The sequence below is a fragment of the Miniopterus schreibersii genome, assembly GCF_964146895.1.
Source record: "Miniopterus schreibersii genome assembly, chromosome: 2".
Classification (NCBI taxonomy): Eukaryota; Metazoa; Chordata; class Mammalia; order Chiroptera; family Miniopteridae; genus Miniopterus; species Miniopterus schreibersii.
The window spans coordinates 48131337-48275515 of NC_138102.1; positions in this window are offsets into that span (position 1 = coordinate 48131337).

Below are 144179 nucleotides of genomic sequence, written 5' to 3' on the forward strand. Positions count from 1 at the left end.
TGTGCTGAACTTCCAATTTTGTATTTTAAATAGTGTACCAGATATGTTGTTTCTGCCTCTCCAGATCCACTCTCCACCTTTGCCTGACACTCATCTCTTCTCAAGGAGTTGACATGTATGGACTAAATAGTGGTATCTCTTGGACTCTGGCTTCCAGTGTGGCTGGCCATTGGAAAGCTAAGCAGGAGATCATACATAGGGAGGAGGTTAATAAGGCCGATACATTTATTCTCCAGCTCACCTTTGATTGAAATTCACAGGTGCTGTTAAAATAGCCTCTCATCTGACTCTCCTGTGAGTTCTAGGAACCACTACTTCCCTCTGCCCTTCAGGTTTGAGATGGTAACAGTCCTGCTTTTAATAACCCAGACTACTGCATTATCACACTCTTTTTTTACAGCCTTTCCACACGCTTGTTTAATTGTCCACTTATTAAATTGTTCAGAAATTACACTACAAGTGTGCCATCATTTTTCTCATAGGGACTCAACTGATAAATATGACGTGGGAAGAGATCTTATAACTTTATGACTAGCTTCATACATTAAAAATAGTCTTTGTTGTTCAGCTTAACTCCAAATCTTTTCTCCGTTGACACATTAGGTGGGGAGGAGAGAAAAGGGAAAAGGTGGGCACTCTTCTCCAGTGGTGTCATGGTTTACTTTCAGTTGACTGCATGTCCCTGTTTAATACCAACTGGCTGCTACAGAGGCCATCTACCTGCTGACCCTGTGGGGGTGCACAGGTGTGAAAGAGGAGCTCTACTCTGGTCACACCACTAACAACCAACACCAGGGCAACTACCTGGTCACTTCACACCCTCTTGCTGCTGGGATCCTCAGGCCGACAGGTTACATAATCTCAAAAATGTTTAGTTGAAGCTCTTTCTACTCCCTTCATTTGCATTGCAAGGCATGTATGGGGAGAAATACTCAAACCCTACATGGATGGCTTATAAGGAATGATAGTTTCTCTTGCCTCAGGTTTTCATATGAAAATCCTAGAGAAGCAAGTAGACTCACTGATTAGGTAGACTTTAATAAGTCCTGAAAAAGGTGTCTTCCCAGACAATTTTCAGGTTGTTTGTTTTTTGGGAATGTGGGGCATTTAAAATCATTTTGTTTTGTTTTCACTGTGCAGCTCAACTTTTTTTGCTGCAATAGGAAAAGGTCCCTTTATCACATGTTTACACCTACAAAAAATGAGTATACCGTTCACTACAATCTCTCAAGGAGTATTTATTAGACAAAAAAACCCATATGCTCTTTTCCAATAATGTGGCATGTAAAAATGAAATGCAGTAGCCAATTGAATGTGGTGATCTATTATCCAGGTGGCTAGGAACAAGCTGTCTTATAGCAATATCAGTAGCTAAACATGAGTGATAGGTGTATGAGAAGTTATACTTTTCTTAACATATATTTAAAAACTAATAATACATGTTTGTATAAGTATCAAAAGTTCAAAACAAATGTATATTTTGTCAAAAATTGTAGAACTGAAAGCCACATTAGTGCCTCTTTCTGTTGCACTTAGAACAAAATCCAAACTCCGTAACTGATCGAGGCCTTGCTTAATTGGTCACAGTCCCTCTGTCACGTTATGCTCTAACTACACTGGTAATTCTTTCAGGTTATTGACAGAGCCAAGTTCTTTCTTCTGACCTAATTTGTCCTACTGAGAATTTCTGGCTTGTAATGCTATAACCCCCATTCCTATACGGCTGCCCTGAAGATATTACCCTAAGTCATACCTTTTCAGAGTGCCTTTCTGTGATCAGTGTGTCCAAAAAAGCTCCCACCACTTGCACAATCCTCTCTCAGAGAATCTCTTTTGCTCCCTTAGTAATCCTTGTTACTGTTTTTTGTATGACATTGCCAGATCTTTCAGTGTATTAACCTTCTTTGTTTTATTCAACTTTGCATCCCTATAGTGCCTGGTGTGTAGAAGGTACCAAAAAAGTAGCTTCTGATGCATGATAAAATTTAGTTAGAATAATCATGAATAAATATAGTTCTTTGCTTTCAAATAAACAATAGCATTAAATTGTAGTAGACTCAGAATTAAATCTCATTCTGAGATCCTTTTTACCCATCAAGTTCTAGTGAAATGTTTTAAGCTCTGGCATTTTAATGGTGAAAAGTTTTATGCAAATACCATCATTGTCTCTAAAAATTTAATATTTGGTTAGATTCCAGTGTAGTTGTTAATAAAACTATCACAGCTGTTTCTTAATGTCTTTATTAATCCCATTAATTATGAGTTAATTCACATCTTCAGGAAACAAACAAATAAAAAATTCCCAACAGAATGTTCAGTTGCACTGTTAGCAAATACCAAAGAAATCAATCAAGACAGCAGTTTACTCAAAGCTTCATTTAGAAAGGTATAATCAACCACATTTTTTAATCCCTTTGTCTGAAGAAATAAATGTTCAATTTGTTTTCTGACCACTTGCTCAAGTTTCAAATACCTGTACTGTGTAGATACAGCATTAATCATTCTACCATCCATCTATGTTTTCTCTCAGTGTCTTTGCCATAATCATTCTCAGCTTTCCTTCTGAAGACTTTTTTTTTGTAAGAAAGTTTGCATTTGATGCAAACTATATAAACACACTGAACAATACACGGATGAAATCACATTCTTTTTCATTATGAATGTGTTCAAATTCAATTTATTTCTATTGGATGTTTATATGGTTGTGGATTATTGGTTATTCTGTTAGTAAAAGAATACATTTAAATATTTTAAAAACTTGCATCACAAGTAAAATTTATGTTAATATCTTCTAGAGGTAAAAATAGGAATTGAATAAAGAAATTTATGAGAAACTTAAAGGAAGCATCTGACCTTGAAATGGTGGAGGGAAAAAATCAAGGAAACAAAAAGTCTAAAACCAATGAAGTAAACAATGAAATATAACATGTAAACAGAAAGACTGCACTGAAGGTTAATAGTGAGAAACGAAAACAATATAGTGCATGTTGGCAGCACAGGATGTGTGAGAAAAGAGAAGAAAAAAAGAGATTTAGGTAAATGGAAAGATAATACAGAGGGTAAGAAAACAAGGAGTCGTGTCACAAAATAAATCTGATCAGAATCAAGAGGTAAAAACTAGGGAAGAGAAAAAGTAGAGAAATAAGGTAAAAGTATAATGAAGAAAATGATCCAAAGAAAAAAATAGAGGAAACTTACAGGGGAACTAAATGTAAAGGGAGAGTGGGGAAAAATAAACTATTCACCTAAAGAACAATTGCACAAATTCATTAAATATCACCATATGCTATTGGATAAATAGCCAAGTTCCTGGTTACTAGTGCAGCACTGGAACCATCATTATAAATTCCTAACGGAGCCTCATAAGCAACAAAACGAGGCATGTGGTAGGGAGACTGTTTCTAGTTGTTTTTGGTTTTTTTAAAATATATTTTCATTGATTTCAGAGAGAGGAAAGGAGAGGGAGAGAGAGAGACAGAAACATCAATGATGAGAAAGTCATTGATCAAGCCCACAACCCGGGTATGTGCCCTGACCGGGAATCGAGCCCTGATCGCCTGGATCCTAGGTTGATGCTCAACCGCTAAGCCACACCCAGCCGGGCCTGTTTCTAGTTCTACTCAACTGATGCCATTGGAGCTCAGTGTTTCCCATTTTTCTTATCTTCCAATAGTAAATGGGTGTGTTTGGCATTTTATGCCACCTACCCCAAATCTACTCATCTATTTTTTTACTTACAAATAAAGAAATTATTTGGGGAGACAGCAAGTCCTCCAACCCTAGTAATTTTTTTCTTGGCCTTCTAAGTTGGGGATTTCCATGTGAATCAGTTGCGCTCGGTGAGAGTAAGTCAAATGTTGTGAGTCGGGACCATGGCAAAGCTTTTATTTTCCTCATAAAAGATGGCCAGTGTGGGTAGCATCTTCCCTTTATCCCTCTTTCTTACTTAAATAGGATGTGCTATTTAGAGCTGTAGTATCATCTTGGGCGCATTAGAACCGACATTGCTGAGTCAATATCAACAATCTCTTAATTCTGGAACTTTTTGTGAGGAAAATGAACCCTTATTTGGGTATTAATGAATTATTGCACCCAAATGAAGCCAGATATATTCTAAGCAATGTAGTGAAAATCTAGATTGTGGTATAAATTATTTTATTGTGTTACATTTTAATACTATTCCAATAAACAAAATATGTCTGCAGGACTAATCCTAACAATGTAGAACAAAACTGACTTCTACGTATCAATTTATTTTGGCAGATAAACCAAAATTTCACATTAAATAAATGTTTGACATTCAAAGTAGCTGTTTATAAAGAACTAAATTGAGACCAGTGTGGCTCAGTTGGAGCATTGTCCAATACACAGAAAGGTGGCTGGTTTGATTCCCGGTCAGGGCACATAAGCAGGCTGCAGGTTCGATCCTCATTGGGGCAAAGCAGAGGCAAGCGGTTGATGTTTCACTCTCACGTTGATGTTTCTCTCTCTCTCTCCCCTTCTCAAATCAATAAGAACATGCCCTCGGGTAAGGATTTTTAAAAAATTAAAAATAAATAAAATAAAATATAAAGAATTAAATTTAATCGAAAGGATTCTATTTGGATATATTTGTCCTTATTTACTATAAGATTCCTTTTATAACTAAGATTTTTCACATCTGTGTTTCAAGTTTTCCCCCTTGCTCTTAAATATTGTTCATAATGTCTCTTCTTTGCTTCTATTGGCTTAGCAGCTCATTGTGCTCTATGATATTGGGATTTAGTTCTTAATTTATCTTTTTAAATGTGTATTGAATTATTGGGGTGACATTGGTTAATACAATTATACAGGCTTCTGGTGTACAGCCTATAACATATCATCTGTATATTGTGTTGTGTGCTCACCACCCAAAGCCAGGTCTCCTTCCATTCATGGTGATTACCAGAGGGACAGAGACGAGTGGCGGGGGTAGAAGGAGGTAAAGGGGGGATAGATGGTCAGTCTTTATGTTAACCAGAATCTGATTTCCCTGCCTCCAACTCCAGAGACAGTAGAGGCTATAGCACCAAGAGGACAGCAGGGTTATGTGAGGAAGAGAAAAGCCACAATCGCCCGCAATGAAACCAGCGCCAGCACAATGCAGGCCACCTTACAGAAAAGCAAGGCCTTTTAAGAAGTGCCCCCTGATAAAACCCTAGTAGAGCGGAACATTGAGCACATGCCTAAGGAAGTACAAAAGGCTTTTTCTTTTTTACCTTTAAAATAGTAATAGGAACCTAAGGAACAGAAAGTGCCATCACAATAAAGAAAGATATAGTGAAATCAGAACTTTGGGCACATCAGGAAGAATATGAAGGTGTTTGCATGATCCACAGCAAGAGAATGGGTTTTGAATAGGTGTAAAATGGATATCTAATTCAAACTGGCCCAGGAAATTTCAAGCTACTTATCAGGAAGAAATTTAAAATTGTATCTCTAACTATAGATATGCTACAATGTCTATATTTGTCATTTAGCTAGGTTTATAAAGAAATGAACATAGCTCTCATTTCTTAATATGAGTTTAGTAATAATGGCTGATATATTTTTTTCATGTAGCCTGTGTTGAAAACCTATGGCCCAAATTTCAAATATAGATGCATGAAGTGACAAAACTCACCTTATGTTTATAAACAAGATTTTGAAACATATAAAGTAGGGAGAGATAGGCAAATAGCATTCTTGAACAAAGTACTGCCTTCCCACAATTTATTTCTTTTGATTGTTCTTGATTATATTAATTATGATATACAAATCATCATAATATGTGTTGGTGATAAATAAATCTTTTTTTTTCTTTATTACTACATACCACTCTAAAATGTTCTCTTAAACTGCCTGTTACCCACTCTGGTATTTTGTTGCTGTTAGTGCTACTTTTAATTGACAGTAAAATTCTTGGATATTGTTTTGTAATTATCCTGAACAACATCTCGCAATATATGCTTTTATATAACCCATAAATTTGTGGATAGTTTCCTCGGCATAGATAAATTCTTGTTTCCTTACTGAATGTCAATTGGGCTGCTTTAGTTACACGCTAATGTCAGATAATGTAGTAAAGTAAGTGTTACTCTACAAAACTTATTTTTGTATTTTCTCAAGAATAATGGCATATTTAATGGAAAATCTCTTTTATATGCCTGTTCCAGGCTGATAAGTGCAGAAAGTGCCCCATGCCTTTGCAATTGGCAATATGTTCTGTTTGTCCACAAAGCAGCATTAGGGCTAAAAGCCAGAGTGAACACTGTTCTGCTCTCATGTTTTGTCCAGCTACAATAGCAACCAAATTTAGCTTTCATGCTTCTCAATTTTACTTTATTTCATGGAATTTATGTCTATTCAGAAAATTATCTACATGTATGTTTTCTTTACTTTCACACTAACTCCCATATACAGAACAATCCAGAATTAAATTAATATACTTGAAAAAACAATTAATTTTATTTAGTGTGCTTATCCTTTACCTATTGTCTCTCACCCCTGAGGCCTCTCTTCTAGAATCTGCTCTGTGATTCTGGGGCCGAGTCTACTACTTTGCCTGCTTCTATGATTCTGACACTTTAGTGTGATTAGAACTTATGGCAAGAGCCCGGACGGTGTGGCTCAGCGGTTGAGCATCGACCTCAGATCCAGGAGATCGCAGTTCACTTGCCAGTCAGGGCACATGCCTGGGTTGCTGGCTCGATCTCCAGTAGGGGGCGTGCAGGAGGCAGCCGATCAGTGACTACTCTCTCTTCACTGATGTTTCTGTCTCTCTCTCTCCCTCTCCCTTCCTCTCTCTGGAATCAATAAAGATATTATATTTTTAAAAAGAACTTATGGCAAGAGAACACACTTTCTGTCTGCAGTCTTAGCATCATACCAACTCTGCTCTAGCGCACGGCTCCCAGCTTCCTTTGTCACTGCTTGCAACAGCCAAGGCGTGGCTCTCAGAGGCACTCACCCCAGCCAGCCACACTGTTTTGTTGTTTTGAGTATCACATCTTGGATCTAACATCAGCAGTGCTGTGGTTTGTCCAGAGATCTGAACACAAGGCATGTGTTATAATCCCAGCATGATGATCAGTTCCAATAGCATGGTACCCCACTCTTTCTGTTCTGCTTTCTCAACTTAGAAGTGATAACTGCTTCCTGCCATTAATAATATCTGGGTTATATCCCCTTTTTAATCATTTCAACTTTGCTACATGTATAACAAATTCCCTTTTTAAAATCCTTTCTGTTTAAATCGTGTGTTTTGTCAGCTTCATGTAGGTATAATTGGCAAAACCGTGTGATTTTAAAGTGTACAATGGGATGATTTGATATGTGTATACCTTTTTTAAAGAAATCCCCCATCAAGGTATTAACACATCCATCAGTGTAGTTTTTAATAGTCTTGCCAGGACCCTGAATTCTAAAGTATCCCTCGCCCTTTAACGTACTAAGGGATCAAAGATAGTTGTTACCTGTGCTCATTAAAGTCAATTACCATGATGTCAGAAATATAGTAGCCCAGCATGATCATTGCAATATTAAGGTGTTGAAGAGTTAGGCAGACTCGAATGTGGTAGAGAGTACAAGGGTTGACATAGCCCTGAGGCAAGACCATGACGATATATATACGGTGGCTGCTGCAAGGTGAGAACAGATGTTCTGCTAGCTCTTGCTAATTGGTCTAGAACAAGGATCTGCAGACTAGAGCCACAGACCAAATCCAGCCCTACGCCTTTTTTCTTTATAAGTTTTATTGGAACACCGCCAAACTCATTAATTTATAATTTGCTTATAGCTAATTTCATGCTATAATAACAGAGCTAAGTGGTTGTGTTAGAGACCAAATGGCCTGTAAATCTTGACGTATTTACTCTACAGCCCTGAACAGAAAGAAATTGCTGACCTTCTGTGTTAGTTTCTTAGTGCCACCATAACAAAGTACCACACATTTGATGACTTCAACAGCAGAAAGTTATTGTCTTACAATTCTGGAGGCTAGAAGTCTGAAATCAGTTGTTGGCAGGGTCATGCTTCCTCTGAAAGAATCTGTTTCAGGCCTCTCTCCTAGCTTCTGGTAGTTCTTTGGTTTGTGGCAGCATAGCTCCAATTTTCTTATGTTCTTCCTAGGTGTGTGTCTTTGTCCAAATACTCCCTTTTAATAAAAATCCCAGTCTTATTGGATTAGGAGCCCACCCTACTTCAGTATGACTTCATCTTAACTAATTACATCTGCAACAACCCTATTTCCAAATAAAGCCACATTCTGAGGTACTCAGGGACAGGACTTCAACATCTGAATCTGGGAGGGACACAATTCAACCTGTAACTGTCCTGGTTCAGGAAAATTCTATTGTACATAAGTGCATGCCATGTTCCAAGGGGCGTATTGACTTATTTCTAAAACTTACCACAGCTGGAAAAGCAGCTGCAATTTATGTGACTGCCTGTTTAAGTTTACACTAATCTGCAGTCGTTGCTCAATATCCATTCACCCACAGCATGGGCAAAGGAACGATTTAAATAAAGTACGCAGGACTCCCTAGCCCTGCATCTTTAAAGTCTTTGATGGCAGCACTAATTCCTGCAATTCCCACTGGGCTGCAGCATTGCTTTTTGTTTATTATACTGTTAGGGAGAAACATTTTCAGAGACTTCCATGTGTTGTTGTTTTTTTCCTACCATAAGAACTCACCCCACAAGCATGAGAACCAAATGTGGCTATTCTGTCAGTTTTTAAATATAACTCTATTATTAAAACTATATACATAGACACAAGATATTTATATAGACACACTGAAAATGCTATGAGATGAACTTGGGTCAAAACTACCTTTTTGAACTGACTTCCCAAAACCCCATTATGGTCAGTGGCCCATAATGCCATTTTTGGTTTCTAGGTACTAGTGTCAAATCAGAGTCAATGTTTAGAAATCTACTAAATCATCTCTTCCCATGGGGCGCAGTAAACATAGAAAAGACTGTAAGTCCCTTTGGAGAAAGATTGGAGAAAGATATAATTTATAATTAATGTTTTTGAAGAGACTCTGAATCCCCTTCAAATGAACTAAAAATTGAGTGAGAGGCTGTATCTGTCCATCGTGATGACTCACAAGTTTTCCAGCCACCAAATCCAGAGTTTATGTAATGTAGGTCAAGTGATGCTTTAACAGACTGCCATTCTACTTAAATCTTGCAACCCTGAGATTAATTAGCACCTGCCGAATCCCCATGAGAGCCAACACTTTCTTGTCTTACCTATTTGTTTCTAAAGCCCATTACAGAATATATGATCCTCTTTAGCACGGAAACGTGTTCTCGAGCATGGGCCATTCCGGGACCCTTCATCCTCGCTGTGAAAAGAAAACCCACCTCAGGGGGGCATTCCGACCACCTCCCCCAGCCTCCACAGGGCTGCTGCCGTCGGAGTTCAGAGATGCGGCCCTTTGCAGCCGGTCATGCCTGACCTGAGCCACAGGGAAGGAGGCGTCCTTTCAGGCCCCTTTCACTATGTAAGGAGGGAGCAGACGGCAGATGATACATCTATTCCTGTGTTCCTATTTCCCTAAGCTTTCGGATTTTTACTCTCTACGTTATGTTAGAGAATGACTGACATTTTAGCCTCATTGACTGTTGGCAGCCATTAAACCCAGATTTCAGCAAACAAAGCAAACGAATTATTAGGGCAGATTTAACATATTAAACCCAACATCTCTGAGAAGTGTAGCTATATGAACAAATTTGGCCCCATCCAATGACATATTCTGTATTCTTTCAAAACACATCCTTCCTACTCATAGTCTGCAGGCTGACATAATTATAAATCAGAAAAATATGAGCTCCTTTTTTCTAGTAACACCACCTCTCACATTATTATTTTCTCAGCTATTGTAACTGCTTTTTGCCGTTATTAATCTTTAGGTATTTTATCATTCCCCTTTTGCTATTTCAGCTTTCCAACGTCATTTATTTAAACAAATTATTATATTTCCTCTATTTGACATACCTGTTATTTATGTTTCCTGAAATAACACAGACGAATTGAGTTACAGATGAATGTATCTAGATTGAAAAAACTAAAAGGACATGCTAAAATAGCTTTGCTTTAGTGATGCTGTTTACAATGTTTGCCTCTAAAGTTTTCTGTTTTGAGAGGCAAATACAATAACAATAGCTTAACAGTGAAAACAAAAATAAATATCATCCAGTTTAACTTTCCATCAAATTTAACACGACCACTACAATTCTGATTGAAAAGGTTCCCTTTGCATTATTAAAAAAATCAAAATATTAGAAGTTTATAAATTCTCATATTCTACTTATTATTACTTCTATGAAATTTCCAATCATCCCTTTTTATTCTATCCCTTGGATTTAAAAAGATGAAGCATACACACGTGACTAGCCTCTCTTTACATGTTTAAACACAGCTGCTGTCTAAAGCTCTGATCCACTTCCTTTTATAACTCTCAATATTTTAGATTGCTTTACGGGAAACGCTCAAGCTTATCAATTTAAAAGCGATCTGATCTACTTAACTGAAAATAAGTTTGTATCATATAATGCTAGAAATTTCTTATCACCACTTCTCTACCTCTTGAGGAATCTTCATTCAATTACTGTCTCTGATGAGGTGATGAAAATGTCCTGAAGTGAGATAGTGTTTTGGTTGCACAGCATTGTGAATATACTAACTTTCGGAGCCGAGAGAGAGCTGAGCTGAAGAGAGCTGAGGTGCCAGAGGGGATGGAAAGATAGTCAAGATGCTTTCCTCCCACTAGGAAATTCTTCAATATAGTTGAAAATGTATAATATACAAAATTTCATGAGTAAACTCCAAAAATACCAGTCACTCATAATAAGAAAATAATAACCTTTATACAGGGTGGGGGAAAACTAGGTTTACAGTTGTTCATATGAAAAATAATACAATAATTAATAAATAGTAATGCAAGAATGAGCTAAGTTTCATGTACTCACAACTGTAAACCTACTTTGGCCCCACCCTGTAGTATGATAGTCTTCTTCATAAAATCTTCCAGTGTCTTCCCATAGACTGTGGATAAAATCCAATATCCTCAGGTGGTGAAAAGGGTCCTCATGTTCTGGTCTCAGCCCTGCTCCAGTGTCACCACTTTCCAGTCTATATCTTGTACTCTGTGCTTCAGCCACACTGCTGGACTTCTGCTAGTTCTTACAGCGAATGACACACTCTCCTCTGGGCCTCTTCAGTCTGTTGACCGGTCTGCCTGGCAGACTCACCACTATTCTTTATTTGGCTAACACCACATCACCTGTCAGTTCTCAGCTCAATATCAGTTAACTACATAGATTCTCTTTGCTTTCTTGCATATATGAAGTGGAATTTCTCTAGTCTACCAAGGACCTCTCTTACACCTCTCACTAGCATTGATTTTAGTTTACAGGGCATTTTCCACCTCCCTGCAGAGATAGGAGAATACGGAGCAGTGCAAGAGGCTAGAAAAAAACTTGTGCTTCATCGCCACCTACTGGGAAGCAAAAGAAAACCATCATATCAATTTACCAAATAGAGAAACGCCACTCTTGAAGAAGAAAAAAAGTAGATCTCATTTTCATAGATGCCTAGACAGAAAAGGAATCCATCAACAACACGAACCAAGGTAGCGAGGCAGCTCAGAAAGAAAATAAAAAATCTTAAGAAAATAAAACTTAAAGATATAGAAATATATGATTTAAATGACAGAGAATTCAAGATTGCAGTTCTGAAAGAACTCAAGGAGATACAAGAAATCACAGATAGACAACTTAATGTACCCCGAAATCAAATCAATGAACAAAAGAAGTACTTTACCAAATATATTGAAACTCTTAAAAAGAACCAGCCCTGGCCAGCGTGGCTCAGTTGGAGCATCCCCCATACACCTAAAGGTCACAGGTTTGATTCCAGGTCAGGGCACATACATAGGATGCAGGTTCAGTGCTAGTTGGGATGTGTACAAAAGGCAACCAATTGATGTTTCTCTCTCTCTCTTATTTGCTCTCCCTTTCTCTCTCAAAAAAACAAAAACAAAAACAAAAAACATACCCTCAAGAGAGGATTAAAAAAAGAAGAACCAAATAGAAATTCTGGAGATGAAGAACTCAGTAGAAGAGATGAAGAATGAACTGACAAGCTTAGGAAAGAGAGCCAACTGGATAGAGGGAAGAATTAGTTACAGGCTCACTGTCTATTTTACCAAGCAAAGGGTAAGCCCAGTACATGTTTTAAATGGCAAAAAACATGAACTGTGTTTGTCATGTGTATTGAGTACCTAGCAAAGAACCTGAGTAATTTTAGGCTAAAAACATATTTATTGCATGAATGAACATTTATGTAGTAAAAAGTTGTGTGGGCACAACTTTGGATAATAAGAGATCAAAATGATTAGATAATTTAGGACAGAGAAAGTAAATGTGATTGAAAGAGCAAAGGTAATTTTTAGAGGGAAAAGTGGCATTTAATTTGGAACTAGAGCAATAAGAAAAAAAATGCCAGAAGAAGTTGGCCTTTGTCCAGAAATGGATAACACAAGAAGAGAGAAAACAATGAAGAGACAATAAAAGTACAGTCTTCCTTTTGAAGAGGACTGATGAATTATTAGCGTTTGCACTAACAGACATTTTAGCCTTTCATTCATTGTGATCTTACAACTTCATAGAGTTCTCTAAAACAGTTCCATACCTTGTATTTCTCTGATTTTTGAAATGCAATTTTTTTCCTGAAACCTAGGATATTATAACCTTATTTTGTGGTTATTACTGACTTTAAAAATATAAGATACCTTTGTGAAGAAATTTCATGGGACCTAAAAAACAGTTTACATTCTTGGCCTTTGGGCAATGCTTGCCATTCACCCTTTTCGGTCATGATAATCTTTCAAACTTGTACATTTGAAACATTCTTCATGATGCCCAAGACATGGAAACAACTGCAGTGCCCCTTGATAGATGGTCGGGTAAAGAAGATGTGGTGCACATATACAATGGAATACTACCCAGTCATAAGAAAGATAAAGTACTACCATTTGCGACAACATGGATGGACCTTGAGAATATCATACTAAGCAAAATAAGTCAGGCAGAAAAAGTTTCAGAACGATGCGTGGGATATAAAATTGAAAGGAACAAATGAACAAATAAGAAAAACAAACAAAAATCATAGACACAGACTACAGTACGGTGGTTGCCAGAGGGAAGGGAGTTTGGGAGAAAAAAGGGATAATTGGGGCCAAATATATAGTGACGGAAGATGACTTTGGGTGGGGGGCACACAATGCAATATACAGATCGTGAATCATAGATATGTACACTTAAAACCTATATAATCTTATTAACCTATGTCACCCCCATAAATTTAATTAAAAAAAAAAAACCCAAAACTAGCAAATTTGTAAACAATTCCAATCACTCCAGCTCCTAGAGGAAGGGGAAATATTGCCTTCTTTCCCCACTTGAGTAGCATTTAACTTCTAAAGTTAAGTTGGAAAATAAATTCAAGCAAGTGTTTTGATGTGGTTTATAATAACATACCAATTTATATGAATATTTTAATTATAGCTATATGTTTTCTTGGCAGAAATTTTTAAAAAGGGCCACAAAATAATATCAATTTCTGTTTGACCAGTTGACTTACTAAGAATACTAAGAATGTATTATTAGCACATAGATTTTCATAGAACTGTGTGCATCCTTGACAAACAGCATTACTCTATCTTCATTTATTTTTAAAATAATTTAATACTAAAATAAAATCAAGAAACAATAGTATTTTTTGATGAGAATAATTTCTGCTCATACAGCAGATTTTAAAGATGACAAAATTCTAAATATGTATTTATCTATTGCCATATTATATCCATTAAACACATCCTGTACATTTTTGGAAATAGTTTTATATATGTATGCATTGTGTATAAATTATGTAAATTGATTGGAATATTGTCAGTAGTTTCCCTTTTATATCTTAGATTTGTTTTTGTATATGCTAAAAATATATTAACTAATTCCTATACTTCCTTTGGAGAACTATCCTGCATTTTCATCATTTTTTTCTATAATAATGCTACATATATCACTGTGTTTTATAAAACTGTTTCATCTGAACTTTTTTTATTTTTTATTTTTGCTTTCTCCTGAAATTTCACCTTAAGGCCTTTTTGAGCAGAGGAGTTTATCTTGCCAATCGATAACTTAAGGTTTTCATAAAAAGCACTCTCTTCTTATACAGAAACTCATTGCTCTTGTATCATAAAAACAACAATCCAAAAGAAAAAATCTACTCTTTGAGACAGCGTGGTAAGTCATTTCATCCTTTCATTTTCAAAGTCATGACCATAAATTCCTCTCTGCACTCTCAAACTGCTTTAAAAAGTTCAACACTTAGAAGAAAGATTTCCAAAAAGCACAGAATTAATATACCCAGGTATATTATGGACATTTCATTGTTTTACTATTCTTAGAAAATAGTCATATTATATAAATGCATCAATACATATCTATTGTATCTAGTTTTATATAAAATGCATTTATAAATGTAGGATGTATTAGGAACATACATCAAGCATCTTTCTTATTTTCAATAACTTAATAATATTTGACTTTCTAAAAAATATTGTGGAGTTTCCCCCAAATATGGAATGGAGGGATCCAAAATGACTATTTCATCAATCTCACTATCAAAGGAAAAGGGTCATCTAGCTTCTATTTGCCTCTAATTCAAAAATTTAAGTTATATGGCTGTCAAGATTTTCCTTATCTGATATTTTCCCTGCCTTGAATAGTTGTAGGGGAGGAAAATTAATTTTTTCTCTACCCTCTGAGTTCTCAGTTGAGACTCCTGTAACAAAACACAGAATTAACAAAAGAAAAACAAACAAATTTATTAACATGTATACAACATATGTACAGGGGAGATACCCATAAATGAATAACTCCCCAAGCTGGTTTAGAATTCAGGCTTAAATACCACCTTCATAGGGAATGCGGAGGAGGTTAGAGTCCTCTCTTAAGAGTAAATGATTTTTAGAAAAGATGAATGGGCCCTTAGAATGGGAGATATGATAGTTTCTGACAAAGTGTGTCTGGGTGTGGTGTAGACTTCTGGTCTCCTCTCCAGTGATCAGTGTTGATGAAGCTCTTAGGTAGGAGACTTAGGACAATTGAATTCCTTTTGGAGGACCTATCTTTAAATAGAAGAGATATCATCTTTCAATATTTGCTGTTTTCAAGTGACTACAGCTCAAAATAATACAGCAAAGTGACATATTTTGTGGTGGCATGGCCTGAACAGGTACAGTCATATTTTGAGATAGCACATTTTGCTACCCTTCATAGTGATATGGGCAGTGTATGATACATGAAAAATGATTAAGATTCATATTTAGAGAAAAATAGCTAACTGCCTATCACATGTAAGTTTAATCAATAGTTAATATAATAAGCACACCTCAGAGATATTGAAGGTTCAGTTCCAGACCATTGCAGTAAAGCAAGTCACATGAGTACTTCGGTTTTCCAGTGCATGTAAAAGTTGTGCTTATACCATACTGGACTCTATTAAATGTAAAAAAGCTTAACATCTAAAAAAGTCAATGTATATACCTAATCAAAAAATACTTCATTGCTAAAATATGCTTACTATCATCTGAGGCGGTTAGAAAAGTGCTGCCCACAGATTGCCCAATGCAGGGTTGCCACAAGCCTTCAACTTGTAAAAAGCACAGTATATGCAAAGCACAATATAGTGAAGTGCATAAAATGAGGTATACCTGAATGTTATAAAATTCACTGGCAAAACCTAGAAAAATAATTATTTATATTTAAAATTTTATTTTTGCTAGTTTTAAAATTTAATGATTCTTATAAAACTTATCTGTCTTATGGAATACAATTTATGATTTTCATATTTGAAATTTTAACATGTAATATGGAGTAAACTCAATTCTATTGCCTGAAATCTAATTATGCAAGTGAAAAGAAGACTTGCAAACTGGTCTTTTTGGCTTCCAGACTGACAGGTAGCCACCATGAATTTAATTGCCCTTAAGAATACAAAACTTCAGAGTAAATTATTCCCTTAAAAAAAAGGTCGTATTAAAAATAGGCTGGAAACTGGGTAAACTGCAATAAAAATTCAAATATTCATTATAATTCCTATTCACCAGTGACAAGTAAACATATTAACATTTTAAAAGCTATTTTAAAATAGTTATTATAAAAAGATTTAATTCTTCCCAAATCAGATTTGTGGTGATTCTCTAGAAATTTAATTATATCTGTGTATCTCAGACAATACATTATTAGACTATATTCCACAATTCACATTTGGTGGAGTAGTTTTTTAATATTTATTGAGTATAGTTCTAATATTTTAATCTGCTCTAAGAAGTTCACATTGTTATTGCATGTAGTCAATTCAATTAAATTCAAGTACTTATTGACTCCATCTGTTTTGAATATATAGTATATAATTTTATAACATCATTACTTTTGACTTCCAACTTTTTTCTTTTTATTGAATTTATTGGGGTGACACTGGTTGGTTAACAAAATTATAAATTTTGTTTGGGTTTAGGTGCACAATTCTACAACACATCATCTGTACACTGTATTGTGTGTTCACCACCTCAAGTCTCCGTCCATCGCCATTCTCGCTATACCCTCCTCCACCTCCCGCCCCCCCTTCCTCCCCCCAGCAATCACCACACTGTTGTTGTCCATGGGTTGTTGTTTTTCCTGTGGTGTTTTTGTTTTTGCCCAATCCCTCCACACACACCCTACCCATTGACTTTCAACTTCTAATGAAGGTGTTCTTGGCATCTGGGACAGTGTAGTATGACAAGGTAGATTACATATATATGTGTATTTTTTGATATGTGATGTTTCTTTTTCCTTAGGATACTATAGGTTTTGACTTTTGGGGTTTTTAGCACTCTTTTTATCATACTGTTTCTTTACATATAATCCAGTCCTGGTCAGATGGCATAAATTGAGATCTCTCTCTCTCGTGTACACACTTACACAGGCACACGCTCCCTCCTCCAATATCTCCAATTCATATACACATATCACATGTACATATATTTTGGAGAGAAATATATATGAAGTTACAAATAATTCAATACATCATAGTTTGTATGAAAAAGCTTATTTCTAAAGATAAGCAGGGTATCTTTTTATATAGAAGCATTTTAATATTACTTCTTCTGGGGAAAAAAAGATAAAAAATGCCCCGAAAATAATCCTGACAGCTCTCTAAAAACCACTTCCACTATCTTATTTTGTAACCAAAATGGTTATTTATGAAAATTTCATGCAAATAATGAAGCTTAGCATTAAACTCTATCAACGAGGATACCAATCATGTTTAGAAATATAAAACTGAAAGGATTGTAATTTAATGGACTACACAAAATAACAGTCTTATCGTTGCACTTAGCCTGGTTTCCCATGGAAACAAGAACTGTAAAACTACCTAGTGCTCTCACTCTCTGGGTAGCAAATAAAAGCTAAGCAACAATTATTGCTATTAGGCTATCAGTCAGGTTGTCAGTCTCTGTGATGTTAATAACTTCGGCCTTAGCAGCCAGTTTCAGTAAAGTTTACAATGATCTAAGTCTCAGTGCTGAGTAAGAATATAAAACATCAAGAAAACAAAAGCAAATCTATCACTGAAATCCATAAATAACAGGTGACAAGAAAATGTCAAAAACTTAGCGTTTGTTCTTTATTTTATCTTTAATATAGATGTCAAGTTTTGTAACTAATTTTATGCATGTCACTATTTTTACAGGTTGTGTGGACCTGCATAGATGCATATTAAAAATAAATTTAATAAAATACATTATCCTTTTAACGTATTTGCTTCCCATACTGAAATACTCTTAGCAGATTCATAGCAACTGCCTGAGTAATGAATGTTCTCTAATCTTTCTACTGAAGGACCCTATACCATCTTTCCTGATCAAAACTTCTGAAATCATTAGCTCTAAGCATCATTCTTTCTGCTACTCATTTCATTGTTTTCTTGATCCACATCGAAATCATTGCCTGTCTCTAATTTTCAACCTAGTCCATGCTGTCAAATCATACTATTTGTATCTTTATTATGAAAAGCCTCATTTGTTGTCACTTTTCAATGCCACTGATTTATTTTAAAACTGGCTTGTATTTTCCTTCTTAAGCTTTCTCTTATCATTTTCTTAATATGTAACACTTGCCATAAAGAAAAATCTGATAATAATGTCAAAGTTTTTCATTCTCATCATTTTATATGCTTTTAATATAATTACATTTATGCTCCAACAGTTAAATCTGCAAATTGCATTTTCATGACAATAAACAAAGACTCTTTCAAAATACTTTGATTCAGGAAGCCATGTTTTGCTTAATGAAAGCATATATATTCTTCTTATCTAAGAAAATATATATCATAAATTCAGAACTCTTGTGTCTGTTAAGTTTTTGCTTTCTAATTTATGAAAAGTAATTATTTTAACCTTAGAAACTCTTATTTAAATTCTTATTAAAATAGGCAAGTTACAATTCTAAAATTGAAATGTTATGTTCTGGAATATGTCTCCATTCTGTAATAAAGTTATATTCATATAATTTTTATTTTGGAGGTAATAGGTAATGTGTTTTTGTTTTATGTATTTTTATTTTTGGAAATAGAAATTTAATTTTTTTTTAATCTGCAACAGTTGAGTCTGGAGAGTGTGGTGCCTCATCCCCTTGTCATCTTGGAGCTTTTGTATTTGTCCTATCCCTGTTAAGTGCCAGGCAATCCTTCTCTAGTGCCCTATCTCCCTAATTATTAGTTATCAGAGCACTACTCATTTCACTTTAGTTATTATAGTTGCCTGCACTTCATAAATATGCTTTACCATTTAGAATGTAGAAATATGTAAAAAACCTCTGCTCTCCTGGAACCTAGATCCATCCTGTCAAAACAATGCATCAGCCTATTGAGAGGCATTGCACATCAGTGGTACCTTCCGCACAGGAATAATGTTAATTTACACATTTAATAATAATATTTATCCAGATTTTACTCTACACAAAGAATTGACTTGACTGTGCTATGGTTAGGCTGTGCAATGTAGACAAGTCACATGAGAAGCCAACAGGCAATTTCACTAGAATATTGTAAATGCCATCGGGAGGGAAAGTACTAAGGACTATGGGAGCACATATGGAGGGTCGGGGAAAAACTACTTGAGGAAAGAGACTGGAATGCGGTAGAATTTTTCTAGGTAATCAGCAAGACAATGAACTTTCCAGGTAAAGGGAAGTACATTTGCATAAACTCAGATGCAAATGACATGTTTAGGGAATTTATGCAATTGAGTATGGCTAGATTATTGTGCATAGGGCAGAACGGCAAAAGGTGAACTAGAGAGGTGAGCCCGAGTTCAATCATGACAAGTCCCATAAATCAAGCGACATATCACGTAAGGAGTAAAGTGTCTTTTTTTTGTCATCTATAAAAATTGTATGGGAATCTGAGAAAATAAATGGTGACTTGAGTCATTTAGATCAAATCATTCAATTTAAGGCCACATCATGGGAGAGAGCTGAATTTCTCACGTGTATACATCTTTCTGGCTTTGCAAATAAAAGCTGAGAGTGTCACTGGATTCTGGGACCTGACATATGCCAAAGACAAGAAGTTTTGGTATGTTTCTTCAGTATTATGCAAAACAAGCTTTCTATTTCTTAGCGTTCTGTAGATGATGGATACATGTTATTTCTACAAGGGGCTTCCTGATGTAGTTCAGAGCAGTTTCACACACCAACTGACATATTTTTCATAAACAAACCTACCTCATTCAGTTCCATCCTCGCTCATGTATAGTTTTTAACACATAAATTCATTAACATTTCAATAACATTGAGGCATAAATTATTTTACGATTAAAGATATGCATAGCTTGTAAATGCTCTAAGCTTCTGAAACAACTTCCTCATTTGTAAAATGAAGATGCTACTTGGTCTACATCTACTCCTAGTTACAGGGATAAAACCAGCATCAAACCTAGACTTTCTGAGCCTCAGTACCATGTCCATTCTTTATACCATAAGATCCTTCTCAGTAGCTGGATAATGCATGAAAGGGTAGTAACTATCAAGCTGATTTTTTTAATGTAACAAAAAGAAAACAGATGGGAAAATTCAAGTAAGTTTTATAACTTTTACTACAATTATTATTTTAGATTGCAATGATAGTAAGGATTAAAATATTAAATTTATTGACATCTCTCCTAAAGTATATACTACAGTCTGAAAAAAAAAAAATCATCAGTTTTGTTGGGATACCTTTGAAATTCAAAGAGTGCATGAAAAGCCTACATCTGAAATAGTTCTACAACAGAATGCTTTAATATAGAAATAAGATCAACATGTTTATTTTCTGTAAACATACTTGCCATCTAAAATTCCCCAAACCATAAAAGCAGAGAACATTAGTTCAGAATCTTGCCTCTAATAAAATGATATAAAAAAACCATTACTTTAGTTCAACATGTTCACTTTTGGTCTGACAGAAAAAAAGATGCTTAAAAATATCTTTACTTTGATTTGTTTCCAATGTGTATTTATTTTATTTTATATAATAGTGCTCATTCTTTACAATATTTTATTTTGGTAGCAATAGTTTTGCTAATTTAATGTTTGAAATGAAAGGTCTAAAAGGTATGTAGTTATCTACTGTATAAAATATAAAATATACTTCAGAGAAAGATATTATATTCATAGATCCAAAGGTACACAGAGTACAAGGTAATCTAGGTAATTTATCTAGGAATGAATCAAATAGGAAAACAGCCCACAAGAATGTACTGGAGCTTTTGGTGGGGGAAATGCAGCTACATAAAGGATGTGAGAGAAGCTGGAATCATTATTGGACTTTCTTAAATAGCTGATATAAAACTTTGCATTATCTCTAGGTCTGGTGACCTTCGTTTGGTGTCGCCTTATACTAATTATGTAGAAATTGAGAATTGAATTACTTTAAAAAAAATTTTTTTTTTCAATCCTCACCCAAGGACATTTTTTCCATTGCTTTTTCAGAGAGAGTGGAAGGGAGAGGGGGAGAGAGAGAGAGAAAAACATTGATGTGAGAAAGACACATCTAGTGGTTGCCTGCAACCAACCAAGGTACATGCCCTTGGCCTGAATTGAACCCAGGACCCTTCAGTCCTTGGGCCAATGCTCTAACCACTGAGCCAAAGCAGCTAGGGCAAATTAATCTTTAATCTACCATTAAACTCTTTAATCATTCTTTAATCTACCATTAAACTGGTTGTTTTACCTAAATATTTTTAAATATTTAAATATTTAAAATTAATTCTCAATTATTTTTTTTTTTAAAGTTAAAATGAGTGGTCTTTAATTATAAAAAAGTCAGTATTTTATATTTGAGTTAGTATAAACATCATCAATTTAAGGCACACCATTATTTCATGTATCACAAAGAAGGAGAATAAATGTAAGACATACTGATTGTTACATCATCTCAAGTTCAGAGATTTCAAAAGTGAAAAAAGTATGTTTTGGGGTCAATGAAATAGGATACTTGTATGTTTAATTAACAACAACAAAAACAAGAGTAACTGGATTTCTTCAGAATACTGAGATGATAATAATTTTGGAATGTCTGAAACAAGTCTCTAGTAAATGTATCAGATGGCAGCAAAGAAAAAGTATCTATTTTGTTATAGAAGGGGCAAACCATTAGCAATGAACTGCATTTTATATTCTTTACAGCACTAAACTTTTAAAGGCCGGGGTGGGGCTCTTTTGATAGTCACATCAGCCTTGCACTAAGTCTCTCAAAGCCTTTTGTTATTGCTGAGGAAGAAAGGATTTGTAACCATTCATAAACATAGCAAAAGGTATTGCATTATAGCTGTCAGCAATACAAGCAAGTTTTAGAGAGAAGAATTTGAACTCTACCATCTCTGCATTTGTCAGGTTAGACTATACTTGACTGTGGTAACATTTCACCAAAGTTCAGTGCTTTAGCATATCAAAACCGAATTCTTGCTCACCTAAAAACAATGAAGGTTTTGAGATTTTCCAAGGTAGCTCTCCATGGCATATGGTAATTAAATATTCAGGTGTCCTCCAGTCTTTGATGCTGCAGTTTGAACCTGTGGCCTCTGGAGTGGTTATAGATACAGAGAGAGCCAGAGAGCTACACCAAACACCCATTGCATCCATCCAACTTTGCCAGAACTTTTCACATGACCCTGGAATAACTATAAGGCCAACTGGGAGAAAAATGTGGCTCATGAATATTTAAAAATCAATAAATGTCTAAAATATATATTTAAAACTCTTTCTTTGAACCTAGGTCACACTTCTGGTGTAAGTAACAAATTTACAGAATGGCATATATTTACTTATATTTTGGTTTTCTCATGTCCATACTATGTTCACTTTCAGACAGGGACTAGATACTCCTCATTTGTGTTTTGCCACAGTCTATTGTAGTATATACTCAGTAAAATATAGTGTTACATTTAATAAACTTTCATTCATAACTCTAGTCATATGTACATTTTTTTCTTTTACTTTGTGGTAAAATTAAATTTCAGTTATCTTGATTCTTTTATCTCATATAAAATTATCTCACATTGAAAAAATTTTATTAAAGAGGTTAAAAATAAAAATTGAGTTATATGCACCTGACCAAAATATGAGAAAATTGTTACTTGGCCCAAATTCATCGTATTAGCTAGTAGTTATAATTGAGAAAATTGCAATTATCTGGAAACATGGAGACCTGGGTTCACTATTGATAAAGTCATGTGAAATTAAAAGACTACCATAAAGTTGCCAGTTTTCAGTTTTGGTATATCACCACATATTTTAAATACATAAAGGGTAATATAAGAGCATTATTAACAATTTATGCTAAAAAATTCATATCTTACATGAAGTCAACGTATTCCTTAAAAGGTATAAATTATCAAAATTTACTCAAGAAGGAAGAAGCAACTGACTAGGCCCATATCTATTAAAATAAAATTAAATCCATTGTTTAAAAAAAATCAACAATGAAAACTACAGGCAAGATAAGTTCATTAACAAATACTATGAAACATTTAAAAATGAAAACCAATACTACAAAACAAACAAACAAACAAACAAAAAGCACAGTTTTTTAAAGTAGAAGAGGTGGGAATGTTTTCAACCCTGGTATTATAATACCAGGATTTCCTGGATCTTCAAACCAATAAAAACATTTTCAGGAAAGAAACTGTGAACGTATACCCCTTAAAAATATAGATGCAACATTCCTTAAAATATATGAGAAATTAATTCAAAAAATACAAATAAAAGACATGACCCACTGGGATTTATTTACCCAGGCTAAACAAGAGTGAATCAACATTTGAACACTGAAAATCAATCACGGTAACTTACCACATCAAAAAGATAAGGGAGAAAAGTCATAGGATCAATTCCACAGATACAGAAAAGCATTTGAGAAAATTCAACTTTTATTCATGATAAAAACAGCATTAAAAAGTCTTCCTTAACATGATAAATTGCCCTTATAAAATATAGTTATCAGCATAAAATAATGGTGAAAGACGTTTCAATAAGATCTGGAACAAGACAGAGATATTTCCTTTCACCACTTTTATTAAGCATGATATCGACAACCTTAATACAATAAAACAGGAACCAGAAATAAAATGTACATAGATTAGAAAGGAAAAATGAAGTATTCTTTATTTGCATATGACATTCTTGTCTACATAAAATATCTCAAAAATTATTATGGAAAATGCATTATAACTAATATTGAGTTTAGTTCATATGCACTTGATAGATATAAATATAGATACAGATATGAGTATCTATCTAATGTATATGTTATACATTATATTCCTCTATTATAACAATGATAAATTGGAAGGTAAAATTAAATACAATTTACAATCGTTTCAATAATAAAATTTTGGTGGGTAAAGCTAACATATGAGAAAAATATTATGCTGAAATGACCAAACATTGATCAGAGAAATCCAAGAAAACGTAAACAGATGGAGTGAAAGACACAATATTGTTAAGATATCAAATTTCCCACAATTCATTTATAGTTTTGATGCAAACTCAATTAAAATCCTAGCAGATTTTCATTACAGAAATCAAGAGGCTGCTTCTAAAATTTATATAAAAAGGTAAAGAAGTAGAAGAATTAAAGCTCTTTTGAAAAGAAGAACAAAAAATACTTACTCCATGTGTTTTCCAAATTTACTATAAATCTATAGAAATAAAGGTGGTGTGGTATAGACAAAGTGTGTATATTGATCAATGAACTAGTGTACAGAGTTAAGAAAGGGGCTCACTCATGCAAAATCAAATTTGACGCATTTGCTAAGGAGAAAGTATAATCTTTTCAATTAATAGCGTGGACAAGTTTAGGTAGCTATATGCCATATATACAAAACAAAACAAAACAGATTTCCTCCAAACATGCTTCATGATATATGTACAACATAATGCACTTAAAAGTATAATTTAGAGCTATACAACATTTAGGGTAAAGCATAGGAGAAATTCTTTTTGACCATTTATTAGGCAAAGACTTCTTAGGACACAAAATAGGTAACCTAAAATAAAAGGTGATAAATTGATTTTATCAAAATTAAAGGAATGTATTTTCAAAAGATACTGTTATGAAAATGAAGGGGCAAGTTCATGCCTGGGAAGCATGACTTGTAGTCCACATGTCTGGTAAAGGATATTAATTCACAAAAATATATTTCAAAAAACAACAATCCGACTTTAAAATATGTGTAAAAAATTATATGAAAAGATACTTCAACAAAATGGAAATTAGAATGAGAATGAGAAGGGGAAGATGGTGGAGTGGGAAGCACCAGGTACCCATCTGCCCACCTAACAACAATTTCACTGGCAGAATTGTCTGATACAATCATTTTGGAACTATGGAGTTTATTGAAGGATTTTAACTTCTAGGAGAAGGCTTGGATTTTCAGTTGTGGTAATTCCAGGTCTTAGCAGGTAGCAGTTTCCAATCCTTCATGAACTGGTACTGGACTGGTTGAGGGGCAGGTGAATCAGCACAGCCTTGGGTGATCTTACCGCTGAGGGAGCCCCTAACAAAAACCTCCTACAGTCTTACGGACCCAGGGGCCTTGGTGAGGGAGATGGAGCAGGGATAAGAGTGGAAAAGTAGGAGTCCGAGTGGAGACTAGGGTTTTCAGGCCACTCCTCCACTCCTGATAAGGAGTCTCTCCAAAGGTGCCCCCTACCACTCATAAAGGGGCCTCCGGATGCAGGCACCTGGGCTAGGCGTGCAAGTCCGTGTGAGCGCGGTCAGCCAGAGAGGTGGGAGGCCTGGGCTGCGCTCCCTCTGACCCCAGCGCACTGGCTGTGCGCCAAGCCTGGTGAGCCGAGGGCTGCTTTCCTCTGTCAGCCTTCCAGGCAAAGCCTCTGTCACTGTCTACTGTCAGGACTGAAGAATCACACAGGGTTTTAGCCAGGAGACAGGCTCCTCAGGCTTCATAAAAATTTTGTGTTGTTTTAGATTCTTTACAAATTAGGTTTTGGGATATTTATAAAGGAAATTAATAGCTTCTTCTTATTTTATAGACCTGATACTAATCACAGGTATGAGAATTACCTGTACTTTTGAAGCAATTGACTGGAAAATTTGTCAGGACATCACTTTAGAATCACTCTCAGATAACTTTTTAGGTTTACCACATGGCTATAATCTGTTCAGGTTTTATTTGCCTTTTTAAATAAATATAAGAAATTTACATTTTGTTATGTTTTAATGAGGGGAAAAGGAGCCATGTTGTGCACCTCAGACGTCAAATATTTTAATACAGGGTATTAGAAACATGTGCAGTCTTTGGAAAGAAAGGTTTTGGAAGTGAAGGGCATGAAAGTCAGCTCCCTGCACCAGCAACACAGGGGCTTCCCCAAAGTCACCTGGAAACTGATGAGAAATGTCCTGTCACTGTCCTTGCATACATTTGCCTGAACCTGCCTCCAAGGATATGACTTTGCCTAATTTTCCACCTTTTCTGTCTTACACGAGGGCCTCTCCCAGGACATGGGTAATAATAAGGGCATAAAAAGAATGAAAATTTACAACAGGTACTGTGAAATATGAAGATGATGACAAAAGGTAAAAAGAATTGTGCAATAAGGCGTGATACTTCACTGAAGAAACAGATAGTGGAGTTAGTAGAAGAAGATTGCCCATAATCTGTGATTTTACATTCTTTGCTTGTGGGTAGATCTATGCCTGTGGGACTAATAAGCTAATGCATGGCCTGAATAGTAAGAGGTCTAGGGAAAGCTTAAGCAAGACAGGGAATTAATATGTTCAGTTAATTCAGTTAATTACCACCGTGAGAAAAAAACACCCCAGTAACATTTTAACAGATGGTAATCTACAGTGCCATTTCTTTACCTGGAGATTAATATTAGGGTTAATAAATTCATAAATATATGGGAACTTGGTAGAAAAAATCAACTGAGAGTCATTTGTAAGAGAAGAAGGAGATATTTTAGATATTATTTTGAAGATTAATATAGTACTCTACAAAAAATATTGGTCCAGAATAACATGTTTTTCAAAGACATTTTTAGGTTGAAAATCACATTGTTTAGTAAAAGATAAAGAGGAATGCAAAGTGAAATATATCATTTACTATAAACATATTGAGGTGGCCCACATCAAAAAATGCACCTGTATTTCTTCTGTTGTGCTGAAGTGTTCAATGCAGAATCTTGGCTATTGTTTCATTTTCTAGTAGATTTTTGCCTTTCATCTAAGGTCTCTAAAAATCTATGCCATGACACAGCTCTTCATTCGTTCGGTCTGTCTGGGTAATGCAAGTCAATTTAATTTCAGCAGAACATGTAATTACTGTTGGGAGTCTCTTTGCAAGATTTTCAATTTCTCTTCAGGGATTTAGAACTGAACAATGAATAATTTTGGTTTAATTAAAATTCAAGTATCAAACCCCCCAAGGCTCGTTTTACAGAGACCTGCCAATCAGTCAATTGACAGACTCGTAAAACTCTTGCTCACTCTGTGACTCTCTTCTCCCCAGTGTGATAACCCCCAATGAAGAACTTTTGTTTGCTGATATTTCATCCCACATATCTTGTAACTTGGCATCTTATAATGAAAGCAGTGACATACTATTCCCGATGAAGAAGTTATATGCAGCAAGTGCTACAGTCCCAATTTGTATTAGTCTCTCTTGAATGATACAAGATGACAATGTGGTAATTTTCTTCCTTTTTTCAATAGTATAATATGTTATATATCCGTGTGTGTGTTTGTGTGTAGTTTGCATCAAAACTTGAAAAGTAGGTGACCTTCTAACTAAAACTAATAGTATGTGTAAGAGATTATTTATTCACGATTATTCAATGAATAGATGTTTATAATCTACTATATTGTAGGCAGACTATCTACTGAAATTACAAAAAAGAATACAAATATATTTTCTGTCATATAGGTCTAATAGGCTAGTATGGAAAGCAAAAGATTTAATAAGGAGATAATATAATGTGAGATAAATATTTTAACTGGGCAAGTGAAGGGTGTGACAAGACCAACTGCAATGAGAAAACGTGAAGAAAAATATTAACTGATTCTGGACTGACACTCAAGGGATGAATGGGGATAGCAGGTGATCTGTGAATGGGTGGCGATATGCCACAGCATGTGCCATGGGGGGAAACGGAGGAGAGGATTATCCAAGTGAAAGACACAGTGGGTGAGGTTCAGTGCTTAGAGGAAGCACAACGCTTTATAAGAACTCGAACTCATTTCTTAGAGATTGCCAGACACAAGGGGGCAGGTTAGTAAAAATTAAAAAAAAAAAAAAAAAAAATGGTTTTAAGAAACATAGACTTTAAATGAATAGAATTGATTTTTAAAGAGGGAAGTGACAAAAATTACTTAATCTGTAAATCTTAACCGTAAGTGTTCCGTAACAATCAAAAGTGTGTTAGATTTCACTTAAGGAGCAACGAACAAAGTGCAGAACTTGAATATCAGACTTAAAATGGGTAGATACTGTCTGTATTTGTAATTTTTACACTTGGAAAGTATTGCCACAGTTTTCTTCTTACTTCTGACCAGGCCCTTGTTTGCACACACTATAGATTTAGATACATTAATGAATATCAGAGTGTCCTAGGTGGAGAATATTGATCACATGAGTGCCAGAGGTATAAAGACAAAAGAATAAATGGTTGTAAAATCCATTAAATATTCAAATTGGTAAATACTTTAACAAATGTAAGTATGAGTAAATATTTTACCTTCAGAGGAACCATCCAGGCATTCAAGTAGGAGGCCACACTTGATCCTGCTAACAAAATGGTAAATGAAGGGTTTGTTAAAGAGATAAGAGAAATTGAATATAAAGAGCATAAAATGCCCCCCTCCCCAAAGCGACATGAACATCTTTTGTGGTCAAATTGTGAACATCTATGAAAGTCATGCTGAAGAGTCAGAGCGGTCCTCAATATCAATTAAAATAACCAGGGCCATAGTATATTGTCTTTTATACCTGAGAAGTTTCCATAGAACCATCTAGCTTATGAATCACAATAATATTCAAGAAAGTTAAAGAAATGTAAAGAGATAAGATTTGAATTATCTCATAATTTTACCTTATTATAATCAAAGTGTAATAATTTTTTAAATCTACACTTTAGAATTATAACAATGCATCATATGTATGAGCAAAACTGAAAAGAGCAATGCACCTTCTGATGTATCCTAGATATACAGCTTAAATGGAATCATAGAGGAATGGCACATTGATTATACTAACTGCAGAGTCAGGGAAGCTTGCTTCTAAATATATTACCTATGTTACTAATTCTAATACTAATGATAACAGCTAATATTTATTGATTTTTTTGATGTGCCATGTATACTATGGAAAAAATTTTACCTGGATTATCTCATTTTTCCAAATACCAACCTGATGATTTTTTGTTATTATATTTATTTTTACAAAGGTAGGTTCTGGGATATGAAGTGATTAAAAGTCTTCCCCAAATTCTCACAAGGCTGGAGGTAGGAGTTTGAGCAAGGTTTGAACTAACCTAAAACCAGTATTTTAATCTCCTAAATACCCTACTTTTTAGTAAGATGAGAAAGCCAGATTAAAATGGTTCTTGAGAGTACAATATTAAATATTCAGGAAATGTCGACATCATGTTGTTAACTTGAAATCATCTGTGGTGGGGATATTTAAACCACAGAAATCTAGAAACATTACAAATAAAGGCCTTTTTTTTTTTTTTTTTGAGAGCTAGCTGTTAAACATTTACTAGCATATCTATAGATGTATTAAGCCTAGTAGGTTATGGTCAGAGGAGCTGCAAAATAGAGCAGGGTCACAGGCTGTGTGTGCATATTGTGTATTATGCTGAGAGATCATCTGTGTTATGCTGTGGTAAATAGGGCTTGGGAAATGAACTGTGTAAATCATGGAACAAAGGGACCTTAATTTAAGATGGAGATGACTGGACAAGTCCATGTTGTGTTTATGGGAGGGGAAAGGAGGAGAGGGAAGAAAGAATAGTTACTTGACTAGAGGCAGAATAATTGGGTTTTGTAATAATAATTTAAAAAAAGAGCAAATACATCACATCAGAGTTTAGCAGAGTAAGATTGTGATTGTGTTATTGGATTGTCCTAAATATCAGTAGAAATTGTCTTCCCTGCAAAATGTGCACAGGAGACAAAGGAAGGTCAAAAACTGAAGCTGGCTGCAAAAAACAGAGGAGCTGCACTCTGCAAAGTCATTGCTGACCAGGAGGAAAGCTCTGGTCTCTGAGGAGAAGTTCAAGTACAGGCTTCAAAAAGCTCAAGCAAAAACTGGCAGAAAATCTACCAGGGCATTGGCCTTGAAATCAGAATGTTTGCTTCTTTCTTAATTCTGCTAACCTTTGGGTTGCAGGAACTCAGAATAAACACATCATACAAAATGTACCTTGTCTATTACTCCTATAATATCAGTTAACTTTATTTGTAAGAGAAAGCACTACAATTTTATTTAAAAAAATAGAAAAAAAATATTTACTCCTCTTAGAATAATTTATTTAAGCTAAAGTTTACAAAGCTAAAAGTTTAATATAATCATTAACATTGTTTGGCATCCAAATATGTTTGGATTTTAAATTCACAGGCTGATTATTAGAAACCTTCCAGTCATTTGATTAGAGATAATTAGTTTTAGTTTATGAGGCTCTTCCATCATGAAGTTGAATGTAATTTGATTGTTCTGGAAAAACCATAATTTGGTTTTTCCATGCAGTAATTATTGAATCTTTATAATTAGCAAATATTAAAATAAATATTCCTTTTAAAAGACCCTCCTGATACGAGAACTGATTACTATGGTGTTACTCATCAGGTGAAGAGCTATTTAACAAATTATTATTTCTCAATGACTCCGCATCTAGATATGCAGCAAAAAAGTTTATTATCTCTTTAATTTAAAATTATGGAGCCCAGCCGGGCATGGCTCAACAGTTGAGCATTGACCTGGGATCCAGGCGATCAGGGTTCGATTCCCAGTCAGGGCACATGCCCCGGTTGTTGGCTTGATCAATGACTCTCTCATCATTGATATTTCTATCTATCTCTCCCTCTCCTTTCCTCTCTCTGAAATCAATAAAGATATATTTTTTAAAAATAATAAAATAAAATAAATAAAATAAAATAAAATAAATAAAATAATGGAGAATATAAATGATCTCACATTTATATTAAGAACAGGAATGACTGAAAATAGACAGTGTTTGTTGTTCTTTTCTCTCATTGTAACATTCTGAACATTGTACTTTAAAAAATCTGACATGATATTTGAATAGCATTTTGAAATTTACTAGATGCTTTCACATTCAGTAACTTGCTTGGTAATCAGAGCTATTCTCTGAGATAAAATAAATAATAGAAATATTTATAAATGAAGAAATCAAGAGAGAAAAATATAAAGGAACTCTCCCCCAAGATCACTATGGGACTGTAAGCAAATGTATTCTACACTTATTTAGCCCTGTCTTCCTCATTGTCTACCAGGAGGATTTGTGACTTGTTACGTTTGTACTTTTGTATCAGGTACTATTGTTTCACATTTAGATATTGTAGTTAGAAAGGAGACAAGAGGGAGCAGAAGAAAATTAGCATGGAGGGGAAAAATAATGATAACAACAGAAATGAGAAGAAAAAGAAAAAATTAGTATAGATATTTCTATAATTAAACATTCCATAGTGACTGGAAATATTTGCAGTTTGTGGGTAATTAAAAATCCAGTTGGAAATTTTCCTCTATCTATTTCTTGCATCAGTTTCTTTGTGAGTTTTTCTCATAACTCGTTTTTTAAAAGTTGCAGCCAGAGTCACATTTTGTGAACCAAAAGTTGCTGAGCAGCACTTTTCGTTTTTATTGGAGCATTTCTCTAAGAACTGAGTAAATTAGAATTTACTCCACCAAATGAATAAAATAGATACGCTTTGATCCAGAGGGAGTAAAAGATATACAGCATTATCCCCACATGCTCGCTGGAAGCGTTATTATTCATTTCAGTATTCAAACAAAGAGTAATTGGGAAAGGTGGCGTGTTCTGCAGAGCCGCTTTGTCACGTTGCTAAAGCTCGCTGATTTCTTTAGGGCCTGCTGCAGCCGCTCAGGACACATCCAGAGGCCGCTCTTGTGACAGGAGTTTGGGGGAAACATATTTGTTTGAGTATCAATTTCCTGTCACCTTACATGCTGTGTCTATAAATTATTAAAGCAATTGTAAGAATGGAATGCCGAGTGATTTTCAAGATGCTTTATTTCCTGTGTTTTATTTGACTACAGTAGAAGTGACCCTTTCTGCTGGAGCCTCGCTCCCTGATAGCTTCTCGTTATTGGTCACTAATTCCTGAGTCATGTTGTTCTTATAATTGTTCGCCCATCTGATAGGATTTTCCTCTAAAAAGGTGAGACACAAAGTCCCGTATAGATTTTCGTGGTTTAATGTATCAAAAAAAGAAACATGACCATTTCTTTTGAAGCATGTTGATTTTGCAGAGGAGAATAAACCAGGGGGAAGTTAGAGGCCTCTCCACCCTCCTCCGGGTACGTTAGTGGCAGGGAGAGGACAGGCGGTGGGAGGTTTTACTTGTCTCTGCTCCTTACCCTGGCATCTGAGGGGCTTTGGGGTGCAGTTGGTACAGATGGCACTGCAATTTGTTCAGAGAGCATAGACTCTAAATGACTGATAATTTTGCATCTATTGACATTCCCTTTATAGTTTAATAAATGGTCATATGTACATGTGTGTATATATGTGGATATATATACACACACATATATACATATACAGTGTGTGTACGTGTGTGTATATACACATATACACACACATATACACACATATATACAATGTGTGTGTATATATATACGCATACACACACATATATATACACACACACACACACACATATATATATATACAGTGTGTGTGTGTATATGTATATGTTTTTAAAAGCTGTGTTCTCTTTTGTTTTTTGTGCAGGATTCTATGAAACAAGTGTGGTGATTGTGTTAAATATTTATATCTTAACAATTTTGCTCTCTTTTTGAACTATGAGATTCTGTGCCAGTAAATTTTAAATACCCTACTTGTGCATTTTGTCAATTTATCTTATTTGTCTAATGCAAAAAGATACAGAATTATACTTTTCCTCGAAATAGTTACTTTTCATTATTTAGAAAAAAAGATCATTTTATTGGCTTTTATCCTACAATGCATTTTTTATTATATGACATTAGTACCATCTTTGTTAATATTTTTCTGATATGCATTCTATATCCTTATATTCATATTTCTGTATACATTCATGCTTTCTGTATCTCTTTTTAAAAATTTATATAGCAAAGTTTTTTAAAATATATGTTATAATCACAGATTTGAAGAAGTGTTACAGTATGTCTGTTTATTTTAGTTTCAGGTATAATTGAACTAAATTCTCTCATCTAATTTTGTTTTCTACTTAGTGTGTTTTCTCTTCTTTTTCTTCTTTCTCCTTCTATATAATTTATTGTTTTCTACATTACCTTAATTTCTTCTACTGCCTTAAAATGTATGTTTTATCTTTCTATTATTTAAATAGCTAAGCCTTTAACATTTTAATAGATATACATGGTTTATCACAGTCCAATGATAATCTCTCAAATCTACTAATTCTATCTCTCTCTATCCACATAGTATCTTTGTTGTTTAGTCCTATCTTATTCTTAAAGATCCACAAATAACCATTGTTATTATAAGCTCATAATCAATGTTCATTGAAATTTAGTTTAACAAACTTTATACAAATTTTCAAGCATTACCAAAACAAGTAAAAAATAATAAAATGAACCCCTTTGTAATTGTCACCAAGTTTCAGTAAACACGATTTCTAAATTTTTTAATTTGTTCTTTTTACAAGCTTTTTTTGCTGCAGTTATATTTTTATTTATTTATTTTGCTGCAGTGTTTTAAAACAACATTTAGCGTTTACACTACTGCTCTATAAATACTCAATTTTGTATAGTAAACAGATAAGACTTTTTAAACATGATTCTGGTATTAGATTATTCCCCAAAAAGTTAATATTCTCATTTATTTTTGCCCAAAGATTTAATTTTCTACCAGAATTAGCTGATTGCACATGGTAATCTACATTTATGCTAATTGACTTTTTAATCTTTTCTATTTACATTTAATATATTCACTCTGCCTTTTATATTCTGCTCTTGGTTGATCAGTGTGTATATTTTACATATTCTTTGAACTTGATTGATTGTTTTTAGAATCTGGGGTCCCAATATCTTTCTTTAATTTCTGAAAATTTAGTCATTATTCTTATAGATACCTTATTTTAGTACTCCCTTTGAGGATCCTATCAGTCCTATATCCCATGCACCATAAATCTGTTCTCCATGTTTATTCACTTCTTTCATTATTTTAATCCCTATATTTTTCTCTCCATTATCCTTTCAGCTCAAGTTTATAAATTCCTCAATTTTTTAAAATAAACTTTTATTTAATCTGTCCAGTGAGTATTTAATTCTTATCACCGTATATATTTATACCAATAAGTTTTAAATACTTTTCATTCAATGTTGTGTTCTTTTCCATACTTTTTTGTTATTTAATAATGATTTACATTCTTTCTTTTACCTTTTCATTTATTTATTATGTCTGTGCCCCTTTAAAATTGTTTTACCTCCAATTTACATGATATTAATTCATTCGTTTATTGTGAACTGCTTAATTTTTCTTATGGCTGTTTATTTTATCATATGTCTTATAACTTTTGATGCTAAAAGTTACCTCCTGTGAGGGTTGATTTCCCCATGGCAGTCCAATGTGTGTTCTATAATTGACTAAAACTTTTTGAGTTTGACTCTTCCAAGGCCATAGGGTTTCCTCCATTATAGAATCAGCTTTCAGGTTTTCTTCACAATTTAGAGACACATTAAACATGAGCATTATAAAATTTCTCGTGTTGTAAAAACATTTCACATAACAGTGTTTTCTTAGTAACAGTTTATTTGCCATAATACAGCCAACAAAAGGACATTAATCTAACCTCCCTTTCATGACTGGGCATCTCGGTGATACATCAACTTTATACAGTAGCAGTTCTTTTTGTATTGCAGGCTCAGTAGCAGGTTTTTTTGTGTGTTTTTTAATATTAAAATCTGATCCTCAGGCCAGTATCCTCATTACTTTTCAGGTTGTTAGCTCCTACAAAGTGCACTAGTTTTTATTTACTTTTAACCTCTGTTTATTTTTTAGGATTTTTAAATATTTATGTGAATAAAAATGTCATTTGGGTGGTCATTGGGATGGTAATTATAAAAAAAATAATGTGTTGGCAAGGATGTGGAGAAATTAGAATCCTTGTACGCTATTGGTGGAAATATAAAATGCTGCCATCACTATGAAAACAGTATGGAGTTTCCTCAAGCAATTTAAAATAGTACTATTATATGATCCAGCAAACCCACTTCTGGATATATATCCAAAGGAACTGAAATCAGGATCTTGAAGCGATATCTGCACTCTCCTGTCCATTTCGGCATTATTCACAGTTGCCAAGATGTGGATACAACCTAAATGTCCACTGATGGATGAATGTACAAAGAGAGTGTGGTATATAAATATGGTGGAATATTATTCAGCCTGTAACAAGAAGGAAATCCTACCATAAACAACAACGTGGATGAACCTGGAGGACATTCTGCTAAGTAAAATAAGCCAGCTTTAGAAAGACAAGTACTGTATAATCCCACTTAATGCGGCACTAACATCATCCAACTCATAGAAGCAGAGAGTAGAATAGTGGTTACCAGGGACTGGGGGAAGCAGGAGATGGAGAGTGTTGTTCAGTGGTATAAAGTTTCAGTTATGCAAGATGAATAAGTTTCAGAAATGTGGCGCATAACATAGTGTGTATAGTGAACAACACTGTACTGTACACACCAATGTAATAGATTTATAGATGGAAAGAATTCTCTCTCACACGCACACATATTATGCTAGATTATTTTAATCTTACATTATTTTCAAAACAGTATACATCATTATCTCACATTAATATTTATTCTCTCTTGTATGACAGGACAAATATTACTACGGGGTTTTTCACAGGCCCTTCTATTCCTGCACTGATGAAAGAGAATTGGTTTTCCCTCCTCTGTCTGTGAGCTTTAGATGTGCAAAATCAGGATAATGTTTGAGGAGATGAACTGAGAATCTCCAAGACTCACTTGGTGGATTTATTTAAGTAGAGCCTATTTACTGGCAAGAAAACAAATGAAGATTTCCAGAAGTCTTGGGTGAATAGATTGAAAATTTTAAATCCATTCCAGGGTGATAGAGATGTAAAATTTAAAGGAGATTGTAAAGGAAAGTGAAATTTGGGTACTTTATAATGTGTGTAGTATATAGCATGCACAGAAGAATTTTAGAAGTTCCTTCTGTGTTAAAAATACATTTTTAGCATTTTCCATTTCTTCTGTGGAGATTTTAAATTCTTTTCAATTACCATTTGGTCTATTGTACATGTTAATTTATCTGTGATATGATTAGACTTCAAATGGCTTGACATTATGTAGGTTACAGCACTTTCAAACTTGTCTAGGCAAGAATGACTATCATGGAAGCAGAAATTTTGTAAAATTAGCTCATTTGTTTCTAATGTATGAAACTGCAGTAAAGGTCATTTGTAAAACTTTGAATATTTTTTCATCTTTACAAGTCTCACCAGCAATGCAGTTACTTCAATTTTATGACAATGGCATGTGACCATTTTCTATGTAACATGTAGTTACAAAGTATGAAGCCTTCTTAAATTCTATATGTATTTTGTGCTATATGTATTAAAACTATCTTAACTGTCTTAATTTCTACATGGTTTTAATTTCTAAATTTTTAGTTTTAATATTACACTGCTTATTTTAACTTCTTCCTTCCTATGCTTAGAAACTGAGATATAGGCCAATACTCCTTGTATAAGTAGTGGATAAGCCAATTGAAAAATCAAATGGCACTAACTTTGGGTAACTGAATTGTGTCTTATTAGTTTAGTATATTTACTCACCCTCATGACAAGAAACAATAAATTCAGAATGATGGCTCAGCAAATGTATCATAGAATAACCTTGCAACAGTAAAAGAAGTAATTAAAAGCAATTGATGGTCTCTGTACAGTGTTGCTATTCTAGCCACACACTAAATCTTATGTTCTTTTGTACAACGAATTTTTATTTTTTGGTAGCAAAGAAGAGAAAACAAATACAATGCTAACTTCTGTTAAAATATATTTTCCTTGACCAAGGTAATTTTTAATTGAATTTATTGGGACGACATTGGTTAATATAATCACGTAAGTTTCAGGGGTTACATCTCTACAATACATCATCTGTATATTGTATTGTGTGTTCACCACCTCAAGTCACATCTCCTTCCGTCACCATTTACCCCCTCTGTTCTCTCCCCTCCCTCCCTCCATTGCCCTTTTTTCTCTGGTAATCGCCATACTGTCGTCTGTCTATGAGATTTTTTTTTTTTTCCTTAATCCCATCCCCTTTTACATCCAGATCTCTTCCCCTCTTCCCTCTGACAGCTGTCAGTCTTTTCTCTGAATCTATGAGTCTGTATTTTTTTATTAAAGGATATTAAGTAGCTCATAAAACTAGTGTTCATCTAGAACCAAAGGAGGAAGGTACAGTCAAGGTTCTATTACCAGAAAGTTGTTCCTAAGACCCTGCTGCCAGGACTATTGCCATTGGATAACCCACCCCAGGCCTGCAAATCTCCATCAGAGCCACCTCAAACCTGTCTTAATTGGACCTCTGCTTTTGATCCCAACGCTGGTGAACTATATGTGTTGGTGGAAGTCTGAAGATGACAATTTGGGGATAAATTTGGTTAAGGAGGCTGAATTGAGCAAGGGATACAGGGGTGGATGAAAGTAGGTTTACAGTTTTGAGTACACAAAACACAAAGTTTATTTTTGTATTATTAATTTATTAATTATTGTATTATTTAATATTATTATTAACCTACTTTTGCCCACCCCTGTAATTTAGCTGCAATTAGATTTACACTAAAAGTGAGGCAAAGATATGTGTTTCTATTTGGGCAGATATGAACAAAAGAAGCATGGAAAGATAAATTGACCCAGAAGAAAGACCCACTTCTAGAAAATATATCTGAGCAACACATAGAAATACTTTTAAGGGGAAAGATTCAGCTTTGGAATCCACCACAGGAAGAGAATCCCAGTTTATAACTCCAAGTTAGCAAGGTCTTCTTCACCACTTGGTCTCTTCCTTCTGCCTACCTTTTGCCCATCACAGGACTCAGAACTTTAATAAATAAGCTGGAGAGAAAAAAAAGGTAATAATAGAATTACTATGTCTTCCTTCCATACTGCAGAATTCACAGGGTGAGGAAGGTCTGAATTAGTGAAAACGAGAAATTTAATCTGCACTAAATTTTGGAAATTTTATATTAAACTAAAGGAGCTCTTGACTCAAGGATAGTGACCCAAGCACCAGCCCATAGTTTTATCCATTGGTCAGGGAGAAATAAACTGAGACAGCAGGTGTAAAGTGTCAGCAGTGAGAGTGTTGAAAGCTTGTTTCTCTGGCAACACATCCATTGTCCAGCCAGTATAATAAGCTGGTTACACTACCAAAGTTAATTTAGTATTTACTTCAACATGCATATATTAATCACCATTATGTATTTTGTATGTCCAGGTACTACATAATAAACATGCATTTAATTATCTTAATTTTATATAAACTATATTCATGACTTTAAAGAGATATAGTTTGTAGGGAAGTCAACACATACGGCAATTAAAGTGAAAATTAAATAAATGCCTAATGTTCCCTTTTGTCCATATCTTCACCAGCACTTCTTGTTTGCTGATTTGTTGATGAAAGCCATTCTTGCATATATGAGGTGATACCTCATTGTGGTTTTAATCTGAATCTTTCTGATGATTAGTGATGTTGAGCATTTTTTCACATCTATTGGCCATCTGTATGTCCTCTTTGGAGAAGTGTCTATTCAGGTCTTTTGCCCATTTTTAAAAATGGATTATTTGTTTTCCTGGTGCTGAGTTGTATAAGTTCTTCATATATTTTGGAAATTAACCCCTTATCAGATGTATCGTTGGTGAATATCTTCTCCCTTTTCATTTTTTTGATGATTTCTTTTGCTGTACAGAAGCCTTTTAGTTTGATGTGGTCCTATTTGTTTACTTTTTCTATTGTTTTTCTTACCCTGGGAGACATATCAGCAAAAATACTGCTACGAGAGATATATGAAAATATTGCTATGTTTTCTTCTAGGATTTTTATGGTTTTGCGACTTATATTTTAGCTTTTTATCCATTTTGAGTTTATTCTTGTGTGTAGTCTAAGTTGGTGACCTAGTTTCATTTTTTGGCATGTACCTGTCCAGTTTTTTCAACACCATTTATTGAAGATGGAAACAGCACAAGTGCTCACCAGTAGATGAGTGGATAAAAAAGCTGTGGTAGTCCTGGCCAGTGTGGCTGAGTTGGTTGAGCATCTTCTTATGCACCATAAGTTTGCCTGTTCAATCCCCAGTCAGGGCACATGCCCAGGATGCAAGTTTGGTCCCTGGTTGGGGTGCGTATGGGAGCAACTGATTGATGTTTCTCTTTCACAGTGATGTTTCTCTCTCCCCCTCTTTCTTCCTCTCTCTCTAAAAAATTTTAGAAAAATACATTTAAAAAAAGAAGCTGTGGTACATTTACACAATGGAATACTGTGAGATTGCAAAAAAAAAAAAAAAAAATCTTACCTTCTGCAATAGCATCGATGGACCTAGAGATTATTACGCTAAGTGAAACAGGCCAGTCAGAGAAAAACAAATACCACCAGATCTTACTAATATGTGAAATCTTATGAAACAAAATAAACTGATGAACAAAATAGTAATAGAGGCAGGATACATGGAACAGACCCTTGTCAGAGGAGAGGAGGGTGGGGGGATTGGATGAAAGCAGGTGAATGGATGAGCCAAATAACATACATGCATAACTCATAGGCCAGAGAGAAGCAGGGGTGGGAGTTGGGTTGAGGTGGGCAAAGTCGGGGAGATGGGGACATTTGTAATAGTGTCAACAATAAAAATAAAGTTAAAAAATAAAATAAATGCATAGGAAAATACAGATTTTCAAAGAGGGAGCACTTCACTTCTATACCTGTGGGTCAGGCATGATATGGGTACCTTCTGAGATTTTGGATAAACCATGAATAAATGGTCACAGACAGATATTACTTTAAAAGGACAATATCGTAGAGAGACAAGCAGGAGCAAACACACAGGCTGAAGAAAAAAGAAACAGGGTGTGTATGAAGTGTACATGAGAAAGTGCATATAAGAAAAACTGACAACAGCAAGGCTGAAAAACTAAGAAGTAAGTTAGGGAGTAAGCAATACAAGTTAAATAACTACTATAATAACTTTGAATATTGATTATAAATAGGCCCTCGGAGAGATAACTTATTCAAACTACAGCAATAATGGAGATCTCATAGAGTGAAGACTTTGTTCTAGGTCTTGAGGAATGAGAAGGTTTTAGATATATACAGTAATAGTCAACCTCTATCAGTGGGGGATGCATTCCAAGACCCCCAGTGGATGCCTGAAACCACAGACAGTACCAAACCCTGCATGTACTATGTTTTCTCCTCTACATGCACACCTATAATAAAATTTAACATACTTTAGGCACACTAAGATATCAACACTAATAATAAAATAGAATAATTATAACAATATACTGTAATAAAAATTATTTGAATGAGGTTTTTGTCTCAACAAACTAGAACAAAACTTTCCCCCACAATTTCACAAGTAGAAGATTCGTTCTTACTATAGATCTGAGTAACCTTGACATACAATTTTTTTTCTTTAGTAACCTTTTCAGTTAAAGGAAGCACTTTATTGCTTCTTCTTTGCATATCCAAGTTGCTGGCATCACTACTCCTGTTCTGTAGGGTCATTATTAAGTAAAATAAGGGTTACTTGAACACAAGCACTAGGAGACCATGACAGCCCATCTCTTAACCAGGATGGCTGTAAGTGACTAACAGGTGTAGAGCATATACAGTTTGGAGACATTAGACAAGGGTGATTCACGTTCTTGAGAGAAGGGGCAGGACAAAGTGAGAAGATGCAAAATTTCATTATGCTAGTCAGAATGGCAAGCAATTTAAAATTTATGAATTGTTTATTTCTGGAATTTTTCAGTTAATATTCTCAGACTGTGACTGACCACAAATAACTGAAAACATGCAAAGTAAAATCTTGGACAAGGGGGGAACTACTGTGCTGAACACCATGAGAAACAAAGCCATCCTGGTGGTTCTCATGTTCTGATGCCTCTTTGGGCACTGAGAGGCAAATGAAGCTTCACTTTAGCTGCTCCATACTATGAAGTAAAGAGGGACATACAATGTCCAATCCAGTGAGGTTGGTGAAATTTTCTGTGAGTTTCAGTTTTCTTCTATATAAGATAGATACACTGGCCCTCTTTTCTGGTAGTGTTGTTCTGAGGATCAAATAAAATGAGATAATGTATCTGAAAATGTTTTATGGACCGTAAAGCAATATAAATGTAAGGTATGATTATTATTTAAATCATAATTCAGATCACTCAGAAATCCTACTGAGATTTTCAAAGCACAGCAATCAATGAAAGAGTAATAAAGAATAACCATGATAAATGAATAAATATATTAAAGAGAACTAAATTTACTGCCCAATTTAGATTTTCTGCAATGCCTATTTAGAATTATTATATTAGGCAAAAGCCTAGAGCTTCATTATTGCTTCAGTATGAAATATGAAAGTCATATCATGCTGAAGCAGTAGCTCCAGTAAAGTAAAACAGATTTACTGCTTATACATAATAAAATTGGACATTGATGAAAACACATTTTATATTACTTCAAACTCAAGTACTTATATCAGAGATATACTAGTACGAAGAAAAATAACAATTTCTAAATTTAAGGTAGGTTAAGCACTATAAAGAACATATTACAAAACTTATCTCAGTAGTAATAGAAACAATAGAACATTGTGATAACATTGATGCATGGACCAAGGAGAAAATATATGACACCCTAGTTTCGTGTTTACGTAGTCCCTGTTCATGTGGCTAAGAGAAGCCCATCAGCAGTGCTTTGTGAAAAGGGAATTGCTAGGACAGGAGTCTTCTAGAACCACAATGACCTAAAGCTTTCTGCTGCAGACATAAAAAGAACAAAGCATAGAAAGAAAAGATATCCAAATCACTGTTGAACTGAGCTAGTTTCATTGCTGAGAAAATGCAGCCAAGAATCAAAGATAAAGAAAGAACAGGAGAAAAAAATAGCTACAACAAAAGCAAAGAGGGTTTTTAAAGAAAATAATCATAGCAGACGGGCGCGGTAAATTGGAAAATTTGTTTCAGAACTGAGGTTTCGCTCGTAGTTCCTAATATGAGATGAATGATGTTATTAGTTTAGATTTTTAAATGTCCTGGGGAGAATCAGATTCCTGGCTGAACTTGGAAAACCTGTTTGCATCTTCAGCATGTTCATTATTTCCCAATAAGAATAATTTTAAATAATAGAGGATCATTAACTTATTGGTCAGAGCTAGTTGGTCAGTTTTGAAAAGATTCTCATTTAAGCTTGAAAAGCAGAATGAGATAAAATGGATTATATCTGTTAGATAAAGGACAGTTAAATGAAGTATGAGAAGCATGTCAAAATAATCTAGAGGGTAATAGAAGCAACAATTAGATCAGCCTTCTGAGCAGCAGGCAAGACAGGAAAATCGGTTTTAAAACAAAATTTTGATTTAAAAACGCGGTACAGAAAGAATTTGTTTATAGCAAAAATGTTTGCAAAAACATCTAAAGGTATACTTAGCAATAATAAAAATATCAAATGATTACATTTTGCTGTATATTTTATAACACATTCTTTCTTGATATTCACACTTATCTGGAGAGCAGGTATTAACTTCCCCACTTTAAAGGTAAGGAAAATGAGGTTCAAAAGGAATATTTGCTTTATCCAAAATCTTTACTCTTAGGATCAAACTATTTAGCATGGTGTATTAAACAACGCATTTTCTAGGCTATACGACTTCTTCAAACTTACCTCATATTACCTTTTTATTTTATCCTATACTACAGCCAAAATAAATTACAACTGTTTTTTTACAAACTTTATGCTTTCTTTATTTATCCCTAGCCCCATATCTGGTTTTCATAGTTTTATCAACTATTCAAAAAAACAAGAATACCAGCTTCTGCATGACACCATTTTTTAATAATTAAATTTATTGAGGTGACATTGGTTAAGAAGATTATTTAGGTTTCAAATGTACATTTCCATGATCCATAGCTTGTACATTGTATTATATGCCTACCACCCAAAGTCAAATAATCTATCACCATATATTTAGCCCACTTCATCCTATACTACCCCTCACCCCCCTTTCTTTTGGTAACCATCGTAATGTTGTCTGTGTCTATGAATTTCAGTTTTGTATGCCACATATGAGGGAAATCATATGGTTCTTAGCTTTTTCTCACTGACTTACTTCACTTAGCATGATATTCTCAAGGTTCATCCATGTTGTTGCAAATAGCAGTATTTAACTTTTCTTATGGCTGACTAGTATCCCATTGTATATGTGTACCACATCTTCTTTATCCAATCATCTATTGCATGATACCATTTTTAATTGGACCAAAGATGAAAGTAACTGCTCCTTATTTTTTTGGAAAAATGCCTATTAAATTATTTTACATTTTCTTATGACTTTCTGTCCATGCTGTTTGCTCCAATTTGAATGTGAGTTATTCTTACCCAATGATGATATCTTTATATTTTATGTTTCCAATCAAACTAAGACTCTTCCAAATTGCAATTTGTTATTACTAGTAGTATTTTAACTAATTCCTTGAATAAATGGACAAGGTAATGCCTGACTATATACAAATGTCATGTGGGAGAAAATAAGTCAGAGACTGACTGCATGTCCAGAATAGAGAATCAAACAAATGCCTTGTCTCCCCCATTACAGAGATTAAAACAGCAGAGGTTACAATTATTTGAAGTTTCTGTCATGTGCCATATCATTTATGAGGTTTTCTTAAGAATCTTGAAAAGTAGGTGACCTGTTATTCATGTAAAGGTTAAGAAATTGAGCCAGTAACACCCAAATACCAAAATCAAACAAGACATATCAAGTAAGTAAAGCTACAGACCAATAGCTCTCATGAATATACATTCAAACATTCTCAACAAAATATTAACAAAAAGAATACAACAGTGTTTAAAAAGAATTCTGTAACACAACCAGGAAGTATTGATTCGGTATGTGTAAGGCTGTTTCAACAACTGAAAGCCAGTTAATGCCATCCATCACGTTAAAAGAATAAAAATGAAAAATCATGCGAAGATACAGATACAGCATTTACCAAACTACTCCATTCATTTAACATAAAAACTCTTAGCAAACTAGGGATAAATGGGAACTACCTCAACTTGATAAGAATATTTACAGGAAACAAACAAACAACAACAAAACCCCTGCAGCTAATAGCATATTTAAGGGGGAGAAACATGCTGTTCCCTAATGATGTTCAATCTAGTCTGCTCTTATCTCTACTAGTTCAGGTATAATCTAACATCAAATTTAATTTCTTTCTTACTTAACAACAGTCAGTGTCTACCTATGGCTTTCCAAGTAATGACTAAATGTTTTAGTGCCTAGTGTAAGAATTTAATTGTTTGGTTCATTCTTACCTATCAAGGTTTAATTCTTTTACTTTTCTTGCATTCTGTGTTCTACTGAATGCAAGCAAATGCAAGATCTTTCAAAGCAACTTGCTGTTATGCCTTAATTTGTTTCCACATTTATCTTTCCTCTACCTATCCTCAAATCTTACCTTTTTTTTGCATGATGCTTTTAAACACCTTAAGACTTAGTTTCCATAATGCCTCCAAGAATCCAGTCCTTTGACTAATCATGTTCTTACAAATATCCTTTGCTCTTAAAAGAATGACCGACTTCCTTCCTAGGGGCTAGTCTTTCCTGAGTGCTTAAGTTTCCATTTTATTATTATAAAACATAATCTCACCATATAGTCAATCTTTGAAATTTTGCATTTTCAACAGTTTTATAGTGAACAAGAAAGTCTATGACATATAGTGACTGTTTTTAATTTTCTCAAAGCGCATAGCTGAGTCATGCAAAATACAAGATTAAACTGAGGGGCTGTATCATTTATAGGAAAAGACCTTTATTTATGGCACATTGACTGATAAGTAGTTGACTTTGTGAAAATTATCTCTGAAGTAATCCTAACTGCTAGTAGTGATGTCAGAAATAAAAGGAAAACACAAATACATCCAAGAAAATGTTGATGATTCTCAGCCAACAAATCATATTTACTTGTAACTTTTTAGCTATAAAATTTTGCAAACACAAAAATGTAGAGTACAACACACACCCATACACATTTCACCCCTTATTGATGACTCTTGTCACTGCTACTTCAGTTATTCCCCACTTTGCTTGAGTCATTTAAAGCACATCCTAGCCATCCTGGAAATTTTATCCCTAAATACTTCATTATGTGTCTTAAAATGGACATCAGTTTTTGTATAACTACACTGAAATGACCACATTTAACACAACTGATGCCTTAATATTATCTAATACCCAGTTCACATTCATTTGAAACAAAAAGTAAAATGTTTTCTCAGACAGATATAGACAAAGTATAATGTATATAGAGAGAGCATACTTGGGGTTGTGGGGTAACAAGGGAGAGTATCTATAAGGATGAGATGCAACTGTATTCAAAGGAAGAATGAAAGTTGCTAAAATAGGAGATTGAGTGAGATAAGAATAAGAATTTCAGACAGGGAACAGTATATGATTGTGGCCTGAACTCATATCAGCAGCTCTTCATGATTTTGGTATTTATCACCACCTATTCTTGGGGAGGTTTCTATAAATGGGTCCTCTTTTCTATTAAGTATTATAATATTGTCTGCACATAAAAATGTATTGTAACTTTATTTGAATAGATATATGATAGTAAATGTTCTCCTCTAAAAAAATTCATCATCTTTTTAGCATAGTTTTTACAAAAGCAAATCAACAATGATTATAAAAAAATCATTTATCCATGAGCACTTAAAGAGTAGATGAGGAGAATATTTGAAAACAATAAATCTATTTAAAAATATGTTCAGTTTGAAGAATATGTATGTGCTGATCAGTTCCAGGAAATTTCAGAAAACATGATTTTTAAAATGCCTTTGAGAACAGTAAGTATGCTCTCATTGAATCCGAAAAGCTAATTCTCTTGGCAATTCAATAAATAAAAATAATATTTGTTTGAATAGAGTAAAAATTTTATATCCAACTTCCACTTAACCTTTTAGGAACTAGTTTAATTTCTTAAAAATTTTATTCTGAGAATACTTGAAATGTTGCTAATATTGCCTGTTGGAATGAATGCATTACTGAAGTAAGATATAGTTCAGGATTCTGAATGCCTTTTCCCCAAACTTCTAAGAAAATAAACTGAACTGAAATTACTCCTTAGCCATGAGATTCAATAATGCCATAGTCAAATTACCTTCCTGATATAACCACATTTTTGTTCTTTAGGCTACAGCTTCTGCACCCAGATGGCCAGGTTATAGTTCAAAATCAGTACAGCTGGCTTAAGGCTTCATCCTATTTTCTAATCTACAATCTCACCAACTTCCCCAGAGGCAAATCATTTTCTCTTGCTCTCAGAGATGATGCCAAGGTCAGAGCACTTGACCCTTAATAGCACATGTGACAAAAGTCTCTATTCTTTGAGATTTAGTTTTATAAGTGCCAAGAGCAAGGTTAACATCCCTCAAAACCAAGGTTTCCCTCTCCTCCTGAGCTCTAAAATTACTACACTTTTATCTTGGTGTGCACCTCTCCATTACATAGTAAATGGAAAAATTAGGGTGAGTTCACCACCCTCACAACAGTGAGATATGCAAGAACCTCAGACCAAAGAGTATGTGCCCCAGATCCTCACCCTATCTGTCTTCAGCATTATTTCAGCAGCAGCTCTCAGGGGAAATTCTGGTTTATGACTTCTGTTTTTTAGATTCTGCATATAAGTGAAACAATACAATATTTGCCTTTCTCTGACTTCATTTAACTTAATACCCTCTTAGGTCTGTTATTGTTGTTCTAAATGGAAAGATTTTGTTCTTTTTATTGCTGCATAATATTCCAGTGTGTGTGTGTGTGTGTGTGTGTGTGTGTGTGTGTGCTGCCCCCAAAAATGTATACGCACTTTGAATGATTTTAAAGTCAGTGTTTATTAACATACAGTTCATTTTCAAAATTTAAAAGAAATACAGAAATGAGTAATTTTTTTGTTGATGCCTGTTTTCAAACTGATGACCATTCTGGTCCAGGCACTGCTGATAATGTGAAGCAACGGAATCGCAAACATCAAGAATCATTTCATTTGGTATTTGTGCGCCCTCAATTCATCATCTGTTGCCGGTTTTGTACTGTGAACTTTATCTTTTATATAGATCCATGAAAAAAGTCTAGTGGCACTTTATGATAATTATTTTTGTTCAAGCTTAGTTTGGCTTCACCCATTATTTCAAATCAGTTAAACTTGAAAAGGAGTGAAAATTAAATGAGTTATCAGATGTTAAAGTGTGTATACATTTTGGGGGACACCGTGTGTGTGTGTGTGTGTGTGTGTGTGTATAACATCTTTTTTATCCATTCATCTATCAATGGACACCAAGGTTGTTTCAATATTTGGAGTATTGTAAATAATGCTGTAATGATTACTGCTGTGTATATACCTTTTTGATTAGTGTTTTCATCTTCTTCAGATAATAACCCAGAAGTGAAATTGCTGGGTCATATGGTAGATACATTTTAGTGTTTTGAGAAATTTTTATACTGTTTCCATCATGGCCACACCAATTTGTAGTGCCACCAACAGTGCACTGGGGTTCCCTTTTCTCCACATCCTTGTCAATACGTGTTAGTTGCTGGGTTTTTGATAATAGTCATTCTGAAGGTAGTGAGGTTGTATCTCATTATAGTTTTAATTAGCATTTCCCTGATGATTAGTGATGCTGATCATCTTTTCCTGTGTTTGTTGGCCATCTGTATGTCTTCTTTGGAGAAATGTCTTTTCCAGTTCTCAGCCCATTATTGGATCGGACTGTTGATATTTTGTTATTGTTTTATATGAGTTCCTTATATATTTTGGGTATCAACCCCTTACTAGATATGTCGTTTGTGAATATATTCTACCATTTGTAGGTTGTCTTTTTGTTTTGTGGATGATTTTCTTCACCGTGCAGAGTTTTGTTTGTGTTTATTTTGTTTTTAGTTTGATGGAGTCCCATCTGATTATTTTTGCTTTTGTTTCCCTTGCTTGAGGGGATATATGCAAAAAGACATTACTCAGATTGATAAATAACAGCTTACTACCTATGTTTTCCTCTAGGAGTTTTATGGTTTCAGGCTTTACATTTAGGCTCTAATTCATTTTTAGGCATTTTTCCTTTTTCTATATGGTGTAAGAGTGACCCAGTTTTGTGGGTTTTTTGCATGTATCTGTCTAGGTTCCCCAACACCACTTATTGAAAAGACTGTCATTTCTCCATAGCATATTCTTGCCTCCTTCATCATAGATTACTTGATCATGTAAGTGAAGGTTTCTTTCTGGACTCTATTCTCTTTCATTGATCAATGTGTTTGTTTTTGTGCCAGTACCATACTCTTTGATTATTATAGCCTTGAAGTATAGTTTTAAACCAGTGAATGTGATACCTCCAGCTTTGTTCTTCTTTCTCAAGATTGTTTTGGCTCTTTTGTGGTTCCATATGAATTTGGGGATTATTTTTTCTAGTCCAGAGAACACCATTGGTGTTTTGGTGGGGATTACATTGAATCTATAAATTGCTTTGGGTAATATGGCAATTTTAACAATATTAATCTTTCCAATAAATGAGCCCAGCATGTCCTTCCATTTATTTGTGCCCTCTTCAATATTTTTTTTATCTCTTAAAGTTCTAATTCTTTCTTGAAAAAGAAAATGACTGCACACTTAAAATAGATTTGAAAAATGTTGTTACTTATTTTGCTTTTTGTTGGGGGAGGGTTATCTGATTTTATTTATAGATTTATTTTTGTATTTTGGCCTAAGATCCTCAGAACTTTTTATAAGAATATACATATATAATAATTTGGTCAACAAAGCCCTTATTAACTGATGTTAAACAATACCTAGGTTCATCTTTCAAGAAAGGAGGGGCAAAACATATCATAAAGAAGGCAAAAGACTCTGTGAAGTATTTTATAAAATAATGTATGCCCTTTTCTCTACCCCACCTCACCAGTTTGTCTAGTTCTCCATTCAAAGGCTTATCTGCAGTTATCTCTTCAGTTGAATATGAATATGTGTGTATGCACACACACGCGTGCGCAAACACACACACATTTACTCATCCCATCTTTAGTATTATCTCTTTACTCTGTACATGTTTTATATTTATATTAAGTGTAAGAAAATTTACTATGCATGTATATGCATATTATATTCCTTCAGATATGTTCATTTGTCTACTGAGCAGCCTAGCATCAAAATTGTGCTCAATAAAGTTTTATTAAGCCAAATTTAATTGATTAAAGTAAACAAAAGAGTTGTTGATGTAAACATAGGAGTCAAGGGCTCAAAGGCTATCTATACACATATACAGAGTTTATTAGTCTCAGGGCTGACATAGTATATGGCTTCCGACACCAGAAACACATTCTAATCATTCTTAGAACAACTTTGGTCCCCACAAACCATTTGCCTTAACTTGATTGCTAAAATTAATGATAATATAGTTCTACTTCAGCTTTTAATATCCCAAATTTCCAGGCATTCTATGAGAATTCAATTTTTTTTTTTTTTTAAAGCAGGAAACATAGAGTCATAGGGCTTTTGTAATACTGTCCTTATATTATTTTTATTAAAATTGTAACTTTAAACTACTGTGAACTGACAATTATAATGTCTAATGCCAATTAAAGTATTTTTTCCTGGCATGTCAACAAAATTGAATCTACAAATTACATTGGGGACCTGCTATTGGTCAATTAACCATTGGGAAGTGGGAATATTATCACAAAATGAATTTTATCCTCAATAATTTTAAATCAAATGTCAGCCTCTATGACTTTTCTTTTAAAAAAATAATTTTTCTTTTTATTTATAGCCTTCATCTGAGGCACAGTAAAAAGAAATTTCAACAGAAAAGAGATAATTAGAATACAGTGTGTCACCTGGGATTGTATCCAGAGAGATTCTGCTCTGTAGAGTGCAAGCTTTCTTGCCTCTGAATTCCATTCAAGGGCATGAGAATATTCAGATTTAATAAAGTTGGAATGTTAAAGTTAACTTCTAATAAAACTGGCAAATTAATGATTTTTTTGCCTCCTTTCAAACTCTTAATCTTAATTATTCTCTGTTGTTCTAAAATCTCTTGAGCTCAATATAATCAAGTATAACACATAGAAATTGGCAAATACAGACTGCAGGCAGAAATAGACTTTCCTACTCACTTTATGGGATAATCTAACTATTTTTGAATAAAAGAACATATGATTGATGACATTTCTTAGGAAAAGTTAATAATTTAGAGGTATGCAGCTATACTTTTTGCCATAGCGGGGTTTTAATTAAAATAGGAATGACAGGTTTTTAGAGATTTTTACCAAAGATATCCAGGTTCAGATATTTATACACAATTTGTTTCATACTCTGTCTTTTAAGAGTGGTTTCTAAAAGGACAAATGTATTTTTCTTGGCACTATCTCTCATTTGTATTTTTTGCTAATATCCCTTTGATTCTAGTATGTGCATTCATGACTATAGTTTGCACCAGATAAAATTAAGTTTTATATGTGAAATATAGAAGGCTTGAGAATTTATTAAAATAATAAACTGTCAAGTTTATTATTTTGAATTCCCAAAAGAAACTTATGTCTAATAATATATGTACCATAAAGAGTAAATTCAGCTTGCTTTAGTATAAATCTGTATATTTTCATTTATGTGTATATTTATGATGTTCTCAAGGTGGAAGAAGCCAGGTTATACATCTTCTCATGAGCGAATTTTATGCATCTCTTCCCAACTCCACATTCAGCAATATCCCCTTTATTGCTTGAAATTAGCCGTGGTTTGAGTGTTTACACCACAGAAATTGGAAAACAGCTTTAAATCAGTGTCAGAGAACATAAATGTTGTTGAATAGTTACTAGCACAGCATTGATACTACACAAAAAAACTAACACCACTATCATTATAATTTTTTAATTTAAATATAAAGTTATCCAAACCCAACTTTTGAAGGAAAATAAAAGTTAGTGATAAAGATATCTACCTATTTCATTCTATCCATATATAAAGATGGTTATATATCTATAACTTGGATATATAATATAATAAAACCAGATTGGAATCCTTAACTATTTATGGAAAATATAAAAATCAGTTTGGCTTTCACATATAGAATTGATTATACATTATGCCCTCATCCAGACATACAAATTAAAGTAATTTAATGAGCAGCTCTTTTGTGCCATAAAATATGCAAAACATTTATATATACTTATATATAATTTTAATTTTAATCTGCAAAACAATTGTATGAGATAGGTAAAGAAAATGAAGTTGCCTTATATAAAGATAATATATAAAGTTACCTTCTAAAAAGTATACCTTATACAAAGTTATCTTATAATAAGATAAAGTTAAGGAATGGTTAATACCATTTCTTTAAGGCATTTGAGTTAACTACATTGTTGATAATGAATTGTAGTTTTTAAATTCCATTATTAGAAGTGTACTCTTTGATTTGGTCCTGGCTAGAAAACTTGTAGATGAAACTAGAGACCTCATCACTTAGTTAGCAATTGTGAGAGAATAAATACAGGGTATCTCAAAACAGTGTATACACATTTTAACAGCTGATTGCTCGATTTTGAAAATGAAATGTATTTTAATAAACTGCCTTTATAGTTATTCAAAGTGTGTATATACATTTTTGGGGACATGCTATTTTAGTAAGACAAAATAATCTAGACAAAGAGGGGTGGAAAAGAAATTTGTTTTCACCTCTGTAAAATGAACTTTATAACATATATTTCACAAATTACATGAAACAGTAATTTTTAAAAAGTGTTATTTAAATATAAGCAAATTAAGGTGGGTATTTTGTTTTGTTCACTCTTATATCTGTCCCTTAGAATAAAGACTGATAATGCAAAATTAATATTCTTAATATTACAGAATTTAAAAATCATATTCTTCATTTAAATATTCATGTAAAGTTTTCAGTGTGCATTTGTATTTCTTATATTAACTAATACACTCAACAGCCTTGTGAATTATGTGTTATAAAATTCATTTTACAGATGTAAAAACAAATTTATTTTCCCACAGCCTCTTTGTCCAGATTATTTTATCTTATTAATATTCACTCACAATTGCTAACTAAGCAATGAAGTCTCTAGTTTCATCTAGCCAGGAACAAATCAAAAAGTTTACAGTTTATAACCTCTACATGGAAAAAGAAATGCAGCATTTTAATAATAAATGTTTAACCATAAAAAAGCCATATTATTTGGAACAGTACAGATGCAAGCTTGTTCACCTTTAATCTAGCCTTATTAGTGAGAATTCTGACAATGCAATAGTTATGATTGCCTACTAAACCATATTATGGAAAGTGAAATCTGAAAAGGGGATATATTAATCAGAGTTCTTCAGATTAACAGAACCAATTGGGGATCTATATCTATATCATCTATATCTCTATATCTATACCTATAAAGAGAGATATTAAGAAATTAGCTCACATGACTATGGAGGTTGACAAGTCTAAACTCTGCAGTGTGGGCTAGAAGCCTGGACAGCCAAGAAAGCCAATGGTGCAGGGGAAGTCCAAAGAAACTGCTGAATTCCCGCTTGCTCTGGGAAGTTTGTCTCTGTTCTATTCAGAATTTTAACAGATTAAATGAGGCCCATACACACTATGGGGAACAATTTGTTTTATTCATAATTCACTGATTTAAATGTTGATCTCATCCAAAAACATTCTTGGACCTGACACATAAAATTAGCTGTCACAAAAAGCAAAAGATATCATCATAGATTCATTGAGGAGGTTTTATGTAGATAATTATAATTGGTTTTCATATGCCTCCCAAGCAGCCATTTGAATGTAATACACAGTCATACTTTGTATGATGTCTATATTTAAAGGTATGAGAAAGAAAACGTACCAAACAATAAGAACATATAATAAAGTATTAGGAAATCCACTGTTTATATATATTTTAGTAAAATAGCTTGCCAACATTTTGCAAGGTCTTGGTAAACTCGCTGCAGAAGTGGTCTGCTGGTATACATGTTGAGTAGGAGTCAATAGTGATCTCCTTTCCCTTACCCTCTGGGAAGATGCTATCTCTTGCAACTCATAATGACAGCCATAGTGATACTCTATACAAAAGGAGATACCTAAAATTAATCAAAATGTTTTATGCATATAACATGATTTCTTGTTTAAAATATTCACCATTTCCAAATTATATTTTCTGCATTCTTTGGATATATCACAGTGAAATTTTCCTATATTTACTTTTATATTCTAAGCCTTTATCTCCTATTTTGCCTTTTTCTTCATTTACTTAGTTACCTGTGGCTATTTTGTTCTGCTCAGCATGTTTTTCATAGGTTGCTTGTTTATCCCTTTAAAGGAGCTCTCTTTTTTGTAAACATTGATTAGTAGCACCTGCAACCTGAAGGATATTGCTCTTTGATTTTATGTTTTTACTTTGAATATAAGTAATTTGTTGTATCATAAAACAGACAAGAAACACTGAAAAATTTGGACCTGGAATTAGACATGCTCCATTTGAATATGGTCTCTATACACTTTTGAGTCTGAACAACTGTCTCAGTTTCACATCCCAGTTAGTAAAATAACAAGGCAGTGGAAAGAGGGGGGATGTGAAAATGGGACATGTGTGTTTGTGTGTGTGTTAGGATGTTACGCCTGCTTCATGGATGGAGCTGAAAACTATGGATGTATACATAGCATTGTTACAGGACCTGGAAGAGTAAACACTTTAGCAAGACATAGTCACCGGAGGCTCATACTCCTACGTGTCTTGTTGGGAATGCCAAGAATACGAGGCCTTGACCATTTATTCTCTGGGTAATAGAGAGTAATAGTTTTTCAGAGTAATAGTTAAAATGAGAGTTGTGTTTACTACTTACTTCCAGGACAAAAAGCAAGCTGGCTACCTGCTTGTCATAAAATGGTAGATTCCTGAGGTTCAGTGTTCCTCCCTGCAACAAAATCCACTGCATGTGCAGGCATCTATGTGGGCCCGAGTTATGTCACCCTTGTGGGACTTGAGACAAAGGGAGCTGCCACACACGCTGCTGCTGCTGCTTGCCTCACCATGGGTAACGATCTGTCCCAGGAGCTTCTTGTCTTCTGCCCGGGTCCATGATGATGAGAGAAAAACTGATTAGCTTGTAAGTAGAAGAAATTCAAATCCCTTATACACACTTGAAAAAAATGAAGTTGAAATACCAACCTTAAATTAAAATAAAACTCAGCATTGATCGAGTCTACTGACTCTGGTGTTAGATAAATCAACGATCGTTTGAAAGGCATTCCAGAGGTTTTCATTACTAAGATTAAGAAAATACATTTTTGGCAGAGATGAAGACATAGGAAGCTCCTGATTCCCCTCCTCCCATGGACACACCAAATGTATAGGTAAGTGCAGAGTAATTTCCTCTGTGAGAAATACAGACACTAGACGAGAGACTACTGCACATGGGGCAATGGAGAAAATATCCACATAAGGTCATGTAGAAAAGTCTGAGGCACACTCTTGCCATTAACCCCATCCCTGGCACAGTGCCATAGAATCAGGAGGGAGCCCCAAACTCCCACCTTCTCTCTGGGGAGCAAAGGGTTTGGATTGAACATGTGGTACCTGAACCTTTAAGGCTCCCCCCACCTGAAGAAACTGTCAACAAAATGAAAGGCAACCTATGGAATGAGAGAAAATATTTGCAAATCACCTATCTGATAAGGGGTTAATATTCAAATATACAAATAATTCACACTACTCCATAACAAAAAGCAACAACCCACCAAAAACCAGGTTAACAAATAGGCAAAGGGCCTGAATAGTCATTTTTTCCAAAGAAGCAATAGAAATAGCCAACAGGTACATGGAAAGGTGCTCAACATTACTTATCATCAGATAAGTGAAAATTAAAACTGCAAGATATATTATCTCATACCTGTTAGAATGTCTATTATCAAAAACACAAGAGATAAGTACTGGGGGGGGATGTAAAGCAAAGGGAACCCTTGTACACTCTTGTTGGTAATGTACAATGGTACGTCCACTATAGAAAATGTTATAAAAGTTCCTCAAAAATTAAAAACATAAGTGCTGCCAAAAAATAATAAATAGAGCCACTTTAAAATGGAGTTGGAGCTGACATGCCAGAGGAACTGTTTTGCATGTTTTATGCCTCAAATCTTTGGAATGTTAAAACAGGACAAAATAAACTTTGGACTGAGCCCAGGGTGATATTGTGTACAAAAGAAGTGTTTGCGAAGATTACAAGAAAGCAGTTATTATGACCACTGGACTGGAAATGGAAAACGTTTAGAATTAACATCACTATGCTATCTGCACCAATAGAAATGCCTTACTTCTATAGATGTAATTGGTCCCCTTTCCCTACTCATAAATACCCTTTGACTTTCTTTCCTAATCGGAATACTATTTGAACTTCTGCCTGAATCAGTGTGTCCAGGATAGCTATTTAAATCTCAGTAAATGCTGGTTGCCTCTCATTTTGAAAGGCCTTTTATTTTTAAGTTAACATTGCTGTATGATTCAACAATCACACTTCTGGGCATATATTCAACGGAAGCTAAATAACTAACTCAAAGAGATATTGCACTGTCATGTTTATTGCAACAATAATCACAATAGCCAAGGTATGGAAATAACCTAAGTGTTCATCAATGGGTAAATGGATAAAGAAAATACGATGCGTATATATACATGTGCATACACACGAAAGATAACACAACGGAATATTATTTAACCTTTAAAAAGGACATACCGTTATTTGTGATAGCATGGATGAATCTGGAGGCCATTATGTATGCTACATGAAATAAGCCAGGCAGAGAAAGACAAATGCTGCATGGTATCACTTACTATGTGGAATCTTCTCTAAAAGGGAAAAAAAAATCAAACTTATGGTAAAAGACTAGAAAAGTAGTTGCCAAGACCACTTTTCTGATAGGGAGAGGCTACTAAAAGGGTACATACTTTCAGTTATAAGATCTGGCCCTGCCAGCATAGCTCAGTTGGCTGAGTGTCTTCCCATCCACCAAAAGGTGGCTGGTTCGATTCCTCGTCAGGTCACATACTCAGGTTTCAGGCTCAATCCCCAGTAGGGGGCATGGAGGAGGCAGCCGATCGACGTTTCTCTCTCATCAATGTTTCTATCTCTCTCTCCCTCTACTCTCCTCTCTCTCTTAAAAAAAATCAATTAAAAACAGTTTTTGAAAAAATGAATAATACCTGAAGGTTTAATGTACAACATGGTGACCATAGTTGATAATACTGTATTGTATAAATGAAATTTACTAAGAGAGTAGAACTTGTGTTCTTGGAAAAAAAAAGCTAAATATGCTAGGTGATGGATGTGTTAATTAACTGAATGGTGGGGATCCTTTTACAATGCATGCATATATCAAATTGTCACATTGTACACTTTATATTACAGTTTTATTTGTCAGTTATACCTCAATAAAACAGAAATAGAAAGAAATATATATAAATATTTACTCATTATGCTTTCTTCTTTTTTAATGTTTCCATTTCAAGCTCAAAATACACTTAGAATGTTTCTTTTTCTTAGGTTTTATAATCTTTAGTATTACTGTATTTCTTCTCTGCTTCATATTTATCCCTTTAAACTTGGTCCTTTATTAGATTCATTCATTTTCCCCCCTTACAATGTCTCAGGGCAGTGTTTTGAAAATCTTAGGTATCTTTAAATATTTTAGAGTTTTGTTACTCATATCACAATTGCTGAGTTAATATGTCAAGGCAAAGGCCTGCAATGATGCATTTCAAGCATTCAAAAGTTAAATACATTCCTGATTTAGAAGGAATTAGGGCGATTGAATATTTCATGAGAGATTGAAATTTGGTGAAAATGTAGGAAGCTTTCAGTTTTATGAGAAGACATTAGAAATGAATGCTTTCTATTACTCATTGATTGTGTTTCTTATGTCTTATTAACTTTGTGTATTTAAGGAAGTTATTGTGCCATTTCTGAGAGCATGTGCTTTGGAGTTAGACAAACTGGGTTTGGATCTTGCTCTGTCACTTTCACCTTTGTAAAATTTGCAGAAATCTCTGCCTTAAAGTCTCAATTTTCTCACCCTTAAATACTCAGAAACCTAAGCATATACGTTCTTTTTTACAGGCAAAAGGAAAGAAACCATTATTTGTACAGTTGATCCTGGAAAATATATGGAGTTTGTATGATGCTGTCTTTTAAATGTCATCTTTTAAAGGTTAAATTGAAGATAATTTATATTCTTTATGATTATGGGAAATAAATGAGGTACTGTTTGTAAAACAGAGCACCCATCACATGTTGTGGGTTAAAATGTACTTTATTTATTTATTTCAAAAGTTTTTGAATACTTCCTATGTGCCAAACAAGATTCATAACATCTTGGGGCTTAAATTTTGGTGAGGCAGTTATGCCTATATTGGTCTCATATTTAAAATGGATTTCTGTGCAGTGGTATTTTCACAAACTAAAAATTTAAATCTGTCATTATTCCTTTAATATGAAGCACTTCACTCTGTTCAAAAACAAAATAATAGCTCTAACAAAAAATGATGAATTCATGTAAGTTTTTTCCCATTTTGAGTGACAGATTTTGCATTAACATTTTTTTAGAGATGAAAAGTACTGGAAAAAAGTCTAAATTGTGTTTAATGCCTATTTTTTAATGATTAACCTAAATTTCAGAATATATAGACATTTCAGAGGTAATGTTTTCTTTATAAAAGGCCTTGGTCAAGTCTCACTTTTTAGCCATATAATTATGCACTGAGCAGCTATGAGGTGCTGAGCACTGCCCTAGACACTGGACACATGGCAATAAATTAAGACAAACCCAGTCGTGGATGTCAAAACCTTCCCAGCCACCCCAGATCACAATTGTCCTGACCTCCTCTGATTCTCATAGAACTCTATCTTTCATTATCTTTTCTAACACCAAAATATGTACTTCAGACAACTTTTCTTTTATGTGTGTGTCTTACTTACCACATGCTAAACACAGACTATCCTCCGTAAAAATGGACTGGTTGAATTAAATAAGACAAGAAGTATATTATAAATAAAAAACTTCCAGTAAAAGACAGCATTTTCTATTCTCTGCCTTAAAATAATCTGTTCTACTAGTGACAGTAAAAACAAAGTGGAAGATTATTTTAAAATTAGAAGCCATATGCTATTTTAGTGTGTTCCATATTTATTACTCAGAACAAATAAAAGTACATGAATTCATCCTGGGCATTTTTCAGGTCTTGGTTATTTTATCTAAAGATTTCTTTGGAAAAGTGTGTGTTTTCTTGATCTACTTCCTGTTTTTTATTGAGCTCAAATTCTTACAATATTCACTTTTTAAAAATATATACCTTACCATTTGTCCACATATTTTAGCAAACTATCTTTTACAGTAGCCAAACTTTAAAATTATTTACAGTTTATGATAAATGCAATGTGTATGTGTATCTCTCTGTGTGTATACATATATACCCCATTTTAAAAAGCCAGCTTATGATTCAGCTTTGAAAATATTTAAAGCATAACATGTCACAGATCATATTTGACCAACATATTTTGTCCTATAAGTCTGCTTTCATAAATCTAAGCTATATATTTATAAAACAATACAAAAAAGTTTACTATAAATTTTAAAGTACATTTTCTGATAATAAAATAATTTTATTTTCAGTGAGAAAAATTTAAAATATTCCTAAAACATACAGAAAATTAAAATTACCCATAATTCCTATTCCCATATATCAACTCCATTACGATTTTCTTTTATTTGCTCTCTCACTCTCTCAATGTGTGTGAATCTATGAGTGCTTGCGAATGTATGTGAATGTGCTTATTTACATGCATGCATATATACATATGTGATATATATCATATGTCCATGTGTGAATTGTGTTATATACATGCATATGTATACATATATGACACATACCACATGTACATATATATGTGTATGTCGATTGTGATAATATGCGTACACAGTATATATGCATACTTCAGTATTTACATATTAATTTTTAATTTAATACTATATTATAAAGGTGTCCTATATCAAAAAGTAGTACTAATAAACATTTTTAATGATTACATAATATTTTATCATATTAAGTCACTATTTAATCAAGCCCCACCTGTTGAAAACTTAAGTTATCATCTTTGCCATCATAAAATGCTAAGTAAGACCACCTTTGTAATCAATAGGGTCTCTTCTCTTACATTTCTTTTTCTTCTTTCTTTTTACTTTCTCATCTGTAAATATAACAATACAATTTAAATCCCAAACCCCTTATTTTGGTGCTGTTTTTGCTATTTACAAGTTACAATAAGCCCCATTGTCCTTCACTCTTTTCGTCCAGTTCCTGGACTATGCCCCATTATTGGTTGTACCTCTGAGCATCACTGTGGATACTGGGAGAGATTTTGGTGCTCAGGTAGGCAGGCAACTAGGCCTCAGAGAAAGTTTCTACAATTTAGAGGTTCACTTTTTGTATATATAGCATGATCTCTGTTTAGGGCTTTGAAAAGGGAGATGCCTTTATCATGGTAAAGGAGCCGATCACAAATTATACTTGAAAATAAAAATCAGTTGCAGCACCGATGAAAAAGGAGAGCAAAGTAATAACAACATGTGCCTTTGCAAGTTAAATCTTTTTATAAGGGTTAATGTAACAAACCTTTTAAAGATAGGAATAAGTCTAAATTTTATTTTGAAGCTCTCAAATCCGTTAACAGAGAATGGACAGGGTATTATATTACCTATAAGTGTAAGTAATTAATGCTTTATAAATACAGTAAGAATACTGAAGCTACACTATTGTGCTAAGATAGAAATAAAATTCAATGTAATTGTAAATATCAGTGTGTATGAGTATGTGTGTGTGTGTGTGTGAATGAATGAACCAGCATTTAAACTCAGTGAAGTTAGATTGATAAATAAATATTCCACAGGGATTTTACTGATTATTTGTCAACCTTAATTATGAAGTAAGTAAAAATCATTGTATTATGAAGTGAATTGTATTTTAAAGCTGGGAGAATCCTTTTCAATGAAATTATTCAGCTTCTTTATTTCAATAATTTGGAAACTGAGGTTTAAAAAATGAATATCCTGAAACACTAATTTGAAAGAATACATGCACCCCTATATTAATTTCAGCATTACTTACAATAGCCAAGATCTGGAAACAGGCCAAGTACCCATCAGTAGATGAGTGGGTAAAAGCTGTGGGACATACTCACAGTGGACTACTACTTGACTGGAGGTGGGCAAAGGGGGGATAATGGGGCCAGAAAGAGACTTTACTTTGGGTGATGGGCGCACAATGCATTGTGCAGATGATGTTTTGTTGAGTTGTACACTTGAAACCTGTATGGTTTTGTGAACCAATCTCACCCCAATAAGTTCAATTAAAAATTTAAAATAAAATAAAATGAATCTTAAAGTGAATAGCAATTTATATAAAGCTTAAACAATTATAAGAGTGTAAAAACTTTCATTGTGTAAATTAATTTAAATTAAAATAACTTTTGGAGCAAATTAGTGACTAAAAGCTTACTAAGTCTCATTGATAATGTAGATGTTATAAGAACTTCAGGTCAGGAAGAATCCTGCCATTTTAAAAGCCCATTCGAAGAAGTTGTATCACAAGTGAATGGATATAAATACTACACCAGAGTTTACCTCATTTCTAATACAATAAAATTAAGTGATAAGTGAGGATTTCAGAGAGAAGTCATAAATGTCATTATAAGTAGGGTTAGAATACAAATTAAGAACAATTTAGCTAGTTAGAAAGGCTAATGGAAAGGTCAAGGTACTCACAAACCATGAAGATTTCCATTTTCCTGACATTTACCCTAGAGACGTGCATTTCACAACCTCCAAAGGAGCTTTTAGGTTCTATCTTAAAGTCAGAAAAGAAATTCCACTTTCACAGTCATGACCAACTAATAAGGCAAGTCAATAAAGAAGCAGCAGTCCTAAGAGGCACAGCACACACACTAAAACTCCTTGATGCTGTTTATTGGGGAGGTCTATTGATTGCATCAGATCTAGGTAGTTTGGAAGCTGTAACATGAGTAAAAATACTGGAACCTGAAGGAGATAAACTGAATGTTAGAATATTAGAATAAGTAGTCATAATGAATAATAAAAAGCTAACTAAAAGTTTAGGCTGAAGTTACAAGGAGAAAATTCCAGTTATTTTATTTACCTGTAGTCTTGAGTTAGTTATTTAATTTCTCTGAGTTTCAGTTTTCATTTCAGAATGTTTAGGGACACTAAAGTGATGGAATACGTGAAAGTTCTTGGTAAAGAGTTTATGCATGATTTTACTTTTAAAGCCATAGCCCAAAATATAAGTTGTATCGTATTTCATGTGATTTGCATAAATAAGTAGGAATAAAATACATAATTGGAAATAAAATACAGTATATCACTTCCAGGCTTACATATGTAAAGTGAGATGAGAATAGAGATCTTTTAAATAGAAACAGAATCTAACAGTAAATCTTATATACCTGAATATTTAAAACAAAAGCATTCTTATTTGATGAAATAATATCTTCTATTTACTCTTTTATTTTTATTCAAATTTGACTAGGTATTTTGTCAAATAATGTCTTTTTTGCATTCAATAAGTCCTATTCGGTCTATTTCAAGCAATAAAAATACTGAAATAAAGTGAAGTGTAAAGAAGCCTTGCAATGTGCCCTCATATTGCCACAAGAGAGGAAGAGTAGTTGGCATTCATAACAAATTATATTTTCATTGAATCATCTTAAGAGTTAGAGAATTTTTTTCCTGTGTATAGGGATATGTGGGAGTGCAACATCCTGGCCAAATGTATGGCATTTGGGGTAATCATTTCTGAAATTTCCTGTTTTCTACTAATTAACTTGATTCAGGTATTAAAGAAATTCTCACTTATCCCTCTCCCACTCACAATTATTGTCCTTATTTTACCTACATTTCCCAGGTACTAACCAACTGAAAGCATGTATTTGGCTCATGAGGAGAAAAGAAAAAATAGTGTCCCTTGTTAGTAAGTTTTCTTTCTTTTTTTTTCTTTTTTATAGATCTCAAATATTTATCATTGTAAAGAAGCTCTGGCATTATTTCTTTCTGTTGTTGCTGTTAATCCTCTCCTGAGGGTATTTTTTTCCAGCAATTTTTAGAGAGTGGAAGAGAGGGAGTGACTAAGGGAGGAAGGGGGGAGGGAGAGAGAGAGAGAGAGAGAGAGAGAGAGAGAGAGAGAGAGAAAGAGAGAACCACTGTGGCCAGGGCTCTGCCATTATTTCTTGTTATTAAGCTTTGTATTACTGCTTTATTCACTAAATACATAACTTATTTTATCTATAATATTTCATTCATCTTACTTTTTGGCTCCATATAAGAAAGCAGGAAAGATATAAATGTTCTACATATAAATCAAATTTATATGCAATATACTTAGCAAAATGCAAATAATGATTGTTTGGAAGCTGAAAATGCTGTACAAATATCTCTAAGACCATCAGACTAGAAATGGGGACACAGTGAAAGGCTCCTTTAGTTTCTGTCTCTAATGTAGGATCACATCTGCTTGTCCTGTGTTTGCCGAGGAGATAAACAGCGTGTTGCTTTATTTTGGTTCTAGAGAAACTCGGAGAAAGAATTCTGACATTTGGAGGAGTTGGCCCATAGTGTTTGCAGAAACTCCATGCTGGACTCACTGAGAGCCCCTTTTAGACTTTGTTTATCTTGAAAGTTTGATGGGAAATTCACTTGGAGATAGTTGTACCAAACTACTAGTAGGAGTTTCTTAGAGTCCTTTCATCAGCGACTAATGGCTATAAAACGCAATGCCAGGCAATATACTCTAGATATAGAAATACTAAAGGCACGTGGGCTGTTTCTAGGCCTTTCAATAAGTGCAAACATGCCAGACACGTTACTGTGAACACTACCAGCTATGCACCAACTTTAATATTTTTAATATTGTTTCACTTGCTCCTTATTGTATTGTATTGATCAGTTTTAAAATATACCACGTGAATAGACTCTATTTTGTTTTCACTGTAGAAAGGGGGAAATGTATTTTCAATGGAGCTGGCAAATACAGCATAAATGTTTCAAGTGTTTCTCACCAAGGCATCTTTAACATTTAGAATGCTACTCTGCCATCTAGAGGAAAATGCAGAATCTGACATCTAATGGGGAAAAAAGAATGCATTGTTTATGCTTAGAAGGTAAAATTATTGTTAATAATGCGTTTAAAAGTGTCACAGACAGTGATATTTCCTACTAAGCGTGTTCATGTAGACAACAGAAGCAACAACAATACAAATACATGTACAAAAGTAAATGGACACACACAGCCCAAGCAATAAAAAAGTAAAATGTGTATTTTCTTCAGCTTCATTGAGATACCATTGACATATAACATTGTGTAAGTTTAAAGTATACAACATAATGATTTGATATACATGTATATTGCAAAATTATTCTCATAATAAGGTTAGTTAACATAGCCGTCACCTTACATAGTTATAATTCTGTGTGTGTGAGAACTTTTAAGATCTGCTCTCTTGACCGGCTGGTGTGTCTCAGCAGTTGAGCCTCAGCCCAGGAATCAGGAAGTCAGCAGCGCAGTTCCCAGTCAGGGCCCCTGCCTCCCCAGCAGGGGGAGGGCAGGAAGCAGCCAATCCATGCTGTTTCTCTCTCATCAATGTCTCTATCTATCCTTTCCCTTCCTGTCTCTCTAAAAATCAATTTAAAAATCATATTTAAAAAAAAAAAAAGACCTGCTCTCTTAGCAACTTTCAAGTATATACTACAGGATTGTTAACTATAGTCACTATGCCGCACATTAGATCCCAGAACTCATTCACTTTATATTTAGCAGTTTGTGTCCTTTGACCTTCTTACCTCATTCCCCCTGCCCCCCCCCCCCCCCCCCCCGCAATCATCAGTCTACTCTGTTTCTATGAGTTCAGGATATTTTTTGAGATTCTGCATATAAGGGAGATCATGCAGTATTTGTTAAAATGTATACATGTTGATCTTTGATTCTTTTTATTAGAGACAATTACTAATCTTCAAATAAGTTGCCCCTGAAATTCATTCTCTTTCTCTCTCTCTCACAAAATGATTTGTATTCTAGTCTATGTGTTGGAACACAATGTCTAACTGTTGAAATATTTTTCTTTCCAAGTGACTGACCTTTATGTTCAGTGCCAAAAATGTATAGAACCAACCTGCAGTCTACACATGTTCTAACATACAGAGCAAGAGAAAAGGGCACTGTGCGTTCTCAGGTCACTTTCATGGAAAGCTTGGTTCCTTTCAAATATTTCCAACCTATTGTTATTTACTCTTAACAAACTAAAAAAGTGTGATGCTTAAAGTATTTTCTGGACTAGCAGTATGCTGATTGCTTAATAAAAGTATATGTATTTTGACTGGATATTGATATATAGGTTTTAATATATCTCTAAATTTTGTTGCTATTGTCATTATTGCTTTCTATGTTCAGCATAGCATATTTAATTGAGCAATTGTATACGATGTGTGATTTCAGGCAAGAAAATAAAATAAGGTGAGTTAAAATCACTGACCAGTATATTGAGTGACTTTATGGCAGAGAACAAGAAAACATTAGCTTATACTGAATTCCTGCTGTCTTTAAAAAAGTCTCCATGCAAATGAGCATTTTTATATTGGCCACCTGTGAACAGATGGTAATCCAGTGAAGGCCAATTTATCTCAAAGCAAGTGTGAAATAAGTAGCCTATTGAATTGGCCTATTCATTAATATTATGGTAAAATAAATCACAATTCAATTCAGTTAAAACCTAAACATTTAAAATGACCATCATCCATGAGTAAAATAAAATATGTACTGCTCAAAATAACTAGGTAATAGGATCTACTGAGTCATCAAATAAATGACTCTTGGAAACTATGAGCAAAAAGGGATATACTGGGACGGGGAAAAGTAGGTTTACAGTTGTGAGTATGCAAAACTCTGAGTTTAATCTTGTATTACTACCTATCAAGCATTGTATTATTTTCCATATGAACAAGTGTAAACCTACTTTTGCCCCACCCTGTATATGAAGAAAGGTGTGTTCTTATTCTATCTATATTACTATTTCTTCTCTTTTTTTATTGTTCAAAATGTTACAGATGTCCCCTTCTTTCCCCATTGACCCCTTCCACCCCACACCCACTCCTTGCCCCAGGCCTCCAGCAGGCTATTGTCTGTGTCCATGGGTTGTGCATATATGCATATAAATTATTTGGTTAATCTCTCCCCACTCACCCTCCTCTCTCCATCCCTCTGAGATTCATCCATCTGATCCATGCTTCCATGTCATTGAATCATTTCTTTAGATTCCACATATAAGTGAGATCATGTGATGTTTGTCTTTCTCTGCCTGACTTATTTCGCTTAGCATAATATTCTCCAGGTCCTCCCATACTGTCCAAAAGGGTATGAGATCCTTCTTCTCATACCTGCATAGTATTCCATGGGGTAAAGGTCACACAACTTTTTTATCCACTCATCTACTGATGGGCAATCTTAATAGTTTCATTGTGACTTTCTGAATTATCGAGGCTAAATATTTAAGGTTATCTCTTCTTTAAGCCTTTTAAAATGTAGAATAGAATATAGACACAAAAAACTATAAAAAACAAATATATCTCTCAACGAAATATTATACATTTTAATAAGGTAAATATCACAAAGTCAAGAAATATACTTAAGGCAGAAAATCTAGAAGCCCTTCATAGGTTCAGGTGTTTGTTTAGAATTTATTGAAAAACAAAAGACAAAAAAGAGTGGAGACAAAACAGAAAAGAAATATAATAGATCTTAAAGAAATGAAAACTTAATTCCACACAAAAATATGTGCAAAAATATTCAGTACAGACCTTACTGATAATATCCAAAAACTGGAAACAACATAAATGTTCATTTTTTGGTAGATGGAAGGTTAAACAAACTGTAATATATCCACCTAGTATCCATATAATTAAGTAACACCAGTAATATAAAGGAGCAAACTGTTGATACATACAACAACTTGGATGGATTTCAAGGGCATCATGCTCAGTAAACACAAAAACAACCTCAAAATGCTATTTGAGTCCATTTATATAACATTCTCAAAATGGCAAAATTATAGATGTAGAGAACATATTAGTGGTTAACATGGATTGGGGAAGGAGTGGAGAATAAGTCTAAAGGAAAACACAAGGTATTACCTTTCCATTTCCAACTTCATTCTTAATTACTTTAAACATCAGTTTACATAACTTGATTATTTTTTAGAAATATATCACTTCTATTTTTGCTCGCACATTTTGAGCTTTTGTAATTTTTAAATTCTTCTAAAGTATTTTTATAAACTTTGTTGTTTTCTAATAGATTTTGGATTGAAATTTTAATTCACTTATTTTCTTATCTTTATATGAGTAGTTAATCTATTAATTTTCTTCTGTGGATTATTCTAAGTGAATTATACAGAATCTAATATGTCCAGATCTTTCTTGCTACTTTCAATATATTTTGCAATTATGTATTTGTATCCTCTTTTGACTTAAAAGTACTCTCATAGTATGGTTTTTATTTGCCATGTGAATGGAAACTTCTAAATTTTTGCAATTGGTATTATTTTTTTATTTTAGTGCATTGATTTTTATACAATTTCCATTTTTTATAATTTATTGAGTTTTTAATATAGCACACCACATGGTAAATTATCAAAATTATTCTTAATCTACTCTTATATTTCTTAAATTTTAATGCTTCTTGCTAAAAAGAGTCTGCCATTTTAGAAACACAATTGAAAGATATTCTTTATGTATATAATAACCTCTCCATTTATAATTTTTAAAATTTTTACTGCAGTGCAATATACAATAAACGTGCACATATTAAATACCTTGATGAATTTTTACAAACTGAATACACTTGTGTAATTACCATCTAAATCAAGAAACCCTTTCTCCAATATTGACTTCTAACAACATATTTTATACTTTTTTGTTTATAAAATATGTATTACACATATAATACATGTCTGATTTATTTCATTCAATATTATGTTCTTGAGATTCACCATTATAATCATCATTACTATTACCATGTGTCATTGTAGAAGACATATTCCATTGTCATATAGCATTATTTTTTAATTTCTAATTTTTTTATTGTTTCCCCAATAAAACTTTAGAGGTAATTTTTTTTTCCTATTTGCACTCCCAGTGAAATTTTAGTGCTACATATATAATCTATATATTATCTTATTACATATCTAAAAATTTGTATATGTGTAAATATGTGTACAAACACATTATCCGTCTATCTGTCTATCCATTCTGAATAAATAAAAGAAGAAAACAACTTTTTTGCTTCCCAAAATCTTAAGAGATGATATCAAGCCATTGAGAATAAATGTTATATAATATTTGATGCTATAAATGTAATGAAATTGAACTTAATTTTATCTATTATGATGATCGGTATAGTTTCCCCTTTGGGGCTATGACAAACAGAGCTGCAAATGACAATTCAATAAATGCCGTGAAGAAAACATTTATGCTTTCAGGTTGGGTCTATACCTGGAAATAGAATTCCTGGATCATAGAGTATTTATATGTTCATCTTTAGCAGATACTAACAAACACTTTTTCAGAGTAGTGGTAATACCTTTTCTTTCCCTCATAATTATGTGAATATTCTGGTTGCTTCTTTTTTGATAGTATTAATTACATTTTTAAATGTAATTATAATAGTAGACCATATATTGTCTCCTGTGAAATTTTAAGTCTTTTGTCTATTTTATTTGAACTAATATTTTAAAGTGACTTAAACTAGTTTGTATATATTATGGATAAATATTTTATTGCATACTTTTTTATGAGTATACTTTTCTATATTTTAGTGTATAAAATTTCTTAAATGTAATGAAGTCCAATTTTCCTGGTTCCATTTTTTTATTTAAATGTTTTCAGTGTTCTATATAAAGGTTTGTATCTTTCTATAAGAACACAAAAATAGTCTTCCTATGTATTCTTTTACAAGCCTCATTAGTCCGGCTGGTGTTGCTCGGTAGTTGAGTGTCAGCCCATGAACCAGGAGGTCACAGTTCAATTCCTGGTCAGGGCACATGCCCGGACTGTGGGCTCGATCCCTAGTGGGGGGTGTGCAAGAGGCAGCTCATCAATTATTCTCTCTCACCGATGTTTCTCTTTATCTCTGCCCCTTCCTCTCTCTAAAATCAATAAAAATATATATTTAAAAACTTCATTAGTTACCTGTCTATTTAGTTCTACAATTTATCTGGATTGATTATGTTTATCTTAGCAATTAAGATCAGGAGAAATTTATTTTCTATAAAGGCTTCCAATTCATCCAACATTACTTGTTAAAAGATCAACCCGCCCATTGTAAATATGAGGATCTACATTTAGACATAAAATAGTCTATTTTAATAGGCTTTATTTTTAGAGAAGTTTTAGATTTATAGGGAAAAAATGAGCACAAACTCCAGTGAGTTCCTTTTTACCCCTTTATTCAATACTCCCTGTACAGTTTCCCCTCTTGTTAACATCTTTTATTAGTGTAGTACATTTGTTACTATTGATAAGCAAATATTGATAAATTATTATTACATAAATTCCACAGTTTATATTAGAGTTTACTCTTGTTTTGTACATTCTGTGAATTTTGACAAATATATAATGACATGTAGCCATTATTACAGTATCATACACACTTATTCATTGTTCCCTCCCTCCCACCAACACTAGCAGTCACTGATAATTTTGCTGTCTCCGTAGTTTTGCCTTTTTCAGAATGACATATAGTTTAAATTAGGCTAGTATGTAGCCTTTTAAGATTAGCTTCTTTTACATAGCAATATTCCTGGAAGTGTCCTCCATGTCTTTTGTGACTTGATAGCTCATTTATTTTTATCCCTGATTAATACTCCATTGTATGGGTTACCACAGTTCGTTTATCCATCCACATATTGGCATGTTGGGTGCTTCCAAGTTGTGGCAGTTAAGAATAAATCTGCTATAAACATTCATGTGCGGGTATTTTTTAAAATTTATCTTTATTGTTAAAAGTATTACAGATGGCCCTTCTTTCTCCCCATTGATCCCCTCCACCCCGCATCTGCCCCACCCCCAGGCCTGCCCCATGCTATTGTCTGTGTCCGTGGGTTATGCATTTATGCATATGAATTCTGTGATTAATCTCTCCCCACCCACTCTCCCACCCCCGCCTTCCCTCTGAGATTCATCAGTCTGTTCCATGCTTCTATGTCTCTGGATCTACTTTGTTCATCAGTTTATTTTGTTCTTTAGATTCCACATATGAGTGAGATCATGTGATACTTGTCTTTCTCTAACTGGCTTATTTCACGTAGCATAATACTCACCAGGTCCATCCAATGCTGTCCCAAGGGTAGGAGATCCTTCTTTATTACAGCTGCATAGCATTCCATGGTGAAAATTTACCATGGCTTTTTTATCCACTCATCTACTGATGGGCACTTGGGCTGTTTCCAGATCTTAGCTATTGTAAACTGTGCTGCTATGATCATAGGGGTGCATGAGTTCTTTGTGATTGGTATTTTGGGTTTCTTAGGGTATAGTCCTAGAAGTAGGATCACTGGGTCAAATGGTAGTTTCATATTAAACTTTTTGAGTAAATTCCATACTGTTTTCCATAGTGGCTGCACCAGTCTGCATTCCCACCAGCACTTTACTAAGGTTCCCCATTTGCAGATATTTTTGAGGACATACATTTGGGATAAATATTAACTTGTTTGAGTAAATACCAAGGAGTGTGATTGCTGGATCTTATCATAAGACAACTGCGAACCTGTCTTCCAAAGTAGCTATACAATTTTGCATCCCCACTAACAATGAATGAGATTTCCTCTTCTTTCACATTCTTTTGTCATGTATAGTAAGATTTTAAATCTCCTTACTGACAAGATTGGGAATTAATCAAGCTATAAATTATTTTCTGGAAAAATACCCAGAGGAACTTTTTTTAATGATGAAAATAATAAATTAGGGTGAAAAGGATGACATATTTTATGGTGGAAGTTAATATTTGCCTTCAGTCCTGCTCTGGTATAAAGCAGACTGACACAGCATGTCTAGTGTTACAATTGTATGAATTATCTGCTTTCAAATTGCTTTATGATCACTAAGTTGATTTTTCCTTTCACAGGTCCCCTAAGGTATGAGCCCGTACCTTAGATGGTAATGCATAAAACACCTCTTCACTACTCTTACAGATTCCCAGAAACATTTGGCCTTACACCTAAATGTGAGAAGGGAGAGCAGATTAAATTGAGGCCATGAAGCAGCCAGGAAAGGTCTCCCATGCACAGCTTTCGTGGGTATCTAATTAGCTGCCTGTAATATTGGTCATTTCTTGAAAGCTGGTTCCATAATCATTTAAATAAACACTTAAAATACCCTAAATTCATTAGTATTCTAATAAATAAACATTAACTGACACATAGAATAAGTTGGAAGTGTGATTATTTATATTATTTCTCCAAATACTGTGGAAGAGACATTTAGAAACTACAGCATTTCACACCCATGTAAGTAAATGCTTATACCTTAAAAAGTTTTCATATGGCATTTAGATATAACATGCCTGTATATGTGCATTAGAATGCATTCTATAATAAATATTATTTACCCATATTGTGTAGTTGAATATTCATGTGTAAACTATCAGTTACATTTTTAAGTAAGTCACCCTCATGTATTATTGAAAAAATAAATACATATTAAAAATCATAATCCATATTACTAATTAGTTTATCTTTTTTTAAACAGAATTCAAAGAAAACAATGCCAAGGCCTCCCTATAGTAATATACGAAATTAATGAAAAAATGCTTTTGTTATGCTAATCACTATGTATGCAATCTCACCGTAGAATAAGGAGAGATTATCCATTATTTTCTCACAATGATGACAACTTGCATTTTGGCAAATCGTTAGACTGAAATAACATTTTATAGACAGTTTTATCATAACACTTCTTCTTAAAAATCTTGGGATTTAAATTAATCACGACATCATGTTTTTATAATGTCACCTTTTAAGGCAAGATTGATGGGTGTGATTTGGAGGGCAGGACAATACTGGACATCTAAGTACCTCCCAGGAACATCTTACTAATTGACATCTCATTATTAAGAATCCTTTCCTTTGGGAGTTGGTTTTAAGAAATTTAAATTTTCAAAATATTCAAAGTAAAGGAAAATTCTAATATTAAAAGAGAGTAAAGGGGGGATAAATGGTGACAGAAGGAGACTTGACCTTGGGTGGTGAATACATAATACAATATACAGATGATGTATTATAGAATCACACACTTGAAATCTACAGTGTCACCTCAATAAATTCAATAAAAATTTTTAAAATATTGAAAAGCTCAGAAATGTCATCTGTATTTATCAAGGGCTACCTGATTTATCAGTGGCTGCCTGTTTGAATTAGAAAATTGGGGAGAGGGACAGAAGCACCAGGAGGAGAAGCACTCACCATGCAGAGGGTCAGGAGAGGGTGCCAGAGTTCCATCACATACTTTTTATATTTTGGAGACCAGTGCTGTGTATGTACTTAGGAGTCTGAAAGTTCAACAAAATTCTTCCCACTTGCCTCTTAACATTGAAAAACCATTTTTGCCTTTAAATCATTATTAAATGTCTACAATTTTAAATTTCTTGTTTTTACTTTGAAGCATCCTTTGCTAAAAGCAAACATCAATTCTATGGCTCTAAATATGTAAGGAAACTTGATGCACAATGATCACGGATAGATTTTGGACTACAACAGATTTAGATTTCATATCTAGCTCCATCACTTACAATGTAGGACATCACTTTGGCATTCAGTTTCATGAGTTCTAAATATTCAGAATGAAGATAACAATTTCTTGTAGAGTTTTTTTTCAAAATAAATGTTTACAGTTTATGTATACAGCATATTCTTCACAATGAAAATATTCAATTACATTGAGAAAAGAGTACCCTTTTATCTACTATGAAATCGTTACAATGGCTTTCTCCCTTACCTCAAGTGTACTGCAAAGGTTTAATTATACAAACTATAAATAGTATTTGGTAAAATATGTCATACAAACAATCTGTGTGTATATATGTTTATTTGTGTGTGTGTTAAACTCAAATACTACTGTTTTTTTCATTAACTTTGGAGAATTGGACAATTATACTTATTAGACCTATTTTATTTATTTTATAAAATTTCATGGCTTCACTGCTTCTCTGAAGAACAGGGATATTCTCTACATTTATAGAAAAACTACAGTGAAAAATAGTCATAACCTTGGATTTTGCCTCAGCCTTCCTAGATAATACTTTTGCTGGCATGGTCTCCTGGTTAGAATGACAGTATTAGCACATGCTGTGAACAGTTTTTCCCAAATCCAACAAAGGTACTCTCACTGTATCTCTATTACAACACTTCAGGTAACACTGTAGTTAATGTCATTTAAAATTATTCACAAAAACTGGTCATTGCTATTCTATTTTTTCTCTTGTAAGTTTTAATATTTCTTTTTAAATCTCTTGAAATAGTTGGTCTATAAAACATTTAAGTAAATTTTACATGACTATAACAACAGAAATACTCTAAATTTATAGGCAATGCCATGGCCTTTTAAAAATTGCTTGACTATATTCTCAGCATTAGAGTAAAATATATACAATTCTAAAGGCTTAAACTTTACTAAAGGCCATAATGCATTTAAAGATATTTACTCAAAGGTCAAATATAAGAAATGTTGAATAATTTATAATATTTTTATTTTTGAATATACAATAATTTTTAATATTTTATTGTTTAATTCATTATTAAAGAAGAAATTAATTTTAATAGTTTTAGAGACTATAATTTTTTGGTTAAAATTATAATACCTAGCCTTGTAGATATTAAGCAAACACTGATGTTATTCACATTGTTTCAACTACTTTATTGAATAAATAGCTTTCTGGGAAAAAAAAGAATTCAGAAACTTCTTAATATTGTTAAGATACAGCTATATGGCATAGATGTAACAATTATTTATTTCACAAAGCAAAGCTATTTTCTAGTTGGAACTGTAGCCTTAGTTGCAATTTTATTATTTATTTATTTATTTATTTATTTATTTATTTATTTATTATTTTTATTGAAAGTATTACAGATGTCCCCCTTTCCCTCCCCATTGGTCCCCTCCACCTGGCATTTCCCCCCCCCTCAGGTCTTCTCACACTATTGCCTGTGTCCATAGGTCATGTATCTATGTATCTAAGTTCCTGATTAATCTCTTCCCCCTCACTCCCCCACCTTCCTTCTGAAATTTGTCCAACTGCCCCATGGTTCTGTCTCTGTATCTATCTTGCTCATCAGTTTATTTTGTTCATTAGATTCCACATATGAGTGAGATCATGTGGTTAAATTTTATGTTTAACTTAAAACTTCCAAGATGAAGTAAGGCAATACTCTTCTATTGTTTTAACAGGAGTTTGGTCAGTTGCCTGCTGATTAAAAGGTAGAATTTTGTTTTGGGAATCATATACATTATTATAGAAGATAAAGTTATTTCTGCTTTTGATCTGTGACCAAGAAGCATCCATCTTTAGATAAAACAGAATATTTTGCCACAACCACTTTGATATGTCAATTTATCACTTTTGTTAAAGTGTAATCATATCAGCCCTGCCCAGTTATACATTTAGAGTATTATTTTTCTTAAGAAAAGTATGCAGCCCGGCCGGGCATGGCTCAGCGGTTGAGCGTCGACCTAGGATCCAGTAAATCAGGGTTCGATTCCCGGTCAGGGCACATGCCCGGGTTGTGGGCTCGATCAATGACTCTCTCATCATTGATGTTTCTATCTCTCTCTCCCTCTCCTTTCCTCTCTCTGAAATCAATAAAGATATATTTTAAAATAACAATAATAAAATAAATAATGAAGAAAATAGATTTTAAAAAAATGTATGCAGTTGATATTTTTCACATTATTCATCCCTAACCCCACTACACTTTCAGGAAACTTTTACTGTCTACATTTATATTAATTTATTTGCATAATTTACCTTAAGAATACATTACTTTTAAATTTGGAAAAAATATGCATCATATTTTAGGTCTGATGTGCTTTCAAGATCACATTTGAGTAATATCTTTTGGAGAGAAATTTGTTAGTATTTGAATTTGCTCATCGGTTAATATAAAATGTAGCACACACATGAGTATTTTTTTCAGTCATTTTTCTTGATATACAGTGGATCATTTTTATGAAGATTGATGTCTTATTTTATCTAGAAGCAAGTTTCCTTTATTATTTCATTTATTGCTGTTCTCTTTTCTTTCATTTTTCCACACTTCTTAATACATATACATCACAAGTAGTCCCATACCCTAGGTTGCTCCCCATGTCATTGCTGTACTTGAAAATTTATCAGTTACATCTCCATTTAAGATAATTTACTGATTTCACTTTCTCTGCTACTTAATTTTACAGTCATTGCCTTCCAGGTAATGTTTATTATAATATAGTATCTGGGTTGCGGTTTGAGAGCATATTCTCTAGACTCAATTTGTTCTCTTCATATTGATACTATTCCTTTTCAAACACTGTAGGCACTTTAGACCATAGACCATAAGAAGACATCTTTTACATACAAAAATATTTTTTCAGACTCCTGAAATATTGTTTCTTCCCAACCATTAAGTCACTCAACGTGTCTGATAATTTTTATATATTCTCTTCTTTGACAAACTCAATTTCTTGCTGGAAGTTCAAATGTATTCTGTCAGAGACATCACAGACCACTTGTCAAAGTCTCATATTACAGGTAAAGAGATAAGGGAGAAGTTTGTGTTTACTCTGATTTAATTTTGATTATTTGCTGGTCCAGTTTGCCATAATATGTGAAGGCCGAGTTAGCCAATATGGACACTGCTGAGTAGGCAGGGCCCATGCTTGGTCAGGCAGCTGCTCTGTGGATGAATTCCGATATGTCCAGGTCCTGGTAAGAGCCATGCTTAGGGGACATCTGCTCCCCTCTAACCATACTGGCTAACCTGACAGGATCTTCAGCTGCTGTCAGATTGGGAGCTTACGAGGGAGGGCTCAGGCCAAGTCAGAGCTCTGCTGAGATGGCCTGCCAGGCATACCACACCAGAGTGGGGAACTGGACACCGCTGCGCAAGGTTTCTTTTGTCTGTCTCTGTGTTCTGGTGCTAGCTCAAAGATAGTTGGTACACGGATCCTCTTTTCTAAAGGACATAATTGCTCTTTTACAAAACCTACTGTAACCATGCCTACATTTTACTCAAGCTGCACTTCATGCCAAGTGATGGCTGGAGATGAGCTCTGTGCCCAGCCCATCTCAGAGGCAGCACTATCACCATTTTCTGAACTGCTCAGCTTGTTCCTATCAACCGTCCCATTCCTTCATCTTGATCCCAGCTTCTGCTAATCAAACTTCAGGGGCTTTCTAGAACCTTCTTTGTTAAATTCATTTACTTCCTTCCAAAAAGGTCTCCTTGAAATCAAAATAAAACATAAAAAACACATAAAATTTTTTTTTAAATTATGTTGAAAATTTTGCTAACTCATTCCTCTTTGTATTCTGTATACAGGTTCCTAGAAGCCTCTGGTGTGTTGTTGGACCTCTTTCCTTTTCTGGTTTAGGACTTTAAAAAATATTTATTTAAAATATCAGTGTTATTAAAAACATGATTTTGAAATAACAGAGGTCCAAAAAGAAATTACTCTTTGTGTCTTCCAAAATATAATTTCTGTTTTAGTTAGTTCAGGCCATATCTTTGAATAATAATTTTGGACATATATATGAAATGCTTCAATACAGTATTTTATACTATTCCTTAAAAACATATAGGTCTCTATTTCTTCACTTCCCTTACATCATGTCCCATTCCCCTAGCCCACCCACTACGGTTATGCAAGGTTAGTATTTTGGTGAGTGTTGCTCCTCAATTTATTTCATGTTAATACATATGTGTGCTTGTGCGTGTGTGTGTGTGTGCATGCACGCACATAAGCATATACACTTTGAAATTTTGTTTTATTAGTTGTCATTATTTAATTTCTTCTTTTACCAATAAAAAACTATAATACTATATATTTTTCTCACTTAAGAAATTAATATGCAAATTCATGCAGCTCAAACAAGGAGGGTTATTTTGCATAGTATTCAGTATTATGAATAGAATCCATTTTATTTAACTATTTCTCATCAGCATTCATGCTGTTTCTTGTTTTTACAGGTAAAAAATACTTTACACAATTTATCTCCTTCTCTTTTATGTTTTCTAAGTACCATGTCTATATGATCCATCCTTGTTACTATAAGCATGTCTAATATTTTGCTTCTATGAAAAGATGGGTACCCAGGTTACTTCCAGTTTCTCAACATTAAAAGCAATATTGAAAAAAGGATATTTTTTATGCTCAAATGAAACTGTGTGAATATCTTTCTAAGATTTTTTCCTTAGAAAACAGGGTATAGTCTTATTTTGACTTAATAATGCCTGGTGGGATTGCAGGAGGTTTTACAGAGTGTCTTAGTCTAAAAACCCAAGTAGAAAGGCAAACTTATTCCTATATTTATTCATCCTCACCAATATTTTACATTTTCCAGCTTTACGTGCTCCTAAAGATTTTGTTGTGTTTTGGTTTTTTTAAAGAAGCTCTTCTCAAGTCTATTCTTTTTGAATAAGGATATCTTTCTCCATTTTATTCAGTAACTTCAAATTTTATCTTTTTAATTTAGAATTCTATTTCTGTATATAATTTTATTTAAGAATCCAATTTTGTTTTCATTTTTAGAGTGATGGGATTTCCCGAAATTTCTACTAAATTTATTCTCTTAGATTTGTGCTGTTACATTTTTAAATATTAAATTCTTTATTGTGTGTGTGTTTCTTTCAATCTGTTCTGTTTCATTGAAATGTATTTCCCTCTCTGTCTCTTTTTTAATCAAAATTACAATATTTCCCCCTAAGCCTTTGTGTTATATCTTCAAATATAAGACAGCAAGTGCATCCTTTTTTTCTTAGAGTTCCAAAGATTATTTTTGTTATTGTGGACACTTCTTTGTTCATATACACTTTAGAATTAAATTTTTCAAGTTTTCAAACTGTTCAGCTAGAATGGTTTCCTAAGACTACAGTTAACTTATGGCTTAGTTTTTAGATAATTGATCTATTTATGATATAAAATTATCTTACCTGAGGACTTGTGATATTCTTCCATTTCTTCAAGTCATCTTCAATGCTCCTTACTAGAATTTTAAATGTATCCCTTAAGCTATTACTGAGTTTTAGGTAAGCCAATTCTTAGATAATTTAGAGCATTTCTTCTCAACCAATAAAAAATATTATGAGTAACTTTATATCTGTGAAATGGGGAAATATCACTCTTTTTGGTGTAGTATGAAAGGGGCAGAGATTATCTTAAAAATATAAACAATATTGGACAACTTTTAGTTCCACTTACTTCCAATAATAAAGAAAACTTTCCTTCTGAGGGCTAGAGTATCTTTAGGCCCAGAAAGAATACTCATGGGGCAGCCAGCATTTAAGTTTGGGAATATTCACCTTTGGCAGAAACTTTAGAATCTATGTATTTGTTCTCACAGTTGCCTACTTTGTCTTATTCCTACAAATGCCAAACATTTGCAAAACATTTCATGTGGTGAAGTTATATACCCCATGCATTTGAGACTTATCTGTGTTGCCTTGACAGTGTTTCTACCAGGTCTTTTTCTGCCATGGAGGAAGGAAGTTGAGAATTATTCACTTTTTCCTACCTCTCAGAGGAACCTATTTACCAGACCTCAGAATCTAGAGTCAGGAGACAGTGTCATTTATGCTGTTACTAATAGAGGTAAATATTGTGACTACCAAGCCCAGTTTTACTGGTTTAGTTCTGAACATCATTGCAGAAAAACAGAAACTACAAAAAACCCTAAAAAGTTTCCAAATCAATCAAAAAAATTCTTCTTGGTATAGCAAAGTTTGTAACAATAATATGGATGCCACGAAAAGAAAGTTTTCAATTATTTTGTTCACTGCTATATACCTAGTGACTAGAAACATACAAAGTATGCATTACATGGTCAACATTTTATAATTAAATAAACTGATTTTTTTCCTGTGTGTTAGATCTAAAAATAGTGCTTGAAAATACTCAGAAATGCTAAAAATGTTGATAAGCATATCTACCTTCCCAAATGTTTTTCCTTTGTATTTTATTATTTTAAAAAAATTTTTGAAGGAATTTTCTGTGAGCCTAGTTCATCCATTTTTTATTGCATTTATTTATAAGTAGCTCTTGCACTGAATAGATATCTCTAGGACTCTCATCTTTAACACTTCACAAACTTTGTTATTTTTCTACATAATTGTAATTATTTTAAGAAAATATTCATGGTAAATTTGAAACCTACCTTGCCACTAAGGTGGACACAAATTCCCATCACCAAAATGATTGTGAGTTCTGTGTCATCCTGGTCAAATAGTGATTCACTGTGTCCACTATTCTCAACAGCAAAAGAATATACATGTGCCATTTATCTCTGGATTCTTCCCCAGGGTATTTTAGAATGTCCATAAGAGAAATTTTTCCAGGTTGTTGGGTTGTTGTTTTTTTGTTACAGGATCCCCAGATTTGGATATCCCCTTGAGATGAGTCATTATTTGAAGAACCTATACACCTGCTAAGAATTGTAGAATTACAATAGAATCAAAGGTCACCTCTAATTTATCCTTTTTGGTAGAGAGAAGTTTATAGAAATAGCTCACTGTCTCCTTGAAAGGGGTATAGATATGATCATTTCAAAGGATAAAATACCCCATGATACGATATCGGGGCAAGTGGCAAAGCAGCAAAATATGAGAAGCACTTTCTACTTCACTACCTTCTAAATTTCCTGAGATCATTTTGGTAGTTATATATTCCCTAGTTTATATTTTTTATAAATTTAGCAAATCTTCCAAATGACCTAAAACAAGGGAAAACCTGTCACTCAGTAGAGTGAATAATTTCTACTGTTTTGGAAAAGCACTTTGGAAAAACAATAATCACAGGCTTTGAATTCCGAATGCACAAAGGTTGACTATAATGATTTACTGCATAATCAGCAGACATTCATTGAAATTCCTATGGATGTCCCATGAACTTGTGATCAATAACTTTCATAATCAGCATACATCACTGACATCATGGACTTTCAGAAATATATCATTAAACTATTCCATCTCAAACAGCCTACACTTCAATTTTTTCATCCCTGGCAACAAACTTCTGTTGAAAATGAAATCACTTTACAGTCTCAGCTAAAATGATTGTTTGAAGTCAGAACTTCTTCCTGACTAGTGAGTGACTTTGTCTATACAACAGAAATACCAAATTCTAAGTGATAACATACAATTCCATATATTCTAGAATAATTTTCCTACTTCTCTAGCACCTTATAAACTTATCAGCATGTTTTGCTCTCTTAATTTGGGATATGAGGAGTGTGTCTCAAGCAGTAACATTTATCTCAGGGTATCTTGGAAAGCCATCTATACTTAAGAATTTTTAAAAAGAATAATATGCCAAGAAATCACAAAAACTAAATAAAGGTAATTTTATAGACTAAAATGATTTTTAATTTATAAAAAGGTCACAGGTGGTAACAGTTACCCAGAAATAGAAGTAGGTTTTGGAGGGGTTTCATATCTATCACTTACAAAAATTCACTTAAGAAATTCGCACATCTTTAGCCTCTGCTGTATTAGAAGCATTGTTCCTAAGGTCCCTGGAATAATACTTTCCTTGGGAAGCATTAAGGATTCCATTGAACTAGAAGCTACAATTACTACCTAGTCATTTTAAGTTTCCCATGCCAGCAGACCAGCGGACAGAAAAATCATTTATATTGGTTCAGGTGATTGATTCTAATTGCCATGATTAGCCAGAATCACAATAGTGCCAGCAAAGGACTTGTTTGGAAGCACAGGGATAGATTGTGCTTCTGGTTCTTCCATGCCTAATAACAGGTACAAATAGGCACTAGTAGCAACCAGTCTTTGAAGGGATGATGCTGAGCAATCTAAAAATGTTGAAATGCTAGCCTAGAGTAAGAGAAAAGGTGAAACACAGAGATGATCACTATTAATTTTGAGCTTAAAACCAATTTTTGGAGGAGGCTTAGTTCCACTGATTAACTTATATTGAATTTTGTTGAGAGATTGCAGCTGATTGCCTCTTTGAAAGTTCTACGGAAGACTCCACCTAGGTTGGAACACAAGTAGATATGAGTGGTGCAAGAGGGACACTCTGCCATACATTTTTTGTCCCTCTTTCATGCTGTCTGGGTTAAACTTTGTGCACCACACATGCTGGGAAACTAGCTGCCTTGAGTGTAGCCTGAAGTCAGCTCACCTCCATTTCGCAGGAAATAGCATGATTTCTCTCTTCAGAATTTTCTGCCGCTATTCTTTCACGTGCCTCAGATATGAGGACATACTACACCTGGAAATGTGACAGGTCCTCTCAGGAACAACCCTTGATCATCAAAGGATGAGAGTGTTTCTTGGGTAGACAGACCAGTCTGAAGTGCATTCTACACAGTCCCCTTGAGGGTCCCCAGTGGGATCAAGCTTCTCTTGGCCACAAAATACCTGCTCAATAATACATTTTTGGTTTGCCAAAATATATTTTTGGTTTCCCTTGTTTCTCTTTTCTGCATTCTCCAACTTACTTACAAAAAGATGCCACAGAGAACCCCATGTCTCCTGATTTCATTTTGGAAAGTAACTCTAACTCAAATGTACACTAATATCTAAAATAATTCATTTTTTACTTCTTAAGCTGGTTTTAATAAAGAAAATTGAGTCTAGCATTTCATGTTACAAACTATTCTATTTTAACCATACTAGATGTTAATCACAAGTTGCTGCTTATATGAGTAATGTTATTTTCAAATAATATTGTTTTTGGAAATTTCTATTCTTCTTTGAAAATTTTTTAAACTTTCATTTTTGTCTAAAGAACAGCACATCCCTAACCAGTTTGGCTCAGTGATTAGGGTGTTGGCCTGCAGACTGAAGAGTCCTGGGTTCAATTCTGGCCAAGGGCACGGTCCTTGGTTGTAGGCTCAATCACTGGCCAGGTGGGCCATGTGCTGGAGGTAACCAATAGATTTTTCTCTCTCACATTAATGTTTCCTTCTCTCTCTTTCTCTCTCTCTCTCCTCTCTCTGTCTCTCTCTGTCTCTCTGTCTCTCTCTTTCTGAAAAGCAATGGAAAAATATCTTTGGGGGAGGATTCAAAAAAAAAAAGGAAGAAGAAGAAGAACACATAAAAGTCGAAGGCTTTTCCAATCATCTTTTTGGAAATTATAAAAATAATACACTAGTTAAAGTTTCTACAGTCAAAGTTAGAGGTTTCTATGTTTGTTGGAAAGAGAAGGAACAACTAGGTAAGTATGAACTTGGTCATCAGCTAGTTGGAACTTCTAAAACAAATCCATTGGTTACCCTACCTATCAGTTAAATATGGCTAGAGTTACAAATAAGCAAATTTTAATTAGCAACATTAAAAGTAAATGATTTTGTCACATCTCACAAAAAGTGTGAAAACACGTTTCTATTTTAAATGATAAAATTGCTCTTGGTACTTTTAAACATTTATTAAAACTACAGTTTCTGTGTAGTTGGCAATGGCATTATTCAAAAGCACACTCAAGTGATTCTAACACACTTGGTCTTAGAATTACAATTGAAATACACTGACACCAATTATTCCATTTTAATCATACCAGATGTTAATCTAGAAATATAGTTTAAAAAGCTTTCAAAGAACTCTAGTAATCGTGAACTATTGATAGACAGATTTTTAGGAAGGATAGGTATGCCAAATTTAAAAGATCTTGGACAGTACATACATTCATTAAAGTTCCTGAATTGAGTGGGAACTTAATATTTTCTAAACAGCATTATCTGTCATATTAAAAAAAAGTGATATCTTTAAATTTATTGGTTTGGGGGTTTGCTTCGCTTTAATTTGCACATTAACTTCGATTTTATAGGTAAAATAAGAACTGTAAGCATGAGAAATTGACACAGTTTAATAGATTAATATTTAAATAATATTTTTATTAATGTGTAGCCCTGTGAACCAGCAAAATTTGTTTCTCATTTAAAAGAGTTCTGAACAATAGCAATATGAGGACACCAAGCTTCTATTGTAGTAACAAAAATTCAATTTTCCCTTTATGTGTTGACGTTGCAAATTATCTTAAATTTGAAAAGCAGAATGTAAGAGAAAAACTTTGCTAACTAGTACAATGATAGTGATAACAGACTTCCAACTCTTCAGTGTCAACTGCTAGTCCTCTCCTTCCTCTCTCATTACACAGCCACCGCATCGGAATTTCCCTTCCGCAAAACTTTATTCTTCCCGATTCAGAGCTTTTGACCACATTATTCCTGTGGGTTTCCACAGTCTTTACATCCTTCCTTCTTTTTGCATGTTTATTTTCTTTTCTGCCAGACTTTAGTTGACATATCATATGCTCCCAAAGTTACCTTTCCTGTCCCTTCATTGAATTTATCACTTTTGTAATTTGTAATTTTTATATTATTTGGGTCATGGTCTTCTTACTGAATTTTAACCTTACAAAGGCAAAGAACGTGTCTACCTCACTCAATACTATAATCTATGTACCAATGTATAATGTCTTGTCCATAGAAGACACTGGATCAGTACTTGTCAAATGAATCAATGAATAAATTAATTTATATTTACTAGTATTGGAAGGATCTATGTACAATATATGTCCATTTTATAGTCACTGTATTAGATTTCTCTTGCTGCTGTGTCAAATTACCACAGACTTAGTGGTTTAACATAAGACAATGTATCATTTATATTTTTGTAGTTTAGAATTCCAGATTTTAGAAATCACTCACATTCCTTGGCTCTTGGTCCCCCTTCCTCCATTTTCAAAACTAACAATATTGAGTTTCTCTGACACCTTTTCTGTCACCACCTCTCTTCCTGACTACAGTTGGGAATGTTCTTCTGCTTTTAAAAACTCACATGATTACCTTAGACTCACCTGGATAATCCAGGATAATCTCTCCATTTAAAAGTCCTTAGCTTTAATCACATCTGTAAAGCTCCATTGGCCACATAAGGTAACATATTCAGGTCATCAGCCTGCTTTTGTCTGCCTCTCATTTTCTGCCCCTCTTGAAATCAATTTTCTGAAACTGAATAAAGAGATTAGAGCACTCTTTCCAAGTGTAATGTATGCTGTCCCTCACATTCAAAGTAGCCCACCATATACCCTGACTCTTTTTAAGAAGTAATAAGTGTGAGTTGCAACAAATCGCCCTTAAACTGGGCAAACCCCATGCCACTGGACTCCAAAAATCTTCACTGATGTAGCAGATGGATTCTTCATGGGTTTTCATCTCCTGTTCTCTGGGAAACATTTGTCTAAACAGGGCCTTACAAGGGTACTTGTCACTTCCAGTCACATCTAAATTCCAGTTTAAGAAAATATCATTAATACAGTGGACAAGTACAATGTTCTGTGGAATGTAAAACAATGATACATCCAGCAGACTAACTTATGACAGAGAGCAGAAGAATAAACATTTCCTGGGCAATTCAGACAGTGTATAGTTTCATGTGAACTGGGTTTTATCATCACTGTTGATGGAGACCGAAGAGGATGCATGTGCTACGTCAATACGCAGCATACCAGGTGAGAGAGGCCCTATAGGTCTGCTCCAGTAATGATACAGCATCCAGAAAGTGAGGCTAACGTTATGGGGTTGGGGAGGAAGGGTCCTATGTGTCCTTAAATCTTTGATAGTGACATTAATCCTCAGCCCCACCTAGGACGTGATTTTTTATTTATGTATTTTCTAAGCTAGAAATAGATTCCTCCTTGGGTTCACTTATTATCAGGCACCTTTGTAACCGCACCAGATTCTAGGGCAGACATTCAGCACATCTTCTCTGTGACTACAAGGGATTAGAAAGTACGTCAAAGCTGTAGACAAGACCTTCTGACTTTTCACAGTATACAGTGACTTGCCAGTTGGCTTCTCTGAGCCTAATATTTATTTTTGCAAAATTTTCAATGTCATTTGCAGAAGCTAGCCATCTTCAAAATTCTTATAATTACCATTGTCCTCATACCAACCCACTGCAAGAACAGCTCTCATCTCAATAATTCAGCTTCTACCAGTACCCACTTAAACAGGTTAAAGCCTCAATGATTTTATCAACATTTTATGACCAGGATTATCATCATTTTACCTAAAACAACCAATAGTGTCCATAGACAAATTACTTAGTCAGTTCTGAAGTCCTATTCTGAGTGACTATTGCCTGTGGTGAATCATTTAACAACTGTTAGTGTTCCATAGCATGCAGAGCCCATTCTTTCACGTATCCCTTTGGCCAAAATTTATCCCTTTGGAGCATTAGCTGTGTGTTAAAAGTACTGAATAGAGCCATGGAATTCTATGGGACAAGATACAGAAAGCATGACATAGCTTACACTGAGGTCTACAAACATAGGTAGATACCACATAGACTTGGAATATATATCAATTTTGGTGTGAGAAAAAATTGCTAAGGACCCCAGGGGTTGAAGGAGCCAAGAGATTTTTGAGGTGACCCATGAGCAGTTTCTGATACATATAGCACTCCACAGATTTTAAAATCTCAATGAATCACAATTAGGATAAATGAAAATAAGTATGTGTCTAGAAATGTAGAGAAACTTCAGGATACTGATAACAAAGAGAAAATCTGAAAGGCAGCCAGGAGGCAAAACTAGGACCATCCAAGGAACACCAGTTAAATAACAATTCATTTTCATGGCAACATAGGTAGGCTAGACACAATGATTCTGGTCTATTACCTACCATAAAGTGTGTCTTTATCTAATAAAGTCTTTATTGAATGAATTTCTGTTGATTTGACTTTCATACTGTATAGAACTTTTCTTAGTCATTGAACATCTTGTGTTCTTGATAAGATTTTCTAGCTATCTAGCAGCGAGGTAAGGACCATGAGACAAAGAAAAATGCTCCTTTAGATTCTCAAAGTAAACAGTTTCCTCAGAGAAACAGTATGCAAGCTTCCTATGAGGTCTCTTACCTTTGAAACTCTAACATAAAACTCTACATTTTTTTTCTGTAGCCAGCCGGTAAATATTTTAGACTTTGCAAGCTGCATAGTCTCTATTGCAACTATGCGTCTCTGTAGTTGTAATGAAAACAGCCAAACTCTAACTGGTGTGGCTCATTTGGTTGGAGTATCCTCCTGTGCACCAAAAGGCCACAGGTGCAATTCCCAGTCAAGGCACATACCCAGGTTGTGGGTTCAATGCCTGGTTGGAGTGCATGCAGGAGGCAACTGATCGATGTTTTTCTCTCACATCAATGTTTCTCTCTCCCTCTCCCTTCCTCTGTCTCTAAAATCAATAAAAATATGTCCTTGGGTAAGGATTGAAAAAAAAAAAAGAAAACAGCCATGGACAATCTGTAAATGAATGAACTTGTCAGTGTTTCAATAATATTTAGCCTGGGTCAATAATAAAGGCCGGATTTGGTTTGTGTGCCATCATTTTCCACCTCCTAATCTAAAGCACTGTGTAAGCTTGTTTTACATTATCTTGTAATAGATTGAAATACCACTTTAAATAGGAATTGCCACTCTAATTCTTACTTCTTAACGTGACATAATGATAGTATATTTATGTATTTTTTAATAGACTGGTAAATTCTACAATGTTAAGTATAATAGAAAATAACATATAATCTATTGACTGTTACTGGGTGTTTTGAAAAGGTTATCATGAGATTCACTTTTTAAAAAATGCATTTTTTAAAGTTTCAACATATGGCTTGGGTTATTAAGCAGATTGATATTTTTATTACACTAATAAAACTCTGGGGAGCCAAAGTCATCATTTTCTAGTCATCTTTCTCTAGAAAGATGGGGTTAATAGATTCAAGACCAGCAGTAATGAGTGCTATGTTTTGTTTGCTTGTGTTTGGATGGGAATTGGAAGATAAGACCAGTCTCAGAGGCCTCAGATGTTAAATAAAAAGGGTCCAGAGGATCAGCAACTGTATTTGCATGTGAGAAGCTCTAGTTGCCCTATTTAAAAGGACATATTTTTCTGTCCTTTTAAAACTATATTCCCCAATTAAGGGCGTAAATTTTTAAAAAATTATAAATGCTTATTTTTCATTTATGGAAAATGTTTTCAGTGTACAAACAAACATGATAATAACAATTAGAAAAATAAAAGTTGTGCTTCCTGGGATGTCCCATTACCATTCCTTATTGATGAAAGATGAAGTAAATGTTAAACTGCAATGGTTTTCATAAAGAATGAAGCAGAACGAATAAGAAAATATTCTCAGTTTTATAACCACTAAATTGCCAAATAAAAATGTTGCTTATGCTCATTTACCAATACTCAGAAAGTAGCAGCGGCCAGAAGATGCCCAATGTTAAAGTAACCAGCCTATTCAATGTTATATACACTAATGTAAAATGAATCTATCCTACATCTTATGAGGCTTTTTAACTTATTTGGGGAGATTTTTTTTCTTTTTTTGTTATTGTTTCTTTTGTTTTTGTTTTTGTTTGTTTGGTTGGTTTTGTTTCTACAAATAGGGAAAGCCAGAGGTGCTGGGAGAGGATGTCCAGGACTAAGAGGGCCCTGAATGTTCCCTGGAGGTCTGCCTCCCACACCTCTGCACAGCACACAGACCTGGTCTAGACAGAGCATTCTCCTCCTGCCCTAAGCTCTCCACTGATCCCCGTCAGGGACCCTGCGGAAAGCTCAAGCTCCTCAGCTTGCAGCAAAGTGTTAATGGCAAACTGACACCAAATACTAGACCTTGGTCCTTGAGTTTTAGTTAAGAACAAATTCAGAGCTAAGACTCAAATACAAGTGAAAGTTTATTTAGAAAGTCTCAGAAGTAGAAGAAGTGAGCCAGTCTGGCTGTGTAGACGTTATAGTGGCAACAGAAGGGCCTCGGAGCTTAGGAGAAAGAGAGCAAAGGAACTCACCTGAGGGAAGAAAGGCGCGCGCTGCTCAAGGGAGAGTGCACGTATTTGGGGAGATTTTTTAATGTAAAAACAATTTCATCATTAGCAGACTCTGTATTGGATTCCACTTTTTCTGATACTTTTAGCACACATGAACACAAATTTTAAAAAATTGTCACTGTTCGATGTGTAATATCCTTTAGACATATTTGTCTCCTAATGACCTAGAATAGATTTATCAGTTGTTACTTGAAAAGTTTATTGAGATTTTTGTAATTCAAATATAACTTGGTAGAAAAATCCGTGTCTCTCAGTAACATACCAGTATACCTGACAGGTTTTTCTACAGAATGTCATTGAGTAAAATACTTCATGCAGTTGTTTTAATGTCACAGTTTTACCCATAAAAGGGTAATAAGCCTGTCAATTCAACATTTAAACTGATGACCCCAAGAAAGGGAAAGAAATTGTCCTGTCAAAAATAGCATTTTGCTACTAGCTATACACTTTTTCAAAGATTCCTCTCTTTCTGGAGTATTAGATACTGATCTCATTTCATGGAAGAATAACAAAGCTTGAGAAATCAGTGATGTGTATATTCAAGGTATCTATGAGGTTTCATAGTTCATTAATCACATAGAAAATAAAATGAATAATTCGTTAATGTTAACATAACGTGCAAATCATTCCGTGCTCATATAATATGCATTTATCTGGGTTAGTATTAAATGTAATATATATTATATACATTAATATAATAGGTGTAGCTACTTCATAGAATTGCTCTCAGGATTGAATGAGTTAATGCATGGAAAGCAAGAATAGATATATTTACATGCATTATCTCATTCAGTTCTGTAGATATATTTTTGTGTCACTTTATGCATTCAGAAATGGGTTTATAAAGGTTATGTTACTGTCTCAGTCTGTTAAGCACTTAATTTGTGTTAGGTACTTTTTTAAGAATTTTACACACCTTATCCCATATTATGGTCATAAGAAATAGACACACACACACACAGATTTTGCATGAAAGGTATTACTTGGCCAGTATTACTTTTTTTTGCTTCTCTCCAAGACTAATCTATGACTGTGCCTTATCCATCTTTATATTCCAATATGAGGCAGAGAACAGTACTCAATAATTCTTGTTTGAAAAGATGACAATTGAATAGAAGGATGAATTAATAAATAGTGACTAGTATGTCCTTTTATTTTACTTTCTATATAGTCTAACAGAAAGTATTTTAAAATATTAATTTGGGAAAGTTGTTTAGAGATACCAATTTATTTGAGATATCCCTGTGTTTTTACTCAATTTTGCTATCAAAATTGAGTGAAAGATTCTCCCAATTATTTTCAGCTTTATCACAACATCACCTTGAACTGTTGAATGGCTGGTGTGAGGACATCTTCTTGGCTGCTTTGGTTTAGTTTTGCCTAGTTCCCAGGGCACCATTATTATAAATTTAAGTCCAGATGAGATGTGAGTGACAATACCTGCAACTGAGATCTGTGGTGGGAACTGTGTGTAGCTGCTGATTATTTCAGAGAAAGGTATGGGCTCCTGCCTCTCTGTCCGCTACTCCAGGTAGACCCACTGCTTTGTTGAGGGGGAGGGGGCACCAGGTAGCCTGGGCAAAGGGAGGGAAAAGGGGGCCATAGTGAGGACATCGTTAGGGTGGAGAAAGAGCATAGTTACAGACCCAGCTCATGAAAAGCATTGTTAACATTTATTTAGCATCCATTAGCTGCAAGTTTATACTATTTATCACTATTTTATGTTTAAGTGTCCTTTACTGGAGCTCAACACTGATTTGCAAGTCCTGTTTTCTGAAAATATAAATTTCAAATGTCTTCACATTGGAGGAAAAAAATGGGAATGTTTAGTGTGCGAGGGCTGCCAAAACAAAGTACCACAGATCAGGTGGCTTAAGTAACAGAAATGTATTCTCTCAGTCCTGGAGGCTAGAAGTCTGAGATCAAGGTGTCCTCAGGGCTGATTTCTTCTGAGGCCTCTCTTTTTACCTTGCAGACACCAGCCTTCTTCCTGTGCCTCCACATGGTCTCCTCTGTGCCTGTCTCGTCCTAATCTCTTCTTAAAAGGCCACGCGTCATATTGGATTAGGGTCCACCCCAACCATCTCATTTAACCTTAATTAGTTCTCTAAAGTTCTGATCTCAAAATGCAGTCCCCAGGCTGAGGTACCAGGGATTAAGATTTCAACACATGAATTTTGGACGGACACAATTCCGCCCCTAACAGAGGACCATGTAAGACTTGTAAGAGGAGAGAATCACCTGGTGAGTGATGTGCACTTTACTACTCACCTTTTATTGCAGGCAGGCACCTCGGCCCCAGCGCTGTGAAGGGTGTGGGAGAGAGTTTCACAGCGTTTTTCCTCTGTAAATCCTGCTTGAGTAAACTATAGAGAATATATATTTAAATTAGGGGGAAATGGACAATACAGCATCTTAAGCTTTATTCTAATAAAATGGGACATGAAAATATTGACCATACTTAGTAAAACATTTTGAAATATATTTTTGAAAAAGTAATTTATATTAGTTTTGATCTAAAGCTAAAGTTATCCCTTGTAGAAGTAATCAATTGGAGGGATAATAATGTGTAATCAACATTTATGTGATAAAAATATTTGCATCTATGTAATTTTTTTACATTGGCATACCATAACATTAATAAATATGTAACAATCCAGGGTTGAGGCAGACCTTACATATAGAAAAGTTGAGTTGAATTTTATTAAGTAACAGAAGAGGGGATCAGCATAACTGAGTCTAATCTTTCATCTAACCATTTTCTATGCTTAATGACCAGAAAAGTGAATCAAAAACATCAAGTATTTTCTTAATTCCTTATACCAATAGCTTTATTACTTTATTTTTATCTAATCTTACTCTATCAAAAATAATTTTCAGTTGAGGATCTAATAAATATAAAGTAAAATGTGAATTCAGTTTATCTAATTGTTCATCTCTGAAACACTAGAGGGAACCCTTTCCTTCTGTTAAAACGTTCTGCTGAATTGTGCAGTAGAAACATCCTAAAGTACTAGCATGTAAAAATAATATTCTTTTTACTTTAATATTTATGAACTTGCTTCCATATTTAACTCATTTTAATTTTGATGATCCCAACATTCTCAGCATCTTGTTTTAAATAATGTTCAGTTTATTTGTAGCTAAAGTTAATTCTAATGTGCTGGAAATATAAGTCTTACAGAGGAAAGCTATGCTACTCAAGGGCCAGATGTTTCCCCGGTGCCATGATAGTGAACAAAAATGCGACTGTGTTTGACATGGCTTATGGTGTCTATCAAGAATAACCCAGCCTAAATTCCTGTGTTTAGATTTTGGGGTGATTTGTCTTGAATGTGTTTTCCTATTCTTCATCTTCCCCTGTAAATAACACACTCCTGCTAGATTAACTCACTGTTTCAAACAGGAATGCAATAAGACTGGCCTAGGAGAAAAGACAGGAATAGAAGAGGATCCAGCTAATAATAATTAGGAGAAAAGACAGGAATAGAAGAGGATCCAGTGAGGATCCAGCTAATAATAATAATGGCCAATATTTATTTAGCACCTATTTATGTCTAGCACTCACCTAAGCATTCTACTTATTTTACTGAAACTACATTCAATACTTTGTGACTTATTACTATTTTTATTCTCATTTTATATATAACAAAGATAAAGCAAACAAGAGCAATAAATAATCCAACATGAAGTGTATTTATATATTTTCGAAAACTAACAAAAATTGATTTTCATTCTGTACAGATAAGAAAGAATCAGGATAGTTTCTTGAGGTTTCATCTGCTTATTTCCAGGGATGCTTATGGGGTTAGGGTGTGACATTGCAAGGATTAAGGCAATTGTACATATTTTGAATGCTAAGTCAACTAGAAAATATTCACTGATTACTATAGCATGTTGCTATTTCCTTAATTATAATTCATTACATTTAGATATTTGAATTAGATTATTTACTTTGGTGTGCTATCTTAAGTCTGTAATAATTAGATTGACCACGTAAGTGCCAACTGTAGTCCAAGCACACTCTCCTGATTCCTTTAGGTTGGTTGGTACAGGAAAGAACTAAAGGATAAATGTGAGCTGTAAATTATCACAGGTTTTAGAAGCTCCAAGAATAGTTGTGCAATAGTCAGAAGTGACAGAGATGTTCTGTAGGTCTGCAAGATTAAAAAAAAAAATTACTCTAAATCAATATGTACATTAAATTGGGGCTACATACGTAGACACACAACTCCTATTTGCAACTTGAGTCAACTTGTATTTCTTCAGAAAAGAAAAGTACTATGTAAGTTTTTCAAAATCAATAAAAGTTCTTTATAAAATATAAATAAGTAATCCCAATAATTGCAGGTGAATATGTAAAGCTAAGAGTGACCCTCACATCCTCGATTTTTCTTCTCTTGGCTACAAGCAGACTTTTCTAATAATACTGTACTCCAAAAGTCACATCCTGAATACTTTTGTTTCAAATATCTCTACTCAGATAAGAATCTATGTGACTATATCAATTTCCTTTTCATCTAAACAAAGAACACATTCTTGTCACAGTCTCCTTTTATTTTGATCATTGCATGTGCATGAATTGATTTCAGCCAACACTCACACAAAAGTTCAGAAACAGAGAGAATCGTAATATAGGTAAAAACCCTCAAAAGAATGTTTAATAATGAATAATAATAACAATGAAGACCTATTTAAGCAAAAATTAAAGGCTTACATCAAATCATAATCTCATTACAAAAAATATATATGTATAGAAAAAGGAGAGTTTATGAAGAAAATGATAGAGAGTGTCACCAGATGATGGCGTTGTAGCATGATTTTTATTATCTTTTATTATGTTCCTTATTTGCCTTACTTTTCACAATGAACACTTGTAGATATAAACATAAATATTAATCTTAAAATAAAATTTAAAAAAATTTGGTTGTTGTATGAGCGTACAGAGAGACCACATCTTAGTTTCTAAATGCCAGTTATTCGATAAAAGGAGCCAGGGATCCCTGAAGAAGTGGCCAATTCTAGGATCTGGGCAAGGATAATAAAATATGAGCATTGAGTGTCTTATAGTTCCATAAATTAAGGAAGTTTAAAAAAGGGGTGGTGGGAGGTAGGAGATAGGACTTGTGTCAAAAAGCATAGAATTAGTCTGAAAAATCTCCCAATAATCAAGCTGACAAGGGACAGTAGCAGAGGAAAGAGAGGATCATTTTGAAACACTTCCAGTGATCAAAAAAAGGAGAAGCGACAAATGAGAGGTGATGAAAATCACTCTGGCCATGTGGAAATGACATGAAACTTGAGACAGTCTTACCCAGTGACCTTCAGCTTTTTATGTTAAATAGTAGGCATCGTCTAAGAATGACATGGTACTAATGAGTAGAGTGACTGAAGATAGGAGTGATGGTTTGAAATATTTTTATAGAATAATGAAATAATCAGCATAAAATTTCAAAATATAAATCCTGACACATAAGACTCACTCCTTGTACTGCTTCCCTCTTTCGTCTCTTCTTCCTTTATTCCAGGATGGGGATGTGAAATACAGACTGAGAAAAAAAAGACGCAAATGAGTGATAAAAAATAATTTTACTCCTGAATGGCCAGAAATCAAACAGTGCTGGATACTATCTATTACCACACATTTTCACTTATTTTGTATAACTTCCGTGGCCCTATCAGCCCCACCTCCCCCATTCTCCCAGCTAAAAGAATGAATTCATTCTGATTTCTATCAAAAGATGCTTTCAGTAGAGAACTGGTGGACATACGGGCTGTAATAGAGGGAATACAAAGCTAAGAAAGTCTTCCCGGGGATGGAGGCAGAGAGTGAGGGAGCGTGTATGTGTAGCAGAGAAAGAGAGAGTGTGTGTAGTTGGGGGATGAAGGAGCACACAAACATAAACATAGGAAAATAACTGAAGGTCCAATCCAGGAAGCATAACATTTTATCGAAATGTTACACAGTGAAAAAACAGAATCGGGAGGTAAGAGAGTTATGAAAGACATTGTATGAGGAAGACTTTCAGAAGAAAGGGTGAATGTTTGCCAATTGAAAGAACTCATCAGGTTACCAGGAATATGAATGAAATGAAAACCAAAACCAGGGCGTACCATCCTGAAACTGCAAAACACCAGCAACAAAAAGAAGACACGGAACGTTTCCAGGAAGGTGCATTGCTTCTGAGAAATGAAAACAATCAGGCATGGCCATGGCTTTGGGATTTGCAGCAGCAGTTCTAAAAACATAAGACAGCCAAGAATCTATGTGACCTTCTATTTCAAGGACCCAAACCCAGCATCAATCCCATATGATAAATTCTCAGAAAAGACTACCCAACTGACTCAGTTTTTAACAAGTGCCTACCTGAGATCCAAACAGTTGTTCCCGGGAAGAGTCACTTGATTCCAAGTTTGCCTCATTGAGCTATTGATAGAGGCAGAATCTCTTTAAGAAGACAAAGAAAACAGCAGGCAGTGGAAATTATTAGCAATTATAGTACAGGAGAGCTATATAATAACACCAAATTGAACTCTGTGAAGTAATACTTATTTTAGTCCTTTCCTTAATCCTGTTTTATTTTCTCTACAATTTGTTCACCTGTGGCAGACAAAAAGCACACAGAAACAACCAATCATCATGATCAAAGAAGTGTCCAAACTTGAAGTCAGAAGATATAATTCTGTTGTTATTGTCGTTCCAGCTAAAAGGCCGATTCTTTGGAAATGATAGGAGCTGTGGAAAATAGAAAAGCTCTCAGTTTCTTTTTCCCGAATACTGATGCATAATATGATCCCATTAAAATTAATAATTTTACATGATACTTACATTTCATTAGTCAGGGTTATCTAGAGAAATAATAGAGATTTATCATTATAAGGTATTGGTTCATGTGATTATAGAGATTGAGCAGTGTCACCCTCTCCCCTCTGCAGGGTGGAAACCCAAGAAGACCAGTGCTGTCCACAGAAGGTCTGATTAACCAGAGAGCAAATGGTGTAAGTTCCAGTCTGACTCTGAAGGCCTGAGAACCAGGAGCTCTAAGGGCAGATGATCAGCACCTCAGCTCAACAGTCAGACAGAAAGAGTGACTTCTCCCTTCCTTCACTTTACGTTCCCTTCAGGCAATCAATGGATTGGTGATTTTCACCCACATTGGGGAGAGCCATCTGCTTTACTCGGTCAAACAATTCCAAAGATGTTAATCTCTTCCAGGAAGCATCCTCACAGACATACCCCAAAATAATGTTGGACCAACTACCTGGATATTGTTTGGCCCAGTCAAGATGACACATAAAATTAACCATCACATCCATCCTTTAGATAATAGAATCTAAGTTAAGCTCTGGATATCTATAGTATTGCCTATGGTTGCATCAATTCAAGTGAATTATATAAAAAAATCAACATCATCATAGTTTTTCTGAGTCTTCTGGTTATTATAATATATGCGTGTTTGTTTAATACATGATTCGTATGTGGAAATTAATTAAAAATATACCACATTAACACTTTTCTTATTTTATATCCTAGCTGACAGGATCTGATAGAAATGCATAGAGGTGGTGCATACAGCAAACGGATGATGGATACTCTACAAGGAAGGGTCCTGATCTAGCCAGAAGTAAGCCTAGATGAGAGCTAAAGCTAATAGGATCAAACATATAACCAAGTCCTGACAGATATGACAATGGAGTTGAGAAAAATAAGCAAAGAATTGAAAAGATAGTTAACAAAGCTAAGGATTTAATTAACAAGCATACATTACATTACCCAACTGCTTCCCACAGTCAGGTACCATATGCCAAGGACTAAGTTAAACATTTTAGGTACATTATTTTTTCTCTCTCTCTACAATTCTATGATAAAGAAGAAATGTGGAAACAGTGGCTTAGAGAAGGTATTTAATGTGTCAAAGGCCACATAACTATTAATAATAAGTTGGCTCTTAAAATCTGTATTTCTCAAATGCCATTACTGATGTCCACTGCCAATACACTGTGGTAAACAAGCAGACTATAATACAGAGGGACAGACACATTTTATTTGTGGGTATCACATGTTTTTCCCACTTTTATTGCCATCAAGTTCATTCATCGGTGGCATGCTGGTCAACATTTAAAGATTGACTCTAAGGTTGGAGAGAGCTCCAATTTGTGGTCTTCAATGATTTCTGACATGTAAATACTCCCACCATGGCTGAATCCAGGCTGCCAACCTCAAGTCAATGAAAACAAATTTAGGACAAGATTCATGCCATCAGCTCCCTTAGACTGGCACAGCCTGCTCCGGCATAAGGCTGCAGGAGACTTCTAGACTGGTGTTTCATAGTTTGCACATTACAAACCACCAAGAGCCAAACACATCTGATAGTCACAAAATATAGTACAGTATTTTGAGTAGCAAAAAAGAGCATATAATTACTTATTTCAAGGAGTCACTTTAGTGAGGCTATATAAGCCTTACTTGACTAATATATACTTGGATGGTTTTAGAATGAAGATTCCATTTAGTAACATTCTTATCATACTGGACCTCTAGGGCTATCTATGCTTTGCTAAGCATATCTATGAAACAGCGAAATGTCACATTCATAGCTTTCACTCTTCTGTATTTGGGAAGATAATAAATGTGCAGCTATGAGAACTGACATAAGACATTGTCAGCCTCAGTGCACATTCCAAGAGGCTCGTATATTGCTCAAGAGCAATCAATGGGCAATTCCTTTTCTGATGGCCATCAGCTCACATGAGTCGGCTCACATGAGTTGAGAATAGGATTTGTACATCACATTCCCTGTTGGAAGAAGAAATGAGAGCCCTTTGGACTTAATTTTGGTAATGTCCATGAACTAGAAAATAGTAAAATCAAATAATGATTAATATATATCTTTCAATAGACTTCTGTTCCAATATTTTTCATTCCTCTGTTTCTTTTTGTCTTTTTTTTTTTTTTTTTCTGGCATCCATTTGTATCTTCTTGTGTTTTCTTCTATCTGAATAGCTTTTTATTCTGACATTCTAGTGATTATACTTTACTGTCTTAATATCCAATTCCTGTCAGAGGCAAACCCTTACTTTATTTTTCCACTCACTCTGCAGGGATCTCACACAGTTGGCTTTAGATTATAAAGCTCTTGGCTAATCACTCAGCCACTCGCCCATACAGCCAGCTATTCACATTCAGTACAAATCCCTCAATTCAATTTCATTCAATGCAATTTAATTCAAAGAGGCTCAATTCAGTTCAACTCACTTTGCCACACGTTGGTGCCAATTCTAATTCTATCTTCTTTCTCTCTTCTTTATTTCTCTCTCTCTTCTTTCTCTCTCTCCTTGTGGATAATCAAAGCATACATGAGAAACAGATTGGGTAATTTGGTCAATCATTTAGCTGTTCTTTTTTTAGAAGGTGGATGTTTACGATTGTATGCCACTCTTGACTATCCAGTTTTCCATGTCCATCATATTTAATGCATTGATACTCTCTTTTTTTAAGCACTTTTAATATTTATTGATTACTTCCAGAAGTGGTCCCTTTCTTTGATCTACTCAGAGAACTTTCCATGTTGACTCTCAATGACAGTTTTGTTTGTTTTACAAGGACAAGAATTCACATAATATTAAGTTTTGTCATTGCAATAAAAATTAAAGGGTGATTTTTATTTCTAGCCTAGTTTTTATAATGCATCATGACAAAGAAAATCTGCCGTATATTTCTTAGAATATAGGGCACTGAACCCCCTGATTTCCTGCCATTGTGTTTGTCATACTCTTTCTCCTTCTCTATGTCTTTGTACAAACATCAGGTTATTTTATGCCTAATGTTCTAACTTGCAGTTTTTATTTTCTGTAAATTTAGTCTGTCGGATATCAATATCATTTTCTTTAAGTGGCTTAGGCCAACTTTCTGTTTTTGAAACTCAGAATTACCCCTTCCCTGTTTTTCTGTTATCAGCAAACCGTTTTCTAATTTATACAATCACTTAAGTTCATTTAGAGTTTCTATTTAAATAGAATCACATTTACATTTTTGGTTAGTTTTGAATTCTGATATGTCTTTGGGTAGGTTATCTATGATTAACATATGAACTTGTTACTTTGTTACAAACAGTCTGAAAAAATTACATATCTATATTTATATTTATATAAACCTTGGAAGTCTTAGTAAGGAATATAAATATATATTTACCAGGCAGCAATTAAATTCAAGGTCATAATACTTTCGTGGGTCTATAAGTTATCGCCCTTGCTTTACAGAGTAAATGTTCTCCTGTCACTTTCCTAGATAAGCAAATGACAGTTAACCAAGTAGCTCTGGCTGGGCTTTAGAATTCACCTGTGATTCCTCTCAAGGCCTTGTACTCACCTTCCAGTTCGTCAGCTGCAAAGTGTATGTAAAATCCATCAGCCTGGCTGGGCAGGTCGTGGCTCAGCGGTTGAGCATCGACCTAGGATCCGGGAGATCGAGGTTCCATTCCCAGCCAGGGCACATGCCTGGGTTGTGGGCTTGATCCCCAGTCAGGGGTGCGCAGGAGGCAGCCGATCAATGATGACTCTCTCATTGTTGATGTTTCTCTCTCTCTCTTCCTCTCTCTAAAATCAATGATATATTTTAAAAAATCCATCAGCTTCTCACTAAAAACCTCTTCCAGTCTTTCTCTAGACTGATTCTTAGCAACCCCACTGTTCTCTTTGTTTCTATTCTTGTCTCAACATAGCCCATTAGCAGACAGAAGAATGTCTCCAAATTGAAATCAAATCATGTCATTTCTTTCCAATGGCTTCCAGAGCAATTAGATTAAAAATCAAAATCCTTACCATGACTTTCAAGATCTTACAGGATTTGGCCCCCATCTGTCTTTATGACCTTCTCTTTCAATTCTCCCTCTTATTTACTGAACTCCATCTGTTATCAGAGGACTACATGAGTGGGTTTCTGCCGTTGCTAGTGGGAGTGGGGTTCTTGGGGCGCCACTGGAATGAGCACTTCTGGAGCCCCCATGAAAGGATGAGATGTGGTAAAGGCTTTATTTCCGTGGAGTTACTTTTCTCGGGTTGTGAAGTCCCATGTTCCTTAACCCAGTCCTGAAAAATATGCAGCTGGGGCGTTGGTAGAGCTAAAAGCCAAGCCAGTGTCCAGAGTTTCCATTCCATGGTGGAGTTGGGTCTGATGTAATATCAGGCTAAAGTCCATTAGTCCATTGTGTGGAGTCCAAATGTGTGTGGGCCACATGGGCGAGTGCAGGGCATGACAACCCCACAAGCCAGGGGGTCAGGTGCAAGCAGCAAGAGGGAGAGAGAGGGCTCCTTTGTCCAGGAGTTAAGTATCTCGGATTCTGAGCCATTGCAGTGGCCACACCTATTCTGGTCTGACTGGCATCCAGGTGTGACTGACAGATAAGCACCTTACCACCTCACCCAGGCCTTACTGGGCATGCGTCTATTGTCCAGTCCCTTGCCCCAGTGATCTGCAAGAAATGGACTTGGAGAATGTTAACTGCAGATTCCTGGCAAAACTGTACAAATGGCCTATATTTCCAGTCTTCCCTTTATTCCTGTCCTGTTATTTAATAACAAGGTTATTATAATGGTATCAATCCACAGAGTTTTCTATGCCTTGAGCACCCTAAACTCACTCACCCCCTTCTTAGAACCTTGCACTTACTTCATGTTCCTATGTCTAGAAAACATTTCTCTCAGGCGTTATTTTAATTTTTTCTAGTCTGTTAGGACTATTTTTTTATTCATCTCTTGAGAAGACCTAGCCTGACCACTCTGGTTAAAGTAGACACTTTCTCTTTACTATGTTCATTTTTCTAGAATAAATTTTTGATAATTATATAAATAATAATAATCATTAGAGTATCCATAAAACTCAAGGTTTAGCTGAAGGGGATGTTTTAAATTTGATTTCAACCATAACTCTCTGATGAATTTGCAGAGATAGCAGAAACACAGAATACGGTCCTGTAATTTTCGAGACCATATTTTGGGAATCTGGAATTAAGAGAGTTTACTCAAACCGGGGAGCATATATTAACCAATTTTAGCAGTTCTAACACTTTTATTCAATGAGATTCAATGTTCAGACTTTGAACTAGCAGAGATGTTCTCCTATGTAACAAACCTCTGAGCCAAGCCTCTAAAAAAATGTCAGCCTACCGATGCAACTGGTGTAATTATCTGTAATTTTTTTCTATCTTACTTAACAGAGCCTCCCTGCCTTACTAAAATAACTCTCTAGTTCGTAAGTTGCATGTTTTAGAATTTTCCTGAGCTGTAGCTATCATGGGGGAAAATGGTTTAAATACAATATTAGCCATGAAGGGAAAGAATGAAGATACAAAAAGATTTTAAGCTTACACAGAAAAATGACAAAAGGTGTTTAAAACAATAAAACAATGGACTACTAAAACTCTGAGCCAAAGAAAAAAATATGATTAAATATAAAGACAAGATAACATTCAATAAGTACTTGAACTCTTTATGCTTGTTATAGTCTGCTCAGGCTCCTATAACAAAAGTACAATAGGTGTAAAGAACAGAAAATTATTTCTTACAGTTCTGGAGGCTGGCATCTGAGATCAGGGTACCAGCATGTTTGGGTTCTGTTGAAAGCCTTCTTCCAGGTTTGGAGATAACCATCTTCTCATTATATTTGCACAGGGAGAGGGAAAAAAGGAGATAAAAGGCAAGCTCGCTCTCCTCTGGTCTTATAAGGGCACAAATTCCATAATGAGGGCTCCACCTCATGACCTAAGTACCTCCCAAAGGTCTCATCTCCCAATACTATGACACTGGGGATTAGGTTTTAACATAGGAATTTGCAGGGACATCTCATTTAATCTATACCAATGCTTTTAAGAAACACAAATAACAAACTCTCTGGGTCTTAATTTTCTCATGAATAATATTTTCTGACAGCTTTGTCACTAGGCCACACAACAATAGAGATAGTGAGAGGTCGCACTCTAAACATCCTTCTATGGGGAATATAATAAAGAGTCGTATTTATCATAATCCTTGTCATTAACTTACATCTCTAATTAATATAGAAAGAGTTATTTGAACTAAAAATTATGCTTTAGAAATTAAAATGAACATTTCCCATTGGGTTCTAGTCTTACCATGACCAATTCTGGAAGCTTTAGTTTTATAATTCAAAATTTTACTTCTTAGCTGCTAAAAAATTATATGAGAATCAAAAGGCAGTCAAAACCAACTACAGTACTTGCATATATTACCATTTCATTAAAGATTATCTAAAATAAAAATGTCATTTAAGATAGAACCAGATTTCCTATTAAAACGGTAGTGTTATAGCATAGCTCACATGAAATTGTGGAGACAACTTTCCATAAAAACACAGAGACACTGTGTCTGGCTCATGATCACTTTCAAGACCTTCTATTTCTTCTTCTTCTAAAGAATCCCTCCTGACAATATTACTGAGTCAGTGTAACACATTGTGTGTGTGTATAAATTAAATGAAGTAATATATAAAAATTGTGTGGGAGACCCAGTGATCCCACATCTAGGAATATATCCTAAGAATCCTGAAACACTAATCAGAAAGAATATATGCATCCCTGTGTTCATAGCAGTGCAATTTACAATAACCAAGAGCTGGAAACAGCCCAAGTGCCCATCAGTAGATGAGTGGATAAAAAAGCTGTGGCACATTTATACCATGGAATACTATGCAGCTGTAAAAAAGGATCTTGTACCCTTTGGGACAGTATGGATGGAACTGGAGAATATTATGCTAAGCAAAATAAGCCAGGCAGAGAAAGACAAACATCACATGATCTCACTTATATGTGGAATCTAAAGAACTTAATAAACTGATGGACACAAATGATCCAATGTCATGGAAGCATGGATCAAATTGATGAATCTCAGAGAGATGGAGGAGAGCTGGTGGGTGGAGGGGGAGAGAGTAACCAAAGAATTTATATGCATACATGCACAACCCAAGGACACGGTCAATGGTGTGGAGAGGGACTGGGGAGGGGCTTGGGGCAGGGTGGAATGGGTCCATGGGGAGAAAAAGGGACATCTGTAATATTTCGAACAGAAATTAAAAAATAAAATTAAAATAAAAAATTGTGTAGGATAATAAAGGATGCATCATATGCAGTCATAAATGGTAACTGTCATTATTGTGAGTCTAAATCTTGTGGTTAACACATCACATGATTTTATCTTAGTATGCCACTATTGATATCACTGCTAGGAAATCCCTATTTCTGTAAAGGCTCTAAATCAAACTTTTAGTTATACCACAAAAGTGTTTACTTGCTTTGTTTCTTTTTGAGTAAATATCACTGCTTTGACATTAAGTCAAACTTATCATCACTTTTCGTTAGTCAGAAATAGCTTTCTAATTTTCCTGTAGTTATGATTTGCTATAAAACAACCGTTTTGACGCCGTAAAACAGAAAGCTGGCGGCAGAGCGCATGTTGTGAGCGCCCTCTAGTGGCCGCGCGGTCAGTAACCGAGAACCAGCCATTTGCAGCCGAGAAAATCCCTGCAGAGATTTGCAGAGGCTCCTCTCATTCCTAAAGAAATCGAACCTCAAGGAGAATAAATAAATTTTCTTCCACTCAGTTCGTAGAAAAACTCAAATTATGTCCATATTTTCTGGTAATAATTTTTAAATATAAACTCTTATTAAAATATTTATTTATTATTTACTTGAACTGCATACCATTCCATAGAAACCCATAAAAACTGATATTTCATGAGCAGATATAAGGCTCCCTTTTCTTTGTCATCCCTCCATTACTGCTTCCCTCTCTCCCTTTCTGCCTTCCTGTTAACCGTCCTTACTCAGCTTTTCTTCTTTCTTCAGCACTTGCAGAGTTATCCATCTGGGCGATATTTTAATATTTAAGAGCACCTGGCACTTCCTAACAGCCTAATAAATGTTTGATAAGTAAACTACTAAGTGATTGATATATTGTCCAAGTTAGTGAGTGAAGGTTTGAATCTAATCATGACTATAAGTAAATATCATAGAACATTTTAATTAGTAATAGAATCTTCCAATTCACATTGAATTTTGTATTGTATTATCTTTTCAAAGTGAATACCTAAATTTTTGCTTAATATCTGAAGGAAATTTATAAGCTATCATATCCTTGTACATTTTGCTATCTGAACGTATTTTATAGATAAGATTGTATCTTTTTTTCTCACTTTTTTAGAATTATATTTTTAAATGTGATTTAATTATTTGTTTCATCTTGTTACCGGGAAATGTTTTTTCTCTGCTCAACATGTTACTGTGGACACTGTTGAGAAAATAATGTGAAATAAATGTTCTTACTTTATTTTCCAAAAACACTAAGATAAATATAATAAATATATATATAAAGTAATATGTTTTAAATGTCTCATATTTAGGTTCATATTTTTCCAGTCTATTTTCTGCCTGAGTTTTCTTTGCTGAGGATAACTTGGCAGGGAGGGAAATGTAAAGTCATAGGAACGTTTACTGTGACTGATAAGTATGATGTAATAATCACATGAAAGGTTACAAATTGCATTATCTTTTCTACGCATATTCATTTTTATAAATTTTTCCTTGAGGAACAACTTGGGGCAGATTTTTGAAGGGCAAAATGAGAATGAGAATATTATATGAAATAAAACCTCTAGGAGCACTTAGCACAACGCTGGATCTACAGAATATGACGTATGTATATATTACTTATTGTTGTTACTGTACTATAACTTAAACAAAGGAAGGGAAATATATAACTTAAACAAAGGAAGGGAAAAGCAGAATATGAAAATAGTTTTGCACACACATATTTACCATCATATTTTTGTTTTATTTTCTCTGGCTGTTAGTATCAGTTTTGAAATCATAAAAACTAAAGAAAACCTCCATGGTGAGCCTTATTTTAGGAATCCTCTACTTCATTGTACTTGGAAGAATTAATTTTGCTCATATCCAGGGCTAGTGAGGGACTCTGCCTCTTTTTCTAGAGACATCCAAGAGATACAGCTAAAAGAAAAGGTGTACCAGGCGATTACAGAAGGTTATCCAAACAGCTATGAAGTGTATTGTTTAACACAAGTACATACAATTTGCAAATGTTTGTGCATAGTTCAGTTTATTAACTGCATTTAAATTTCCATTTCAAACTGAATGATTCATTCAAACTTTGTTCACAGCATTTTATTGAATAAGGTTTTTTTAAAGCAATAGCAATTGTGTATCCCGTTGACCTCCGCTCACCCCTGAACTTAAGGGGAACAATTCATGCTATAAATAACACTTGTAATTGGCAACATAGCCTGATATATAGAGCCACTCACCTTCCACTGACAGATATGGAAGTTTCTAGTAAACATTTTATTTGGCTCGAAATATTTTTAGCTCATATTTTAATTAAATTGAATTTCCAACTCATACTACTTAGCTAGCATTCATTAAAACAACGGACCCTGTTTGGGTCCTATAGTTATTTTCTAGGTAGGCGGTGACCCCCATCTTACAACAGAATTGTAATGTTCATTCTTAATAATGAATGCATGAAAGGCAAGAGGAAGCTATTGCCAGTCTGGAGAGCTGCATAAGCTTTAAGAAAGATAAGGCCAACTTACCTCTGTGAGCATTTAAAATTATTGATAAGATTTAATCTGCACAATCCTTTATTTATTGGCTGAACTGAATTTTTTATGCTACTTAGATCCCCCTAAGGACCTGGTGCTGTTTGCTAATAATGCTATTTTATAGCTCTTACCCAAGGAGGAGGATGATTATAAAATAAAAACAAAAAAACAATCTGTCTTTATCAAATATTTACTGGTAAGATATTCTTTTTTTCCCCTCCTGTGTTCCATAGTAGCATTCATCCATGAACCAAAAGCCAATTTGTTTTGCTTAATGTGTACATCAAGCACCACTTGGAAGATGTAATATTTAGATTATAATAGACGTTCATGTCTTCATCAAACAAAAGACATAGGGTAGATTTTTCTACACTCGATGTCCTAAGGGTTATAATACGGATTTAGAATAGTGGTTCTATGGTGAAGCCTTTCTGGTACCTTCTTACCTAAATCTCTTTGGATGGAGCCTAAAATAATGTATTTGAGAGCTTTAATACATATAATGATAGATCATATAACTATAGCCAATCCTAGCACAGGACTTAAGTCATTCTTATGTTACTTATTTGAATCTTCACAATAACCCCATGAGGTGGGAAATAAGGAAGATAAGGAAACGAAGGTTTAGTAGGGCAAAGTAATTTCCTCAAGGTTATGCCACTAGTAAGTCATAAAGCTGGTGAGTCACATAACTCACTCCCGAGTACCGTTAAGCCTTGACCACATACATCACTGTCTGAATGAAGTCTGTGCCTGTCAGACTGAAAAACTGCCAAATCCCCTTTCCTTTATGTACCATACTTGTATATATAATTCTTTTGAAAATATTCTTTTGAAAAAGTATGGTCCGTGTCCAAAATGCTGGTTGAGAAATGCAGAAACTTAAACTGCGTTTTGACTTCTTAACAGGCTGGTGCCTATGGCAATGATATAAATTCAACACCATGAAAAACAAATGAACCAGACAATTAAGGAGGCAATTTTACTAGTGTTATTGCAATAGAGAGACCTTTTTCATTAATGAGGAATGTTTCAAGGGAGAGTTGAAAACTTAGGGTTTTATAAAACAAGAGAATCATGAGCAAGGCTGAAGAGGGGTCTTATCGGAGTCATTGAAGAGTGAGTTTGATCTCAGACTATGTCAGGATAGGGCAGTCCTTTGGAGTTAGACTTTTGGGATCACAGAAAAGGAAGGGTTGGAAGATTTCCTTGCGAAGAGCTCAGGCAAAGTTCAAGATCACCAACACACTAACTAGTCTTTCTGAACTGTGATTCATTCTAAATTTGATTATCCATTTCAGAAAATTTCCAAAATTAACCTGAAAAACAGTTTATCACTATAGTTTTGGAACTACTAAGCATTTCCTAAATTAATTTACCAACAGTACAAAACTTTTTCATTAGCCTTTTTCTGCATTATCCCAAATCATATAAAGAGGTACCATTTTGTAATTTAAATAGAATTTCCTTCAAAATACTCAAATCTACTGAAAGAATTAAAAGAAATGTAAGAATAACAGAGATTTAATACAATAAGCTTTCTTTGTGTATAAAGAAGAAAAATGCAAAAGAAATACTGGAAAGAGTCCAGAAAATAAGTCAGAAAATCGATGTCGTATTTTCAATCTGCAGAAGGAAGGCTGCTATGTGGAGGGTCAATTTAAATTAATACATTGGTTTTCTACAGTGTGGGTGGTTAGTGCAACTAACGCCCACTTATTAAAAGGTCAACTGCAATAAAGAACATTATAACATCGAAATAAAGAGCTTCTGCACAGCAAAGGGAACCATCAACAAAATGAAAAGAGATCCCACTGTATGGGAGAAAATATTTGCCAACTATAAATTTGATAAGTGGTTAATTTCCAAAATATACAAAGAACTCATACAATTTAACAAAAGGAAGACAAACAATCCAATTAAAAAATGGGCAAAGGACCTAAATAGACACTTCTCCAAAGAAGACATACTGATGGCCAAGAGACATATGAAAAAATGCTCAATATCACTAATCATCAGAGGGATGCAAATTAAAACCACAATGAGGTATCACTTCACACCTGACAGAATGGCTCCATCAACAAATCAACAAACTACATGTGCTGGCGAGGGTGTGGAGAAAGGGGAACCTAGTCCACTGCTGGTGGGAATGCAGACTGGTGCAGCCACTATGGAAAACAGTATGGAGGTTCCTAAAAAATTAAAAATGAAACTGACTTTTGACCCAGGAATCCCACTTCTAGGAATATATCCTAAGAATCCTAAAACACCAATCCAAAAGAATATATGCACCCTTATCTTCATAGCAGCATTATTTACAAGAGCTAAGATCTGGAGACAGCCCAAGTGCCCACCAGTAGATGAGTGGATAAAAAAGCTGTGGGACATTTACATCATGGAATACTATGCACCTGCAAAAAGAGGGAACCCTTTGGCACAGCATGGAGGGAACTAGAAAGTATTATGCTAAGTGAAATAAGCCAGTCTGGGAAAGACAAATATCACATGACCTCACTTATATGTGGAATCTAATTAATAAAATAAACAGACAAACAAAATAGACCCAGAGACAAGGAAGCATGGAACAGACTAAAAAATCTCAGAGGGAAAGGGGGAGGGGTGAAGGGAAGAGATTAACCAAAGAACTTATATGCATATATGCATTGCCCATGAACACAGACAATAGGGTGGTAAAGGCCTGGGGTGGGGCAGGAGCCAAGTGGAGGGGTCAATGGGGATAAAAAAGAAGGACATCTATAATACTTTCAACAATAAAGTTTTTAAAAGAACATTATATAAATGATTTCTTGTGAAATTTACCAAGAAAATTACTATAAGCCCTCAATGTCATTTGGAGGTTTTATTTCTGACTTTGGGTTTGGTTTGGTTTGGTTTTGGTTCTACCAGCCATATTAGTGGCCAGAAAATTGGGGAGGGGTCATATTTAAGGATCAGAACATCATCATCTATAGAACAGAACATGCTCTTACTTAGGATAAAGACCTAATGAGATGGTTTGGGATTGATCCTCAAGTGCAAATGTGCGGAATATTATTCACTAGTAGACATTTTTGTTAACTTAGAAATATAATATTACCACTGTACTTCTAGTTAAAGTTTATAAACATTACTGGACTACAAAAGTAGTCTTCAGCAAACATCCAACAACTGAGAGCCATACAGAAATTTAACTGGACTCATAAATGTGGTCCATCTACCTCACTAATGATGCTATTAGACAGTTTGGAACATGACCAGCTTGAAAAGATGTAAGGAGCCATGTGCGGGTGTGGAGCATGAGAAGAGAGAAGTAAAGGTATTTTACTGTGGTAAAGTTTACCCCGAGATTCTCTCTATTTTTTTCTGCTAGGATCTGAGACAGGTCACACCAAAGACATCTGCTTGTTGCTGTCGCTCTGTAAATGATTATAAGCTCAGGTCCAAAGCTTTTTTTCTTCGCCATCCACCAGAAGCGACCCCTCTCGTAGACTGTTCTTTATCTGAGTTATCATCACTAATTCCCTTTCTAGTTCGTACAGATAATTGCTATAGCCTCAGTATTGTATGTTTACACGCAGACACTCTGAGTGAGTGTGCAAGCTTTCGGACAGTTGGCGGCCTCCACAGTAGCAACAGTGTCTTCCTTCTGCAGAGGTTTGATTGTCCAGGCTGAAAGGAGTCACCACTTCTTTTTCCAAGTAGGAGTAGCCGTATCCTGCTTGGTTCTATGATCTTCCATAATATAATGGGAGTACCTTGAAAATGAAGTATTTACAAATGACAGGTGTTACACCAGTAAATTCTATTGTATGATTTGTTGGATACATGATTCATTTGACCTAATTTCTAAGGCAAAATGCACATGCACAAAACACACACGCATGCTATCAACTTGTGACAATCTTAAGTTCTAACTCTCAGGGATCAGAACACACACACACACACACACACACACAAAGAAATATATGTATAGTAAATTTATATGATGAGTAAAGTGTTAAGTTCCCATAAACATAATATTTTTAAGTATAGTTTTAAAAATAAGCCACCCAATTCCATATAGTGCTAATTGTTCAAAAAATCTAGGGCATTTATCTCACTGTGATCTACTTATATTTGCTCATTCAACTGCTAGTGCCTCTTTAAACAGCTTTTTTCATAGTGTCAGGTGACTACAGCAGATCAAGACTTCCTATAGCAATAGCTAAAGAAATACTTATTTCATAAATATCTTCTCTAGAAACAGAGCACAGGGGCTCTTTAAATTATTAATTAGGTGTGATATTAATCACCAATGTGCAGAACAACATGTATTCCGAATATCTGTAATGTGATATTAATTTTTTTAAATGCTAAACGATTTGAGACTTCAGGAGTAATGCCCCTTGACAAACCAGAAATAAACCTCACTTTAATAATGGCAACTTATTTAAAAATTTCAGCAAAGTAAGGTGCAGCAGCCCACTCGGAAGCTCATTTATCCCCTTTTCTAGCTATTAAAACGAACACCCAACTTCTCCTTCTGAAAATAATACATGACAAAGTTTCTCTCTTATCTCATTATAAATGGAAATGCATCCATCCAGGTGTGAGAAAGCTTGGCCCTAAAGGGGGGGATCTTAGAGCAGGAAGGAATTTGCAGCCCAGGTCTCTTTCCCGTCCACCGCCCCCGGGGATCCTGCTCACAACCAGGTGGAAGGAAAGCCTGCTGCTGCCCAGGGCCCAGGGCGTCGCCGCTCTTCCTCTCCACAGGCACGTGCGCTGACCCCACCGTCATCAAGAGCACCAGGTGCTGCCAGCCAGACCTTGGGGGACTGCATTGGTGATTAAAAAGACATATTTTTAAGGGAAAGGCGAGAGAGAGAGAGAGAGAGAGAATAAACAAAGCAAGAAAATGAGAAAGTATGAAAAAGATGAAAAAGTTAAAAAATAGAGATATGGAGAGAGAAGGGTGGGAAAAGGAAACATTTTGCAAAGGCTGTCATACCTCATTCACCGTTTTCTCATGAGAGTTACAGCTGCTTATATTTTCTTTCTTTTTTTTTTTAAATATATATTTATTGATTTCAGAGAGAGGAAGGGAGGGAGAGAGAGAGAGAGATAGAAACATCCATGATGAGAGAGTTGTCACTGATCGGCTGCCTCCTGCACGCCCCCTGCTGGGGATCAAGCCAAGAACCCGGGCATGTGTCCTGACGGGAATCGAACCCCGATCTCCTGGATCCTAGGTCGATGCTCAACCGCTGAGCCACGCTGGCCAGGCAACAGCTGCCTATATTTTCCAGTCTTTTATAATAATTTAACTTTCAAAATGTTACTTAGAGAACCAAATGCACAGAAATACACTTCAGAAAGTATCTAGTTCTCTCAGCATATGTATAACAATTGAGTAATATTATCTCTCTCCCTCACACACACACACTACCTGTATCTTCATTGCAAATAACAGTATTGATTTTAAAAAACAAGAAAAGGCCAGCCTTCTCCTTCCTGTGTGAAGACACAATCGTTTGTGGTATTGCATTATCTCTGAATCCTCTTTGCTTCAGAACTGCTGACAAAACATACTATTATCTCTTCAATTTTTTTAAATTTAATTTATTGAAGTGACATTGCTTAATAAAATTATGTAGGTTTCAGGAATGCAATTTTATTATACATCATCTGTATATTGTACTGTGTGTTCACCACCCCAAGTCAAGTAAGTCTTCTTCCATCACCATTCAAACCCCCTTCACCCTCTTCTACCTCCCCCCAGCCTCCTTCCACTCCTGTAATCATCACTCGTCATGCTGTTGAGTTTTTCCTTTCTTTTTTTTTTTTTTTTGCTTAATCTCTTTACCTTTTTCACCCAGTTTCAAAATGCCCCTCCCCTCTGACAGCAGTCTGTTCTCTATGAGTCTGTTTCTATTTTGTTATTTTATTTTGTTCATTAGATTCCACATATGAGTGAAATCATGTGATACCTGTCTTTCTCTGCCTGGCTTATTTCACTTATTGCTCTCCAGGTCCATCCATGCTGTCACAAAGGGTAAGATTTCTTTCTTTTTTACAGCCAGGTAGTATTCCATGGTATAAATGTCCCACAGCTTTTTTGTCCACTCATCTACTGATGGACACTTGGGCTGCTTCCAAATCTTGGTTATTGTAAATAACACTACAATAAACATAGAGGTGCATATATTCTTTCAAATTAGTGTTTCAGGTTTCTTGAGATCTATTCCCAGGAGTGGAGTGGCTGGGTCATAAGGCAGCTCCACTTTTAAGTTTTTGAGGCAACTCCGTACTGTTTTCCACAGTGGCTGCACCAGTCTGCGTTCCCCCCAGCAGTGCAGGAGGGTTCCCTTTTCTCCACACCCTCAACAACACTTGTTGTTTGCTGATTTATTGATCACAGCCATTCTGACAGGTGTGAGGTGATATCTCTCTGTGGTTTTAATTTGCATTTCTCTGATGGTTAGTGATCTTGGGCATTTTTTCATATGTCTATTGACCATATGGACCATCTGTATGTCCTCTATGGAGAAGTGTCTATTCAAATCCTTTGCCTATTTTTAAATTGGATTGTTTGTTGTTGTGTTTTTTGGTGCTGAGTTGTATAAGTTTTTTATAAATTTTGGATATTGACCCCTTATTGGATGTGTGATTGGTGAGTATGTTCTCCCATTCAGTGGGTGGCCTTTTTATTTTGTTGATGGCTTCCTTTGCTGTACAAAACCTTTTTAGTTTGATGTAGTCCCACTTGTTTATTTTTTTCTTAGGTTTCGTCTTCCTCCTCTTTCTTCCCTTTGGGAGAAAAACATCTGTGTGCCTTCAAGGGAGTAAAATAAGTTAGAACTATCTCTTGCCTTTTAGTTTATTAAGACGTGTTTACTTTTTTCCACCCCTCTCATTCTGCAGAACTGGAGATTTTGAAAGAGATTCTACATCAAATGTCATATCCATTCACCTAGTATTTAATTCATTTGTTTGTTTAGTCAACACACATAACATAAGACTCAAAATATTATTTTCTTTCTTCAAGAGCCTTTCAAATAGAAACAGAAAAAAGCACTCTCCTGTGCTTTTTAAATAGTGATTTGTAATATAGTCCAATTATCTGTTTGGTGTGTATTCTGAAAACTAAATCATGAAATAAAAATATATATAAGTATATTCTGACTCTATATTATCATTTGGAAACAAGAACTATGGACACTGAAATATTATTTGTTGACTTTAAGCAACTGGAAGTTCTCTTAAACTATACAACAAAAGATAAGTGAGAGAGGTGGGGAAACAGTGAGTATTTCGCTTTCACGAGGGAAGCAGCTCCATGAGAGGGAAAGAGTCTAGAGTTAGGCACTAGATCCTTCTGGTGTTTCTGATCTCCAAAGGATAAGCACCGCTCTTCAATAAGGGTAAATATTTTACCAGCAGTATCTCCGAGTTACTTCACCTTTCTGAACTTCTGAAGCATGAAGATTACTAATATTACAAGGGTTAAAACCAATAATGCTTTAATCATTGAATCAATACTGTCTGTCTTTATAGAATGACAACCTCAGGTAATGGAAAAAATATGGGTGTTAGCACCAGACTGACTAGCCACTTAGGAAGTGTGTGGACTGGGCCAAATTTACCAGTGGCACTGAGTCTCAATTTCTTTATCAATAAAGCATCCAGCAGAGCATGTGACAGAGTAGATGTAGGGTAAATCATTACTATAGCAGAGAAAAGTTTTGTTTATAAAGACATCACTTTGTGTCAGATTGAAGAATCTGAGTTTAGTTATCTCCAACTATGAATATGGCTACATATGTTAAAATCCTCCCCTTCATGATTTTGTCTCATTTTTCAGTACTATATTTTTTTTTCTTACAGCCCCTTAGAATTTTTATTTATTATTTTTTGTTTGCTTACTTGCTTGTTTTCAATAATTCTGTAATTTGTTTACCTCTCCAATGTAGAAAAACATTGCTCAGTAAAGTGTGAGTTCATTGAAATAGGGAATTATATCTTTTTTTTTTTTACTTTTGTAGTTCAGTTACCCAACATCATGTCTTGTTAATATTAACACTTGATAAATGCTAAATGACTTAATGAATGAATGAACAATAGTACATTTTTAATAGGTGGGAAATACATAGTATCATTCAGAAGTTGCACGTAAACAGAAAGCGATACCAAAGTGCTGTGCCAAGAAAAAAGGATGTCCTCAAATGGTGTAATTTCAGGGATAATTGGGAGAAGTGGTTTGGAGGGAAAACATACAAGACATATCTCCTATTAAGTCAAACAAATGACAGAATTAGTTTTAATACTGTTGTTGGTACAACTACAATTTTCCCTTTATCAGTGTCTAGGATTTAATTAGTTTATGCATATGATATTAGAACAGTATATTCTTTCAGCTTGCTTTGTTTCATACATGTGTTCATTTTCATTCTTTTAACTGATCCACCTTTCTTTTATTAATATATATGAATTGAACATTCCCTGTGAAAGACTACTCTCCCAGTTCTGGGTTAACAAGGGTGAATGATAATACCTTTTATATCCTAATCACTGCCATTGAGATATTTTTGACACAACATAGTATCTTAGTATCTGAGAAAATTAAATATAATACTAACACCTTGATAAATAATTTGAAGCAATGAATTTTACATGATACCATAAATCAAATACAGAGTTTTTGTTTACTAATATGTATATTAGTGTGATGCTTAGCTATTAGAAGATTCAATATCATAAGAGATGGCAACACTTCTGAATTAACTAATACAGGCAGCGAATCTCTAAATTCTTAGATAAACTCTGAGACATTAGTACAAGCTAAGGATACAAGTATGTCTTAAAAGAATTATAGATTTTTTTTGAAAAGGAAACTGAATATCAATCTTTAGATATATTGGAATTAGAAGATGAATTAGGGCATATTCATACCATAGAAAGTAATACTCAGACCTTACTACTAAAACTTATATGCCTGAATTAGCACAAAATATATCTAAATGGGTAACTCTCAAACAGTCAATGACTGATGAAGAAAAAGAATAAAGTGTAATAGCATTGATGTTAAATATGAAGTCACCTTAAACAATCATGTATACATTCTTTATCATTTGTTTTCATACATGTCTTTCATTATTTTGGTGTAAATAGTATGTAGGTAAAAAAAACATGAAAATTTTTTGAGAAAAATTTACACCAATTTCATAGGCTAATAGTTGGAATAATATGTAATGGGTTTCTAGGAATTGGGAATGATAAGGTGACAGAGTTTCAATAATTTACTGATTTACAAAGAAAACAAATACTGCAGAATATTAACATGTGTTAATATGGGTTTTATTACATGGTCTCTATTATTCTACATATTGTTTTAATATATGTGATGACTCATATTCATACAAAAAGTGAATCAGAGGTGAAGAAAGACAAATATTTTATTTTATCTCTTCTGAGAAAGGAAGTAGCTAGGGTAGCACAGAGTCAGGACAGGTTTCCTGTGTCATGTTTCATGTTTATCCACCTAAGAATAAGTAGGACACTAGGGCATGGCAACTGTCTTTACCACATTTGGGAAAGTGAGTAATTGAAGGGGAGGTCACCTGTACAGCACACACTCAGGTTGCCGTTTCCCAGCTCGCGACACACAGAACACAAGAGAGATGCTCTGAAAAGTGTCCCTTGCCAAATTAGCTTGAAAAATACTATAAACATTAGTGTATAGCATTAGTGAATCTCTCATACTAGCGTATAGCATTAAGGAATTTTAGAGATTAAGAATAATTATTAGTAGATTGACAACTGGTTAGTAAAAATAAAAATAAAAGTTTTACCATGGAAAACTATCTTCAATTTTGTAGGTGCTAGCTCTCTCATACCTTTATCATTCTATACCAGTTGTTCTTCTGCTTACATTGTCTTGCTGATTTATGACTAAGAAAATTAAAATTCTAGTTAATTATTTAACCCAGTTTTCTTTTTCTATTTAGTCGCTCCTTTTTTGTGCCAGACCAATCATTTCTTTTCAGTCCTCACATAACCTTCTGCGCTCTCTAAAGCATTATCACACAGTATTTAAATTGTCTATGTTTTTCAGTCTCATTTTTTTACTTATAACTCCAGTATATTTGCTATTTTTATGCATTTTTTCACGATGATATAGGACAGGCTTGCATATACCTCAGATACCAATAATATTTTTGTATGAAATATGAAATGGCTTTGGATGCTTCTGAGAGAAAGTAGTGGATGAAGCATTTGGAGGAAAACCCATTACACAAGAAGAGCATCTCAAGGGAAAGAAGAAGCCCAAGGGAGGGATTTTAATAGTCTATCTTTGAAGTAATGTAGAAGAAAAGAGGAGTTGATGAAGGATATTTAAAAGATACAGACTAAAGATTGTGTAGGGAGACTGCTATTATAAAGAACAAGATTGAAAGCTTCCAGCAGAAGGAAAAGGTAAACTTATAATAGAATGGTACAGAGTAGTGGAATAGAATAATAACCAGAGAGAAGTCATTGGGTTTTACAGTTAAGAAGATTCTGACCATTTTATAGAGACTATTTTTGTAAACATACTAAAGATGAAAACCAAATATCCAAGCATCGAGAAATGAGACTGAGAGGGAAGGAGATCAAGATCTATAGTTGTAGATATGTAAGGGAAATTAAGGGAGTTCAAGTAGATGGACTGGAGAAATCATGCATAATCTTTTTCAAACCAAATGTTATTTATTTTTTATCTTATTTTTTTCACATTACAAATATAAGTTTTAAAACCTAAATAAACAGCATAATCATTTAGTTTAGTTATTACTTTTAAGTTGTGTTTTAAGTAACAAATCAAAGTATGCTATTTAATTAATAATTTTTCAATTGTGAAATTATTAGTGAATTGACAACATTAAATATTTATAAATATTGAATTCTATTCTGAATTCAGTGCAAAATTCCAAATTAAAACACCATCTCCAACCTTACATGACTGATCCTATGCACACCTCACATGCCACATTATTAAAATATAATACTTGATTTCCCTCCTCCATATCTGCACTTCCTTCACATGATGTTACTATGTACTCAGTAGTTCAAACCAAAAAAAAAAAAAAAGACAGAGAGAGAGAGAGTTATCCTGATTCTTTTTTTTCCTTCACGGCTGTACTTTAAATCCATTAGTAAGTTTCATTGGTGCTTTCCTCAAGACATATTCTAAATCTTTACACAACTTTCTATTGTTATCTGTCTGTCTGCCCTCTTTAGTTATGCTCTTACTATCTATTTATGTATAGTAAGCAGAATTATGATTCAAGAATATATATCAAGCCCTAGCTGGTTGGGCTCAGTGGTTAGAGTGCGGGCCCTCGGACTGAAGGGTCCCGGGTTAGATTCCAGTCAACGGCACGTATCTCGGTTGCAGGCTCAACCCCCGATCCTGGTTGGGGCCCATGCAGGAGGCAACCAATCGATGTGTCTCTCTCACATTGATGTTTCTCTCTCTCTCCCCCCTCCCCTCCCACTCTCTCTGAAAAGCAACAGAAAAAATATCCCCGGAGTGAGGATTAAAATATATATATATATCAACTTATTATCTCTCTGTTTAAAACCCTCAAAAGCTTCCCACTAGATAATAATAAGCTTTTCTTACTGACTTTACCTTCTGCTCTCCAGCTCACTCATTATTTCTTAGCCAGACTGGTCTTTATCCTCATAAGAGACAAAAATACTTGCTCATTTCCAAGGCTGTTTTTTTCCACATACTATTCCTAGTCTATAAGCTTCATTAGACCAGTTTCTCTGTCTTGGTCACCCTTTATGATTAGCACTTATTCCCAGTGCCTAGAGCAATTTTGTGGAATTTTTGCTTCCAGTAATAGCGGGTTATTTTGGAGTAATATTTGAAGACCTAATAGTTGAGTAGCTCCCCCAAATACACCAAAGAATATAATAAGGAAGTGGTATTTATTTTAACAAAATAAATACAAGTAAAGCTGCTGTGTACATTATGACACTGTTGTGAAAGTAAAGTAGATCAAATAAAAACAGAAATATCTTAAAAGCAGCCAGAGTGGTAGGAGGGACATATTACCTTAAAATGAACAAGGGTTGTAAGGATAGAACCATCCAAACATCAGCCAAACAGTGGTGGTTCTTTCAGTAGTATAAGTTAGGTATCAAGTGATAGCAGAGCTAAAAAGATTACACTTTGCAATGACAAGACTCAATTCAATAAAAATATTTAACAATTAATAATTTTTAATGCAGCTAATGATTAGGATCAAAATATTATACAGGAAAAATTGATAGAGCTCAAAGAAGAGACAAATACATAAGCATTCTGGGTTGATTTGATTTGTACATTTTTATTTCAGTGCAATAAAATGTTTAGATAAAAAAGAAAGGATGTTGGAGCAATGTAGTGTGGTGGTATACATGGTATAGGTTTGAAAAGGTAGGCGGTCCCAGATTAAGAGGTCCTTTGATATATATCATGGTGAAGAATTTCTACTTTCTCCTATAAGCAAAAAAAAAAAAAAAAAAAAAAAAGAGCTCTACAAAGGATTTTTTGCTAAGAATGACATGATCAATTTTTTTAAGATTACCCTTGTGATAGTATGAAATGTGTACTGAAATAGGGTAACCCAAGAGAGAGATAAACTAGTCACATTAATAGTGTAATATTTCTTAAGTAAAATTGTTTTAAAAGCAGGAAAATACTGTAGTGTGATCTGATTAACAGAATTGACAAAACTTAATTATTGATTGGATAATGTACCTGAGAGAGAAATGAGGGTTCAAGTTTTCTGTTTTAAGTAATAAGATTGAGGGAAGTGCCATTGACTTAGCTAAGGAATACAAAAGAGAAATCAGAATGGAAGAGGTGATTATAATGAGTTCAGGTAAGGGAATCTATTGAATCTAGCTTTCCTGGGTTTCATGACAGAAGTCTAGGCTGGAAATGCAATCTGGGAATTTTCAATATATATACTAGGTATAAAACTGAGAGACAGAGACTAGGCTCCTGGGTTCATAGGAGCAGAAAAGGGAGGGATGACAGAGTTCCAGATATACAAGGTGTTCCCCAAAAATGTATACACACTTTAACAGCTGACAGCTCAATTTTAAAAATGAAATGCATTTTAATAAACACTGCCTTTTTACCACTATTCAAAGTGTGAGTATACATTTTTTGGGGGGATACTATATTTTGACTAATTTCTAACCATGGCTATAGCCAATTCTCTTAATGTACACTATTTTGCTAAAAAAAAAAAAAAAAAAAATTAATTTAATAAAAACATCTTCAACCTCTTATTTAAAAAGCAATATGCTGCATTTTTAAGAATTGAAGGGAATATCTTTGCCTATATATTTTGCTGTTTCTTATTTAATATCTAGACCACAGTCGATATACAAACAGAAAACACACACACACACAGAGACAAAGACTGGGCAAGTTAGCATTTTAACACATTTTGAAAATGTTCTATGAAGAATAGTGCATGTTTCTTAGTATTTTATGAGTTACAAATATATTTAGGTTTATGATTTTTAATATTAAAGTGTACTTTTTAAAAGTTACCAATATCTATAACTATATTCATTCATTGGAATTTTAAAATTATTATAGTTTATAGAATTTATTTTCTTGTCTGAATCTTTATACTGTTTGTAATCTCCAGAGAGAATTTATATTCTGGATAAATGGAGCTAGGGAATGCTCGGTAGCTGAATGTGCGGTACATGGATAATTATAAGTGACCACTCAGGGGTTAGTGATTAGCTGGATTCTACTTTATTTCTGTGTTGAGATGGTAAGGAAGAGAGTGCACATATTTTCATGATAGTCGTAGGAAGAAGGTTAGAAATATTAAAAGGAAATTATGAAATTTAATTTGGATTGTACAGAAAGCAGAAATCCAACAATTTAACTCTCTCTGTTATCAATATATTATTGTTCTTCATTCTCTGACCTTCATTTTCACCAAACATATGTACTTCCTTATGAGGGATAAAACGTGGATAGTTGCTTGCTCATTTCTAGTTGATCTGATAAGCCAGTTGACTAAGGAAGGAAGGAATTTAAAATATAAGTTTAAAAGTGCCACAGATTCTTCATATATTTTCTGTATGTATTTCACTATGGTTAACATAGTTGGTACTTACGACAAACTCAGGAGAGCTCAGTTTATGTCACTAAAAATACTAGTGCCAGACTGTGTGAATAATACCACTTTTTCCCCAGCTGAGTTTATGCCTAAGACTTTTTCTAACTCATCAAATGTATTATGTTCATATTTTTAGAAATATCAACCCTTAAAAATAACTACAGACTCGGGAATGCCTCTATTTATGAAATATTTAGTTAAATAAAAATAGGGTATTGCTTTCAATATTAGGTCATTAATAGATCACATTAGAATTTCCCCAACTACCATTTCCATGAAGTTTTTTCCAATTATTTTTAATACCTGATATCTTTAAGTTGGAACACAAAGTATTTCTAATGTTTTTGAATTATTTCTATTGGTTGTATAACATTAGTACTAAACAGCTAATTTTTTCATAAAGTTACCAACAATCATAAGAATATAATGAAATGACTGCCTTATTAACTTTACTTGCCTAAAATGGGAGATAGAAAGAGGGGAGTGGAAAATGTAAGGTTAGAGGATTTGAGTTATGTGAAGAATTACTCAGTTTATGGGAAATCCAAGATTTAGAAAACATATTTGAATTGAGGTGTGTCTCCTTTCTTCCATATCAAGAAATAAAATTTCTGTGGTAAAAAATCACACATTATTTTTATTTTATTAGTTATACTTAAGCTCTCCTCATTGATGCTGTCTTGTAACAGTTAAGGCAAAATAAATTAAGCCCCTTCAGTTTGAGGCCATTAAAACATTTCAGTGCGAAAGGAAGTGAGATGGGCCTTCAAGAATTAACCTCAGCAATATCTGCTGGAACACTTTTCTAATGCTGGCTAAAGTGCATTCCTGTGTATTTCCACTTAAGCCATCTGCCAATCTCAATGCTTATTCCTGAGGGAGGAAAACTTCCAGAGCTATTTTTCATTTAATTTGCAAGGACATCCTGTTTAGGTACTTATCAAAAGAACAGAAGAGTTGATGCCAAATACCACAAACCCTACTTTAGAAAACTTAATGGGTGAGACTTGAAGTAATAACCTACATTTAAAAGGAACTGTAGCTTACTTCCTTTATATTTAGTAAATACTCAGAGAGTATGGCCGTTAGGCCTAAATGCTTTTTAAAAATAAAAGCACTTTGTTCTATATACATTAAGGGATTTCTGGGGGAAAAGTCGTTAACCTTTCCCAGGATGACTAAATATTTTAGTGCAGTGGAACCATGACCGTTTGTGTTCCAAGATAATAAAATGAAATTTAAAGCCCTGCTTCTTTTGGAAAATAAATTATCTAATCCAAATATTTTTTTAAATCATATATGAATACAAAAAGAGCTATCTATAAAAAGATAACAGTACCTATCTTTTCTCACCATGTTCTACGTTCTTTTTCATAGTAAATATTTAATTTAAAACTACTTAATTTTACAATTTAACTAAAAAAAATACCTTGTTTGACTCTTAACATTACTGTTGGTGTATTTTAATTTTGAAGGACTTCTTACTTGAGTGACAAAAAGGTCAGGGAAAATGTCTTTGCTTTTTATTACATTGGAACAATAAATTATAACTTGGATACATAACTTAGTTTAATTCAACAACCTGATAACACACTGTCCTTTCTCCTTTGTGCAATACATAGGGATTTGTGTTAAGTAGGTTAATGGAAACCAAAGTTAGGTAACATTTAAAAAACACATCTGATCAGACTGGGTAAACTCTACCACTCATTTTTATTATCACTGTACAAGCAAGACACCCCGTTAATTTTACTTATTTTCTTCATTATATTGATTCTGTAATTTGAGCATTGAGACACCCAACAAGCCTTTACTGAGCACTTCAAGTTACATTTTATACATATGTTGAATACGTAGGCTATTTAAGTGACATGATTTCAACAATTCTAGTTCAAGGCAAATGTTCCTACTAAATATTATACGACTCTTGCTTATTTCTTTGATTCTCAAAATCTAAAATACTTTTTTTAGGCCTTAAAATTTATCAAAAAAACATTTTAAAAAAATTAAGAATGCAGGGATATTACCCTTCTCTATTCAGTAAATAAATTAAGACTCACATAACTAGGCAAAACTTAGACTAAGAGTGCTTAACTCCCAGTCCTGGGGCTTCTCTTGGCATTCCTCTGACAATTAGTATAGCAATGGTTTAATTTTGCTTCCTTATGAGGAAGATTGAGTAGAGTGGACCTCATAGGTCAAGATATGGTTTCTCCAGTGAGTCTGGCTCACACAAAACAAAGAGAAATTTAGAAATAAATTCTATTGAAACACACGATGAATTCTAGGAAGAAGCACCTCTGTCCAGAAGCAAATCAAAAATGTAAGAAAGGATAAATCTAAAAACTGATAAGTGCTCAAAAGCCGAGAAAACTATAGTTGGTAACATGCAAATAAAGAACAGTCCAGTATCAGATTAGGAGTAATTTCAGAGCTGGCCTTAACTTGCTCACTGTCTGTAGTGTATAAAATTTCTAAAAAATGTTTATTGATTTGCCACAATTTTGTTGAAAACTCTTTAGTAATTTGTGATTTCCTGAATTAAATATTAATTTTCAGTCACTTATTTTTTATTTCAGAAATACCAATAGCTATGAAAAGAGGGGGAAAAAGTATGTTTGGGACAAACTTATTTGAAGTAATGCCTTACCTAAATTAAATTAAGACTTTTTAGTCATTTATGTTGCACTTAGTATGAATGTTGGTATGTTTTGCTATAGACGTAGTAATATATTTGTTTATAATGTGCTGCCTCTGAGCCCAGTGGTGTGTCATACATTTAGTGTGCCTAAAATGTATCAAATGAACAACAAAGAAAGCAGGGGGGGAAAGAGGGGAGGGGAGGAAAAGAAAGGAAAGGAAGCGATTCCCAAGCGCTTTGGCTAAAATACTGTGAGCTACACAATGTCCACTGTTTACATTCAAGACCACCCACTCTCTGCCAATTCTCCAACCTATCATACCATGTGTACTCCACTCACAGCAAATGCAGAAGCCATAGGACAGTGTCCCAATGTAATCTAGGTTTGTTTGTTTTTTCAAATATGTTTTTATTGATTTCAGAGAGAGGAAGGGAGAGGGAGGGAGAGAGAGAAACATCAATGATGAGAGAGTCATTGATCGGCTGCCTCCTGCACGCCCCTGACTGGGGATAGAGCCCACAACCCGGGCATGTGCCCTGACCGGGAATCAAACCTCGATCTCCTGGATCCTAGGTCAGTGTAATCTAGGTTTTATCTGAAATTGGAGATTGTATGTTCCATTTAAAGTAATTCAATTTCAAATTTTCTCTTAGCCATAATAATCAAACATACATTTGTCCCTGGAATTGTCACCATTTTGCAATCCCTGATATTTAAACCCTACACTGTGCTCTCTCTCATCTACCAAAACTTTCCCCACACATCTTTCTATTGAATCTAACTGCAACACCCTTCACTGCCCAATTCAAACACTATTAAATTGGGCAGTGAAGGGTGTTAGGCAGTAAAGTTTCTTCTGACCATCATCGTCACAACTTTTCTGTTGATATTTACATTCGTGCAATATAAACATGATGCCTGACTTGTTTACTTCACTGTGTTTCTGTGGAGATAAATGAGATTAAATATGTGATAACGTAGTCTAAATTAAGCCATTAAACTCTTTAAGAGTTGAAGATATTACTATTTGCTTTTATTCTCTTTATTTTTCAAACAATTTTCGAGACTCATGTATTTTTTAAATTTGACACTATTTGAAGTCAGGAAGAATAAAACACATATCATTATGTGCTCCAAAACTTGTAGCCCTGGGAATAAACTAAATATTTGTTCCAAAATATCTCATACAAAAAAGTAAATACATGTTTAGTTAGTTAAGTGAATGAATTAACAAACAATAACTTTAATGTCCATGCTCACAATGTCTTTATCAAGACTTGGGGATCAACAAACATCTTTTGGGAATGGGCCTGATCATACAAGAACTGGATAATAAATATACTAGTGTTTTCAGGCAAGCAGTCTGTGTAGCAACTATTTAATTCTACCTCTGTAGTGTCAAAGAATTTCTACCCCATATATAAAAAGATCGTCAAGCCTGTGTTCCATTAAAACTTTATGATCACTGAAATTTCAATTTCATGTTTCAAAAACATCATACTTTTTCTTCTTTGATTTTTATTCATTTAAAAATGCCTCCCCCAAAATTCTTAGCTTTCTGATTGTACAAAAATAGACAGAAGATCAGATTTGCTCCATGGCCCATAGTTTGTTGACCCCTGATCTAGACATTCATTAAATATGAAAGTTCAAGATATGAAGTAGTTTAGTTTTTGAAATGAGCACATTTATTGCTGCCTTGTTTTAAAAGATCATAGAAAGAAATTGTTCATCTACGAACAGTAGGAGACATTTGTTGGCATATGGAATTGTATGGAGAAGGAAATAAAATTACCAAGAGAAACTTGGTTTAATTTTTGAAAAAGAGATTTATGAGACTCATTAAAAGGGCATTCTTTATAGATAATGTGGAGCATAGAGGATTTGAGAAGTTCTTTGTATGAAATAATAAGATACAGATTCATTTCTCTAAATCTGAATTGTCACCAAATCCTGTTGCAGTTACTGAAATTCTTACATAAAGATTTTCTCCTAAAATTTCTAAATGATCCCCCAAGTGAGCTGAAATGCTTTGAGAGATATCTTCCATTGACAACATACTCCCATTTTCCTTTGTTTCTATTTTCTTCTCTTCTAGGCCTTCTTTTTTTTTTTCTTTGAACTCTTCATTTGAGACAGACAGGTTTTCATTTAGTCTATCCCCATTCTCTCTCCTCAGTAATTGTTGTGTCATGAGACAGCTGCCTTTTAGAATTAACATTTTGAGAAAGTATTACGTTTGAGAACACCTTGATATTTGTTCAGTTTATTCTCTATCTTCATTAACTAAAACAAACAAACAAAATCTTAGGAGCATCCAATAGAGTCCAAAGTTAAATGCTGAAAATATACCTAAAATAATGTGATTTTTACAGACTTCTTTATTTTTCTTTTTCATCTGCTTATACCTTGAGAAATGTAGCAAAAATAAAGTTAAACTCGAGACCTACCTGAGTAAAAGCAAACCTTTTAAACCAACATTTCACTTCAAATAATTAGAAATTAATTGTTAGCACGACACCTCTCCTGATTGTATTTTTCCAATCTTCATATGCATTCCCAACAAGCTGAGCAGCAAATATATTAGTACATGAATCAAACTTTAGTTAAATGGGACACAAACACTAGAATCAATGATCAGCACCTTCATAGTTACACACAACATTTCATTTTTGAGTAATACTATGTTGTATTTAGCACTAATGGTCAAATTTTAGAAAAACAATTAATGTAAACCATAGCTCATTCTTCAGATTTTAAGTTTTGCTTAATAGACAAAGAATATTAACTTTAAGAATGTATATTTTGGAGCTATGATTATTTTAGTAAATAAAAATGATCTTTTTTCCTTGTAACACTTCCATAGTTTATTCAAAGATTGGGAAATGTGACAATATGATTTGATATGATATAAAAGATAATAATATAATTAAAATATTATGTACTCTTTTCCCTTATTATTATTTTTTTAATTTTAAACACATCTTTATTGATTTCAGAGAGAAGAAGGGGGAGGGAGAGAGAGAGAGAGAAGCATCAATGATGAGAGTCATTGATCGGCTGCAGCCCGCAACCCGGGCATGTGTCCTGACCGGGAATCGAACTCCAATCGCCTGGATCCTAGGTCGACGCTCAACCTCTGAGCCACGCCCGGCCGGGCTCCCTTATTATTTTTAATTAGGGATGTAATTGAAGTAAGGATAGCAAGGGAGTCATCAAGACAGTATGGAAGCTCATAACTCATTAGGAAACAAGGGAAGAACATCTAAGTAGGGGGATTAAGCCACAGTTGTTAAAAACAGATACATTTATCCATTAAATCACTAGGAAGCTGCATAATGATTTAGCCCCCTTCTAACCAGTACATATCAAATCAAAATTTTCTAGTCTTCTATAATACCCACTTGGTTACTTATTAAACATATCAGATTAAGCATCTCAGATTTTCAAGATTTTCTTTAATGGTATGTGAATAAAGAAATAATTGTAGGTTTTTAAAAAGCCACATTTAAAATATCCATGCAATTGTGTCAAATTGAAATGCATTGCTGCATATGCACAGCAAAAACTTTTCTCATTTCTATATTTATGCTTTCCATTAATTATGTTATGTAAATAAAATAATTTATTATTATGCTTTCCATTAATTATTTGTTTACATTTATGTTTTCCATTAATTATTCTAAACTCAGAGGATAAAATTGCTGTTGTTCTAAACAATTTTAAAGCCACATTAAAAATAATCTGTAAGACTAGAGGCAAAGCAAACAAGACATTTTCACTCTAGTTGATAAACTTGTTTCTCATCTGATACTAACGTACATGCATACTGGAACTGAAAGACTAAGTAAATGGATAGTAAATAGCAGGATTCAGGTTTCTTAACATTGTAGTGAGAATTTACAGAAAGCAAGAAAGTGTAAAATGAGTTGGAGACATAGTATGAAATCATATTTAATTCAATATGCATAGAGATGATTACATATCTCAATATCTATAGATAAGTGTGTATATGTGTATATGTTTGTATACTCACATAAATTTCTTTCCTTTATCAGCTAAAAGGTCCTAGAAGAAAAGTCACTCCAGAAGCAACAAGCACACCTAGCCTCCAGATCTTGATTTCTAATACTATTCTCAGTAAAAGACTATAGGACTCTTTGGAGGAATAGCTGATTGTAGAACTGGGTTAGAAAAGATACCAGATGAACCTGAAGCATCTGGTAAATAACAGGAAGAGAGGCAGTGCTAAAACAACCTCTACCTTGATGGGTGTATGTCAAAGGGACATGGGAGCCAACTAAAGCATCTCCCAATGGCCAAAGTTGGAAGAATCTGAGCAACAAAATAAAGTAAAACCCAATGTAAGAAGAAAATATCCATGAGTTCTTAGGGATACAAATAAATTAGTAAATAAATAAATAAATAAATAAATAAGTGGTATGGAAGAGCTAGATCTCCCTTGCAGAAAAATCCAAATAAAGTATGTAAGTATTCTGTCCTTAAGAAGTAAATCTCCTCTCTTTATAGGTGAGCTGTGTCTCCTTACTTCTTTCCAAAGATTTCAGTTTGGAAATGGGGGAAAGAAAGAATAACCTTATTGTGGAGTAACTTGGCAAACACTACCTTCACCAGGTGATCAAGGTAATTATTCACATTTGATCAATTATGTTAAGAATATGTACCTTTGCTATGAAGTGTTGAAAATAATTACTTCTGTGATTTTCCTACCCCAAACTCCTACGAAAGTCTAAGAGTAAACGAAACATCAGAAAAATTTTAATTGAGAGGCATTGTACAAAACACTTGACTAATTCTCCTTGAAACTTTCATGGTCATCAAAAACATGGAAGTCTGACAAACTGTCACAGCCAAGAGAAGCCTAAGGACACATGAAATCTCAATTTGATGTGATATCTTGGATAGGGCCCTGGAAAATGAATAAACATTAGGTAAAATCTAAGGATATCTGAATAAACTATGGACTTGAGTTAGTAATAATGAATCAACTGTGGTTCATTAATTGTGGCTAAATTACCATAATAATGTACAATACTAATAATATAAGAAAATGGCATGGGCTACATGGGAGCTCTCTATATTATCTCCTCAATTTTTCTATGAATCTAAAAGTTCTAGAAAATAAAGCCTAAAGGAATAAAAATGCACTCACAAATGAACTTAATACAAATTAGGTCTTCAAAAATATTTTGTTCTTCAATAATATCTAAACTAATTTAGAAAATACTTTTATATGGTATGCATACTTTTTTGTCTACTGAAGAGAAACAGGGACATTCGTTGGCATATCTGGATTAAACAGCCAAACAAATATTTTAAAATATCAAAAGGAAAATATTTGTCATGCTGCAACAGTTAGGGACAATGTAACAACTAAGCTTGTTTTTATATCATTTTACACAGCTGTCTCTAAGCCAGTGTACTGGGCAAGTTTCAGAACTTTTCAAATTGTTTATAAACTAAACAAACAGCGTTGCCCAGTCCATTCATTCACAACTGATTCCTCAGTCTCTTTTCAGTACTGAAGTACTGAAGCTCTTTCACAAATGCATTCAGCTTCCATTGCCCGGGACAGGTGACGTCAGCTCCCGAGGTGGGTGTCTAAACAGAGGGTTCCAAAGTTCTGTTAAATTCATCTTGGATATTTAAACATGAAATGAACACTGTTTATACACAATATGGAGGAATGAGAGATTGGTTCAATTAAAAAGATATGTGCAAAAAGTGATTTTTTCCCTCCACTTTTCTTTGTGAAGGTGAACCCTAATATTTATTTAAGAATCACCAGACCTAACTATAAGAGGATGGTCTGACTTTTGTATAGTTCCTTCTGTTTTCAAATTCGAAGTAAGACTGAAGCCTTGTGAAATTTTGATTAGAATTCAACTCCCTCGTACCTCCACCTTATTTCAATAGATCAGAACTGAAATGGGAAATCGTATGTGTGCTGGCATTCTTTCCAGCAAATGACTATTTGAATTGTAGGATTCTACATACAGAAGGATGGTTATAGATCTGAAGGAGGCCTGAAAGGTTTTCTGCTCCCTTAGGAAAAGAGCAAGACAACTCCTCATCATTAAGCTTCAAGTTCTCTCTGAAACCATATTATTATATTACTCATTAGAGAGGAAAAGATATCCACAGCCAAACCTGGATAAGGCAAAAAATTATTATCTCATTTCTGCTTTATCTATGCCCTTTGCTTCTCTCCATTCCTCCAGCAGTCCCAATTTGTGTAAGAAAGCTGCTGCTGATGTTGCCCCACCTTAAAACACACACTGTGTAAAATGTACATGTAACTAAATTTTATACAGATATAGCTACATATATGTATAGTACATACAAATATGTTATTCTACATTTAAATATGATAAAAACAATATAGTACATATATCAAATATAACTATATAGTAAATATACTATATATACTATTTATAGTTATATATTATAAATAACATTACATAACACTATATATAATATATTGAAATATTTATATAAATAAGTATCTATACATAGATATATATAAATATATAATTCCTACATTTACTCTGCTCTTAATAAATCATTATTTTATTTACACTGCATCACTTTTTATTTCTTGAAATCAATATTTATACTAGGAGTATAATTTATATTTATAATGTTTAATAATATGTAGGATATTACACCAATAAAAACAAAAATGACTAAAATTCACAAGGATCCATTCAAAAATGAAAAAACATATACAATAATTTTAAATTCAAATTAGCATAAGCATATATTTCCCCATGAGAAGTTAAGGAAACTGTTCAGGAGTAATTCTGCCCATGTCCAGTTTTTGGCTCCACAATTATGTAGCCTTGGACAGACTACATGACTACTATCAGCTCCAGTTCTCCTCTGTAAATTAGAAGTAATAATGTATACACTCTCAAATTGTTGAGAATTAGGGTGATAAGACATCAGTATGCTCAATCAGAGCATGGTAAGAAATCCCGTCGAAGTGTGATAAAAGTCAAGGTTGTGAATAAATTATTCTGATTCTAGCCACTTACTAACAATTGAAGAATATGTCAGTTTTTGCAAAAGCCTAGTATTACAAAGGCCAAATAACAATACAAAGGTTTTCTATACAAATAAAATTTTACTGAGCAGGATATGTTATTTTCCAACTACTCTCATTTTCTGTTAAAGATGACATTTCGCCCCTAGTAGAATGGTTATAAATAAATATATACATAATTAATATATTTACGTGCACACTTGATGGCTTTCTTGTTTAGTTCCTTACTTCTCTGTTGCTTCAACCATCTGCTTTATAATGCCTCTAATTTCCTGCATCACTCTCATAGGAAACTATTTCAACTTATATAAATTTTTAAATAACTTGAAATACTGAAAGCTCTGTGCTGATTGTATTCACGGTGTAGTAGGTCATAAAATATCAAAGGAAATAGTGCTCATGAACAAGTTAGCAACAAAACCTTTGCCCGCATACATCTAGTCTTTCATCATGTTGTGGGATTGGAAAGGAGAGCTGAATGATTCTGAAAATGAAATTGAAAGTGTGTGTTTATTTGCTTCTTATGAATTATAAGTTATTTTCCTCTTAAAACAAGGCTTAAACATGACTGCAAATAATCAACAAATTCCTAAAGAATGTTCAGGTCAAAAATATTGTTGCTTTGTGTTGTAATTTTCATTTAAATTATTCTATGAACTCAAGAGCCTAAATCTATTTTTATTTATTTAATTTAAATGTTTATATTTTATTTGAAATATTTTCAAACTTATGGATAATGTGCTAGAGCAGGACAAACAATTCTCATCTGTCCCTCACTGAAATTTTACCAACCGTGCAATTATGTATTTTATAGCAAAAGCACCCCATCCTGTATCGTGGCACTCAGCTGTCATTTCTCTTCAGTATCCCTGACTTGGAATAGTCCTGACCTTTCTTGATCTTCATGAATTTAACAATTTTGAAAATTACAGGCCAATTACTTTGTAGAATTTTTCTCAATTTGGATTAGTCTGATTGTTTCCTCAAGTATAATTTTCAGTTATATCTTTTCTGGTAGAAGTACTATAAGGTTATGCCATATCCTTACTCCCGTGAGGCGGTACATTATTTCAACTTGAAAATCAAAGTTACTTTAATTGGTCAGTGAAAAAGGTTGCTACTCTTCTCTAATGTGAATTAACTCTTTTCACCTTTAAAATATATATATATATATATATATATATATATATATATATATATATATATATATAATGTTTGTACTGATTTCAGAGAAAGGAAGGGAGAAGAAGAGATAGAAACATCAATGATGAGAGTCATTGATGGGCTGCCTCCTGCACGCGCCCTACTGGGGATCGATCCTGCAGCCCTGGCATGTGCCCTGACCGGGAATCAAACCGTGACCTCTTGGTTCATGGGTTGATGCTCAACCACTGAGCCACACTAGAGACGAGTAGCAACCTTTTTCACTCATTTTGCTTTTGTAAATTTTAAGTAGTTGGAGGACCTAATTTGAGATTGTGTGAATATGTTTCTATGTTCATCAAAACCATATATCTTAGTTTTTGTGTTATTTGAATTATTAATATGATGGTTGCCACATTTTCTAATTATATTTTCTCTAACAGGTGATACGTAGGTGATTTTCTAATTATATCACCCCTTTAAAATTTGCTAGTTGGCATTCTATTTTAAAGAAGGCGTTCCTCTTCACACTTGCTTGTTCGTTCTCGTTTCGGTCCTTTGCCTCTTCGTGACTCCCCTTTCAAAGGTGAGAGGCGTCACCCTACTGCTCCAGCTTCCGAGTGCTGCTGGCCCTCAGCTTCCAGTTCTCTGGGTGCCCCTCCACAGCAGATTGCTGCCTTTCCCACAGCTGTGCCTCCTTCTTGGGGGCAGCCTGTATCCAACGACTGGTTGACGTAGGAGTATAAAAGTCTACTTTCCACATCTAAAGGGCCCATCCCAGCTTTAGGGTTCTGCTCAAGGTAGACTGAGATCTTTGTTGTGGCCGCATCAGAATCCAGATTCTCCCTCTCACCAAGTCTATTTCCACAGGTGTTGATACCAAGAGTACTCCCTCCTAAACTTCCAGGGGAATCTCTGGCTTAGAGTGGGCTTCCTGGGGTTCCCGACCTACCGCAGACTATGTTCCCGTTTCAATAATTAATCATTGCATCTTACAGTATTAAAAAAGATAGAGGTCAATTAATAATAAATACTTATATGATCAAAGTTATAAATCTAAAGTATCTTATCTGGATTTAGTAGAATTACTTCTGGAGTCCACACGTCTGCACACTTTACAAACTATAGTTGAATTTAGTGCAATATTGAATAAATAGATTTCAAAATTAATTAACTACAATCTAATTTTCTAATGAAATTGAATTATTTTATTCATAAGTTGGGTAAAAAAAATTATAGATAGAACACATATTATTACCATGCACAAATTAATACAAACATTTCCTGAAAAACTGGAAAGGTAAACAGTGGACATTTTTAACATTATCTTTTGATTTATAGCTTAATGTTTAGTAAGTCCTCTGGAATCTGACTACCTGTGTCTGACACTACCTTAGACACAAGATTTTGCCCCCAGACAGTTACTGAACCATTGTTAGCTTTTGTTTATCTTAAGAAGATACAGACTGTCTCCTTAGATAACACAACAGATAAAATAAAAATAATGCATACAAAATGCTTGGAAGAGTATGTGGTAAGTGATCAATACGTGTTATCTATTATTATCTGAAACAACACCTATGTCAGGCACAGGCATCATGCAGCACAGGTTCTCACGTTCCTAGCAGTTCCAGAAAATAGCTGTGATGTGATACAAATAGCACAGCACTTGAAGTCAGGAGAATGTGTTGAGGATTTTGGCTTTTCACCTCCTTTGTGATCTTGACTGCCTTTTTCTCCAGTTCACAAATCTCTAATATGTAAAAAAATTTTACAGGTGCAGAACACTATGGTAAGGATTGCATGGATTAGTGCATGGGAGAGCCCCTAAATCTGGCACATGGACATTCAATAAGTGGCAGGATAGGAGAGTGGAGAGATGTAGCATGGTCTTGATATTTGCCTCACGGGGATTTTGGTGAATTGTTCAGGCAGCCATGGTTATGTGCATGTCTTAGTTCTCTGAGTCCTTCGCACAAATTAATCCCTTCTGCATTATCTTCAGACCTGTTTTCATTACTCACACTAGCCCTCATCAAGCTCAGCACTGCTTGTGTCTGTGCTGGTATAACAGTCATGAAGAAGTTTTCATCTCTTTGTCAGAAATTAATCTAAGCATAGTTGAGTGCACAGTTTTCCTAAAAATATGTTTCACGCCCTCGGGATATTTCTATTTCTATGACCTTCTTCCGGAATCTGTGGACAGCTGAAGGTGCCATCTCCTCCAAGGTGAACATCCTGCTGATGACTTCCACCAAATCCCCAGGTGCAGAATGCCCTCAAATAAAAGTTAATGCCTCTGTGGCTGAGTGGAAATTTTATAATCCTCAGTGGCTTTAGGCAGGCAACAAAAAAACTCTCTACTTACATGTGCAGGAAAAATGTATCTTAAAATATTAATTATCATGCCTGTTTTTTCATTCTAATCCTGTAGTCATTCGGCATCATCAACAGTGTCGATAGAAAACCAGCATTATTAGCACAGGCATGATAAAATATCCCCCAGAACAAGCAAACAAACGAGAGTCTTTTATATTTCACAACTATGCTTCTTAGAATCAAAAGGGAAACGCTTGGAGAAAGCTGAGGATAGAGGTTAACAATAGATTAAAAAGAAAATCTGGAAAGTAAAACCACCTGTATCTGCTCCTTGAAGAGATGAGATGAAGGTCACCCAGAGGGAAAGATAAATTATGTCTTTAAAGTGTTCTAAAGGCCATGAAATTAAAGTACTGGCCCTGGGTGAGTCCAGGAGAGAGGAATAAGGTCAGAATTATGAACTTCTGAACACCTCTGCTTATCCGGAACAAGAAAGTCTGATGGTAGCAGAATAGTCTGCGGACCATTTCTTACCACCCAGTGCAGAGGGACCTCAGGGCCCCAGTCGTGGTGCCTCCTTGCTGTCCATTCCGAGCCTCCCATGTGTACCTAAATTGTCCAGCAAAACCAGAACTTGTCTTTCCATTATTTCCCTGAGCCCCTTCTAACTATCTCACACAGACCACCTATATCTTTCCCTTAATTTTCCTTACTCTGGTTTAGGAAAAAAGATCCAGAAACAAGAAACATGTCACCTTAGTGGTCCAAGTGAGGGATAAAGGAAAGACTAGCACTGGCTCTTGGGTAGGACAGTGGGGAAATCCATTCAGGTTTCCAATGTGTTCTATCACATTACTCAGTCTTGACCTCAAAAAATGTAACTATAGCAATTAAAAAATCACTCGTGCATTGCTATTCAGAGTCTCGCCATACAAAATTATCTCCCATGTACTTGTATGTAAAAGATGAGGTGGAGATAAAGAAAAGATGTGTATTTCTTAGTATATGCCCATCATAATTATGTCATACTTAAGAAAATTGCAATTAACACACAGTAAGTGTGACCTTAGCTACATCCCTTGGTTAATTCCTTATTTTAATATTGTTGAGGTTATCAGGGAGAGGAAGGGAGATGATGAGCTGCAGGAGTTTTTCAATTGATAAGTCTTCATCTATGATTCAGGATGCAAGCTTTTGTGGAAACTTATGGTTTTAAATTATATTTTTATCATATAAATTTAAGAAATCAAAGAGTATGTATCAGCTTTATTTTAAAAAATCTTAGAATGCATGAAACTTGAGTAGCACTCTGAAAATACATGAAACAATAGAAACCATTTGCCTTTAATAATTTGATACAAAAACATTGCTTATACAAACAACACATTGCAATATTGGTGATTATAGCTACTCTAAATGAACAACATGAAGTGTATCCTGTGCAATAATTCTTGATTTAGCCAAGGAAGTACAATGGAATGTTTAGTCTTCCCATATGTCCTGAACTGTTCATTTCCTGTGCTTTGCTGGAGGCAGAAGCCAAAGTCTTTCAGTTTTCCTGACTTTATTATACATCTGCTGGTTATTGCTATTTAAGCTGACTTGGTTTGTGATGACCACAAGGTGACTTACTATAGTTGTTTTCCCCAAAGACATTAGCAGCAACACGTGTTTTTAAATACATTCAGTGTTGTTTTGAGACTTTTCAAATAACCTGGGAGCAATCAAATGTAGACAACGAGCAAATAGTCATAAGTTAATATAAACTTCTTTAGAGGAAGGAACATAGTTGGTTTCAATCTATAAATTGTTTTGATTTACTTTTTTTATTAAAGTTATATTTCTACATTGCTTTTGGATTTTTATACAATTTAGCTCACTCTGTATACTTTTCAGAGCATGTCTCGTGTGTTTATATGAACTATGCAATATATCAAAGCATTATTCAGAGAACTTTCAACAGACTCTGCACATATTACCTAGGTTACTTTCTTATCTGGATTTGCTAAAGAGAGCACCAACTTACAAATGTATGAGTAGAGCCCAATTTTACATTCAGAGAAAGAATTAATTTACACTGCATCTATGGTTCAATTATATTTCAGTATGTAATGTTTGATTTGATATAAAGGAACAGTTGGAGGTTTTTCAACATAGTGAGCTCATTTAGAATTTAGTTAAAATTTTTATCCTTTTAGCTATAATCAAAATTTTAAATGCATCTTCTTTTGTATGCACATGGATATTTTTTGCAGATATAATATGATCACTGTTGCCATTAATTTTCAACCGTGCATCAGTATCTGCTCAGCACTGTGCTGATCCAGGTTTCTTTTCAGAGCAGGTGATTCCCTAAAGCCACTTTAATAAGTAAGGGATTTATTTGATGGTATCAGAAATAGATTCATAGATTCTAGGTGAAGTGTGCATTCATGACTACCAAGCCACACACAAAAAAAAGATACTCTCTTTCTACAATTGAGAACTGGACAGGGAATTGGTAAGCTATTTCTTCACCTGTTCCCAAGGCCACCGCCACAAACAGGAATCCCAGAAAAGCTGAAAACCACCACGATCAGCTGTTTTCACCAGCCTCCCACCATGTACACATTTGCATAGTTTGTCAACAGCTGCAGCTCTACCTCTTGGTAGACACAGAACCAGTGACTTCACAGTGCACTCCTGCTGATACAGCCACAGAAAATTCGAGTACCTCAAGACAGCGCACAGCCAGAGTTTCACCAGCAGCAGAGGTGTGACCTCTGCCTCGCCGCTGCTTGCCGACTATTGAGCAGTTGCATCTGGGTTCGCCAAATACACATCATAATCAGAATTTCAGGACTGACTGAGAAATACAGTTTTAACTTTCCAGCCTTTGCAAGAAGAAAACACACATTAGAAGGAAGTAGAGAGACCATCTCTTGTATTGACCACAGCTATTAAAGTATTTTGTCTTATATCCACATAAAAACACTACAGGTCAAATTACTCCATTTTGTCCATGAGAAAACTAAAACTAAAGGAGTTTAAATAATTTTCATACAACCAAAACTTTGTGATTTCCACTACACTTTCTAATTTTACCTCTACCTCCCTGTTTTTAAATGACTGATATTTTTCCTTTGCTCATCTCAAATGTAACTTTTTATAGACACTGCAGGTATTAACTGACATTCTTCCTTGTCTGAACTCACTAAACAGAATATAATGACAAGAACTCAATTTTCCATCTTTTAAATTTTTCTTTACCTTTTTATTTAACCACTTTACAAGACAACAGAATATAATTATAAAAATGTGTAAGTAAGTGAATTAAATTGTCAGATACTCTTATAAAGAGAGGTAAATTAAGTTTCTATACTTACATTTATGAAACAGTGAAAAATTACTGGCTTTACTTTATTTTGTAATTCCCTTTTTGTCCCACAGATGTAGGATTTAAAAATGAACATCATCTTTAGAGTGGTAAAAATTAAGAAAGGAAGATCTGTGAACTTGAAAAGACTAAAGGTCCATAAGAAGACAAGAAAGAGCCATAAGTAGTTTAAGATATTATAGTTTCATGAAATTCATTCTTGAAAAGATAATGTTTTCTCCTATTTCCTTTAGGTGAAAGTTAACCAAGGAAAAGATATCTTGTTTGCTTCTATAACATCACCCTTTACTCCTAGTATTTGTCTTTAATACAGTGAAGGTGTTTGTTAAAGGGAAGATTCAACAAGTCTGCTTATAGGTATCATGACCTCCACTGTCCTTCAAAATCTCTCCCCAAATTGCTTAAGAGTAAAGACACCAAAATTAAATATTACTATGGGTCCTGTTAGCATTTAAACTCCTTAATGTCTCTTCTTCCCTGCGTATTATTTCAATACTTTTATCTAGACTGGTCCAATTCCTGCTTTAAAATTAATGTTATGAGTTTTCCTTGAGCATTTTTTATCGACTTTTCAAAGCAGGAAGAGTGAACAGGGCTATCTTATTAATTTTGCTCTTACATGTCAATAGATTAAGAGAAAAAGAAGGAAATTGAAAAGTGAAAGAATAACAATATATAAAATGTATAAATCTACAGTAATAGTTCCGTTTATTAATATGTGATAATAGTTTCATTAATTAATTGTTCAGCAACAACTATTTCCTGTAATTGGAAATAGTAACAAGGACCATTACATGCTGACACATATCCAGGTGGCACTTACTTGCTTTATGAACTTTGTTAAGAGGAAGGTTTTCTTAAATGTTTACAGCTCTTTGAATTCATAATGTGTTTTGATCTTTTCTTCTTTTGTTCTCTATATAAAATATATCCGTTCATTCTCCCATAGGTAAAATTTCAAGTGTTAAGAAGTAAATATAACTTTTATGAGGGAACACTCAACCAGCAAGTTTAAAATAATAATTTTTAATGAAGCCATGTGCCATTTGGTGAACTAGTATTGAATAGATTTTTGATATCTTTTGATCACCCATATTTTATTTCCTCTCCTCTAAACAGCACATGTGTTTCCTTTGGTGTAATTCTCCCCTCCATTTGTGTGACATGGTAAATCCTTCCATATAGATGCCAAAGGACCAAAAAGATGCTTTCTTTAACTTGGGACGGAGCCAGAGGTTTACCCCATGACAAGGCTCACCCAACTGAATGCTCTTGTTTGGGTCATTGAATGTTGAGCAAATGACACCCTAACTGATGTTTATATTTTTTTCTTTTTTATAAAGATGGAGCCCTAAGATTTTTTTCTACTATAAGACCTTTCTGAATGCTCCACCATTCTCTTCACTTAGTCTATATTATTGCAAATTTCCAAACATGATTTTATGGTCTTTGGGTGAATTTTTTTAGGTCTCTGATAATTTCTTCTTTTTTCCCCAAGAAGTCAACCAGAGTAAGCTTAAGCTTGTCATTAAAAAATCCCAAATCAATTAGAAATAAGTGGGAGGAATAATGGAATATTAGCAACAGATCCACAGGGGATATACAATATTTTGAATTATCTCTTCAAGAATGGGTGAAAGTAGGTTTCATTCATTTCATAGAATGCAAAGTAACAGCATAAAACTCTGTGGTGAAATAATTAATGTATTATTTACTGGAGCCACAAATTTCTGTCATCACAGAAAGTTATAAAGAATATTAGAGATCAGAGGACCACAAGATAAGGTAACTACTGATAGTAGACGGGGGTGAATAATTTGAAGTAGAGACAGACAAGTCCTTAGGAGGGGCACAAATAGAAAGTCAGAGAACTTCTGTGAACATGTTGTAAAGGTGTCTTAAGCTTTATAGGATGGAGCTGGGATTGATGAAAACAAGAGGAAATCTAAGTATCGTCGTATGAGTTGCTGTATTACGTTGCTAGTTAAATTGACAGCCTACTAAATTACATCTGTGACAGAAAGTGTGAAACAACTGAAATAAGGACATCTTTGAATTTTCAAAAGACTAGGAATAACACAATTTTTTAACCGTTTGGAGGCACTCACCAATAAATTTCTCTGAAATAGACTAAGCAAGGCAGAGAAAGTTAGGAAATGATGTGGCAGAGATAATAGGAGCACAACATTTTATAGGCTTGTGAGTGCAAATATTGTGACTCTTACTCTGAATAAGATGGTTGGGAGCAGAAAAATGACATTACTAATTAACCCTTTGTACAATCCCCTCTTGTCACTCTATTACAGTACATAGGAGGAACAGACTGGAAGGAAGGAGACCAGTTAGGAGACTTTTAAATAATTCTTGAAAGAGATCATAGTGATTTGAATTGAGGTGATAGCAATGGAAGCTGTATAAAATGGTTATATCAGAATATATCTTAGAGGAAAAGGCAACAGGTGAGTTGATAGATGTGTTCTGAGTAGGGGTAGTAAAGGGTAATCTGAAGGTTTATGGCCTGCACAGCAGCAAGTGGAATAGACAATAACTAGAAATGGGGAGGCCAACTGGGTGTGCAGTTTCTGCCTGGGCTTGTAATTTTTCTAATGCTTCTAAACCATCGCATGACCATGGCAAGCAGGCAGTTGAATATATGAGTCTGGAATTCATTTAAAAGTTTCAAGATGGAGATATAAATATAGGAGTCATTAGTATACAGAACATTTGATACAAATAATGAAACACTTTGGGACTAGGCCTCCACATGTGTAAACACATAGTAGTGAATTATGTAACAGGAGTGTCTACATCTGCGTGATGCAGAAAACCTTCTGTGGTCAGAAACCAATTTATTTATTTCAAATAACAGCAAGCCTCTGGATAGAGCATTCCAGCACAGATTTGGCTGCTTGAGAAAATCTCCAAGACCCAGGCTTCTTGACTCACAAAAGTTAACCTTGTCATGCAACATTCATCCTCATGTTTGTAAGAGGTTCACTCCCGTCCCAACCTCAAACTGAATTCCAGTCATGAGAAGAAAGAAGTGTATGGCAAAATACAAGGAAAGCACAGCTCCTTCAGAAATATCCACCAAACTTTGATGAGTCTTATTCACTAAGAATATATGACATATCCACCTATAGCAATAAGAGAAGCTAGAAAATGTAATAGCTGGAATTTACATATAGAGGAGGAGGGAGGACTGGATGCTGAGGGAACAACTAGCAATGTTGCCACAAACTACAGTAATGAATTTTAATGGTAAGTGAGAGGCAGTCATGATTCCCTACAAGTTGGAATAACAATAATCTGGAACAGCTTTTCATATTATGTGCACAAACTCACACTTACTGATACTTAGTTATTATTCTAGATGACATTCTTTTTGAAACATTTATTTCTCAGGCATGTGGAGGCATCAGATACATTAAGAGTCATCAAACTAGATAATCTCAAAAAAATAGGACAATATGAACACAAAAATATAGATTTACTGGATGATACAAGACAAATAAATTGTGCTTTTCAGACTTCTACTATAATAAATGCCCCAAAGAACCACTTTCTACCAGTTGTTAAGAATGTTTCTGTTCTATCTCTGATGTTCTTGCTGGAAGCACATTTTCACATTGTCATTATGTGCTCTATGATTATATGATGTCTATTTCATACAGCTGCAGGAAGATTTCTCCACCTAATATTAGAAAAGGCAACACCCTGTTTCTTAGAAAAGAAAAAAAAACCAAAGCATCTGTTCTTCCAAATTACATAACCTTTTTGAATTTGCTTTCTTACAACACTCACACGCATATGCACAAATACACACACAAGCTGGAGGTATTCTTCAGATTCCAAAGAGAGGGATTATCATAATCGTAAAGGGAAATGCACCTTGTAGAAACTTGCATTGATAGGCCAAAGGAGAGAATATTGTATTTTTTAAGTAGATTTTCTTCACACCAGTGACTCATCAAATGACCTAATTCTCAAACAAGATATGAAGTTTAACTCATTCAGGAAAAAAAAAAAAAGAATGGAAATCTCCTTTCCAATATATAGGACTATATTCTGAGTTTTACTATAGCAATGAAGAGGCTTCACATAGTCAACAGCTTTTTATCGAATACTTACGTTCACAACAGATAAAGCAGGTCTTATTGCATTGTTGAAATAAAACAATTTCTAAGACATCATGCTTTTTAAAATCAACAGTGACAGGCTTTTGTTATCCCTAAAGACAATGTTTTTCATGACACAATATAATTCATGTTATTTTTAATACACTTAATTTTGTGGGGAAATTCTTCAGCATTTTTTCTATATTCCTAATGACATTTACAGAAGAAGTTATAACTTATAAAAATAATAGTTAATACTTTGTGATCATTTACTTTACAGCAGCACTTGTATTACTTCATTTCAACCCCCCATCAAGCCCATGAGATAGACATTATTACTGTGTCCATCTTATAAATTTGGAAACTAAAATTTAGAAATACGAAGACAGTAGTTCTTGATTACACATTAAGGGATGCATCTTAGATTTTAAAACAAGCAAATTCTTATTATAATCCTAGCTCTTAAACACCTCACTTCTGTTCTCTTACCTAATTTTTGCTGTACTTGTTTTTGTTACGTTTTGTTTCTCCACAAACTAGTTTAGTTTCTGCTACCAAAGACCATCAGTTCATTACGTTGGCTTACTCTGTGGCAAAATGTTACTAAGTGCAGTGCAAAATGAAGCTCAGTATAAAACCTGTCTGTGCTCAGAATGCATCTTCTGAGTAGAGGAAACAAGCAAATATAAAGGTAATTGGGATACAATTCCTTATCGGCTGTAATTCTGCAAGGACATAGGCAGTCATGAAGCCCAGACTTTGATGTATCAAAAAAGGCTTAATGGAAGATCAATGTCTGAGGCCACACATGAGAGAAAAGCTCACATTTTCCTGAACTCCTATCATACAAAGCATCTCACTCCACACATAAAATCTGTCTTATAAACTATTTAATTTAATTTCTTCATCCGTTACTCTTTGGTAAATATGTGATCTACCACAAGGCTTGATATCCAGAAATCGACAGTATTTTTGTTGTCCTAGAAGATAAAACTACCAGTTATTATTTTACCAGAAAATGGGTCTATTTAGGAATAGCAGATAATTGCAATTCGTGACAAAGACGCTATCGCCAAAACTGCAGGCAAGGTCAACAAGCAAAGGAGACCAACTTTAGAGAGAAAAAGAAGGAAGTTGTGAGGGGTTGTTTGGAATGAAAAGCCCACTGGAGGAAAGCGCGGGTTCCAGGTGGTGACAGTGGCTCACTGTCTGAGTTGCCAAAGGAAATCTCCCTTCCCCTGCTGGAGGGCTTGAGGTCCAATTCTTCCTGCTGGGGCCTGGAACTGATGCGGGGGGGGGGGGGGGGGGGTTAGTGCCTAAGGGCCCCCCCTTCTCCCCCTTCTGACCTCCCCTCCATTGTAAAGAGGCTTCCCTTCATTCATTTTCACATTTTCACCTTTCTTTCAAAATCTGAATCTGCAACAGTCACTGTAAGAAGAGAGTAATAAAGGCTGGTGACGGCAACCCCCCTCCTCCCGCCAGCTCCTGTGCACCCCCCCCCAGGGGTTTCTTCCTGACTTGTTTCTTCCTCTCTTTTTTTCTAAACACTAATCCCCATCTTCCTAAGTGGCTTCAACATTCTGTTTCTTAGGTCCATGTAGACACATCGAAGTCTAAAATGATTAGCCAAATCTTTTCTTTCATTATTGAGACATGTTTTATGAATATCAGATGATTCAGGCTACATAATTACAGATACGATATTACCAAAATAATAGAGTAACATGCAAATGTTTTAGTGCTGTATCAATTATTTGCACACTTGCTAAAAACTAGTTTTGGAGACACATTTTATCCCTTCACTTTTTCTCGTAATCCTAGATGAAGACACTGTTTGCCAAATTCTCTCTTGGAATATCTGTATGTCTTTTCTCTACATTCTCTCCTTACTTTCTAATCATAGAATATTTTCTTCAAATTTTAAATAGATATTAATGAAACAGTTTAACTGTCCAAAGAAATGTGTGTGTTTTTTCCATTCTAGCTTCCACCCTTCTTCTTATTTTTCTCTGCCTTTTAAATACAAGTATAAAATAGTGTTTCTTTATATTTCAATACAATAAAACACCCCTGAATGCTTTTTAGTACTTTCTTTTTTGCCCATCCTTGGAAACTGTTTGCACAGAAATGTTTTGCAGTTGATCCACTAATGCATTTGTTTTTTATGTCTAACTCTTCCTAACATTTTGTTTTAGTGAGTCATCTCATTACCTCTAAATATATGTCAAAGCCCCTCTGCAGCTTTCTTTAAAGGTAAAGTTAGAGCTAATAAGGATCTTAAAACATATCTGGTCTAATGACTTTATTTTGCAAATAAGAACCATGTTGTTGAGAGACAAAATAATTTATTCAAGGTTACATAGCGTTTTTTGTGGCAGAACGAGGGCTGAAAACAAATACTGAATTTCCTTATTTAGTATGACATTAGTGATGCCACCTGCCTCCTCACTCCCGGGCCTTCACTCCAACACGCAGAATGAAGGGAAGGATGAGGGCTTCTCCCAGGGAGCCTCTGGCTTTGTGACTTAGTGACAGTGTTTTATAATGTAATACTCTTGGCTCTGCATTTAGGTTCTCTTTGGAGAAGATCCAGTGAACCAAACATGGGATGAAAAAGAGGAAAAGAGAATAAGTAATCCCTCTGCCTTTTATGATAACACTTTAAAACAACATGAAGCTTAAATAAATGTTTCGTTGAAATTTTTTTGAGACTTTGGACTTCACTTAGAGAGTTTAAAAGAACTGTGTATATGTTATACATTTCTTAGACTAGGTTAAGATCCATAAATCCTGCCTTTATTTCCTTTTGAGTAATTTTCTTATTATTTTGATGTTTCTAAATTTGTTATAATTTACTCCCAGTTTTATTCCTAAAATCATAAATGTTTAAAATATTTACTCAGAATAATAAAGAAAAGGATTTGAGCTGTGTTAGATTTATGGGCTTGGATAAGTCGCTTTCAGTATAAGTTACATTATCTATTAAAAGTATAATAATTTACAAAGATCTCTGAGGATTAAACAATGTAATGTGTGTGAGTGCAATTTTAATTTGTAAAAATAAAAGAAAATATCAGGCTTTATTATTGCACGTGCACCCTCTCCAAAAAGCTGTGCCTACATACGTAACCATACAATTCTACATGTTTTCTCTTTTCTACTGTGTAACACCAGCATCTGGAAAGATCTAAGGTCACCTCCTCAGTGAAGCTTCTTGTGACAACCCCTTCTCTACCTTCTTGAAGAGAATATAGAACGTCCATCACTTTAGTGAAACAGCACATTATCCAGTCCTTTATTTAAGCAATTCTTTTTATTATTTATCTATGAATGTATCTCTTTGAGTTGGAGTTTCTTAGTGACTTCTTTATCTGTTTTTCCTGTGTTTTAACATAAAACTTTTCAAGGACTGAAGCAGACATTGGGGGCCTAACAATACGTTTATATTCCCCTCTCTCTTAGAAGTATAACTTGAATTTAGTGGCCTTCCCACCTGTCTATAGTTTAAAAATTAGTAGTGTTTTTAATATTCATTTTATGTAATCCAATTCCATATCCATTTCACCCATTAAAACAAAAATGATAGCAGAGCTAGAGGGGAAAGCACACAATGTCCCTCTCCACTTTTCCTCCTTTGATTCAGAATAACCCTTCACTTTCTACATTAGTACATTCTCCAGTCTTACTTCAGGTCTTATCAAAATTATCTAAGCAATGGAAAATTTTTTGAAAAATGGCCAATGCAAGTTAGTATAGCAGTATAAAAAATTGGGATAGAGTTGATAAAAAAAAAGTTGTCATGTTCTTCATTTGTATGCTACTTAACTTTGGACTATTTATGAAAAAATCCCCAAATTTCTTACCTTTAAATTTGTTAATATTAAATACCAGTTCAATTATCATTAGTCATGCTAATAGCTGTATTTTATTCACATATTTTATGTTTCTTTATTAAGCACTATACCTTTTCATTTAATCTTTTTTCAAAAATATGTTTCTATTGATTTTTTTAGAGAGAGAGGAAGGGAGAGGGAGAGAGAGAGAAACATTGATGAGGGAGAAATATCATCAATCAGCTGCCTCCTGCACCCTCCCTACTGGGGATGGAGCCCACAAACCGGCATGTGCCCTGACCAGGAATCTAACCAGTGACCTCCTGGTTCATAAATCAATGCTCAACCACTGAGCCAGAGCTATGTTATGTATTTTTAAGAATATGTAGAAGGAATATCTTAATATCTGGACAAAAGTTAAGTAATACTACATAGGTTCTAAATATTTTTAATATAGATGAATTACAAGCATCTAATGTATTTCATGGTAAATCTGGCTCTGATTAGAGCTCTCTCTCTTCCTCTCTCAGAAATAAGTGGAGAAGACCCCAATGAAAGATATTTTAAAATTAAATATATACCTTCTCATTTAATCTTGATAACTATCCTACTCTTCCAGTTATGTGTTGCAGTATTGTTTTGCAGATGAGAAACTGAGGATCAAAGAATTTGGGAAAGTTGACCAAATCCACTTAGCTGCCAGTGGTGGAAATGGGGGGAGCCAAGATTTAACTCAAATCTTTTTGACCCCAGATTTCAAACTCTCAATCACTACTCTATTTTCTCAAGTATCAACAGAAAAAAATATATGTTGATTTAATAGTCTGAGAAAATTCATATATATTTGGCTTTTTAAAATGAGTTTTCTTATTTCATATCTTTTAAAAATTAACTTCCCTTGATATGACTTTTTAACACTTTAATTTAGTTTCCAAAAATGTTTTTTGTAAATTGTAAATCTATAGCATAAAATAATGAGTTCCTTGCCTCATTTTTTGGGTACAAAAATTCTTCTATTGACTTTGTTACCTATGTTTGAAACTACTTTACTCAGCATCGCTAGTGCATCTCTCACTGTGTGCTTTATATTAGCATGGAATTAGGTTTTTGCAATGAGTTTTGGGATTAGCCAGTTCAACCCTCCAGGGAGAAGTGGTGAGCGCTCTGAGCAGTGGAGAGTTGTGACTAGACCATAGGGCTCTTGCCCCGGGGCAGAGTGGGTTTGGAGTACCATGGCTCTGCCAGCCCCCCAGTTGCAGCCTAATCGATGAGTGCTGAGCACTCAATGATCCTATGTGTTCAGTATTTCAGATAATTTCCCAGTCTGCATTTGCACTTAGGTGACTCAGATTTGAAACTGTATGCCCTGTAGAAAATACAGATGTTGGGGACAAAAGGAATATAAAGGGAAATGTTGATAATAATGACTGAACAAATTTAAGAACACTTTTTATTTGTAGCTTTAATTTTTTTCAAAGAACTTTTTCTGACATTGTAAAGTAAGCTCATACCAACCC